Below are 144179 nucleotides of genomic sequence, written 5' to 3'. Positions count from 1 at the left end.
ACCTGTGAATTAGAAACCACCACGCTGGCCTATAATTTGATGAAAAATAACCCTCTATTGAATTAATTCCCTGAAATGTTGGGTTGGTTACAGCAACTAGAGTTACCCTAATTAGTTGAAAAGGTCCTCTTATTTACTTTATAAAGGACTTTTGCCTGAGGAATTTTAAAAGCACAAGTTGAGAAAAAAAAATAGAGTGGCCTAACTCCTCACAAAGTTGTAAAAAGTCCTCACCCTTGTGCTCCTTTTGCTGTATTTGTTTTATTTTTATTAGTCTATTTCCTTTCCTTGAACAATATTGTCTGTATGCTCTAGTGAAAGTTGAGCAAAAGCAATGTGGATGTAGGTTATAACATGTGTGACATTCTAGAGGGTACAGCTTTATCTTGTGAAATGATATTGATAAAGGGCATTGTTGCCTTGGTTTTAAAGTACCATGGTGGTAGTTCTGGGATTTGTTTGTTCTTTCTAAATGTTATGACTATCAGGCTTGTCTGTGACATTCATGTTTATCCTATCAACAGTCCAAAAATGTGGAAACAGTAGGACATATGAGAGATTTGAGTTGGTATATATGAGACTGTATAGGTATGAAGGAAATTCATCAGTTCCTGGTCAGAATTAGAAGTGAAGGAGAGAACTTTTTTAAAAATTTCTCTTTTGTAACTTTAATATATCTGAAACCAAGGGGGGGGTTTCATTCTTTGTTTTTCTTTTCTTTAGGAAACAGTTTTTATTAGAGGGATTTTTAATTTCTTCCCAAGACTTTATTTTCCTTCAAGGAATGAAATACTGACTGAACAAGAGAGGGGTTCCATATTGTTGTATTTCATATTTTGTGGAATTTTATTTGTTTCTAGAATTACATTGTTCTCATTAAACTCTTTTCTATAGCTGTGACTACATATATAGGTGGGCATCAGAGTTAAGCCAAAAGACAAACTTTATTTGGGACCCAGAGTGGAACTGGGAAGGAGAGTTGTGTCTTATTGCTCTATAATAAGTTTCTCTGAAACATAAACGCTTAAACAACAACAATATATTATTTCACATAATCATTAAACATTAGGAATCCTGGTGTACTTACATGGGGGTTCTGGCTTAAGTCTCTCTTGAGACTTATCTGCAAAGTGACGCACAGACCATCAGACAAGGGTGTGAATACCAGAAGCCAGGAATAATTGGAGGCACTCTTTTTTTTTTTTTAATTGAAGTATAGTTGATGTACAATATTATTTTCTGGTGTACAGCAAAATGATTCAGTTATATATATATTTTTTTTCTTCTTCATATTCTTTTACATTATGGTTTATTACACGATATTGAATATAGTTCCCTGTGCTATACAGTAGGACCTTATTGTTTATATATTTTATACATAGAAGTTTGTATCATTTAATCCCAAACTCCTAATTTATCTCTCCCCCCCACCCCCCTTTTCCCTTTGGTAACCATAAGTTTGTTTTCTATGTCTGTGAGTCTGTTTCTGTTAAATAAGTAAGTTCATTGGTGTCATATTTTGGATTCCAAATATAAGCAATATCATATGGTATTTGTCTTTCTCTTTCTGACTTACTTCATTTAGTATGATAATCTCTATGGTATATCCATGTTGCTGCAAATGGCATTATTTGGTCTCTCGTGAACTTTTAATTAAGATGTCACTCAGGGCTACAGGCAGCTGAAGGTTTGACAGGGAGGGAGATTCTGCTTCCAAAGTCACTCACATGATTGTTGGCAAAATACCTTAATCCTTCACCACACAAGGGACTTAATGGGATTACTCATTCCATGGATGAGTAATCAACACAAGGTGAGTGATTATGGAGAGAAAGAGGGAGAAAGAGAGAAAGGGGGAGAAAGAGAAAGACAGAGAGAGAGAGAGAGAGAATGAAGCTGCAGTTTGTTGTGTAATTTAATTTTAGAAGGGACATACAATTATTCCTATTGTATTCTATTGATTCTGTGGACTACACCTAGTACAATTTGGTAAGGCCATACAGAAGGGTGTAAATACCAGAAAACAGGACCCATTGAGGACATCTTGGCCGTTGACTTCCACAGGTAGACACTCTGATTTGTATGGGAAACATTTTTCAAGACAGTTTAATTAATATCTTACCTACTCACATTTCAGAAACTTCTGAATATAACATGGAATAATTATTTTAAAGAAATAGTGTTGGGAGTATTTTACCCATATCATGTCCCAAAGTTATTTAGAAATACAGTTGACCCTTGACAGCTTGGGGGTTTGGACCACCAACCCTCCACACAGTCAAAAATCCGAGTCTAACTTACAGTCCGCTCACTGTATCCTCAGTTCCTCTTTACGCGAGGTTCCTCTGTATCCCCAGTCCCACATCTGCATATCGTGTAGTACTTTGTATTTACAATTAAAAAAAAAAAATCTGTGGATAAGTGAACCCTCGAAGTTCAAACCCATGTTGTTCAAGGATCAACTGTACTGGGTTAATTGCAATAAAATAAAATAAAATGTTCTAGGGTTACCTAAGCAGGAGAGAGATAGAGAGATCCTTTCTTTCCATGCATATACCCCTCTACCTCATCCCACTTTTTTCCAGGAAAGAGAATCACATAATTTTTAAAATTAATTTTTATTGTGTTAAAAACCTTACAATTTTAACCATTTTAAGTGTAGAGTTCAGTAGGTTTAGTATATTTACCTTGTTGTGAAAGAGATCTAAATTTTTACATCTGGAAAAACTGAAGCTCTACAACCATTAAACAACTATCCCCTTTTTTCCCTCCCTCCTATACCTCAGTAACAATTGTTCCATTTTCTATGTCTATGAATTTGACTACTTTAGATATCTCATATAAGTGAAATCACATAGTATTTGTTCTTTGGTGACTTGCTTATTTCACTTAGAATAATGTCCCCAAGGTTGACATCTTTTACCATGAGACAAGTTTTCCTTCCTTTTTAAGGCTGCTCAATATTCCATTGTGTGTATACCACATTCTGTTTATCCATTTACTTGTCAATGAACATTTAAGTTGCTTCTGTCTCTTGGCTGTTGTGAATAATGCTTCTATGAACGTGGATGTTGGTATTTTTAAAGTCAGGTTAAGTTTTAGTGTGCTTCTTTTTCCTTAATAAATAATCAAAATTTCAGTAACTTTCAAGGAAATATTATAATTCATTCATTTAAGTTTCTTGATTTTTCTCTTGTTTTGGCAAATTATTGACTTTATTCCAGAAATGTAGCCCTTATGGATATTTACTTAGAAGTTATTTTCCTGCAGATGCAGTAAAACTCAATTTTAACTTCTAGATATGACATTTATTTAACTATCTATTTGATTTCAGAGTAAAACCTAAATCCTTGTTTGTTACTCTTTAATTGGAATTCTTGGAAGTCAGACTTCCTAACATCTTACTAACAGACTAAGATATATATGAGGGCTTGTCAGCATTTCATTAAGACCTTTGCTTTCTAAGAAGATGTCAGTCACTAAATAATGTTCGTGATAAGTAAATTGACAGTTTTCATCATCTTTTTTTGGCTATTCAGTTCATTATACTTCCTGAAACACCATTTCTACTTGGCTTTTTTGACAAGATTCTCTTACAATCTTCTTTCTACTTTGAGGCTATCTTTTTGAGTATTAAACATCCTTGTATTTTCCAACAAATGCTGAGATTCAAAGGGTTTCTTCTTAGATTTTCCCATATCATCACTGTGTGTGTGTTTTATTCCTTAAGTTATATTATTTTCGTCTACTGCCTCAATATCTACAAAAAGAAACTTCACAAACTTATAAATTTCACCTTGATAACCCCAACTTCCTTTCTGGGCTCCAAATGTATGGCTTCAGTTCTCTTTATCTGTGGTATTTCAAAGGACAATAAGCCAAAACATTAGAGCTCACAGATGTGACTGAGTAGCAGAAAAAATGCACTGCCTGGTAGAATAGATATTTAATGAGCTGTAACATACATGTGTACAAAATATGTAGAGAGCACACAAATCTGTGTTCCTATATCTGTCAGATATCTCACTTCATGGAGGATGTCAATATTACTAAACTTCAAGAAGTAGCCATAGTCCCCCACTTGAATATATTATGTCTTACACTTTGTACTGTTTTTTAAGTTCTTTGAGAGTAAACATAAGTAAAGGCATCTTAGGAGAGTATTTAAGTCCTCTCACCTATCTTAGGTTAGCATTAATGAGGAGCATGGGAAGCTAAGGTCAAGATGAACAGAGAAAAGAATACAAAAAATGACTAGGGCAAGGATTATTTAAAATATCCACTGCAGCTTAAGCCAGGGGAAGCTATATGGCATTTAAGAGTGTATATAGAATTATTTCCTCCTCAGTTAAGACTTTTTATAACATAATTTAGTGGTCACAACTAGGGATATTAATTAAAGGTAAGTGGTGAGTTAAAAAAAGGTAAGTGGTGGCCTAAGAGTCAAAAGAATAATGTTTAAGTAATTTTTAAATTAATTGAACAAGACAGGACTGTGCACAGGTAGATAGATAACTTAATCTCTCTGAAGCTCACTTTTATTATCATGAAATTTGAAATAAAATTCAATAAGTTGAATTAAGAGGATTATGTAAGTTATTAAGTGTATAAATTAACAGACACGTTTTAATTATATGCATATAAGTTAATCACTGTTTCAGAACATTTGGCATATTGCTAAAGACAAAATTAAACATTCATCTGTGACTTGACATCATTTTGGTTGGTTTCACATAAATAAAGATATCCCTATTTTTTATCAAAAATGGGAGAAATTTGGTATTAAATATCAATTTTATTTTCTCAAAGCATTTCTTCTAATTTGGAAATAAAAATTATTTTAGAGGAACAATCTTCTTTCTCTTAATGTATTTTATCACTATTTATGAATTATGCTTTCTAGCTCTGAAACAATAAAAACATATAGAGGATGTTGTAAAATAGTTAATGTAATTTATGTTAAAATTTTTTAAACTCTAGTAACAGTGTTTTCTTTATTTAATTATAAATTGTTTAATCCTTATATTTCTTCTAAAAGTTAGGTAATGGGAAAAATCAAATAGTATTCTTTTGTCACTTCTATTTTTTTAAGCTTACATGCAAGTATTTTATATTTATATTAGATCTTTGCCAAAATTTTAGATTACACACAGTAATCAGAGACTGATTGACTTTTTAAAGCTGAATTAGCTTCCAAAAGAAAATCTAAATTGGTCCAATATTTAGATTGATTTTTACTATTTCTGACTGATTGAGACTTATTTGACCTATTGCATTAAATGATTAATTGCATTAAATGATTAATTGCATATATTAAAAACCCCTAGACTGAGTATAACCCTGGGTATTTTTCTGGTAATTTCTTCTTTGACTCTTATGCCTCTGAAAAGGTGGAAAATATAAAGCAGTCTTCTTTTTCTGTACTCTCAAGGTTATTTAATTCTTTTTTTCTTATGATTTTTTTACATTCTATTTTTAAATTTTTATTTTATTTATTTTTTATACAGTAGGTTCTCATTAGTTATCTGTTTTATACATATTAGTGTATATATGTCAATCCCAATCTCCCAATTCATCACACCACCACCACTACCACCACTCCCTGCTTTCCCCCCTTGGTGTCCATACATTTGTTCTCTACATCTGTGTCTCTATTTCTGCCTTGCAAACCGGTTCATAAAGGATATTTATTTCATATACAACTTGCCTTTTGAAAAGTAATTATATTAACATAATTTCTTTGTGGGTTACATTCTTGTTTGACAGGTGACTTTTTTGAAAAGTTATCCATACCCAACATTGTCAAGTCACATTATTTTATTCCTTTGAATGTGTGCAATGAGTTATGAACACAGTGGTGTTTGTTTTGGTGAGAGGGAATAAATTATGTACTAAACTGTATACCATACAGGTACATATTTCCTTTGAATTTAGCTAGACTTGGGCAGGTGGGTAAAGAGACTAATGTTTTTCTCTTAGTGTGGCATTTATCAACCACCACAGTGGCTCAAAGCAATTTTGTTCTCTCTTCATGTCCCAGGGGTCCCAATATAGATTTTCATTTTGCCAGCTTGAAGGAGTCTGAAAACTCTACCTGATGCTTGGTTTTGATCAGCTGCTGCTCTTCATTGACTGAGCAAGTAATCATTTTACTGCCACGAATATAGAGAGCCGACCTATCCTAAGTGTGACCCAGTAATTATTACAGGATCACTCTTAGGATAGGTTGCCTCTTCACCTTAGTGGAGAGTGAGTGAGTGAGTGTGTGTGAGTGTGTGTGTGTGAGTGTGTGTATAGTTGTCTTCAGAATTCTACTTAGGAGTAGTCCAATATATATTTAGTGGTTAGCATTAAGGTATAGAATTATCTGTGTGTTTATTGCTTTCTTGCTTATTTGTTTTTTAAAGTCATTTATTACTGTTTATTTAAAGTAAGACTATGTCCAGTTAATTACCTGATGGACATAAGTCCCTATTGGTAAACTATTATCACTACTTTAAATGTAAGTATCTTCAGAAAATACATAGAAAGGTAACCATGCATTTGCTACAGGGAGTACTCTATGCAAGGGCCTTTACATTGCACTTTACTTGATGGCTCAAAATGAAAGTGTGATCTGTTCCCCATCATGTATTTCTTTAAAATCTCACAGGAGAAGCAATTCAGCATAGTTCTATAGTCAGATTTCTGGCATTATCACTTACTGGCTATGGGATCTTGGGAAACATAAACTCTCAGAACCTCAGAGTACCCATGTGTAAAATGAGAATGAAAATAGTTAAATCTATCGCACAGGGTTATTGTCTTTTACTTATTTATTTTATTGGAGTAAAATTGCTTTACAAGTTGTGTTAGTTTCTGCTGTACAATGAAGTGAATCAGCTATACGTATACCTATATCCCCTCCCTCTTGGACCTTCCTCCCACCCCGCTCCAATCCCACCCATCTAGGTCATCACAGAGCACTGAGCTAAGCTCCCTGTGCTATACAGCAGGTTCCCACTAGCTATCTATTTTACACATGGTAGTGTATTTATGTCAAACCCAATCTCCCAATTAGTCCCACCCTCCTCTTACCCCCCCTCCATCCATATGTCTGTTCTCTACGGCTATGTCTCTATTCCTGTCCTACAAATAGGTTCATCTGTACCATTTTTCTAGATTCCACATATATGCGTTAATACACAGTATTTGTTTTTCTCTTTCTGGCTTACTTCACTCTGTATGACAGACTCTGGGTCCATCCACAACTCTACAAATGACCCAATTTTTTTCCTTTCTATGGCTGAGTAATATTCCATTGTATATATGTACCACATCTTTTTTATCCATTCATCTATCATTGGACATGTAGGTTGTTTCCATGTCCTGGCTATTGTAAATAGTGCTGCAATAAACATTGGGGCACATGTGTCCTTTTGAATTATGGTTTTCTCAGGGTATATGCACAGTAGTGGGATTGCTGGGTCGTATGGTAGTTCTATTTTTAGTTTTTTAAGGAACCTCCATACTCTTCTCCATAGAGGCTGTATCAATTTACATTCTCACCTACAGTGCAAAAGGGTTCCCTTTTCTCCACACCCTCTCCAGCATTTATTGTTTGTAGATATTTTGAAGAGGGCCATTCTGACCGGTGTGAGGTGATACCTCATTGTAGTTTTGATTTGCATTTCTCTAATAATGAGTGACGTTGAGCATCTTTTCATGTGCCTCTTGGACGTCTGTATGTCTTCTTTGGTGAAATGTCTGTTTAGGTCTTCCACCCATTTTTTAATTGGGTTGTTTGTTTTTTCGATATTGAGCTCCATGAGCTGTTTTTATGTTTTGGAGATTAATCCTTTGTCCATTGCTTCATTTGCAAACATTTTCTCCCATTCTGAGGGTTGTCTTTTCATCTTGCTTATGGTTTGATGTGCAAAATGTACTCCCTCAATATTAAACTTGCTTACTTAGTCACAGAGAGAGAGAGAAATCATAGACCTCCTCAGTCTAGTAAAGTGACCAAGTGGTGGTGAGCAAACCAGAAGCCTCCACCTTGTGAACAAACACTAGAGATGGAGCAAGAGAATCTCAGTCAGGGATGCTTGGTTCCTTCTCCCCAGTGCAGAAATGATTAAGGTTCACAAAGAGGTTGGAATTTAGCAGTTTACAGAAATAGGAATAGCTATCATATTCTAGGATTGAGACAATGATTTGAATACACTATCATCCTAAAGTTTAGAAACATCATAATTTCTATAGTTGAGGTAAAAGCATTATACATTGAATGGTTACCTCTTACTGAGGGTTAAATCATATCATAAAAGCTATACTAGACGAAGGCAATTAGGAAAAAAAAGGAAAAAGTTATGAGGGACTAAGGAAGATCTTTACTGGAATAAAGGCCAAAAGCAAATTTGAAAATAAACTAAGCATTTTTTGTGGCATTAAATGGTGGTGCTTGCCGAGGTTAATCCAAGAAAGGAACACTATTTAAAGAACCTTGCAATATAAGCAGACTCTATCTTTTATTACTTCACATTTCAAAAGTTTTATTTTACTATTTTGTTTATTAGAATCTTACAGTTTTTCATCTGTATCCTTGTATGTATCACAAATGTCTGAGGGAAGGAAAGCACCAGTATGTTTGAATTTCATCTTATAAAGACACTTTAAGACGTAATTTCTAGGGTTGCATTACATGCATTGGACATTTGTCAATGCTGAAAAAGCCTATGAATGGTAATATTACCCTTTTCATATTCTGCTCATATGTATTGTGGTAAAATCATCATGATTAAAAAAAGTGCATGCAAAAATAATATGGAGAAGGGATCATGGCTACAGTAGGGGATGTTTATTACAGTTTTTTTTTCCCCGCTATGTTCTCTACGCTGTTTTCTCCCTTACTTGATCATTTAAAAACAAACAAAAACTTTAAAAGTGTATAACAGACAATGTTGGAGTTCATTGAGACTTAATAAAGTTACTGACAGACCTTAGTCTGAGACAATCTGAGAAGAAATACACTCAAAGCTATAGTACGTAAGAAAAGCACACATAAATAAAGTCCTTCAAAATATTTTACTAAATATAACTCCAAATAAGTACATACTAACTAAAGGTCTAAATAGGCATTCAGAATCGTTCTGGACTTTCTTCATACAGATCTGCAATTTTATGGTAACTGCCAGCTATTAAACTTCATTTCATTTTTCTACTCAGAATTCTAAAATTAATAAAATCATAAGTGAAACATTTATACAGTGTTAAATCCAAGCTTTGATCATACAGTTTAGGATAATTAAATTTTTCCTTGAAAAGATAAATTAAAAATCATTGATAACTTGAAGCTGTTTGATCACCCCAGATATTAAAACAAATATATACTAACTTTTGTAGTGTTTTAGGCAAGGTGATAAAAGAAAAGTAAATGGGCGAGGGTGTATTCTCACTTTACTGCCTGCAAATACAACATGGAAAATTACACATAAAGTATACATACCACTTGTTTCTATATTGAAATTGTACCTTATTTTCATAGGCAGTAGAATTATTTTACTTGAAAAAAAGAAGCTACAGAGGCACACACACATGCACACATACATAAATGTATGTATTTATATAATGTGAACAGTTAGAGGATATTATGGCATAATGACATCTGGTTTCATCAGTCATTTTGTAAACATGATGCAAAATATGTTGAGATAGAATGAAGCTATATTAGTTATCTGGGTTTTTTTTTTTCCTTGCAGATACAAATAATACACAATAAAAACAGCACTGCTCAATTAGCGTGAAAGCACATTGAATTTTTTTCTGTTTGTTTTGCTTGAGGGGGCAAAACAACAGAGAGTTGTTTTCTTCTTCCTGCTATATTTCTATCAAACACATTTTTACTGCAAACTATGTTTGAATTTTAGGCAAGTTATATTCATTCTTGTAAGTCAGGAATAATTTTCAATGGCAGCTCTCTGTGCTTCCTTAAGGAAATATATTAGCCACCACATAGTGGTTTAAGTGCACAATTAGTCTTTTTCTCACCCTTTCCATGTTATACTTCCAGGTGGGTGGTCTTTAAACATGCAAGTAGTCATTTCAAGGACACTGAATGCAGCCAAGTTTGGCTCTTCTACTGGAGTCAAAGATTCATTATTTTCAGTCGTGTTTGGCTTTAGATGAGATGGTTTGAAATCAGTCTGAAAGTTTTAATTCTTCAGTGAATCACTCTCCACAGAATGACAAAGTCTGATAAATGATAACCTACTTGGAAGAAAGGATGCTGCTAAATTAAACATTCCAGTCACTCAGGAGAAGCAGCAGGACAGTAACAGAGGTTTTCTTAATTCTATCAGATTAGATAATGGAAAAAAATTAAAAGACATAAATTTACTTTAATATAAAAATAAAGCCTGGCTACTTTTTAATAGCAAGTGATGCACTTTATCTGATTACTCCTGCAATATAATAAGGTTACTGGGGAAATACTGCATTATTGTAATAAGCCACAATACTGATTAATTATAGTGTGTGGACCTAAAACAAATAGATTGCCAGTTATTTCTCCAGCAAAGATGGGGTTATTTGGGATCAGCAGAAAAATTGCAATTTGGGGTCTGCAGTCATGGAGAGCCATGTGCAAGTCCTTGAAGGCCAGGGAAGAAGAATGCTTTTATAGAAGGGAAAAGGAAGTTGAGAGGACTATAGTAAACAAACAATCCATGGCTTTTCATTGGCTGAATTGTTGCCAGGAAAGAAGGGTCTTTCTTCTTCCTGTTGGGCTCTGTTACTGCCTCAGGGCATGAGAGCACCCCCTTCTGGTCTCCCAACTCTATTTAACTGAGGTTTCTGCTTATTAATTTTTTACAAGTGAAAAGGAAAAAAAAAAAAAGACTGTATCTATTACATCCAGGGCTATTTTAGTACTTAATTAACACCCACAATTATAAGACAATGGTTCAAGGACTGGAATTGAAGCCCTCTATGTTAAAGCCTTTCTCAATTCTTAGGTTATTTGATTCTCAGTCCCAGGTGTCTCCAAATCCAAGTAGCCCATGGAGGTGCTGACCCAAAGTGAGTAATCAGCATTGATTCAACAAAAGCAAGCTGTCTTTAGGAAAATTCTGCTTAAGAAAAATTGAAATTGTCCCATGTCATGTGTGCAATTCTTCTCAGAAGTGATTGATTCCTCTCTTTTTTTAAAATTTTTATTTATTTATGGCTGTGTTGGGTCTTCGTTTCTGTGCGAGGGCTTTCTCTAGTTGTGGCAAGCGGGGGCCACTCTTCATCGCGGTGCGCGGGCCTCTCACTATCGCGGCCTCTCTTGCTGCCGAGCTGCTCCGCGCGCGGCATGTGGGATCTTCCCAGACCAGGGCTCGAACCCGTGTGCCCTGCATTGGCAGGCAGATTCTCAACCACTGCGCCACCAGGGAAGCCCAACTCTGCTGTTTACATCTAAGAGTATTTAGTGTTTAAGCTACATATAAACAAGAAAGATATGAAAGCAATGAGTCCAATCTCACTCTCCCTTCTCCTCACAAAACTTTATTAAATCATACCCAACTAAAGGAAAAATGGTTTATTATCATTAAGGATGAGAATTAATTACAGGTACAGGTATCAACAGTAGCACAAGGGAAAGGATAAAGCAATCCATCTCCCCAAAATAACTATATCAGTAAGAAGATGATTCAGAAAATACTTTAAAAGGGCAAAAGTGTCAGCTTTTTTTGCTAAGTTGATATTTGTTGACTATAACTGTGGCGTTACTTTTGCCTTCAGGAAAGTTCCAGTAATAACTATATATATATATATTGCTGATTTACAAATAAATTTATTATTGTGTGAATATTAATTTAACAGAGTTTACACATATTATTTGGTACTTTGGTATTAATATATTACAAAGCAAATCGAGAATATTATAAATATAATTTTCAACCTAAAATTATATCTTTCAAACTAATTACTATGAAATTAGTAAAAAAAAAAAAAGTTTGTTCTCTTGATTAAATAAATTAGATTTTTTTTGTCATTTGACATGCTGTGTTGCATTGAGCCATAATGTAATACAATTTTTTTAAATATTTAAGTATTGCCAAAAAATCCGGCTGTACTACATATAATTTCTGTTTCTCTTTTCACCATAATTACCCAATAATGTGGCTTTTTACTCTCATTGTGCCTCAGTTTTTTCATCTATAATGTGGGGATATTAATAATAACTGCTTCACAAGATAGGCACATTGAATTTGTAATTTATCTTGCATTAAATTTTTTGTTTTTTACATAGCAAGAATTTAAGTACTGTTAATATTAGTGTTAGTATCAGCAAAAATCTGGTTCATCTATTTAGCTCTGGACTTACTTGATTTTGCATAGCCATGGAAGAAGCTTCTGGGGCTCAACAGAGTCTTCTCGGTTTCTAACTGGCCATGCAGGATTTTATATACTTGACGATCTTCTCTGACCAAGGCATGTCAGAGACAGGCTCTTTCCAAGCCATAACATCAAGTGCATTCCATATACATCCACATACAGCATAGTTCTTCATACGTTTTAGCTTTCCCATATTGTTCTAAAAATGCCCAGTTTCTATGAGAATTCAAATCTGGGAATATGCATTAAGACCTCTGTTGTGAGCCCTAAATAGAATTCAGCGGGTTAGCTACTTCCTGAAACTCTTGACAGCTTTGCTTTTAATATTATTGTTATTTTATTTCTGGCTAACTTACAAAAATTAAATGCAGAAATTACAACTAATGGCTCAGTACTTATAGAGTGAACACACCATTGTAACTACAGAGCGCATCAAAAATTAGACTAGTATTGGGATCTCAGAAACCAACATTCATTCTCCTCCCAAATTTCTACATCTGCCTCCACCCCAAAAATAACCAGTGTTCCGACCTTCAAACGCATACATTTTCCACTGTTTTAACCATGTACAAGTGAAATTGCACCGTATGCATTGCTTAGTGTCTGCTTTCTTTCACTTTGTTTTATGTGTGTGAAAGTCATTGGTATTGTTGTGAGTAGTAATAGTGAGTTCATTTTCATTGCTGCATAGAATTTTATTTTATGCATATACCATATTTATTCTACATTTGATGGAAATGTTATTGTTCCAGTTTTGACGATTGTGAATAATTATGCTATGAACATCATATGTGTATCTGTTTGTGACATATATATATATACACATATTTTGGGGAATACATCTAAGATGCAATTGCTCGATCATTGAATACGCATATGTTGAACTTTAGCAGGTAATTTTAAATGTTTTTCTAAAGTGGTTCTTGAATTTTCACTTCTAATAACAGTTCATCCTTGCCAAACTGGTATTAAGTCTTTTTTCTTGTCCTTCATTTAAAAAAAAGATTTCTACTAGGTTTGTTGTAATACCTTTTCATAGATTTACTGGCCATCTGGACATCTTTTGAAAGATACTTGTTGGAGTTTTTGCTATTTCTTCTATTATTTATCCAAATTTTTCTTAGTGATTTGCAGAATATCTTTATATAGTTGAGATAAGACCCACTTTGTCTGTTTTATCTATTCATATTCTACTTCTTTGTGACAACAGAAGTTGACTTTACTTGCCAATATTTAGTTGAGGATGTGACTCCATATTCAAGGCTACTTTAATCCAAACCAGTATTGAAATGATTCGAACCCTGGGCTTCAGAGACAGTCAGGTTGTTCTAGTTCTGCTTCACCCTTTCCCAAATGTATAATCTTTTTTTATTCCCCACAGAAAGTCTGGGGTGCTTACCAAAGCCCTTCCAGCAGTATAAAAGTTGGGAGAGAGTGAGATAGAAAGAGGAAAAGCCAACAACCCATTTACTATTTAACTAAGAGGAGACCGTCCTTACCTGGGGGCGTGCATTCTCTCAGTCTTTCTGAGGTGTAGGGAAAAGGAGGTGAGGAGGAAGATAGTGTCAGAAATCATGTTTAGTTGATTTTTGAGGTCTTTACAACATTCAACACCAGATGCCTGTATTCTTTTACTACTCTTTACTACCAGCCCTTTGTTCAGCGGCCTTTATGATAAAAGACAAAACATAGGCTGCAGATGATCCCAAGAGTCAAAATCATATCACAGGTAAGTTTCAAGGGACAGAAGCTAGTTGCTGGAGTCAGCTGATTGGATAAGAAAAAAATAACACTGCAACCTGAAACAGTCTCCACACTGAAAAGTTACCACTAGGAGTCTAGAGAGGAGGGCGAAGACTGCCACAGTGTGAGAGAACAATTCCTCATGTGATGTGTCATCCTCTGTGGCAGGGCGCTTCACCCGAGTCACAAGTCTGGTGCGCAGTGGTGGCCTCTGCATCGGAATCAGAGTCCTTGCTATGATGGATGTGTGGCTCTGTCCTCCAGGATGATGGATCTAGTCATCAATAGTGACAATCTGGGTAGATAGGTCAGGTTCCAAGAGCAACTTGATCCTAGTCAGTTTTATTTCAAAAAGGACCTTTTTGGAGGCATCTACATGAATGACACAGACAGTTCAATCAATAGCAACAATTTGTTTCCAGTCTGCAGCTCTTCAGAGGGGAATGTTTAATTGGCCAATCTATAGTTTTCCAAATGATAGAATAACAGGGAACAATGGCGATACCCAAGGGTAGGTGAAACTATAGCAAGTTTTGCCAAATGGCGCAGCATTGACCACGCCTAGGAGAATGACCTTAAGTTCTGCTGACTGAACAGTGCACCTAAATCAGTTTTTGGCTCTGTAGAGCTGGTGTTGAAGTTGAATGGTGCAACAGTCTCATAGGTAACCTTGGGTTTCAGCTAAGTTAAACCACCAGTGAACCAGGCCCAGGCATTTAAGGGAACCTCTGTAAATCAAGAGCTTTAGTGAACCAGTGGTTTTGATTCATGTAGTGCAGTGGAGATAAAAGTTTCTCCCAAAGAGATAGCTGCCACTTTTTCATGTAGATGTAAATATCCACTGAGGCAAATTTTTTTAAAGGGGCGGTGTAGGAGTTAGTGGCTGTGTCCAATAGGTGGCCTGTTGCACTGGAGAGGGGCTCTCAGTACTCCAGCAGCCATTAGGAAGTTAAATAGAGCTGTGATTCATCTCTCTTTTCCTGGGTTACTTACTACATTGTTCCCATCTGACCACCGGGGAGGGAACAGGTTGAAGGCGGTGGGGAGCAAGTGTGATATTTCACTCGCACCTCTCTAATAGTGGCAGACCCTGAATGGGAGCATCTTCTCTAATTCTTATGTCCTAAGGATGTGCAGATACACAGCACATCAATGCTACTGGTGTATTCAGCAGAGGACATCAGAACAGCAATATATTGAATTTGCTCTAGGTCCCCCCACCCACAAAGTCACTTTAGTTTCCCTTCTCCACTGTGCCCTTAACCTAATTTCCCTCAGTTGAATTTGAGTGTCCTCTTCCCTCCTGAAACCTGCTTGGATGGTGACTTTGGTACTTGTACCCAGCAAAGCTATAACAATTTCCGTCCCTCCTCTTGAAGTTCACCAGCATACCTGGATGGCCTTCCGTCTCTTTTAGGAACAAGGAGAGCTCGTTCACACTCCAATCATCTTTCTCCTTGAAGCAACTGAGATTGGGTTGGGGAAGAATGGAGGGATCAGGGCATGCAGAGGCAGAGAGGGGCTCCACGCTAATAGGCATGACACACTTCCTGTCAGGTTTTATTGGCCTGTATACCACTTACACCTTAACCAAACGAACTTCTAAAGTTTTTGATTGACTCAAAGCTCTTTATTGAATACTAATAGCTTTCAATATTTAGTTTAGTTTTGGAGACTCCTGGGGTCAACAGCCACGGTTATATTGCCTTTTGGTTTGGGCCACTGAGCTTGCTAACCCAGTGTCACAATATCAAGCTTTCCTCTGTCTACCCAGAGAATAGTACACGAAACCACAGACACCATCTGGGCCTCACATTTAAATCACATCTCTCACTGCTAAGCCCCTCCGCATCAATTTAACCCTTATTCATTAATAGGTATCACAGTGGATAACCCAACCTCCTCCTCATCCCCTACACCTTCCACTGCAGGGAGAGCATCCACTAACAGATCTCAGAAAACGTCTCATAGCGCTGAACCCACTCCTCAGGGCCGTCGTACATCTCTTACTGGAAGCCACGCCTCTGTCACCATCCCATCCTCACTGACAAAGTCAATGTTATGGATCTGAGATCTTTCCTGACTTCAAGCTAACAGTTTAGCCTGACACAGCTTCATGGATGCTGGCATGAGTCACAAGAAGTTAAGGACAGAGGCAAAGACCTTTATCACTCATGGCACACCAAGCATCATGAAACTGAGGTGTATCGGCCTCAGTTTCCCTTGCTCCCCCCCAAACCCCGAGTCCCATGGTAGAGATCCAGATAGGCCCATGTAAATGCCTGCGTACACACTGGGTTGCAGTCAATGAGAGAAACCCAGAGTTTTAGGCAGTCTGAATTCTTTTTTAATTTTTAAGTATTTTTCATGGGAAGTATCATTGAGAACAACGTTATATTAGCTTCTGGTGTACAACGTAATGATTTGACATTTGTATACATTGCCAAATGGTCACCACAATAATTCTAGCTACCATCTGTCACCATACAGAGTTACAAAATTTTTTTTTTCTTGTGATGAGAAATTTTAAGATTTGCTTTCTTAGCAACTTTCACATTTGCAATACAATGTTACTGACTATAGTCACCACGTTGTACATTACATCCCCGTGACTTATTTATTTTATAAGTGGAAGTTTGTACCTCTTGATCCAACCCCTTTACTCCTTTTGCCCACCTCTCCACCCCCCCCTCCCATCTAGCAACCATCAGTCTTAATCTACTAGTTCTGTTTTGTTTGCTTGTTTGAATCCTTTATAATGGGTAGTAAGTGTGCCTGGTCTTTGCTCCAGGGAGAGACCTAACCTTTACTATAATGGACAGTAAACACACCTGCCCTTTGCTCCAAAGGGAGTCATTAGCTTTGTCTTTCAAAACTGATTGCTCTAAAAACAACCTTGAAAAAGTAGTTTAGAGCGAAGGTAAGACAGTGCCTCTGCTCACACAACATACAAAATGCAAGACATTTAATAGACAGTCGTCTCCCAAAGACCAATATAGAGAAGTAACAACATATAGTCAGGAATAAAAGAAAAAATAGTCTTATCCAAAATGCTCATTTTTCTGGTATTAAAATTTTTTCATTAAGAGGAGTACTACGTGTCTTGTAATAGTATGTAGATGTTTCTTTTTAACTTTCAAGTTTTCTATATTGGTGTTTTTATTCTATGGTAGATTTGATCTATATTTTATAGATGGAAATTTTTTTAATTCTATGTATTCTCTATCTTTACTTGTATCAAAAATGCATATGTATAGGTGTGTGTATATATATACATATATATGTCATACATATATGAGTTTTTAAAGTACTTCTATTTTAAAGTATGGGTACATTTTTGGCAAAAATATAAATACACTTTAAAAGTGTATAATTCAGAATATATTTGAGTTATATGTTTATTGTGCTATAGACTGGCATTGAATTTTCATTTTAAAAAATACAGGAAGTGGGAAGCAGCCGCATAGCACAGGGAGATCAGCTCGGTGCTGTGTGACCACCTAGAGGGGTGGGATAGGGAGGATAGGGAGGGTGGGAGAGAGACACAAGAGGGAGGAGATATGGGGATATATGTAAATGTATAGCTGATTCACTATGTTATAAAGCAGAAACTAACACACCATTGTAAAGCAATTATACTCCAATAAAGATGTTAAAAAAATGCAAAAGAAAAATAGAGGAAGTCATTTGTTAGTGACATAGATACATAAAATTCATTTGTATTTTTAAAAAAGGTAAATATTGGTAAAGAAAATGTGGTGTATAACTATGTGCTTTCTCCATGATAGATTTGACATCTGTAAAATTTAAACTAAAATTTTATATTAGCCATGTGACAAAAATTTCAGTTATAAGTGCATTTTAGCATCTTGGTTTGATAAAATAAGTACTGAAACACATGGAAATAGGCTCAATATTAAAGAAAATAATTTACCAACCATAAAGTTTGCGTATTAAAATATAGTATTGGACAGCTAGTTAACTGTATTATCTCCCTTTCAGGAGTTACATACTTAATCTAGCTCAGAGAAAGTTCTACTTTTGGCCATCTTTGACCATCTGGTACAAGATATTCTTATTTGCCATTTCGACAGTTTAATGTATGAAAAAGGCTTATTCATCAAATACTTTTTCTCTTAATTACAAATATGCTATACAGTTTATAGGGAAATGAAAAAGCAAGTCTTATAAATGAATGAGTCGGTTTGTGTAATAAAATAACAAATTCATAATAAAGTAAATATTATAAAGATTGTTGACTGAATGAGATCTAGGAGTAACTACACTCACTTCCCACTAGTGTCACACCTGCTTAGAGATTAAATTGCATTATTTTATGCTACATTAAAATGGCATATTCTAGATGATATTTTACATTTCTGATAGGCAGTAGTGAATGCCTTGGTGCACTCAGCAACATTCTGTTTTCTGTGGTGAACATTTCTATTAGTGACAATTCATCCATAATTTCATTTCAGCAAAAAGGCAATGTCAGCCAGGACACGGGTGTATACACCCTCTTTTTCTAAACCAGAGTAATAAGGCATTTTAACATTGTTAATAACTTCTAAATTCAGACAGATGGAACTTCAATTTAACGCTTCGTCTGAATGCCACCGCCTACAAACATTAATACTGAATAAAATCTGTGTTTTGAAGAAAGAGCACAATTTTCTATCTTATAATTTTAAATCACATTATTTTTAAAAACTGAGGTTATTGGCATCTTCTATTATGTTTATGTTTTATTTCTGTTAGAAAGATATTGATCCCATATATCTCTTATGTGGTAATTTTTCCTTTCCTATTTTATTTATGACTGAATATTAGTATTTTATTCACATTCTTGGAATTATAACTACCTAATGGTTTCATGAGATATAATTTGTCAGATTTTTAGCATAAGTAATTTATGTGAATATCATATTTTCTTATTTAAAAATTATGCTTATTATTTCTGGGGAAAAAACTCTGTAGCACTCATTAAAAATGCTTTGCCCAGGGGACTTCCTTGGATGTCCAGTAGTTAAGGCTTCGCCTTCCAATGCAGGGGGTATGGGTTCAATCCCTGGTCAGGGAGCTAAGATCCCACATGCCTCGCAGCCAAAAGACCAAAACATAAAAAACAGAAGCAATGTTGTAACAAATTCAGTAAAGTCTTTAAAAATGGTCCACATCAAAAATATCTTAACAAAAAAAAGAATGCTAGGCCCAGATCCAGAAATGGGTAACACAGCTCTTCCTTCTTCACATAGTTCTTGACTCATTTTAAATCTTCCATAAAAGTTTTATTAACAAATATATGAGTATATACATTTTTATTGGAGATTCAAAATTTTGATAGAAATTGCCATTTAAAAAAATACATCAATTTTAAGAAATTTGTATAATTTGTAAAAACAAATAAAATTATGGGTTATTTCTTTTAAAATGACTTATCTACATAGAAAAGGAAGAAGGAAGAGGGTAAAATTAAAAGAACATGAATCTGAATCAGTGCAAAGAAGCCCCTTATAATATTTAGGATAGCCCTCACTTTTTTCCTCACTTAGCATATTTTAATGAACCAATAAAATATTAAGAAAAGTGATTCATTCATTTAGCAAAACCATTTATTGGTTAGCAGGGATTTAATTTCTGCCCTAGTTGGGGAATGTATTTGAAGCATAGTTATTGGTAAATCAGATTATTTTCAAGCCTTCCCATTCCTTTTTAAAGTAATGACAGTGTGATAATTATTGAAGCAATATGTCCAGCCAATTAAATAGTTCAGTGAGAAAATAATGCTACAATAGCAAAGTGATTTATTTAAGAAAATATGCTACTAACAGGAGCAAACAAATTGCATTAATATGCACCAAGGCATGTAGAACACTGCTGGGTAGCAAATTAAATGAAGAAATCAAGTGCCTCGGTAAGACAAATTCTTATTTGGAAACTTGAATACACACGACTCAGCTTTGTCTTTGCTGTTTTTAAACACATCTTTAGGAAGTTTGTCTATTGAATTGAGTATTTAACTTTGAGAAATAACAAATTTACTATTGCATTAGATGTAAAACTCCTTATTTAAAAGACTCAATCTATTAACTATCTTAATCTTCAATAAGGAATGAAATATATAATGTCAATAATTTCAAAGTTTTAAGTTCTATTTCACATTGTCTCACATACAAAACTGCTTGTAATGTTAAGCATGCAAGCATATGGAAATAGTATCCATTCTCTAATTTCGCCCCACCCACTCACCATAGTACTTAAGTTGTGCTAATTAAAACTAAATTAAACAAAACAAAACAGAACTAAACAGAAGCTTGGCTAGGAAAATCTGCATAGAATTTGGATGTATTTAACTGTGAAGACAGGTCTCAGAAATTCAAGTGAACTAAGATATCCATCGCTGTGTAAGTCATGCCTACCAGTATTTATACTAATAAGAGATGGCATATTAAGCAATATGAGTCAAAGGCTAAGGAAATGAAATAAATACTGTAGTATTCTCCAGGACTCTATAAACATAAAAATAATCCTGGTTAATAATAATTAAAAAAATAGGCCCTGGGATGGCTGGATTTCTAGGTTCTCTTCTCAGTATCAGTTTAGGAATAGAAAATCGAGCAAAAATATATCCACTATTAGTGCATTCAGTCTTTAGATATTGAGACCCTACTTTAGGAAGTACTGACAGAAGGAAACTTGCATGATACAAGAGCAGTTCTTGTCCTTTCTATTTCTAAAATGTGTTTCTAATTCATCCATGTTTCTACTATACCCACTACAGTTAACATGAACCAAGCTCTGATCATCACTCATTGAATTGACTTCTAAACAGATGTCACTACTTAGACTCTTGTCCTTCTCCCGTCCCTTCTGACATAGCAGACAGAGGGATTGCTGTAAAATGTAAAAATGATCCTGTCATAGTTCCCAATTAAAATCCTCCATCGAGTTCTAATTAGATATAAAATCATGCTGAAAAATTTTACCTTTATTTTCATATCCTGCAAAAATGAAAGTTAACCTACAGAAATGATAATATAAATTTGTTAATTTTAGGAAAATATAATATTTTTTGACATCACTCGGCTTGGGTTAAGTCATGCTGAAGTAACAATGGATGCAAAATTCTCAGTGTTTTATAACCATGCATTTCACTTTCTAACAGACATCACATGTTCGTTATAAATTGAATTCAGGTCTTTTTCAATTCTGGGATCCAGCTAAAGAGACATTTTTATCTGTACTCATATAATGGCACTGGGTGCAAATGGCATTGAAATCTACTATTAGAAATCTCCTAAATACTAATCATTATATTTTAAAATAATACTTCTTAGGTATACACTTATCTTTAGATTACACAGCTTGAAGTGCCCTCAACTAATTCTGTTTTATTCAGAAGTCTATAAGCTGAATTATTATGCACAGGGGAATAGGGACAATCTTATCCACAGTTGTATGTTCAGTGCATAACTGTGCTTTATCCATAGTGGGTCATTTATAAATATTTGTTGAATGAATAATCATATTTGAATTAATCTAAATGTTACCTTAAGATTTTGATGTCCATCTCTGTCTGTCTTGCTTCACTCAGTATGACAATCTCTAGGTCCATCCATGTTGCTGCAAATGGCATTATTTTGTTGTTTTTTATGGCTGAGTCATATTCCATTGTATATATGTACCACATCTTCCTTATCTGTTCCTCTGTGGATGGACATTTAGGTTGCTTCCATGTACTGGCTATTGTAAATAGTGCTGCAATGAACAGTGGGTGCATGTATCTTTTCAAATTATGGTTTTCTTCAGATATATGCCCAGGAGTGGGGTTGCTGGATGATATGGTAGCTCTCTTTTTCTTTAAGGAACCTCCATACTGTTCTCCATAGTGGCTGTACCAATTTACATTCCCACAGTTCTGACGAGTGTGAGGTGATACCTCATTGTAGTTTTGATTTGCATTTCTCTAATTATTAGTGATATTGATCATCTTTTCATACGCCTTTTGGCCATCTGTATGTCTTCTTTGGAGAAATGTCTATCTAGGTCTTCTGCCCATTTTTTGATTGGATTGTTTGGTTTTTCTTGATATTGAGCTGCATGAGCTCTTTCTAGATTTTGGAGATTAATCCCTTGTCGGTTGCTTTGTTTGCAAATATTTCCTCCCATTCTGAGGGTCGTCTTCATTTTGTTTATGGTTGTCTTTGCTGTGCAAAAGCTTATATATGAAATCTAAAAAAAAAATGGTACAAATGAACTTATCTACAAAACAGAAATAGGGTTACAGATATGGAAAATAAATTTACAGTTATGAGGGTAAGGGGGGGAAGGGATAAACTGGAAGATTGGGATTGACATATACACCCTACTATATATAAAATAGATAACTAATAAGGACTAGCCAATGAGAACAAATAAGATTGATTTGTCCTTAGATTTGTGAAGTATTTAAAAACCTTCACTTTCATCTCCATCAATCTCCTTCCTTAGTATATGATTCATGTTTTACAGATACTCATTCAAAAAGGTGAAAATGTTAATCTCTCCTTATGCTTTTCAGTGAGCTATAAGGATGTCCTCTGACGACTGAGTGAAATGACACAGAAAAAAACCCGAGTCAGTGTTACTATGTGCTCTCATTAGAATTCATGGATCTCTTTCCCAGTATAAGTTTTTCTTCTGGCTATACACATGGGATATGCTATTTTGTAATGCATTCTGTAGGATATTTTCTTAGTGGAAAATTTTTGAAAGGTTACATTCTGGTGAATCACTGTGTGGAAAAGTTTTATTTGTTTTGCTCAGTCTGGATTTTGTCCAGGAAATAATACTTCCCTATTTTCATACTCAAGACACATAAAGTTGTTACATTGGATTTTTACCTACAAAGTGTTGTGATTGCTCTATTATTGGTTATATAGAAAAGATGACTTTTACAGATGAATATACATTATTTTTATGTTTTATTCTATCTAACACCCAGGATAAATGTATTATATAAACTCAGAGTAGAGTTGAATGTCACTTTGTATATTCTATAGGATGGCAAATGCCCATTGAAATTTAGATGTCTAGTGCCAACATAAATCCTCAGTCGTTAGGGGAATGCATTTTTGGCAATAAATCTTGGAATTTGGTGCAAACTGTGTATATGACAGGGGAGTTTTGAAGAGTGAACAGGGAAAAGTGAGTTGGGACAGAGTGATTGGTGTGAATTCAGTAGGATTTTGCATCATACAAGCATTGCTTACTTCATGTGCAGGGGTAGGGCAGGTGGGGTCTGAAATAAAAAGAGAGAGCTAAGCAAATAAAGACAAAAGTATTGACAACACGAAGGTCACTGCTTAATAGTAGCTACTTATCCAAAAATCTTTTGCATTGAATAAAGAATTATTTATCAAAACCATATTGTGTTTCAGGCTATTTGGATACTGTAATAAAAAAAATAAAATATGATCCTTTCTTTAAGGGATTTACACTATAATGCCAGGTACAGAAAAGTTAACTGGTGATCTTCCTCCATGTTAGTTGCATTTTCAGAGTGTTATATGATAAGAGGGCCTCTAACCAACCTGGAGAAGATGCCATACAACTGAGTCCTGAAAGCCAAGCAAAAGCTAGCTCAAGGAAGAGCTGGCAAGAGCATTTTCAGGCATTGGGAAGGCAGTGCATAAAGGCTGAGATTCAGGAGAAACTGGGCATAAAGTATAAATGCAAGAGTGGTGAGCAAAGTGAGGCCAATCATGGGCAGCAATATCTGCATTCTCATTTGTTTGGAGGCGATTAGCAACCTTGGACAGGATGGACGCTCCATGGAGATTAATGTTGTAGTTTGTGAAGCATAGCTTGGAGGGCACAGGACAGGGTTCCTGCAGAGACATGCCTCAGTTTACCACTTATATATTTCATCAGAATTCATTTTATTCTTTGAAATATTTGCAGAATTATATGTAAGTAGATAGATCACGTGAAGAAAGCAAATGAAAAAGAAAACTATATAAAGAAAGTAAAGAAAATAACAGCTCGTTCTCAGCCTTTGTTGTTTTTTAGCCTCATCGTTGATATCTGAATATATTCAAGCTTCATCATGACTGCTTATTTTGGGGGTTTGAAGTTGTTAATTTTACCACTTTCTTCTATGTTATGTAATCCCTTTGAGGAATTAACACAGGAGTCTGATCTAAAATGTTAATTTCATTTAATGACAAATCTAGATTGCTAAACTCTGCAAAGCCAAATCTAACATGAGCTCTCAGGAGCTGTCCCTCCAAACTGAACTGACAAAGGACTTCTCAGATAGGCTTTCCATGAAGAAAAAGATTAGTGAAGCCTGTTGTTAATAGTGTTGGCATTGTTCATCGAAGAATATTTGTGTTTAATGTGGAATAATGAAAATTAGTAACAATACAATATTTTAATTTAGTCAGACCTGGTGCCTTGACTACCAGGGTTCTAGGTGTGGTGAAAGTGGAAATACAGATACAATATAGAATAAGTTAAATTAAAGTTTTGTGATCTGAAATTTTATTCAGAAGTACCAGCATAAATTCATGAATCTTTTTGTGAAATATTTTTCCTATCACTGCCTCAGAAAGGCTGAGAAACAGTAAACAGTAGCCTCTTCTAGGAAACAACCAGTGTCAAAAATCACTACTGGTGTCCAGATTATGGTCTTTAAATACCATTTCCCACTGAAAAACAAATGAGAAACACATTAACAGGGTTCCACATAAAAATGACTTATTCTATGTCTGGGACAGAACACGAGCAAGATGAATCTGGACCATTCTGGTTACTAGTTAGCACAGAAATTATAATAGCTATTGAGGTCTTACCAAGAAGACTCAGGAGAAAACTTGAAGCAGCATCTACTGGAAAACAATGAAAAATTTAAGCATTAAAAATTTGAGATGAAAAAAAGATGGAAAATTTGAGCATCAACAAGTTATTGCATGAACCAAACCATAGGCTAACTACAGGCCTATAAGGTAAATTTTCTCATGATATGATCATTATTTTGTAATAAAAGAATGATGTAATTAGTATAAAACCATTGTGTAACAAAAATAACTAATCACTTAATGGATCTAGCAATGGAGGATCAGCTAATATAATATGAAGAGCTACAGTGAGCATTATGTGACTGTTAAAACCAATTATCAACTATGAAGTAGTTGCCAAGAAATCGCACATGAATGTGATTGAGTTTTTACTTAACACCATCAACTTATAGGTAAAAAGAGGGAACAGAGAAACATGTTAAACTATACTTTGAGATGCAATTTGCAAAACATAGTGAGGGAAACTTTATCTGGTTTTCTCAACGAATGCATTTCAAGGAAAATAAAAAAATAAATAGAGGTATAGAAAAAATACAAAACATATTAATAAACAAAACAGGCTATAGTGTTTTAATGTTGAGGGTTACACACTCTAGTGATAAAACAATACAGCTGTAAAAAGTATAAAGTAAGAAAATGCAAAGTAAAAAAGTCCGAATAGTGATTACTCTTGGAGAGAGAAAAGAATTGTGATTGCGAAGAGGCATTTGAAGGCATCTGGCTTGGTTGCCAAGGGTCTATCTTCAGACTAGATTTTTAAATTTTATGATGCATTATTAATAAGCTATTAATTTGTTTTATGTGGTTGTCTTATTGGTATTAAAATTATAAAAAATAATAATAAAGAAAATAAATAATTCAGGAATTCTAATTCTGCCTTTGATTGAATAATATGTTCTGGTCTTATATCTCTCTGTAAATTCCTACAGAATTGAAAGAAATATATAAAATTACTGTTTTCAGATATTGGGATATAAGCATCATAAGACTGTAATTCCTGAGAGAAGGAAGACAACAAGTTTAGCTCTAGATTGCTTCAGGTTTCTGCATGAAAGTAGTTTCCAGACCACTAAGAAGGAAGAAAAAACACAAGTAGAACAGCAATCTTGCTGAGTTGAGGAGAATAATATGTGAGTTTGCTAAGGTTCAGGTAGCTAGAATGTGAGGGCTAGAGTATCAGAGAACAGTAAGTTGAGTAAGAATAACATCCAGAAATTTGCTGAATACTAAACAGGGCTCAGAAATATTTGTTGAAACCAGAGTGATTAAGATAAGATCCCAGGAGAGTCATATCTTATCTGCAGTGCTAAATTTAGCTCTAGGAAAAAAAGTTACTTTAGACCTGCCCTAATAATGCTTAAAAGCAATCCTTGAAAGAATTAGGCTCATCTATAATTATCTTAAATACTTGCCAAAAAAACTTCAACACTTCTTTAAGGGAAAGAAACAAAATTCACTCTCAACAATATAACATCTTTGTTTTCAGCATATAATAAAAAAATTAAGACATGCAAAGACGAAAATAATAAATAAATAAAAATAACTAAATAAAAACTGGAAACATAATCTTGAGAATATCATTAATATGAAGGAACAACAGCACAAAGAATAAGGAAATTAAAATATTTTTTTAAAAATTTCATACATTATATGTGAAGTGTTAAAATATGATTTGTAAGAAGACTGTGATAAATTAAAAATACATATCATAAAGCCTAAATAACTGTTATAAAAGAACCAAAGAGTATATATCATAAGCCAACATAGGAGATACAATGGCTCAATTCATTTAAAAAACGGTATAAATAAATAAAATTGATAAACCTATAATAGACCAAACAAGGAAGAAATGAAGATAGGTCATAACTATAGGTCCTAAAAACATTGAAAAGACAAAAGATATTATGGGCAAATTTATGCCAACATAATGTACAGACATGTTAATGACACAGGTCACCCAAACTGACACAAAAAGAAATTAAAAATCTGAGTATACCCATATTTATCAAATAATTGAATTTGCATGCCCTGATGTCTTCTCTGGTGAACTCTATGAAGTATTTTAAGAACCAATAAACACTTATTCTGTGCAAATTCTTTCAGAAAACAAATATTCGACATATATATATGCAATTCTGGGGTTAGCATAACACTGCAGTAAAAATTAGAGTTTTTTTTTTAAAGCAAAACCACAGATAAACATCATTGATTACTACAGACGTAAAAGTCTTAAAATACTAGATAAATTAAATCCAGCATATATGTATATGTTTCTGGATTTTATATATTATAATAATATAATATTATATATATATGAGATATTAAATATTTATGATATTAACATGCAATATGTCTATTGAGGAAAACAGCCCACCAGGACTACAAGGGAAGGGAAAACGAGTAGGCAGGCAAATTCTTAAGGCAGTGGACAGTCTATTAAAGACGAGACAGAGGGGAGAATTGGATAGGAAGAACCTCAGACTACGGTACAGTTCTTACAAACTCTTAATGAGGTTGGTAGGAATTTCCAGAGCAAGAGTTGTACGTGAAATGAAGGCTACATCTTGTAGTAATAGTCACCTTCTGTGCTCATTCATGAGCTTGGAACAGCCCAGGGTAAGCATGGCATCAGCGTTCAAGGAAGGGTCAGCTGAGACTGTTAATTGACCAAGCTCTCTGAGGCAGGTCTTCTTGAAGGAGATTTGAGTAGTGTATTTCCAAGTTTGCCAAAATAAACAACTGTGCTTTATCCTAAGAAGATAAAGTTGGCTGAACATTTAAAAATTATTTAATGAATTTCATTGTATTAACTGAAGAAAGAAGAAAATCCATATTATTCCCTCAAAATAAGTCTTAAATTTTTAAATAAAATTAACCATTAAATTAAAAAATAACTATTGGAAATCTAGGAATAGAAGATAAATTTCTAAAACTGGATGAATGGCATCTATCTCTAAGGTCATATTTAACAGTAAAAAAAGAATATTTTTCACCTAAAATCAACAGCAGTGCAAAGATGCCCTCATCGCTTTAAACAATATTACCTAGGTCTTAGCAAGTGCAAGAAAGCAAGGCATAGAAAAAAATATATTAGAAATGAAATAATAAATTTTCTGTCTTCACATAATTGTACATATAAAACATCATAGGAAATCTAAAAAAGGTACTAGAACATACAATTTTATTTAACAAGTCCACAAAATAACAGGTCAATATACCAAAATCTACTGTAGTTTGTAAACAATAGCCATGAACAAATAGAAAATAAAAGTAAAAATCAATGCCAATGACAGTCATCCAGAAACATGAACTATAAGGAATAATGTTAACAAAATTTATGCAAGTACTGTATACAGAAAACTAAGAAGCATTACTGAGAGAAATTAAAGATGACCTAAAGAAATGGAGAGATATACATTTTTGAGGATTACAAGCCTTAATAATGTTAAGATATCAATTTTTTTTCAAATTTATTTTCGTAGATTCAATGCAATTTTAAGCAAAACTTCAGCAGAGTTTTTTATTGGAGAAATTGACACTGATTCCAAAATTTATAGTTAAATGTAAAGGATATAAGATACCTAAACAATTTTCAAAAAGAACAAATTTGGAAGACTTACATGCTTGAGATTAAAACTTTCTGCTATGCTACAGTAATCTAAACAAAGTAGTATTTCTGTAAGAATAGACATAAAGATCAATGGTGTGGAATACAGAGACCATAAATGTAGAAATATTGAAAAAATCATAGGAAAACATAAAGTTCTCCATGAAAAACAAATTAGAAAAAAACTTTATGACCTTTGGTTAGGAAAATCTTTTCTAGCTAGGACACAAAAGCATTAAGCATTGAAAAATATGATACGATTTATCTAATCTTATTACTCCTTTGTTGTAAGACACCTTCTAAAAATGAAAAGTAAGCCTCAAATGGAGACAGAATAGTTGACATACGTTATTAGACAAAGGACTTGGGTACACGATTTATAAGACTTCCTCAACTTCGATGAATGTCAACACTCGAATAATTAAAAAGGACAAATATTTGAACACATACTTCCCCCCAAAAAGATATATGAATGTTCCATAATCACATGAAAAGACACAACATTAATAATCATAGGGAAAATGCAAATTAAAACCACAATGAAATACCATACATGAATCAACCACTAAGATGGCTAAAATCAAGACTTGCCAAGTATTGGTGAGAATGTGCAGCACCTTAATCTCTCAGACATTGCTGGTCAGAGTGTAAAATAGTTTGCCAGTTTCATATAAACTTAAATATGCATTGCCCATAAGATGAAGTAATTTAACTTCTAGGTACTTAACCAAGAGAAAATTAAACTGATAAACAGAGAATGACTTGTACATATGTTCAATGTTCATAGTAATTTTATTTATAAAATGTTCAAAACCAGAAACAGTACAATTATCTATCAAGTGATTGAATAAACGTTGTGATATATACATAGGAATACTACTTGGTAATGTGAAAGATCGAGCTGCTAATAAGCATGACAGCAAAGATGAATCTCAAAAATAGCCTCCTGAGTAAAACAAGGTAGTATAACCCTAAGATTTTACTTATATGAAATTTTAGAACAAGCAGGGCTAATCTTTAATCAGAGAAAGCAGAGCAGTGTTTGCATTAAGGCTGAAGTATAGAATATGAGGGATGAGGATAATTGGAAAGGAAACTTTATGGGGCTAGAGATATGCTTTATAATCATTATTAACATGGTATTTCCAAGGTTATATATTTTCATACTTCACCAAAGTGTACACCTAAAATGTGTGTATTTTATATGGAAATTATACCAAGTAGTATTTTTTAATTAAAAATACAAGGTAATAGAATTTTATTTTTTGTGGTCCCATCTTGCAAATGTAAAATCAAATGTTTGTCGTGTTGTGTTTTGGACATGTGTACACATTAATGCATTAGTTTGCATACTATTAAAACTGAAAAATATTTTTTAAAAAATCTATCTCTAAAATTCATTATGAAGCCCTAACTTCAATATAAAGTTAAGTAACTAAACCAAGTTCTCATTTCATTTCAGTAGGTAATATTCTGTTACTGTTACATAGATAAAATAGGATTTTCTCTAAAGTAACTTGAGCTTATTAAGTAAAGATAAAATATATTGTAATATTTATAACATTATTCATGATGTATTAACTGGTTAATAATTTTTTTTAGTTTTCTGCTCTATTTCTTGGTTTGATAAAACATTAACTGTTTAAAAAAAATTATTATATTTAGCAATGAGTAGTATTATAAATAATATTATCAAGTTGAAACAATAGAAATGCCAAAATACAAATTAAAATAAAAACAACTTCTGTGGGTGTCATGTTAATTAATCCATTTGGAATGCAAAATCTATCTAGACAAATTATTTACATGCTTCTGTGAATAAACAACAATTTAACTAGGTCATCTACCAGAAAAGAGAGAAAACATTTGTATTCGCACAGCAAAAGGAACACTAGATTTCATCTCAAGTTCAGTGAAGCTGTATGAAAATCTCAGTTGAATGGTAAAAAACATAATAAGAAATGCTTTTAGGCGCAAACAACAGTTATCAGAAAAATCAAAAACAAACCCCACAATTGTAATGTAACAGGAAACGGGAAAGCCTACCAACTAAAAAAACTATTTTGTAGTGAGAATAAAAATGTGAAGGTGATTTTGAAATATCCAATTGTAATAAATGCACATGAACCGTAATTAACTGGATTGGGGATGAGGACAAGAGAGTTCTTTGGATAAATAGTATTGGACTAACTATCCAAAGAGAGATTTTCTTTATAGATGGTATCTTAATACTAAGTTTTAAAGCACTCTCTCTCTCTCTCTCTCTTTTTATTGTGGTAAAAACCACATAACATGAAATCTACCCTGTTAACAAATCCTAAGTGGACATTACAGTATTGTTAACTTTAAGCACAGTGTTGTACAGCTGATCTCTAGAACTTATTCATCTTGCATGAATAAAGCATATACCCATTTTGTAACAACTCCACATTTCTCCCTGCCCACACCCTTGGTAACCACCATTCTACTTTTGAGTTTGACCACTTTGAATATCTCATATATGTGGAATCATGCAGTATCTTTCTGTGACTGTCTTATTTCACTTAACTATTTGCCCAAATTTCATCCATGTTGTAGCACATGACAGGATTTCCTTCTCTTTATGGCTGAATAATATTGCACTGTATATACCACATTTTCTTTATCATTTATCCATCCATGGACATTCAGGTTGATTCCACCTCTTACTTATTGTGAATAATGCTGCAATAAACATGGGAGTGCAAATACCTCTTCAAGATTCTGATTTCAATTATTTTAGATAAACACAGAGAAATAGGATTGCTGGGTCATATGGTACCTCTATTTTTAATATTTTAGGAACCTTCATACTGTTTTCCATCCTGGCTGTACCAGTTGACATTTCCACCAACAGGGCACAAGAGTTCCAATTAATCCATATCCTCACCAATACCTTATGTCTTGTTTTTTGATAAGGGCCCTCTTAACAGGCATGAGGAGATATCTTGTGTTTTACATTTGCACTTCCCTGATGACTAGTGATGTGAGGCATCTTTTCATCTATCTTTTGGCCATTTTTATACAGTCTTTGGAGAAATGTCTATTCAAGTCCTTTGCCCATATTTGAATTTTTTTTTAAGTTGTACAATAATTCTGTTCAACTTCTAACAGCATTTAACAATTTTATAAAAGACAAGGCTTTGTTTAGCACATGGGGAACACAATGAAACACATTAGAATATTATAATAAATTTAACAGCAGTCTACAACTGTAAATCAGCATATTAATGATGAACTAATAATGTTTTAAAACATTAAACTTACTAACTTACTAATCCATCAAGAATTGTCCATTCTATGTATCTGTTAACCTCCAAATATGTCATTGAGTTATATTTCCTTTCAAAACTCTCTAATTCTGATTAAGTAAATAATATTATTGTAAAAGAAATATAATCTGTCATCTGTCATCATCTTCAGCAATGTCAAAAATAGAATTTATTAAATTACAGAGAAAATAAATAAAACTAATAATTTCTTACTATAAAGTTAAGGTCAATTGATCCTAACTATGCAAGATTCATCTATGATTTTTCTGCCTTAGAGACATTTTATAGAAAAAGTTTTCGGTATATCATATGAAATCATGTAGCCTGATAGTAAATAGATAGATCCTAGATACCTAATTATATTTGTATTAAATTTCAGCTTATATTTTTTCTAAAAAATCAGCTTGTTCCCTTTTGTAATTTTGAAAAATCTAAATTAATCTCAACAAATATATCTTAAAGGACCCTAAATTTCACCTAAGGAAACTGCTCTATTTTAGTATATTTCTTTCCAATCATTTGTGTATACTTTATACACAATTATTCAGCAATTATTCACAATTTTCAATCCTGATTTTGGAATATAACTTTATATAGTGAATATTTGCTTTATGGAAAATATTTTATAAGTAGTCTGAATGTTTTTCCAGTTTTGCTATATATTTTGTTGTAAGGCTGCACTGTAATGTCACATTTCTCTTACCATTAAGATTTAATTAATTCATGTTTTGTTTTTGATATTGATGTTATATGTAAAACAAATATTAGAAACATATTTTTTTTAATGTATGCTTATTTTCCTTGGAAAAATCCTAAAATTGGATATTAAACAAAATAATCACACTAATTTTAAACATGACATAGATTGAAATATGTATAACCAAAAAGATCATATCAATTACTCCCTCATAACTATGTGATCGTACTTTATTTCTCTCTATGCATGTATCTATCTTGTGATATATATCTAGTATTATAAACTAGTATTATATAAACTACTACATAACCATGTAGTATTTCACATATTGGTATCAGTATGTAGTGTTTCACTACCTTACTAATTTAATATTATACTAAGCATTGCTCACATATTATTCATTGTATTAAATAATAATTTATAGTTACTGCAAGGTGCATTATTATATAGTTGCAGACTTTGTATTTACCTAATATCCAACTATAGGGTATTTAGGCTAATTGTTTGAACCTTGGAATTTTACTTTAATGAAACTACTGACTCAACTCTGTGTATTTCTCATCATTTCCTTAATAATGAATGGCATTGATTGCTCAGTTGATATGATCATTTTAATCTAAAAGATTTAATACAGCTTTTCATAAAATGCTTTATATATTTTCACTTTTTCTTCTAGGAAGAGTGACTATGTCTGCATATATAAACATATTTAGTATTGCCATTAAAATGTGTTACCAGTTTACCAATTTGATGGAAAAATGCATAAATTGGGTGAATGTACTTTTTTCTTTGCATACTAGTTTTCTTAATATTTCTCTGTTCAGAAATTATTACAAATACTTTTATTCTTTCTAAATACTCAGTTGTTCTGTTCCTTATTTTTATTTTTTGCTTATTAAACTTTGTTGAATTTCTCCTCCAGTATATTTTCTGGTTTTATTTGTTCCTAGTGATTGTTGATATACAGTTGTCTATAATTTTTACTAAGTTAAATGAATTGACCATTTCTCTTGTCATCTATTTTGTTTTGCATGCTAAGCTCAATCTTATCCATCCCATATTTAATTTATTTTGGACCCTTGTCAGTGCTTCTCAATATTTTCAGCTGGTATATTGGTAATAATGTAAGAAACTAAGTGTTTTCTCTGGGAACTCTGGGAATGGAGATTCTAGAAGCACTAGTAAATGGCTGGCATCTGAAAGAATATTTTATTAAAGTTTCTTTACCCCTTAAAAAATATGTGTGCATCTGGCATGGTGCTCCATCATTGATCCTTACTTTCTAAATTTAAATTATTATTTAAGTGCCTTTTTAAAGAGTGAATTGGCAGTTCTTTTCCAGATTCTTCATGATTGCAGGTAGTTATATTACATGGCTGAAGAAATTACAGAATTAGTGCAAGCTCTTTTTCATTCTTTTTGTCAACATTTCCTGGGCTTTTTATAAAAACATATTTATTCCAAGTGAAGTTAATTTGATTGGCAGTTTCAAAAATTAATTTTTAACATGATTTTTGTTCAAATTTGTTAAAAGATATTAATTGGGGAGAACTTACATGTTTTATTTTGGGTTTTCCATATAGGAACGTGAAATATGCTTCCATTTTATTTTATTTTATAGAAGTTTTTATTATCTTATTCATAGAAGTCCTACACATTTCTTTTTAGATTAATCCCATAAACCTATAAAAATATAGCTCTTTCCTTCTGTTTTTTTGTTTCTATTATTAAAAAAAGCTCATTTTTTACCTATTTTATATTTTAATATTATAATTACCAACTTTAGGAATTTATTCAGATCTGTATCATTTTCCCCCCAATACCTTACTTTTATTTATTTTGGAGACAGTGACTTTGAGATTTTATATTGATGATTTTGCTACTTGAATTTTTTAAACTATTTAAAACTATTTTAACATCTTTAAGCATTTTATCAAGCACCTATTTCCTTGATTTGGTAATATGTTGGTTTAACTAAACATTCTGTCATTATATCTTTTTTGTTTATTTTTCTGTCTATCCTTTTGTAAGTGATGCTTTTACCTTTTGTAAGATTAAAAGAAATTTTTCTCCCTTTATGGGCTGAAGTATCATCACCTCTGGCCCTATCCTTTTTATTCTCCTCTTTCTTCTCTTAACTTCTCAGTTCCTTGGGAGGAAAAAAGCAATAAAGTAGTTCACACAACCAAAAACAAATTAGTCTTCAGAGTAGATCCAATATAAACATATCAAACACATCTTTATCAGAAGGTCACATGCAATGGAAAGACAAATGCACATTTCCTGCATGTGAATGATAGAATGTTCTACCCAGGATTGGCCCACTATCCCATGTGAAGGTTACAGGAATATTATCCCAAATATGGAATCATGAGTGGATGGGTAGAGATCTGGCATGCACTGAGGCAGAGGAAGATAAGATATAGAGGTCTCTAGCTTTTCACTGGATTTGGAAACTAAGAGCAGAATCTCTGCTTTGCTTTAAGTCTGAAGACTGTGGCAACCTCTGGTCATTGACTGGGGAAGCTCAGCTACCAGTTTCAAGGATGATAAAGAGACTTTCCAAATTCCACTGGGTTAAACCGACTGAATTCCATACCACCCATGTGGAATATTGCTTTCATCCCCCCACCTCAGCACCCTCATCTTTTGAAATTTCTAAGACGATGATAACAACATCCTTTCCCAGAGACAAAACTTTCCAAGATCCAGTCCGTGAATTCTCAGTTAAAAAAAGACTTGAAAGCAAGTTTTAGAATTAAGGGTTGAACCTGTGTTAGCGGGGAAGGTGAGTCTCATTCAAGGTGACTCATTCCTTCTTGGTGTATTCCAGGACTCAGAAGGGAACTCCAGAGGCACTTCTGGAGTCATGTCCTTCTTGTAAGATGCGTACTATGGCAGGAGCATAGATAATAGAAATGTTGTCTTTGTTTTCCAAGGTCCTGTAAGAAAAAGAAACTTTGAGGTCAAGCTGATCTGTTATCCCCTTGTCATGCACATTTGCATTCTTGGCATGGCATCCATGGAAATAAAGGTCTCAAATGGAATAGATTTTTTCCTGTTATTGGTGATTAAGAAGATGCCCAAAATGTGATGATGTACCCCAGGCAAGCATGCGAATGTCTTCCCCATGAAGTTTATTTTTGTTTTCCCCGTGAAGTCCAGGTGAACTGTTGCCTTGCTGTGATAGAAACAGTTGCCGATAGGATGTGGTCTACTCTGGCAATCAAAGAGTAGTGTATCTGTGAGGCTTGACTGAAAAACAATTTTTTGTCCATGCTTCTGGCACTTGTGGTTGCGGCCTTGGTTCTTTGACCAACATAATGGTTTATTATAAAGTATATAACTCAGGAACAGCCAAATGGAAGGGGTGCATAAGGGTAGGCATTGGAGAAGGGACTGGAGTTCAGTGCCCTCTGCAGGCGCACTGCCTGCCTGCCCAGCACCTTGAGGTGTTCACCAACCCAGAAACTCTCCTTATGGAACCTTTTAAATTTGACTTTAATGCTCTCTGGTGTTTTGTGTTAAATATTTATTTAGTTTTCAGTAATTTATTCAATTTATTTCTCCTTGGTCTTCTGTCTTCCTCTTCTTATATAATATGATTAAATCATTTTTATTCATTTTATGGGCAAAATCTGAGAGAGGTTTCCACTTTCTACAATTTCCAATTATTAAGTTTAGTCTCATTTTCTACCTTTATCCAATGTCAGTTCTTCCCATATATTTAATTTTTCTATAAAACTGTAACTTTTCTATTTTCATTAGATTTTAATTTTTAAAATGTCATATAGAACATTCATCATTTATTACATTTATTATCCTCTGAATAATCACATTGTAGCTAAGCACTGTGTAATTGATTGGTTAAGTTATTCTAGGCACTGAAATAAGCACATTCTGAAATCTCAGTGGGTTCACCAAGTAAAGATTTTATTTCTTGCTCTGTTACAGTCCAGTGCAGGTCAGTAGTAGAAGAAGTAAAAGGATTACTGCTCAGTGTAATAATTCAGGAGCCTAAAAGTCTTCCATCTGAAGGCCTTGCTATGTTCTAGGGCACCATTTCCCACTACAGGATACTGGCTGATGAGAAAGAACAGGAGGGAAAAGACACACCTGCTTTTTAACTCCCTTGAACTTGAATAACCCATGTTACTCCTACAGACATTCTAATGGTGTGAACACTTCACATATCACCACCCAGATACAAGGGAGTTGAAACATGTTTTCTAGTCAAGTCCGAGCAAATAGAGAAAAAATGATTTTATAAGAATTCTCTCTCCATTACATACCACTACATGTTAATATTTGTGTTGTTTGTCTCTCTGCCAATAATGCTATTTTACCTGTTCTCAGTATGTGAGAATAAAAAAAGAATAGATGCCCTTTTTAGGTAACTGAAGTATTTATGCCAATGTGCTCTATGTGAACAATTCTTATTAGTTTTAATGATGAAATTAACAGATAAATCACCACACTGTATATGGTAGTAAAGGTATAATGGATGCAAAGTTACTGTTGGATAGCAGATAGAAATATCCTAATATTGGAATTTTTAAAAATTACAGTAAAAAATTATCACTCACATTATAATAATGTCTGTAATTAGTTATCGGTACTAGTTTTGTTTACTTTTACTTTTTCTTTTTGCATTTTCTAAAATGTCAATTCTATAGTAGTATATGTTCAGTTGCAACTTCCAGACACTTGTGAGTTAAACACACTTGAGGAAATTCCTTTCTTGATCAGTTAATCACTACAATATAGCTGTTGGAAAGAACTGTACTTAGTAATGTTAGCCAATGCCACAAACAGCAAAGTGTTTAATGGTTAAGACAAAGAAATTTATTTTTCTGGCACATAATGTTTAAAACAGTTTTACTATCCTAGTGGTGATTCAGAAATTAAGGATCTTTTTATTCTGGGGCTTTACCATCTTCAACACATGGCTTGGAAATTCACTATCCACATCTACTAAGCTGACAGAAGGGAATATAGTAAAGTAATTAATTCAGGAAGGTTTGATGGCCAAGGCCTGCAAGTTATGCATGTATTTTCTATACATTCGTGATTGACTGTATAAGACACATGGCTATATTTAATGTCAAGTATGGGAAATGTATTGCATAATGTATCATTGAGAAAAATAAAACAGGCTTTGGTGAGCAACTAACAATATCTCTTTCCATATTTTAAATCCATCTATCCTTAATGAAAAATTTTACCTATAAATGGACTTTAATTGAGTATAAGTTCTAGAATAAAACAATACCAAAAACAATAGAGGAAAATGCTATACTACAAGACATACATGCAGATTATGTATGATGGATTAACAAATAGCAGATTTGTAATCCAGAGCAATAAATGGTAGAGACTAATAAAATTATGTATTGGGTTGGCCCAAAAGTTCATTCGGGTTTTTCCGTTACATCTTAACGGAAAAACCCGAACGAAATTTTTGACCAAACCAGTATTTAAAGATAGGAAGGTAAAGTCTTGTCCAACAGAAAATCTAAAGACAACTAAGCTCAAATTCTCAAGTAAAGGTGAAATAAAGATATTTAAGATATATTAAAGACAAAAGCAAAGATATTTTATGGCCTCCAGTTCCTCCCAGACAGAATAATTAAACATGTACTTTACCAAAAGGAAAAATACGAGAAAGAAATGTGAGTAAATGATTTAGTAAGTCCAAATGGTAATTAACTGCAGAAATAGTTGAATAAGTGATGCATGTATTTTGAGACTTTATAAGTCCTATGCTTGTTCAATTTAAGGAGAAATTACAACAAGTATAAGTTAATTCAAACTAATATGTAAAATAATTTTCCCTATATTATTTGATTTTGACAAATACTGCCTATATTTTTATTTGGTTTTACACATACAGATTTTCTTCCTAGTCAATACATGATAACTGAGGATGCTGAAAAATTGTAGAAGTATATTCCTTAGTGCATATAGTATGCTGTATACTCTACATACATTTTGAAAATATTAGTTGTGAATTCCATTTTCAAACATATCTGTTATAGTTTAAGAGTGCAGGTATATCTTTACTACAGCATTATTGTACCAAAACAGGTGAGAATATTGCAAATGAACTTCAACTTACATTCTCCATATGGATAGATGTCCCTCAAATAATTTCTTCAGCCTCCTAAATATATAGTATACTGAAGAAAAACAGTCTTGACAGTTAATGCTGAAGGATTGGTCAATCATATTAAAAAATTCACCCTAACAAAATCCTCTCTTCATGACAAAATAAAATAAAATAATTCTCAGAAATGATTTTTTTAACGGATGATTATCTGACTTAGAATTCATCTTGGATTGAAGAAAACCTAACCTAAATTCCAATAACTTTGCTGTCTATATTTTAAATAGATATGTTATTGCCTTTATCAGTTACCATAGACTTGGCCTTTATATGTCATTTTGGCAATTTACATTGAAATAATTAAAACCTCCATCGAAGGCCACATACACGACAGTAAAAAAAAAAAAAAAAAAAAAAAAAAATCAGGCCGTATCTCCAACATTTTTCTTGGAATTCTCCTTAGCTTTGTATCCAAGTTCATTGCTTACAAGTTCTGCTTTCCACCCAACAGTAGAAACCAATTCAGCCAAGTTGTCTGCCACTTTATAATAAGGATCTCCTTTCCTCAAGTTTCCAATAATATGTTTCTCATTTTCTTCTGAGATCTCAGCAGAAGCACATTTAGTTTTCCAACAACATTCTGTTCATGGTGATATATATATTTTCTCTAAGGTAACAGTAGCATTTTCTACCATGTTCCTCATAACACATAAGCCCTCGCCAATATCACCTTTAGCATCCATATTTCTACCAACTGACGTTTCAAAGCGATCTAGTCTATTTATATCAAATGCCTCCAAGTTTGTCCAGCCTCTATTCATTGCTCAATTACAAAGTTATTTCCACATTTTGAGGCATTTGTTACAGCAGCACCACACATTCAGTACCAAATTCTGCCTCAGTTTCCTAGGGCTGCTGTAACAAAAACCACAATCTGCGTGGCCTAAAATAAAATGAATTTATTCACTCACATTTCTGGAGGTTGTAAGTCCAAAATTAAGATATTAGCTGTTCCATGCTCCTTCCCAAGGCTCTAGGGAAGAATCTTTGCCGGTCCTAGCTTCTGGTCACCCCAGGCGTTCCTTGGCTTGGGGTAACATAGCTCCAATCTCTGTCCCCTCCTTCAAATTGTCTTCTCTGTGTGTCATTTTTTGTACTTTTATCTTCTTGTGAGGACACCAGTCATTGGATTTAGGGTCCATCTTAAATCCAAGCTGATTTCATCTCAAAATCCTTAACTAATTACATCTGCAAAGAATCCATTTCCAAGTAAAGTCACATTCTGAAGTTCTGGATGAACATGAATTTGGTGGGAACACTATTCAACCTACTATAAAATTATAGAAATTTATTTCATGGAAACAATCTGGGAAATTACTTGTTTCAAAATGTCATATTATGTTTAAAGTAACATAATTAATTCTCCATCCTCACTCACATGAATTTTCTCCAGTGAATGTGGCTAATCTTACTCTAACCAATCTTAATTCTGATCCATATGCAAACTTATTTTTAGTCTTTTTTCTATGACATTAACTTTCTTACAGAATAGATGACCTTACTTTACAACACTAAGTATTAAGACCTAACCCTTCACAGAGAAAGCACTGCCAGGAATGTGGCCACCTTTCTACATTGGCAAAGCAGGCATTAAACTGCAATGAAACACACTTATCAAAGAAGTATGTCCCTCATGTTTGTCTATGCTGTTGCTTCAATCCATTAACCTGAAATGAGATGCCAAGAGTTCTTTGGGCTTGAAAACAAAGATATAAATAATTTGTAAAAGCCAGGCGCTGCCTGTACACTGCTTGTGATGTATCCTCCTTTACTTTTCTAGACTTGAGTAGTTTAGGAAATGACCCCATTTAATTTCCTCAAGTTTTGAGTAAAAGGGCAAAACATGGATCATATTTCCAGTGATCGTAAAGAAGCCAAGGGCATCTTAACTTCCTTAGTTGCTTTCAATAAGATGGAACATGAATGAAAAAATTAATGATAATTAAAATGATTGAAGTGTATGCTGGCATGCCTTTTCACGACTATGAGAAATGTTAAAATTTGCAATTAGAATTGCTCTCTAGAAGGATACATTATTGCTGAGGGCATACGTGTATTGGGTAATTTTCATCTGCTCTGTTAAGTTTAAGTTATGTTGGCATCTGTCTTTAATGTGTAATCATAGCCCTAAACATAACTCCAGATCGGAAGATTTCAGATCAACTTAAAAACCTTTTTCTTTCCTAATAGTGCTGAACTATATTCAAAATTTGGCATCTTTTTATTTGCTAAATTTTTATATTCATTATTAGAAAAATTTCCTGCAATAAAAACTTCTGAATATCTTATTTTCCATAGGCATTTCCAAATCATTATTCTCTTTATAGGGTGATTTAGTTTTGTCAATGTTCCATGGGGCAGCAGAAATAATATAGTAAGCTATTATTTCTCCTTTCATATCATATGGGTACTAACCTTCAATTTTCTTTCTCGTCAAGACTCTTTATTGTCTATTTTAAGCAGGTTCTCAAAGTGTCCCTAAAAACCATGCTCTTTGCAGTTGTCTAAAACCATAAGCCATGTCTTTTATCTCATTGATCTTTGACATATTGGTCTAGTCTATTGAATTTATTATCAAATAATACAAATGTACAGGGATAAACATCCCAACATATTCAAGCAGAGTAAAGTGATAATTTGATGATCAGATGTGGTCCAGTGAAGAAAGATAAATTACTATTTTGTTTAATTAAAAAAGAAAAAGAAACCAACATAAGATCAAAGGTTTCCAAAATTAGTTATCAAAAGTATGACAAAAACTAGTATGCTTGTATACTCTCAAAGGTTCTTGCCATATGATACTTATTGATTATAAAGGGGAAAACATAACTTTACAGTTGCAAAACCTGTCCTATGTCAACTTAACCAAGCATACAAAGTAAACATAACTAGTAATGACTCATATTGATATCATCTCTCTGCTGAAATGGTTTATCAAAAAAGGGTACACCATTATTTCTGCTGTATTCTTACTAAAAATACATAACATAACCAAGAGAAAACATTTTGCGAAATACTTGACCAATACTCTTCAAAAGACGTAAGGTTATGAAAAACAAAGAAACAATAAGGGACTGTGTTGGAAGTCTCTAAGGAGACGTAACTAAATGCTTTATTTGATCCTGAAGCAGATCCTGAGGCAGAAAAGGAAATTCACTGGACAGTTAAATTAATATTGGTAGATTAGCTATTAGTACTGTATTAATTTAATTTCCAAGTGTTGATAATTGGTTGTATAACATGTTAAACTTGGAAGAAATTGGATAAGGGATATATGGAAATTCTTTGTAATATTTTTGCCTCTTTTGTAAATCTGAATTTATTTCAAAATAAAAATTTAAACAAATAAATGAGCATTGATGACACGAAGACTAGTGACAGACGTTAGACTATTTAAATACAACTGATGATACTAGCAAAAACAAAATTGTAGTCCATTTTCCTTGCTAAAACCATTATTTAAAAATGCAAAGCCAGTTTCTCATTTTCCATGGGGGATTATGGCACCCACAGTAAAGTAGTAATAAGGATTAGCCCAACAATTTAAGAAATCTGAAGTGCAGTTTTAAAATGCATCTGTAATATTTACGTATCTTTCTGGTTGTACTGAATGAGATGCTGGAGCAAGTAAACAATAAAACATGTCCAATGAGAGCTTTGAAGAAAATCAAGATTCAGTTAAAAAAAAAGAAAGAAAGAATATGGTGACTAAGCTAAAGTAACAAGATATGCCAGAATTAGTATGACTATTATTCAAAATAAAAATGAAAAGAATAAACAAGAATATGTGATTCCTCTCAGAGATGTAAAGACAACCTTAGCATCAAAATCCACCCAGCAAAAGACAGAGATGCCAGAGTGAAGTGGCAGGACAGTTTGGCTTGTGTGAACAGATGACATCAAAATCTGATGCTGACTGAAAGTGATCCGGAAGTTCCAGAAGCAGACTTAGAAATGAAGGTGTGATTGCAATGGCCAATGAAAGCAACAGCACTAGAAAAGAATAAACTAAATTTTGCACAATTTCTAAATGAAGATGTAACTTATGAGGAGAGATGTTGGAAATGGTCTCCTGGTTAAAATATTTTTTTAAATTATGTTCAGATGTTCAGTTATTTGATTTAACAAAATTATTCTACTCTCCCTCATATAAATATATATTTATATATATGTATGAGAAAGAATATTTATGTAATATTAATTTATATTATATATAATATATAAAGGATATATATATTTTGCAGTCAAGTAAATGTATTAATATAATAACTTTTTTGTATTAAAGATAAGGAAAAAACTACAAAGTTCATCTTAAAGAACTAACTTTATTTCTGAAAGGTATTCCAACAAGAAGCAGGAATTAAGTTTTCTCCTCTAAAACAGGGAAACAATTCTCTATGGAGTTGTGGGGAATTCTTTTATCAAAGGACTATAAAATATCCACATTTGTATGCTGGCTATGTATTTTGCTTGGCTTCAAATGAAGGAATCCTGTGACAATTTGGTTTTTTATAAATAAATATTTTACAATAAATTATATTTTTAGTGATTTAGGATGTTTAAGCAAACACAAAGTCAACCTTAAAATATTGGAAGGTTAGTCTGTCAAACAAAATAATTTAATTATTTTACTTAAATACAAAGTGCATAGCTTCTTTGAACTAGTGAAAGCTAATCTGGCCAACATTTTGCTTTTTTTTCGCTTTCAATTTCTATTTTCCTTTCAAATGTTATTATATAAAGTAACTGAAAATATGTTTGAAAATATGTATATATTTATGCATATGGTTTATTTTATTCAATAACTGTATGTGCAACTCAAATGTAATCTTTAACTTATTTTAAACTTTCTTCTGATCCCAAGAGATTCATAGGCTACTATCTGACCTGAACAAGGTTTATATGTATTTTTCTCTAAGTTAGTGGATATTTAGTGTTTTAAATTTAAGTTCTGTTGCTTGACGTGACGCTTTAAACTCTTAAACTTAACTCTCTTTTAAAGAAAATATTCTCTCATTTGTTAATCAAATCTACTTCTTTTTCTCCTTTTTGTTTTTCCTTGTACTTGAAATAACTTTTCTTCTCTAAACATCTACATAGTTATATGAGCCACACAGAAAATCACTATGCAAAACTTTTTTGTGTTATAAGTGGAGAAGCAGAAGAAACAAGCAATGTGATAATTCATTTTATTATAAGCCATATAATCTGATATGTATTTTTAAAAATTTCTCTCCACAGTTTCTAAAATTTGTAAATTATAGTAGAATAATAAATTAAAATATACTGTATAAATATTAAAACTATAACTTTTTATAATGCATAAAATAATAATTAAATTAAAAAATCTGTGCCTCAGCACTTTTTACTCCTTAATTTTATGGCCAGAGACAAACACAGATAATAATTTGCTACATAAACTTCTAGATGTTTTCATGTATCAATAAATCTATCTGCAAACACTTAACACTATACACACATATACATACATACATACAGAATTATAATAACATAATCATGTTCTTCATATGGTTCTGAAGCTTTTTATCCCACTGAGCAGTATATGATGGTTATATTTCAGAACCCTAAACATATATACACCTAATGCTTTCAAACTTTTTCATATTGTAACAAATGATTATTCTGCATTTTACTCAACCATTACACTACTAATATGAATTTTAGTTTTTTCCAAGTGTTAATGGTTATAAACAAAACTCTGATGTATTCCAGATGTGTCTATTTTTTTTATTTACATAGAATATATATCTAAAATATGTTTGTTAAGTGAGAGAATATGTGCTTATTTGATATGAATTGATATTGTTATATTCCACTCCAAAAGCTTTTAAACTCCTCCCCCCAATCAGTTATTTATGAGAGTGGCTGTTTATCATCCATGTCATCAAGGTCTAGCAATGATCAGACTTTATGATGTTTGCAATTCTGATAGAACAATACTATCTTAATTTATACTTCTCTGATTATGGTAACTTAGAGCATCCTTCTTATAAGTTTATTTGCCATGTGTCTTTCTTCTATTGCAAACTGGCTTTTCATAACCCATCTTGGACTTTTCTTACTAATTTGTATAGCTCTTTATATAGTCAAGTTCATTAATTTTGTCTTCAAAATTATTCTCAATTTTTTCTCACAGATGCTAGTATTTCATTTTGAAAAATGTCTTTCATTATACAGTAGTTTATAAAACAAGTTTTTAAATGTTTTATGTTATCAAAAATGTCGACTTTATTGCCCACTATCTTAATCCAACACACAAACAAAAGAATTATTATGCTTTTGAAAATGACTTTGGGACATTGTCTTCCTCTTTGTTTCAAAATATCATCCTTTTCTTACAAAAAGTACATGGAGAAAGTTGAAGTGCAAAAAAAGGTCTAAATATGGCCATGCTAACAGGCAATATACATGCTATAAACATATTTGGTTAGAGGCAACAAACTGTATCTTCAAAATTCCTGCCACATACATAATCGTGTAATATGCACATATTCTCTCACCTAAAAAAATTTAAAAATATATATTCTATATAAATAACCAAAAATTAAATACATATGGAATACAGTAAAATTTTGTTTACAACTGTAAACAACTAAAATGGGTGTAAATTTTGTAGATTTATTTGTTTACAAGATAAAAATGAAAATGTACAAGTCAATTGAAAGAGAATCATTATCTACATCTTCCCACTGACCAAGATAATAAACCAGGCAAGGTTTATAAACACCCCTTCTCCCAGGCTGGAAATTCTTGTGGAGTGGTACTTTCCTGTCAATATTTTTATATTCATCCTTTTAGGACTATTAGTTTAATTGGTCTGTTTGTTCAATACCTTTTCTTTTATTTCATGAATTCCTCTTTGATTCAATTTTCACGTTTTATTTTATTTTTCTGGAGTTTGTCCTATAACAGTTCTTTCAGAGATTCATATTTGGTAAATTTGAGTCCTTATTTCTCTGTATATATATTATATTTTTATTCACACGTTATAGTTATCTTTATTACATGAGATGTTCAGCTATTACCAAAAAGGGGTCAGCAGGATACAATTACCTACAATGGGCCTCCTTGTCTTCAGTTAACCTATAGTTCCTGCATAACAAAGGGATTAATAGATATATGACTAACTTAATGGCTGAGTTTAATGGAAATGAATTAAATTTTATTACACTGCATTAAAACTAAGACATCTACCCCAGATTTTTTTTTACTAGGTCTATACCTGAAAATAAATTTCAGAAAATACATTTTCCTATCAAACATACACTATATTCATCACAGAGAAGATATCAATTTGTGTGGGAGGCCACGGCAGGAATGCCCCCCAGGAAGACTCCTGTCAAAAATAAGAGAAAGCCCCTGATATCTTCTGGCACATTCTGCAGTCACCAAATGCCCATTATGTGAAGAGTAATGGTGAAAAGAATTACATAGAGGCAGAGGTATTTTTCCAAGCTAATTGGGAAGTGACAGTGATTTAGTGGACTCCTCATCCTCACTGTGGAATTTCAAAGAGACTTCACCTGAGACTTTCCCAGATATAGGGAAATAAGTTATTTCAGGAGAATGGTACTGGCTCTTAGATAACTGTATCCATGGCAAATGAAGTATTTTCCAGATACATGTTGGGGGAAGATTTCGTGGGTGGCTGTTACTGTGCAATTATCAAAATTTCATTACAGTCTCCAGGACTGCACCCACAAAGGCTCCCACAAGGGAAATCACACCCCTCTTCACCCTTCTCCTTTCCAGCTCTCCTCCTGTGCATTCTCTCCATTTGTTGCTTCCATGTTTTACTCTTTTGGCTGTAGCATAATTTGGCCAAACATCACATTATTGGTTCCTCATCTTGTCTCTGAGAACATTCTACCTGTCAGTTTATCATCTTGTCTCTGAGAACATTCTACCTGTCAGTTTATATACTTCCTTTTTTTTTTCCTCTTTAATCCTGGCAATCATTTCTAGTGTGTTATTTCTAATTAGTTATCTTTCTTACAACCTGTTGCACCTTCATGGATGCAGTGCTCTTTAGTATGCTTCTAAAGATATAATTTATTAAAGACAAGCACACAATTGATGTTTCCTTTAATCTTAGTTCTGTTGGAGTGTGAAGGGAGAATTACTGCTTCTCTTTTAAGGTGATTGCTTACTTACAGATTCATGGTTTTATATTTATCACCGAGTTTGACATTGCTCAACTTAGTGTCTGTTTTCTGTTTACAGAAGTAGAGGTTTGCCATGTTCACATGAGGAATATGAGCATGACTAATTGTTCTTTTGAAGCAGGTACACTATTTTTCTTCTAGTTTCCAGCCATTTAAAGCCCCAGACTCCCTCTTTATCTCAAAATTTTATATTGGTTTCTCAAGAATAGGGCATGTATTATGTGGATTCTGGGACTCTAGCAATGATAATAGGGTCTAAAATGAGACCAAATAGTACATGACATATACACACTACAATATGTAAAATAGATAACTACTAAGGACCTACTGTATAGCACAGGGAACTCAATGCTCTGTAATGACCTATATGAGGAAAGAATCTTAAAAAAGAGTGGATATATGTATATGTATAACTGATTCACTTTGCTATACAGCAGAAACTAACACAACATTGTAAATCAACTGTACTCCAATAAAGATTTAAAATAAATAAAATAAAATAAAAGGCCAAGTAACCTTGATGCTCCATGTTCAATGGCCCAGATAAATACTGATAGTTGCCTGAGGGCACCCTCCTCATCCTATATCCACTACTATGAAGCTGTGTGCATTCTGGACCTGACCCTTCCTTTCTCTCTTTCCTCTGCTGTACATAATGTACAGAGTGGTTTCCTCCACAGATCTGACTGTATTGTTTTCTAATGCTCTACAAGTTGCCATATACTGAGCAATTTTAGGGGCTTAAAAAATATCCATTTATCATCTCTCAATTCTCTAGTTCAGAAGTCTGCGTAGGTTTGACTGGGTCCTCAGTTTAAGGTCTCACAAGGCTAAAGCAATGTGTTGGCTAGGACATGTTCTTTCTGAAGGCTCTGGGTAAGAGTCAGCTTCCAAACTCATTCAGGTGGTTGGCAGAATGAGGTTCTGTGAGATTTAGGACAGAGGCCCCCCTTTCCTCATAGGAGATCAGTAGTGGTCATTCTCAGCTTTGAGAGATTACCCGTATTCATTGATTTGACCCTCTCTATCTTCAAATCCAGCAGTGGTACCTGGAAACTCTCTTGTGCTTCAAATCTCTCTGACATTGTCTTCTGCCCCCATCTGGAGAAAATTACTGTTTTTAAGGGCTCAGGTTATTACAGTGGGCCCACCCAGAATATCTTCCTACTTTATGACCAGCTATGCCATATAACATAAAAACATAATCATGGGAATAATATCACATACACAGGTTCTGGGGATTAGGATGGGAAATCTCTGAGTGACCAATTTAGAAATTTGACCTACCACGCTAACCCACTGTGTTTCCTGACTTCCAAAGCTTCTTTATATACTGATTTACCCGCAGAAGCAATTTATGATTTCTGGCATTGATATGGATACATTTCTTGACAAACCTATGTGTATGTGTATCTACTTATTGATTGAGCAATCAATAGATATATGTGGGTGTGCTTATAAATATTTATATTATGATGATTTCTAAATATTTGAGGTAGGAAGGAAAATCTAAATAATCATTCATTTATTCAGAATCTTTTAAAATTCTACATTATTGAAGGGTCCAGGGATATGAGGGTCAAGGAGACGGGTGGAGTGTTTTTGTTTTTGTTTTTAATGGATCTTAACTTTTATAGGGATAGACATATAGTACACAAGTAAGTGCAAAAATAGCTTTTTTTCTTCACCCCATTAGTGTGGGAGGGATTCTCACTATATGCTCATGGGGGTGGCCAAACACTAGGTAGATGAGAACCACAGCAGTTTGTTAGTCACAGATACAACCACATAATACCACATGCCACTTACAGACAACCACAGAGGCTGTGCTCAGGAACAGAGTGAACAACAACAGATCATGGCAAGCTGGATTGGTAGTATAATGAAGGTGGGATGCCCCCTGGTTTCTGGGAGGATGTGATTGGCTTGTTTGAATAATTCTGCAGTCTGGTGGGGAAGTAAAACCCACTACTCAGGCTTCAGCAAACACAGTGCCTGGTATCCTAGACAACGAGTGTTGTCCTTGGAAGCAGAATGGGGAAAAGAACTTGCAGTTAGGTCATTCAAAGCCCTCCTGGTTTTACCAGATGTAAAAGCAGCACATATATTGAACCTTAATTTCATGCCTTACCCCACAACAATTCATGGTACACCTTTTTGTTTGTTTTTTTGGCTGCATGGGATCTTAGTTCCCTGACCAGGGGTCAAACCTGGGCCCCCTGAAGTGGAAATGTGGAGTCCTAACCACTGGACCACCAGGGATTTCCTTTATTTTTTTAAAATTCTTAGCAGTTAGTTTAAATCATTAGATGGGATACTAATCAACTAGGAAGTTACAAGCAATAGATGGTAAGGGAAGGCTTCATTGCAGAGATGGCATTTAAGCTGAGATCTCAATGATAAGGAGGAGAGATAGTGATGTGAAGGTCAGGTCAGGGAAGGTACATTTTAAAGAAGAAGTAGATCTAATGTGGAAATGGAAGCCGTAAGGCAGAATCAAAACCACAATGAGATATTACCTCACACCAGTCAGAATGACCATCATCAAAAAATCTACAAACAATAAATCTCTGGATTTATTGGAGAGGGTGTGGAGGAAAGGGAACCCTCTTGCACTGTTGGTGGGAATGTAAATTGATACAGCCACTATGGAGAACAGTATGGAGGTTCCTTAAAAACTAAAAATAGAACTACCATATGACCCAGCAATCCCACTACCTGGCATATACTCTGAGAAAATCATAATTCAAAAACAGACATGTACCCTGATGTTCATTGCAACACTATTTACAATAGCCAGGACATGGAAGCAACCTAAGTGTCCATCGACAGACGAATGGAAAAGAAGATGTGGCACATATATACAATGGAATATTACTCCGCCATAAAAAGAAACGAAATTGAGTTATTTGTAGTGAGGTGGATGGACCTAGAGTCTGTCATATGGAGTGAAGTAAGTCAGAAAGAGAAAAACAAATACCGTATACTAACACATATATATGGAATCTAAAACAAAATCATTCTGATGAAACCAGGGGCAGGACAGGAATAAAGACGCAGATGTAGAGAATGGACTTGAGGACAGAGGGGGTGGGGGGAAGGGTAAGCTGGGACGAAGTGAGAGAGTGGCATGGACATATATACACTACCAAACATAAAATAGATAGCTAGTGGGAAGCAGCTGCATAGCACAGGGAGATCAGCTCGGTGCTTTGTGTCCACCTAGAGGGGTGGGATAGGGAGGGTGGGAGGGAGATGCAAGAGGGAGGGGGTATGGGGACATATGTATGTATATGTATATAGCTGATTCACTTTGTTATACAGCAGAAACTAACGCAACATTGTAAAGCAATTATACTCCAATAAAGATGTAAAAAAAAAAAGACTAAGAAAGATCTCTTGGGAAGGAATAGGATGAATTTCAGTGAGACTGTAATATCACAATGAGTGAGGGAGTGAGGAAAGGTGAACTAGAGAAGTAAACGATTTTTAGGTTCATGCGGGAATTTTTAAATGGAGACAAGGAGCCATTGGCTTGTTATTCTGTGCATGTTTGGAAATTATTGGAGGGTTTTAAACAAAGGAGTGCTATCTGGATGATTAAAATTAGAAGTGGATGAGAAGGGCCAGAAACAGAGTGTAGTTACAGAAGAGAAGGGACTTAATACCAAGTCTAACAAAGGCATTCTAGCCAAGGAGGGACCAGCAGAGCAAAATGTGCCCCACCTGCTACAGGGACACAAACTTTAAATGACTTTTTTGGCATTCAAATATGAAATATCATTTGGTATCATTTATATCATATGCTCAGTAACAAAATTATTATATTGGCTGAAAAGAGGATACCAATAGCTAATAAATTTAAAATTCATAGAAATTTAATATACTTACTGTCAATGCTGAAAAATTGGATACTTTTAAATATTTAAATTCATTTTTAATGGGTAGGATCTTTGTATATTTTTGTTAGTTATTATCATAACATTTTGTTATAACCTTCCAAAACTTTAGAAGATATGTACAAATAATTAAAACACACACACACATGAGTACAATAGAGCTGATGTTTACCTATTATTTCACAATTTCCCCTGCTCTTTTTACAGGCTATTTTAAGCAATTATTTTCTAAATATTGCATCTTCTCTGCTATGATTCTGATAGGCTATTTAGAAATTGCATTTATAAAGTAGTATAATACTAATTTAAGGCTACTGTCCTCTTCCTTTTCTTTAAAAAAACAATAAATATAATCAAACTAATTTGATCATGGATTTTAAAAAATGCAACAGTAAATCTACTTTATTGAAAAGTTACCAAAAGCCACATAGCTGATAAGTAATTGAAGCCACATTTGAAAAGCTATTTGAAATTCTTGCCACCTTAGTATAATAAGAATATTATGAAAATTGAGGAAGCCCAGGAAATAGCAATCTGCTTGAAAATATTATCTCTTTAAAATGTTGAGGTAATTGTGTTTATAGTCCTAGTAATAGCAAATTATGTGAATACCTCAGTGAATGTGGCAGAATGGCAAGACGAATAATCAATAAAAGTTTGTGAATATAACTTTGAAAGAATAAAAAAGATATTATACAAATTTAAATTCAAGACTTAAGACAATTGTCTTACACTTCAGTGTGCACAGGGATTTTTAAGGATGCTGCTTTAAAATGCAGCAAAAGAAAATGCATTCTTCAAAATTCTGATTTATACGTTCTAGAATGGGGTCCAAGAAACCTCATTATAAAATTACATGTCTCACATAAACAGTAGAGGCTTCTGATCAACCATTTATAAAGCTAGTAGGAAGGTTAAAAGTCAAAACGCTCTAGAAGAGAACACCATGGACCACTTTTGTTAAACACTGACCTAAGATATTCAAAGAAAATATCCTTATATTTAATACTGTTCAAATACAAACAAAACTAATACAACATTTCCAAATCCTCACTAGCAAAAGTGGAAATCTGCTAATTATTATATTATTGGCCATGAATAAATATGATTTTAGTGCTGTTAGTTATGTATGAAAATAAAAGGATTTATAGATTATTAAACTTTTTTCCTCTGCAAAAAAAAGGAAAGGAAATTGTAGAGGGAGGATGGTAAGTCTCACACATGAATTATAAATTACCTATTAGAGAAATAATATTTCAGTTGATAGAGGACAGAGGATATCGAAGTCTTGGGAGAGAGAGAGAGAGATTAGAATTGCAAAGCACACGTAGAGAAACACACTCATTTTCAAGGGAACTAGGAACTACTCAGTTGGTGGCAAGAAGGATAAATGAAGATAAAATCCTCAGCTATACATTCACCACAGCTGCATACTGCCAACTTCAGTTGCAGGACATCTGCTTAATAATGCATTTTAAAACCTTTTGTAGCTTATATCATGAAATTATGGAAACCACATTGTTGTTGTTTGTTGCTGGTGGTGGTGGTGACTGTGGGTGTGATGATATTATGGTTATATTATCGTTTTGACCAAAGTGTCTGAAGGAAAGTACATTATCCTATTTAGAATTATACTCTTCTGGAAAGATCCCATCCTCATTTCTAGTTTTATTTTTCCCCACCACATATTGCCTATATGTGGATTCACATATTTTTCTTTTTATATGAATAAATTGTTCAGATTATCTGAAAAAGTATATAATACTGATTACCCAACATAACTTTATTGAGTTGTAGTTCTCACCATACTTCCTACTGATTGCTGAACAACACAACTGTACAGACAGTAGGCTCCTTGTATTCTTCAGTGCCTTTCACCTCTCATGGAATGCAGAACTGAGAACTATTCTCAATGTCATCTGTATGGTTTTCCTGAGGGTCTTAATACAACTAACTTATACAAGCTTATTCACAGACAATGCTTCAACTTGATATAAATAGTGCCTACGTAGATCAATTTGCTTTATCTCATTATCATGTTTTATGTATCCATGTTCATATAAAGAGCTTTTGTTTACTCCTTTGAATGGCTTTATGTCACCTTTGTATAAAAAAAATCATAACATATGGCTCAATTCTGTAGGTGATGAATTTAAGTTGTTTTCATGTTTTAGTTATTGTAGAAACTGATACATGGACATTTTGTGTATCAGAAAGCTCTGTTTATATGCATATATATGGATTTGCTATATAAAAAATCTGTGCACAAATTCGTCTTTACTAAATATTGATGAAAGGCCACCAAAATTTTACGTATTTATGCTTCCGTCAGTATATGACAGTTCACATTGCTACAGGCTTACAAAGATTTTCTTTTGGCTAACTTTTAAATTTGTGTGTGTCTGATGTGGAATGATATCTCATTTTTAAGGTTGACATTTTGCTGATACTGATGAACTCGGGTATTTATTTATGTGTTAATTAAAAATTCAGGTTTCCATGTATATAAACTTTCTTTTTACATTTCTTTCCCATTTTTTGTTAGATAGTTTTTACTGTTCTAATCAATTTGAGGAGTTATTTATAAATTATGAAAGCTCAGCTTTCACTGGTTACATGTGTTAAAAATATCTGTTTGCTCTTGTGCAGACCTGTTTTCTGTCATTATGGTGTCAAGTTCAGGGCTATTCTGATTGGTCAGCCAGGGACCTCACCACCACTGGACTGGAAAATGAAGGACCACACCACTGACAGCTGCAACAAAAATGCATATAGTAAAAATTCAAAAATATATAAAAATATTTTTATAAAATAAAAATATGTACGGAAGATATGTGTAACAGTTTTTATTATATTAATTCCCTGAATGAGGGGATATATGTATACATATACCTGATTCATTTCATTTTACAGCAGAAACTAATACAACATTGTAAAGTAATTATACTCCAATAAAAATTTTTTTTAAAAAACTAAAATAAAATTCATTTGACACCTGAGTATTCAATATGCAGTTTCATGAATTTTGAAAATTCATGTTGAAATAAGCCCCCACATTTAATCATCTCTTAAATATGTATTGAGTCCCTGCTATGCCCCTTTCTCAGTGCTAGTCATTAAGGATTATGCACCAAGCATAACCATTCCCCGCCCTAATGAAACTAAGAGTCTAAAGGAGAGCCTAATAGATAGCATAAGAGTTAGATATTAATTATTAATCTCAGAAATATATAAATATAAACTGAAGGGTCTATACATACCTATAGGTAATATATATCTAGTTTGTTTATATTCACCATGTTTTCAAGGCAATCATTAAATTTAAATGTTATTCAAATATAAAGAAATAAATTATCAAAAGGTGACACAAACTTTTCTTTTTAAAGCCTATAGATCTGTGTGAGAAATAATCAATTGTGATATCTATGTATCTATATCTATCTATATATAGATAGATATAGATAGATATATATGTACTCTTTGGGTCAAATAATAATGACAAGAGAAGAAAATAAGCTAAAAAATAAACAAAATATTTTAAGTAAAAAAGTGCCATGTACAACATTAGATTATTGTGGCAAATAAGGTTTTATTTCCTAAGAGTTTCATTCCTTCTCTCAATCAAGTAAAAAAATTCTGAGTGTATAGATATACTAGAGCTATTCTATCAGATTGCAAAAATTTTTCAAAACTTTTATTTTTCTAATAGTGGACATGTCAATTTTATTACTTTATATTGTTAGTCTTCTCATGAGAACTTTTAGAATTTTATTTGAAATTCAGGGAAATTATATCTACATGATAGTGCACTATAATTTTCTCCAGATGTTCCTATAGCTGAGAAAAGTATAATGAGATAATTCATTCTAAGAAAATCCATATCTTCCTAATTTTGGATATTATATTCATTATTTTATATGTTTGGATTGCCTGCTTAGACTTTCAGTGTTTTACCCTAAATTCAGGAAATCAAATATAGCTTATAGTATAGATATTTCTGTAAGTTAAGAAAAGGAAAATGTTATAGTAGAGTGCAGGTTTCTACAGATGTCCATAAAAATTCAACTAATTTTTTAAATATATGCAATTTATACAAATTTATATATAAATTACACACACATATACATATGTTCAGAGCTTGTCCCGAACAAGCATATATTAATGGGCAAGAAAAACAATAAAACAGCTTGATAAAATGGTACATGGTTTTAATAGAGGATAAAATGCTACACTGCTTGAATATATTGCATTATAGTTACTAGACTGTGGAATCCTGGGTATGATTCCTCAAGAAAGTAACAATGAATCAAGTGTACATATGAGTTGGAACTGTATGATGTATTGGATTATTGTCCCAACTCCTCACTCCCTTCTTTTAATAACACTATACATCTGCATCCTTTGCCGTAGGGCTTTAAAGTGCCTCCAGAAGACAACGCAGACCTTAAAGCCACACCACATTGATGAGGGACTGGCCATATGATTACTGTGGCCAAAAATAAGATGTTAGGAGACATGACATGAGCCTCTGCTTACGATATGCTTTCGTAGCTCTAATTTTATGCTTTTAGCTTTCTACCATCTACATTGAAAAGGGGGTACCCCAGGTTGCTGTGAATCTCAGAATGAGTGACTTGTGGGGCACAGCTAATCCAATACGTACCCATAAGTAAGAAAAATAAATGCTTGTTTCTGTAAGCCATTGAAACTTGGTGTTTCTTGTGAAGCATATCATTGTAGACTCTAAGAAAAATATGTCAACTATTACATCAACGTCAGATAATTCTAGAGTGAGAATATTCTGGAATAAGCTATGTAGGAAAAAAATGAACATTATAAAGGGTAGAGAAATACAAAGAAATCCAGATAATAAAATCTCAAGATCTACCATGAGATACAATAAAATAGGTGTTAATAACTTGAGTTATTGTTTTATTTTAATCGATTATTCACCTAAAATTTATGTCACCTTGACTCATTAAGCATAAAACGAAATTAGAACGTTTCCACGCTGAAGACAATGTAAGGATCTTAGGATTCTTAGAATGATTTTTATCCAGTTATTTCCCCATATCTTTCATTTTATTGTGTATATACACCTTAATCTCTCTCTCAATACATACATATATATGCATGTATTTAATGTATTAGATGCATAAATATTATACATAAAGCTCCACAAGACATGATTATTTCTTTAGTTAAATTCCATTTGATCCACCCTCATATTTACTATGACTTTTCTCCTCTATCCCCATAGTACTGTCTGCCCAATGCCAGAAAATATTCCTATAGCATTTCCTTTAATCACAACCTTACACAGCTGACTTCTCCCAATTCTTGTCTTTCTGAAAATTTACTTTGTCTTCATTTATGAATGATATTTTCACAGGGTATTGAATTCTAGGTCAGCATTTCAAAGATGTCAGTCCATTGTCTGCTGGCTTCTATTGTTTCTTTGGGGAGTCTTTCTTTGAAGGCAATATGCCTTTTTTCTGGCTTCTTTTATATTATTTTCTGGCTGCCTGTATAATTTTCTGCTTTGTCTTTGTCTTTGGCAGTTTTACTATGATATTTCTGTTTCTGTTTTTTTCTCCCTTTTGGTTTGTTTTTAGTTATTTTCTTGTTGCGTGCCTGATTATTTTTGCATAAGACCCAGAAATTATGTGTGAAGCATTGCATGACAATTTAAAACTCTAACGTTTTTTTTCTCCAAGAAAGTTTGCTCTGAGAGTCAATTAAGCAGTAGTGGATAACCTGAACCGAGACTACCCTGATCTGAAGCCGATTTCAATAACTGTGAGTGCTGGCCTATTTCCGGTTCAGGGTCCCACCTGCCATTATGGTGTGTAGTCCGGGACCCTCCTCCCAGGTTGGCCTTGAATTCCAGTTTGTGTCCTCTCATCAACCCTATGCAACTGTCTAAAACTCTGGTAATTTTGTCAGTCTCTCAGCTTCAGGTTATTGCTCAGCTTCTCAGATTCCCATCCTCCTTAGAGCAAATCCTTGAATGGAAAAGTGGTGCCAGGTGGCTGCCTCACAGCCTCTTCCCCTGGAAGAGTGGATCTGTAGGACTTAAGGGACAGGGAAGCACCCCAGTGACCTCAAGATCAGGTTCGTTTAACTGTGCATGCTACTTTTCAGTTGGTCCCACTTAGAGGTCTGTCCCATTGCTTCAAGGGGAACTCACTTCCCTTTAGCTTGGACCACGCAAAACAACAAAGTCAAAATGTATATCATTATAATATAGAGATAAGGAAATAATAGATATATGGTATCTATATTTTGGTGAGGTGTACATTATATAGTGTTATGGAAGACATGTTCTTTTCCATAAAACATTAAATTCATACTATACTAAAGGATTTACAGTCTGGTTTTCACATAAACTACATTTAAAATTCTGGACTATACAATAAATATTTAGCAAATGCCTGTTGAAATAATGTATTTTTTAACTGAAAGCATATACATCCATACCTGGATAAACTAACTTTGTAGTCATTTATCTCCAGAATATCCCTTAATGCTAAGTATCTGTTCTATAAATAGAGTGCTTTGTCACAAAAGTATAGGTTAAATATACAACTGGCACAAAATAGGGGCTTAGTAATTGTTTGTTAACCTAATTAATTTATGTTGATTGGTTAAATGCAGTTTCTCCTATTTTAAGCTTCTTTCATTTTAGTCTCATGTCTTACATTCAATTTATGGGTTTAAGCTTAGTTTCTATTTTATAGTTTTGCCTACATGAGTGTTTAATAAATGTTAATTAAAGGAATTTGAGGAAAATTTAAGTGAAAACAATAAAATTGTGTTCTATGGTATGTTGTATCAGTAGAATATTTTGGTTTTAAGTAACAGAAAATATGGTTTCCAGAAAAGCAAAGAAAATAGTGGAATGATAAAGAATAGGAAAGCCTTCAAAGACTATAGATGCATTTTATTATATACACCTTTCAGAAAGGATGTAAAAACCCTGTGGGAAAGGAATTAGTGTCTGCATTCTTCTAAGTACTGACTCATCTTTAACTGCTTCCCATTCATGTTCAGCTCAACTCAAAATTCCCAGGAGAAAAAGACAGAGTATGACTGAACTGAGTTGAGTCATGTGATTTAACTATAAATAATGCAAAGCTATCATGTGTATTGAACTGAAACTCAGTAATAGATTATTGTGGGAGAAGTCTATCTGAGTATACATAGACATCATCTTTGTCAGTTCTGGCTGCTGTAGCAAAGTAACATAGTCTGGGTGACTTATAAACAACAGAAATTTATTTCTCACAATTCTGGAGACTGGAAGTGCAAGATCAGGATACCAGCATGGTCGATGCTCCTTCTCTTGTGAATGCCCCCTTTCAGGTTACATACTGCCATCTTCTTATTGCATCCTCACACAGGGGAATGGTGACAAAACTCTCTGGGGTGTCTTTTACAAGGGCACTAATCCCATTCATGAGGTCTCCATCCTCATGACCTAATTACCTCCCAAGGGCTCCACCTCCTAATACCATCACCTTGGGCATTAACATTTCAATATATGAATTTTGGAAGACTCATTCAGACCACTAGTGTGATCTGTAAATATAAATATAGGTATAAAGATGATTGCTAAACATGTGAGTTCTGTAGAGTATATGTGAAACCTAGCCTGTCTAGGAGGTTCTGACATTCCATAAGTGGTCTAAATTTCTCATTATACAATATTTATGAGTCACATGTGTCAAAAAAATCACAAAATAGAACTATAATGTGTTGGAGGCCCAATAAGTGTGGAAGAACTTATAAACATCCATGTGAATGCATTTGTGCTTCACAACCAGGGTAGTCTGAAACATTCCTTTTCTACCTTAACTTAATGTTCTACTATGCATATTGAGGTATAGTATTTCCCCAACTATATACTGTTTAAATCCAAACTTTTTTCTATATAATAATTTATTACTGAGTTTTATTCCAATATAAAAATAGCCTTAAACTTTTTATAATTAAGTCACATGGAGTGTTTTTTGTTTTTTTGTTTCTTTTAAAGATACATCTTTTAAAGATACATAGAAGTCTGTCTGTTAACTAATAAAATAGATAAATATGATTAGATCTTAATAAGGTGTTCTGAGAAGTATTGCAAACACAGTCAATCTGTTCTAGAAGTAACACAGTGTAACTGGAATCCTGAAACCACAATTTATCAGATACGTGACTACTGGAATGTTACTTAATTTTTAAGCCTTATTCTCCTTATCTATAAAATGGTAGCAGTAATAAAACCTACACTGTAGAATTGTGTGAAGAATTAAATGAAATAAAGTTTTTAAGCTGTATAACGCCTGGCATGTAGTAAGGGAATATTGAATTACTATAGCTATGTTAAATATTTCATTAAATATGTAATTTAATTACCATATAATTCAAATGACTTATTTGATATTTAAATATAAATACAAAAATTAGTATTTATCACTAATGTTGGTTAACTCACCAGTACTGACAATTGCTCAGGTCAATGAGTGAGGTCATTGAACTCTTTTCTAATGGAAGCTGGAGCCTCCCAAATACAACTTTACATTAAAAATTTCATGTTCACACATTAGCACTCTGTAGTTTTGGACAGAGATGGAATTCTGCAGCACAGACCCATCAAGCAGAGGTATTTGAATCTCTAATCAACATGCACAGAACTCATATGAAATCATGTCTTCTAATTTCTCTTACTGGACAGTGCCATCACGTGCTTATTATCGTCAGCCACTACTAGACATTTGTACTTTATGGGGTTTTTAAAGGATGTGTAGCACTCACAAGGCAAATTTAACTCATATTACTGGTGAAATTGGTAGAAATAAATTATCTATTAAATATCAAGATTAGTTGCTTCTATGATGTTCAATGCAGAGAAAAAAATTAAAAAGACACCAACGTTAAGTACAAGACTAGTTCTGAACTCACAGTGAAGGTTCTAAATGCCAGTAACTCATTGAATCAGGTGAACCATTTGATATCTGACAACTTTAAGGTGGTGTTAAACCACAGGAAATTGAAACATTAAACTTTCTGGTAGTTACAAGCCATGATGGCCCTAACAAATCACACAGGGTATTTCAAATGACATATTACAGCTCATAATCCATACACCTGAAAGTAGAAGGAGCTGAGGCTTTTGTTGCTGCTGCTTGTGTTTTAATGGTCTGAATGTTTTCTCTTTCTTTTACACTTGTACATAGAAATATATGCAGCCATAATATGCTCACTGCATGAGGAGGGCGATTTCGAGAAATTAATACACTAGAAGCCAAATTTGTTTTGTAATGTTGGTGTTCTTAGATAAAAATTTATGCTTAAGAAGATTTCTGTTCTTACTCCTTCTGGTGGACCTAGTATAAGCTTGGTGTCTTCTAAGATCTACTCAATAACAAACATTGCATTTCTTAAAAGTAGGTATACAGATTTATAAATAAATGTCTCAGAAAACAATTTTCTTACATTGAAGAGTCATCTTCAGAAAAGAGAAGAATGTTTTATGCATCATCTTCCTCTCCCACAGATTTTCCTCCATCTGAATACTTTATTATTATTTTTAACATTAATATTATTATTGTCTTATACAAGTAAAGCTTTATAACCAATGAAATCTGATATATTTTCATTTATATTGTACAGTTTAATTTTATATTTTACAAGAAAGAATGATTATGTACTAAATCTCATAATTTATTGTTACAGAATTTCAGTAACTGTGATTAGATTCCAATGCAGTTCATGCTAAAATTTAAAGACACTTTTCAGCTCAAATTATGTTATACCCATTTTAAACAACTTTAAGGGGCTTTTCCTCCTTTCATACTGTTTCTTTCATACAACACTTTGGGAATAATGACTAAAGCATTATGTATGTGTGTGTATGTATGTATGTATGTATGTATGTATGTATGTATGTATGTATGTATGTATGTATGTATGTATAATTGGCCCAGGATCAGAATAGTCAGAGAAAAAACACTTTATTTAGGAGGCTTAGCGTTTTAGAGCACTCGTAATGTTGGGTAATTGACACGCATTCTATTTTTCTGGGATTTATTCTGCAGTTTACCAAAAAGAGAGGTAGAAACAGGCTACTTTCAGAAAATGCTTTCAAAAGTAAAAGGAAATAGCAATAAGTTAATATCAGAGAGTATTATTTTTTTATGTTTGAAAGTTGGAAAAAGACTTCCCATCACAAACAATGTTTACATGATGGTGAGAAAATACTTATTTAAGATAGCTAGTGGGAAGCAGCTGCATAGCACAGGGAGATCAGCTCGGTGCTTTGTGACCACCTAGAGGGGTGGGATAGGGAGGGTGGGAGGGAGACGCAAGAGGGAGGAGATATGGGGAGATATATATATATATATGTATAGCTGATTCACTTTGTTATAAAGCAGAAATTAATACACCATTGTAAAGCAATTTTACTCCAATAAAGATGTTTAAAAAAAAGGAAAATACCTATTTAACTTCAAGACTATTATTTGCTACATATTCGCTTCTTATAACAGAGAAGATTTTAGACAATTTTTATTTTCACACCTTTAAAACCAAAAATACTGCATATATTTTTGCAAGACAGAATGAAAAACATTGCCTCACAGGCTGCAATATGTCTTTGAATATTAATTTTAAGGCTAGATCTTTTAAATATAAGGAAAAGCAAAAATTATTTAAGAGCAATGGGTAATAATTTTTGTAGAAGAAAATGCCACAATATTTTTGACCCAACAGAGCAAAGTACCATTGCTAAAAATAAAAATTTTAAAAGCAGGTTGCCCTAGTTAATATTTATCAGCACACTTAACGAAATGTTTATTCAATAAAAATAGTTTTATGCCAATGCGTATGAAATTTTTCAATTTTGCCAATAATTGTATTTCAGAATATTTTAAAGCCAGTCAAGGGACATTCTGCAAAATTGTATATTTTCAGTTACTACCAACTATTTTTACAACCACTGAATATGTACTTAATGCTTCTTGGATATAAATATTCATATTAATATAAATAGAGTGGTTCGTTTTAAAGAAGGGGCCACTTTAGAATAGTACCATATCCAGTTCATGAGTGTAAGAGTTCTATTGTCACAAGAAATCCATTTGAATCACACAGCGCTGGAGCAAGCCGCCTTTAGTGGTTCTGTTAAAAAAACAATTTAATCATCTCTGGTAGCTGAGTCCACTGGGCATTTGGGAAGAATCTGCAGAACTGTCAAAGAAGAGGAAAAATAATTGGTGGAAAGGACATCAGGGAGATTTACCTGCAAAGAAAGACTGGGATAGTAGCAAGACGGTCCCAACCAAATAAAAAATACAATCTTTATTCAAAGTAACAATGACCAGATTGCTTAAATTGGTAGATTTATAAGAAGTCTGTTCATGATGAAAAAAAAAAAAGTTCACATTATTATCGTATCTGCCTAAGTGGTTACATATCTTTGGAGATCAACATTACAAAAGTCAGAGTAAAGCTGGTTTACGAAGTCTAACTTAGATAGAAGACTCCAAGTTGCATTGATTGAAAGACTACATATAACTAGATAGGGGGACCTTGTGTTTTGCTTGTTTTAGGGTACTAATTTGGGTTTGCTGACTCTGAGATGTTATGTGCACACTTAATCATCCATAAAGGCAGCAGAGGAAGTTTCTGTTTTGCTTTTCCTCAGTTCTTTTCCTTGGCCTCCTTGGAGCTTTCACAGCAGAGGGCCATTAGCTCTGTCTTGAACCACCGTGTTTTTTTCAGTTTCTATGACAACAGTACTCTTCAATTTGCCTCTTACCTCTCTAGCCACTTCTCTTCTTTCTTGTTTTTCTGTCTCTCCTTGACCCATGAATATTTTTAGTTTCTGTTTTGTTTGTTGTAATTTTGTTTTGCTGTTTATAAATTTTTGGATTTTGAGCCCTCTACTTTTATCTCTCTGATATCTTTCCTAGATTATCTCATCCAGGCCATGTTTTTTAATACTGTGTATAATTCCTACTACATATATCTGTAAACTCAATCTTTTTTTCTTCATGTCCTATGTATATAACCAACTTCATATTTGACATCTTATTTAGATGTCTGACAAGAATTCACAATTCTTTAGAGAGGCACTGTTATAACTACAATTGTTTTTTATTAAATTTTTGACTGCCACATCTGTTCCTTTCTTAGTCTTCCATTATCAGCTATTTTCTCAAGCCATCAACTTATGATTCATCAAACCTCTATCTTGTCACTAATTTTCATTCATTTAGCCTCCCCCAAAATATCTCAAACATACATATGTTTGAGAATATATTGAGAACGTGCATATTTGCTCGATTCACACTACCAAAGTCAATGACACCAACTGCTGTTGGCTACACAGCTGCAATGTTTCCTGATTTATTCTCCATGATCCACACTTGTCCACTTAACATCTATTCTCCATACAGCATTCTGAGACATCTTCTAAAAATGTCAGTGTATACATCATTAGCTTTCTTAAAATCTTAAAGATCTTCCAGACAAACCACTCTTTAATGAGACCTAAATTGCTTTCCTGCTTCGCCCTTGAACCATCCCTCATGTAACTGTCCTCTAGTTGATTTTCTTCTCTTGTCACACATATAAAGTATTTTTATCCAGATATTCACTCCCCACTCCCATCATACTCTTTGCATGCCAACTAATTATTAACTTTCAAACTGTAACTTATATGATACTTTTTAGAAAAAATTTCCTACTAATGTATCAACACACTTTGCCTCTGTCATCTCTCTTAACATACCAGGTTTTGCTTTCTTAACACTAACCTGAATTTTTGTTTACTTCTGCTGTTGGCGGATAAGTGCCATTTTTTTCCTGTGAGGGTCTAAGTAAAGACCATGTTGGAGCAAACTGTCAGCCTTTATATCCTGTACCTGATGCAATGTCTGCCCATTATATGTCAGAACTATTTAAGTTGAATAGACAAATAGAGAGAAGGGAGTAAAATGAGACCCACAGTATTTAAGATAACTTTCCATTTGAAAGATGAACAAAGACTTTTTAAGAGAATATTTCATTTGAAAAATGAAGAGGCTGCTTATTATAAATGTGATCCATACATCTAAAATGCAGTTAGAACATTTTATTATTTATGAATGCCCCTTATTAACAGAGTACACCCTACTTATTTTTAAAATATTCTTAAAGTACAGTATGCATACATAAAATATACATATTATAAGTGTATGGTTGAAAATAAACATTCCTGCATGACCAACACCCGTATCAAAAAACAAAATATCACTTCTTACGCTTCCTTTCATTCATTACCAAGTTCCATGCATAACCACTGTCCATACTTGTAAGAGCATAGATTTGGTTTGTTTGCTTATTTGAATCCAAAACTTTTATTTTCCTGTTTATAAAAGTAATACATCTTTGTGCTGTAAAAAACTGAGACAATGCAAGTAAGCGATCAACAGAAATAAAAGTCACTCCCTAGAAAAATCTTTTGGTGTAAATTTTTCTTTTTCAACTGTATACATATAATTTGTAAAACAAAACAGTGATTGTGCAACACATAGTTTGTTTATATTTAACAATATTTCTTTGCTATTCATAATGAACATTTGGTAGTTAAGTCTTAGCATACTTGCTTGACTATTTTCTTCTTTTTAAAATTGTTTTATTGCTGTAAAATATTATGTATATGTATATATATATGACATGACATACGTATATATGACATGAAATATGCTATTTTAACTATATTAAAGTGTACAATTCAGTGGTGCTACTAACATTCACAATGTTGTGCAACCATCACCCATATCCATTTCCCAAATTTTTTACCCCCCCAAATAGAACTCTGTACCATTAAGCAAATACTTTTCCTTCTTCATCACTCCCCCCACCCCCAACCCAGCCTCTGGTAAATTCTAATCTACTCTCTATCTCTATGTGTTTGCCTACTCTAGATATTTCATATAGGTACAGTCATACATTATCTGTCCTTTTGTGCCTGGCTTATTGAACTTAACCTAATATTTTCAGGGCTCATCCATATTGCAGCATGTGTCAGAATTTCATACCCTTTTATGGCTGAATACTGTTCCATTGTATGTATATATAAATTTTGTTCTTTACATAAATGACATCATACTAATTTTCTCTTTTGTGTCTTGTTCTTTTGTTCAATATTATATTTGGGATATCCACCTATATTTCTGCAACAGTAATAGAAATTATTTTGATTGCTGTACAATATTCCATTGTGGGAATAATATATTTGCCTATTTCACTGTTGGGCTTTGGGACAAATTACAGATTTTGGCTACTATGACTATTACTGCTATGGAGTATGTCTTAGGATAATCATTTTTTTCTGGAGCATGTAGACCTCAGTGTGAAATTTCTGAGCATATATTCTGCTTTAGTAGGTACAGCTAATGAGCTTTCCAATGTATTTATATCAATGTACGCTCCCACCATCACAGTAAGAGAAATCCAGCTGTTCTACATCCTCACCAAACTTGGTGTTGCCTTTCTTTTTCACTTTTGCCATTCTGTTGAGTGGGTAGTAATGTACCATTGTGTTTTCAATTTGTCTTTTCTTCATAACTTTGTTAACCCCTTGTCTTTTGTCCAAGTCCACACTGGACTTTCTATCTTTGTCACACTCATATCTTGAAATTCTTTGTATAGTCTAAACATACTTTGTTGAAAATATGCACAATGTCATTATCTCTAATATCATGCCTTGCTTTGCACTCTTTTAATTATGTCTTTTCATAAATAGAAGTTTTTAATCTTAATGCAGTCCAAGTTATCAATTTCTTTTTCACTTTAGGTTAGAGCTTTTTGTTTTCTGTTTAAGAAAACTTTGCCTACTCCAAGGCCACAAAAATATTCTATTTTCCACTAAGTTATTATTGTTTACATTTCACATCTAGATCTGAATCCATCTTGAATTAAATTTTTATATATAGTATAAAGTAGTGGCCAAGATAGATTCCTTCCCCCCCCCCATGGATATCCAATTGACTCCCCTCTGAAAACCTCATCTTTTCCTTTCTGTACTATGCTATCACCTTAATCATTAATCAGGACTTACATATACACTCCTCTTCTTTAGACTTGGGGAATGTTGATTTAAGAGCTCACATTTGATTAGGTTACAGACTACAGCCTGGAGGGCAGACCTGATTGAGAAAACACACCAGTAGGGGTTATCCCCATAGAGTACATAACATAATGGTAATTGGAGTGGAAAGGAGAGGAAAGATGGATGATATGTATTTAAACCATAATTTCAATCTGATTTAAGAACTGCCTGGGTATAGGACATGACCAAGAAAGTGCAATAAAAAATTAACAATGAATAACTTTGGCATAGCAAAAGAAGAAAATTGCTTTTAAAACAATTTTAATAAACATGATATTATAAGTTTATCCATATTGTATAAAGTTTCTGGTGAGCAATACAAGTGGATTGTCCACTCACAATCTGAAAAAAATGCCCTGAACTCAGACAAATGGTTATTTGCATAGAGATGATTGTTGAAGTTTTGAAATTCTGAAAGTAGAGAATAGCTACAGCAAAACAAGAATATTAATATAGCCATCTTCCTTGTATCCATCCATTTTTCACAAATAGTAATTAATATAGCCAAATCTTATGATCATGAGGATGGTTATAGATTACCTATTAATCAAAAATAAATTAGGTACAGTTTTCTTTTTCTTTAAATTTATTTATTTTATTTATTTATTTTTGGCTGCATTGGCTCTTCGTTGCTGGGTGCGGGCTTTCTCTAGTTGTGGCAAGCGGGGGCTACTGTTCGTTGCGGTGCGCGGGCTTCTCATTGCGGTGGCTTCTCTCATTGCGGAGCACGGCCTCTAGGTGTGTGGGCTTCAGTACTTGCAGCATGCGGGCTCAGTAGTTGTGGCCCACGGGCTTAGTTGCTCCTCGACATGTGGGATCTTCCCGGACCAGGGCTTGAACCTGTGTCCCCTGCACTGGCAGGAGGATTCTTAACCACTGCACCACCAGGGAAGCCGGTATGGTTTTATTTTTCATTTAATATATGCCACATAAACCGTTATGCATATATTATTATGCATGACTATAAAAGTAGAGATTCTATTTACAAATTGACCATAACATTTAAATTTCCAATCTAATTCTATTTATTAAACCTTGATAGTGAAAAAAATACCATCACCAAAATGACGAAAAGCATTTTGTTTACTATCATTCTTAAAAGAAACTGAACTGAAAATATTCCCATTCCTTGCCCAACTTGTAACATGTGGGATTGATTTATGTATTATTAGGGTAGGCAGCAGTTCTATTAATGTGATTTAAGGGACTCTAAGAAAGTTTCCCCTGAATAAATTAATTCCCAGTTGGATCTTTCTAAATTTTCAGCATTAGTGCTTTTCCCTGTGGGCTTTTTATAAGAGATATATAGAGAGAGCTAACCATTACATTTCCTTGGAGAGGTAACACATTATCTAGCTAATGAATTAACAGAGAACAATTGGTTGCATTTACTAGCACAATGGATATTTGTACCGTAGATCGCTGGATTCTGAAGGGAACAGGAAAGTAAAAAAATGTGCATCATCAGCAACAGAAAGGAGGAAAGTCAGGAAACTAAAAGGCAGAATTTTTCATCTGGATTTTGGAGTTGAGGCAAGAAAGACCACATGAAGAGAAGTGAAACTATGTGTGTAAACATGTGTGTGTATACGCACACATACATGCGCACATATATGTTTATAATACTTGCATATTGCGTGTACTATAATAAAATTGGATTTATTCTCCCAATATATTATAAACATTTATGATATTAATATTTACCTAAAACTTTGCAGTATCTGAGTACCATAAACAAGTACAATTTTCAAGTATTTAAAAGTTGTACACTATACTGTAATCTAAAAAATTAATCATGATTACAAGCAACTACAAAAACAAATTTTACCTTATAAAATTTCTCTTGATTTGCTCTATTGTTTTCTTATATTTTTTAAATTTAAATTTAGTGAAGCTTTTCAGCTCTGGTCAAATGCACCTCCACATATTTATTCCACAGTTCATCTTTCAATTTCTGTTCAGAGGAAGTGGATAGCAATTAATCTTTTAGAGGCGTAGCACTTTTACTTACAGGAGAATTATGGCAAATTTAAAATTTTACAACTACTGGAAAATACCTTATTTTGCTGAATGTGAAAGGGATTTTTCTCTTCATTGTACATTCTAGTACAGCTATTCTGAGAAAATAAAACAAACAAAATAACATTTCTCCACAACATATTTTTCTACTTTTCCAATGAGCATTTATTATAACTTATTTTTTTCTATTTCATTTTTCTCTGATAGAACTAATAATTTTGAAGGATTAGGATTGAGGCTTGGTTTACTACCCTTCTCCATCTATACTTTCTTCCTACAAGGTCTCATAAAGGCGAATAGCCTTAAAGAGATCTCTATTAGTCATAGCTCCCAAATTTATATGCCTACTCTTCAATCCTCTCTTGAGCTCTAAACTTCTATCTCTGCCTAATTGAAATATCCATTTAGGTGCCAAAATTGAGGACCTCAGAAAGCTCTCTGTATTTTCCACACCTTCAACTCTGTTCTTCCAGTTTTTCCAATTATTGTAATTGGCACTATCTTCCAAAGTGCCAAAGAAAAACCTGATAATCATTTTTAACACCTCTCTTTCCTTTTCCTACAATCTAACTAATTAACAAATCCTGTTGGAAAGTTTTCACATGGCATTGTCTTATCATTTCCACTGTTCTTTCTTTAATCCAAACATCCATTGTATCCAGTGTATACTATCACCATGTCTTATTACCTGTTTATGTCTGTTTCACCTTTTTGTATGCAGTGGCATGATGTCCGAAAAAAATGTTTAATTGGCTGTATAGATGAATGTCCAGCAGCAAGGATAATAATAATTGAGTCTAGAAGAATGGTAATCATGCCATGGTGAAGTATTTGCCTATATTTTTGCCTGCTTTAAATTGGAAGGCAAATAATGACTCTTAAACTAAGAAGAACTTGTAGCTTTGGGGTAAAGGGTAGAAAAACAGAATTTTAGCACCATTGGCAACTTCAGTCAGTTTATACAATATGGTGCAATAAAAAAGGGGGACTCTCAGAATAAGAGAATACCAGTTTGGAAATAGACATGGTAGGAAGGAAGTAGAGAAGCCTAGATACACAGGATTGAAAAAGGAGACCAATTCTTTTCCCAATCAGTGAAAAATCAAGCTGAGAATGTCTTTGAGCCCTGTGACTACACCTTGTGACAGGATCCAAAAATCATGTGGCCATTATACACATTGATAACATTAATGAATGGATTGATTTTTTTCCAGTAAATCCTATCCGTTAAGCACAATGCTTATGGAAAAAAACCAAAAGTTGTGGTGTTCCCAAATAAACACAACAGACTGGGTGAAAAATATTAAAGAGAGAGAGTGAATAGCCACACATACACTCATTGTGTCTTTTTAATAGAGCTGACTAAACATAGCTGACTAAATCCTTGAGTCAGATGTAATGTGAAAGGAACGATCTGGAACAAAGGACATTTGGGACTGTGGAGAGGACTCGTCCTAGCCCAAACCCCCTTGCCATTACTGCTCTAATACACACTGCCCATCTTTCAATTACCAGCACCTCCTTTGAGGTCTGCACCAGCTGTGGAACCCGCTCAGTCCCCATGTGAGTCAGGCCAGACATGGGACAATCAACGTTCTCTGGGAAGGGCCCACAGGCAACAATATATAGTGGCTCATGCACAAATATTCCATCTTTATTGCTTCTCAGGGTAATAACTCTGAGAATCATGTTCTATACCATTTCACAGGTTTCCTCAGTGGGATTAACTCCAGTTTAACTTTCTCCACTAGATAAACTTGTATTTGCTCCCTGCCTTACATATCTCACTTCTCATTCCCTGTTAGTGTTTCCTGAAAACACCTCTCTAATGAACTACTTCAATCTTTTTGTCAAGTTCTGATTCTGGGAAAATCTAGACCATGGTAATTGGTACAAGAAGTGGTCCTAGAGAGAAGAATGTCATGATGGGATTTTGGAATTGTATGTCTTGCTGGCCAGATAGCAACAAGGGCCATATTGCTGCTAGTGAGTGATGTGGTAAGTTCTACAGCATTATACTTACTAAAACTCTCCCATGTGGTGAATTTAAGAGTAACGTGAGGCAAATCGGGTTGTGATTTACACAGATGGGAACGCACTGCCTCATGTAATGTGTAGCATTTGAGAAAACGGCAGCAGTGTTAATAACATAAACCTATTGATTTTTTATCAAAATCTCGAATTAAATGTGGAAAAAGATAGAGCAATATTGAGACTCTGGTGATGGTATCTTCCTCCACAAAATTTTTTCTTTGTCTTTGATTCTGCCAGGAAGTTTAGGATAAAAGTCAAGTTAGGCTAAGGGTAGACCAAATACATCTGATGAGCAAGTGGTTTAATTCAGATTTGGGTTTCAGTCTTCATGCGAGCTTGTCTAGTTCTAATTTGCCTAGCTTGCCTGCCTTTCATTTGCGGTTGTTTACCAGGCACATTATTCTTGAGGAATCTTGAAATTTAACTTTTGATTTCATAGCCCATGTGCCCCTGAAAGCTCTGTTCGTCTTCTCAGCCTTTCAGGGCATTTTGTAGATCGGTGAAATCCTCCAGGGGAAATAGAGATGGAATTTATCTTTCACGTTCTTTCTTTTGACGCTCTTGCTGCCTAGCATCTTCTGTGAGACAAATAACTTGGAAGCTCCCTGATGAGTTCAAAGAGAAATTTCGTATATTTTAAACAGGGTTTCCAGCTGTTCATGCTTGAATGGGTGATATGCTAAAAGCTACTCTTCTAGGAGAGAGAAGAAGTGTATATAAATATATATCTAAATATACAATTTCAAATAAATATCATCAATAAATATAGACTTAACATCTTACTAGAGAATGATATAATACATTTTATCTTTCCTCGGGAACTGAACAATTACTTGCATTAACTGTTTTCACATTAATTTACAATACTTTATAAATATCTGCTTAACTTAGTAATTCTTACGAGAAGTATATACCAGGATAATGTCTTAATAAGGTAAGCTTTTTAGTTATACTTCTTGAGTTCAAATCCAAGCTCTAAATTTTTCTAGCTCTGTTACCTAGAGCAAATGAATAAATTTTCCATCCATTTTATCACATTCCTCATTTATAAAATGAGGATAATAAAAGTCCTATCAACTTGATGGCTCTTGAACAAGAATTAAATAACAACACAGGAACATTACTTCGAACAGTGCCTGACACATGGTAAAAACACATTAATTGCAAGCTGCTAGTAATTGTATATGTATATTGTCTGCTATAAATAAAAAATTTTTCTAAGTTGTAACATTTTTAAATATTATATTTATTTGATGAATATAAATAACTTTATCAATTCTCATTTTTGTAAGGTGAAATAATAACATATATTAATCAATTTTCTTTTTTAAACTAGGGCATTTCTGGTATTTTAAAAAACAGAATTATGAGTTATACATTAACTAATACACACAAAATTTTAAAACTCATTGAACTATTGAAGTGATGAATGTATATGATATTTATCAAATAGAATATATGATCTTTTTTAAAATAATGCCTTTTCTGGTGTCAATACCCATCAAACTATTGTAACAAATGTAAATCTAAACAATCAGGGATATCTGGTATTATACATCCTGCAGTTATGATACTGAGATTTATATTTTCATGTCACTTTGGTTTTGAGTGACTCCCTCCCCATTACTGCTGAAATATTTTCCCTGTAAAAAAAGAAAACTATTTCAATGAGATCAAATTTCCTAGAGTGCTACAAACTACACTGACAATATTTTTTATTTGCATGAATGTATGTTTAATGAATTTGCCTTTATTTTTGACACAGCTTAAAACACAATTAAAAAAAAATAACTTGGGCTTCATAAATGAGTCCGTTCTAAATGACCTAAATCTGTAACTGCCTATGGTGAATTTTCCCCATTTCCCTTATTAAAGTCACAGAACTAGGAGGATTCTGAGATTGTTCTTGTATCATGTCTTGTCACCGTAGACAAAATTCCAATCTCTTCTGAATTTACAAGCCTAGCAATTGTCCTTAAGAGTTTCTTTTTTTCCTTAAGAAGCAAATTCTTAGATATACATTCTACTCTTAAAAGCATTTAAGAGGCAGGATGTTTCGTGCGAACTCATTGTTATAAATAATGAAATACAAAGTAAAAAATAACCAAAACATTTATATGCTATTCCTTTTTGGAACATGTTAATAATATCTTAAAACAGAAAATTAACAAAATTTACTTTTTAGCAACCTATGTTCATTATTTATATTGCCTATAAAAACAAATATGAAGAATTCCACAATGATAGTGTATTTTTAGAAATAAAGTGTTCATAAATTCCTTTTTACTACTACTGATTAATATTTAGAATAAATGTCTGAATTTAAAAATTTTATCTTGATAATGTTGTTGCAAATTATTCCAGTGGATTTGATTATATAATCACTGTGTATCTAGTCATACAATTTTTTTCCTACAGGAATCTCATAGGTCAATTTTAGAGAAAAGTTATGAAAAACACACTTAAATTCTCTGTTATCTCCATTATCTCTACATACCTTTGAAATTAATCAAAGATACATACATTTTACTGGTAATTTCTGATTATCTACGCTAGTGAATAGAAACATTAGTGGGAATCATACCTACTGAGGGGTAAGCTTTCACTGAAATTCTTTCACTGCTAAACAGCTTTCAGCTGATATTCTAAGATATAGGAATAGGAAAAATAAAAAACAGCAGGATATTGATGGAATTATGAATATTAAATTATATAATGTTGAATTTTCATTTCCAAAAGAAACTTTTTCTTATTTCTAATCTGTACAAACTATTTGAAGAAACACTGCTTGGTCCTTTACAAAGGCCTATCATAATTAACTACTAGTGGGAGTGTAAATTCTGTATTTTTTTGAGGGGCAATTTTGAAATCTCTATTTTTTTAAATATTCAAATTTAATGTTTAGGTATTTAATATATAGGCATAATCAGAAATGCTCATAAAGATTTTTGTATAGTAATTTTGTAGCGTTAATGCATAACCTCTTGAAACTAATTGTTACAACAAATATTGCTCTATCCATAGGATGCATGTTAATTTTCGGGGGCTGCCGAAAATTATCACAAACTGCATAGCTTAAAACAACAGAAATTTATTCTCTCACATGTCTGGAACCCAGAAAATCATGGCATTGGCAGGAATGTTTCCTCCCAATGGCTCTGAGAAAACCTGTTCCATGCCTCTCTCCTAGCTTCTGGTGGAAGCTGCAATCCACAGTGTTCCTTGGTTTATAGATGCATGGCTCCAATCTCAGCCTTGATCTTCATAATGCCTCTTCTCCTGTGTGTCTTTGTGTCTTCTTTTCTTCCTTCTCCTAAGACATGTATCTTTGCATTTAAGGCCCATCCACTTAATTCGTGATGATCTCTTCTCAAGATTCTTAACTAAATTACATATGTAAAGACTCTTTTTCCAAATAATGTCACATTCACAGGACATATATTTGGGGGGCTATTATTCAGTCAACCACAGAATATAATATAATACAGGCTTTAAGCTTTTTGAGTAATATTTAATAATAAGTGGAAATGTTTACTGTAAAATATTCCACTAAAAACAGATATAGACTATAAATACATTGTTTTTTTACATACTTATGTGTGTGTGTAATATGTTATTCAGTACCTTATATATATAAATTATTGGAAGGCAATACAAAGAAATTATACTAACATAATATGTTATAATGGGTGATCTTAAGGTGGTGGGGATTATAGGTGTATTTTTTCATTTGTGTCTCCCAAATGTTCTCAAATGACTGTAACTTACTTTTATAATAATGTTATACGTTAATAAACTGATGTATATTTTCAGGATCATTCACTCTACTCATTTTATTAACTTTCTTAATTTCAAAAATAAAGCCAACACAGGTAGCATAATATGCTTAATCTTGGTCACAAGCACAGTCACAGTCACAAGAAAAGACTAGAAACAGTTTTCATTTTCCTTGTGACCACTCTGTGAAATATATTCTTCCCTACAACCTCATTCTCTTTAAAAGTATCGTAATTTTTTTAGGTCCTGTTTGAAAATTAGAGACCTTGTGGCTATTTGTAATCCATTTGTTAGTTCAATAAAAATACTGTATAGGGAGAGTCCAGTATTACACACATTAAAGCTACTTTTTGGATTTTGGATGATACTTGTAAATCTGACTATTTTTCTGAATGAAGCATTTGCATATGAAGTTCATCTTTACTTGAATGATTTATATGGTTTTATTGCTCTACAAACCTCTCTGAAAATCAGCCAGGAGTAGAAGATGTAGGCTCAAGTCCAGTCCTTATGGAATATAGGAGATATGACCTTGGGTAACTCATTTCTTCATTAATAAAACAAGAATAATATTTGTTGAAGTTTTTAGGGATCAATATGTAACATTACTTCATTCTTTCCTAGTTTAAATTCAATAAAGAAATATGAGAGGAGGCAAATGTTGATGAAATGTAATTCATAATAGTGATAAATCTAATTGAATAAAATGGCTTTAGAAACTGTCAAATGGATGTGCTAGCAATTTCTCCTGAATTAAAAGTCAACTCCATCACATCACAGTTCTCCCTAATGCAAAGCCTGATGCAACAAGTTTACGTTGGCAGCCATAAAAGAAAGAAGCTGCAAAGTACGTGCCTAGAGAATGGAGTCTTTCTCCCAGTTGGTCTCCTGTATCCAATAAGCCATTCCTTTTCCTCTAGGGAGGTCAGTGATGGAGTATGCAGAAGCGGGAAGGATAACTCCCACGCTTTCCTTTTTTTCTCTTCCTTTACTTCCTTCCCATTGAAATGTAAAACATGAGCCCTAAGCATTCTCCCTCACATAGGAGTTGCCATTCCTTCCTCTTAGGTAATGCGAGGATTCAATGAGATGTTAGTTTTGGCCTTCTCACCGTTCATCGCCTCTGGCACAGAATCTGCAACAGGAATCTACCAAAAACGTGTTCCTAAAATAGACGTTACCCTGCTGTAATTTTATGGTTTTGCTCATATTATTCTCCCATTACTCCACTTTGGTATTGTTCTTCTCTTTTTCTTACAGCTTCCTCAAGTTTCTCTACATCACACAAATAAACAATTCTTTCCTTTTATTTTCAGAAAATTCTCTTACATCTTTGTAGTAACGTGCAGCCAATTAATATTTGAATTCTAAGTGATGAGCATTTATTCTGCTTGGGCAGCACCCACTGGTTGTTAAATATTTTAAATATTTCTCCTATTTATTTCATTACATTATGATAGTTTAATGGTTATGCAATGGTTAATTAGCTCAATGAGGAGTGCCTTAAAGCCTGGGCTTTCACTTACTCATTTTTATGTTGTATTTGTGTGTGTGTGTTAATGTTTATTACTATGCATACTTTGCATGTGTTACATAATGTAAACTACAAAGTGATATATAATTTTAAGGCATTTAAATTCACTTGAAATTAAACGTTACTGATTATTTCAAAGACAAAGAATTCCAAATGATACATAGGGGGTTTAAAACATTCTCAGACCTGGGCTTATGGAGTATGCCTGTTGTATTTTTTTATACACTTTCCACAGATTGTGTTTAAATTGATGAAAAAATATAAATAGACTTAGGCTAATGAGGTCCAATGGAAGAAGCAGAACACATTACTGATCTCTTGCTCCCTCCCCCCTCTAACTGCTTCTCCCAGCAAATACTGGGAGACCCACTGCAATAGGTAAGCGGATAGAGTTTGCTTCTTTTTGTTTCCCCATCTCAACCCACATGGGGAGGTTTTTGCTTAGTGCTTTTTAATGCCTTCTGAACTTATTTCTCTTTATATCTCTTTATATTATGGATTCAGGCTCTATTTTGCCCTTTATCTCTTTCCTAGACCCCTCTCTACTATGTTCTCTGTGAGATGAAATTCTCCCTTCTAAATATCATAAGTTTTTATCAATTTTACTGCCAATGTTAATCTTCAAGAACCTTTATACAGAAAAACAATCTTGCTTTCAGAAATCTTGAGCAAGAAAGGTAGCAATGAGTACCAGGAAGGAGATAAATGGAGGAATAGGTAGTATCTAAAGGTTTTTGTACAGCTAGGATTTTATATAAGCTAGTTGTTTTGCCTAAAGAGCCATATCATATAGCATTCCTCAAGAGGTGACCCACTGGCCACATGCATCAGAATTACCTGGGATGATTGTGAAGCATGCGGATTCCTGGACCCCATTGCAAAACAGAATCTTTGGGACTGGATCCTGGGAATCTGCATTTTTTTAAATGCCCTGCTTTATATTTTTGCTTTAAAGCCACCAATAGACAGGTACTTTACCCATCTCTTTATCAAGATTTCTCAAAGTTTAGTCCGTCAGGCCATATTGAAATCAACTCTTTGTCATTTATTAATTGGATGAATTCTATATTCTGTTGAAGATGCTGGCTTTCCATTTAACCTTAGTATGACTTGTTTTTGACAGTGATGAAACTGTTAAAGTCTAAAAATGATTAGTAAGACATTTTCAAAATTAGACGCTTAAGATGCTGGATACAGGTCTCATTCTGTAATCCATTAGCTCTGTCTGGAACTGGACACTCCCTGAGCCTTCCAAAGGGATTTCCATTCCTGGGTCTATCAACACTTTGTTATAAATGTGTTGTGCTTAGGTAGGAGATTTCTGAGAAGGCTTTCAACATTATTATGCTAATGTACATCTTGGCCTACACAGAGGGATTCTATCATTCTGTCCCCAGTTGTCTTCTTTAGATCTTTCAAGTAATAACATTTACAATTGCTAGAACAAATGGCACTCACTGTGATTCAGGAGTCCTGTGCCCATCTTTCAACATGATTATGTTACTGGGTTGGCTGCGTTGTGTCAAATAGCTTCCACTGAGGAGGACAAGAGAAGACCCGGACCAGCAATCTTGGTCCTGTGATAGCAAGCAAAGAATTGCAGACTACCACTTCGGCCTTAAGCACAAAGCAAAGTTTATTTAAAGCATAGTTACACTCTCAGAGAGAGGGAGAGAGCGCGGGCTGTTTCTGAGAAGTGAAACCAGCATTCCTGTGCAGGCTTAAGGGTGTTTTTAAGGAACATTCTGCGGGGAGGCGGGGTGAATGACAGGGAATCATTATTGGATTGACAGTCCCGAGCTCTGTAACAAGTTCACTGTTGTGATTGCTCTAAGAAACGTCCACCGGGGCAGGGGAACCACATGTAGATTTTATTATAATGATGGTATAATGAGTTTGGGTTTACTATAGGTTATATGCCTGTCTGCTCTGGGCATGCGCAGCCCGGAGAACTTCTCTCATGTTACTGTGCCCCCTCTTTATCAGGATAAGTTTGCCCAACACATGACCATAGTTTCGCCCATTCTGGGTGGGGTCAAGGGAGGGTCCCCAGATGGTTGGGGTGTGACTCGATTACTCCCTCTTGTCTTTTTGCCTCGGTCACCTCCTTGCTGCTATGTCAGCGTCCCCAGATGACTGGGGTGTGACTTGATTATTCCTCTTTTGTCTTTTCGCCTCTGTCACCTTCTTGCTGCTATGTCTGACTAACTTCCTAACAATTACAAATAGTACGTTATTTGGAAACTTAATTTGTCTTTAATCCAGTTTTAATGTCACCCATCATATGAAGACTTGATGCAGACAATACTTTTAGCCCTGTAACTCTAGTACAAAAAGTTTCCTTCAATATATAGAAGAGTTCCTATTGGATATAACTGTATTAAAAAATATGGCAACCCAAGAATTTGACTATATACTATAATAAATAAAGTGTTAAATATGTCTTAAAATTATTCACATTTGTTTCTAAAAACAATAATCTAAAGTATGTGTAATTTTTTAAATAAATGGCTTATGTGTCTGTATATATCTATGTCATGTAAAGTTAGGAAGCAATAATAAGCATACTAAAATTGACACTTCATTTAAAACAAAAACACTGTATTAAAATGGTCAATGGGATATAATTAAATTATATTGGATACAGTTACTTATATAAAAAGAACACAAAAATCATTGCTAAATATTATGTTCTCTTTTCCAGTGTTTATCTATTCTGGAACACATTGCATAATGAAATTATAAATTATTATAGAAAAAAGTTGCCATTTATCTCTCTCAGCAGTTCTTCTTTTAATGATGTTTTTCTTTGTGAGAACATTGCTGTTAATTTTGTTCACTAGCATTTGGATGGTGCTTCTCACAAAAGTCCTTCTGGAAGGAAAAGGCTTTAATGCATTATTGGTCCTTGTGTAACAATGGTGACTGCTCTTGAATAAAAAGTTAATTTGGGATCATCCTAAAGATGCTTTCTTTTTTGGAATTCCAGCTACTGCCCTGGACACAATAGACTGTATTTTATGGTCACTTTAATCTACAAATAGTATAGGCCACTTCCTGGAAATGATGTTTTCATTTTATGATTTGTGGGTGATAAAACATTGTTTTTTTAAAAAATATATATCATCTTCATGTTTCTTTCCTTTATCTGTTGAGTAAATATCAACTTTCAAGACAATTGGCTATATTTAAACCTATGAATTTGGTTGACATCTGAATTTGATTTATTAAGTGATACATTGACTGTTTTACTTTTTCCTTAAGACAAATTTCCAAATTCTCTTGCTTTTTCAGTCATGGCAACAGTGAATTCTTAACCTGAAAATTGTCCTTAAAATGAAATAATGTTTACATTAAAAAACTCTTAATTATCTAATAAATATAGCTGCATTATATGTCTGCCTCATATATTACAAATTTGGACTTTTATATAAAGAGATTTTTGTGCATAATCATAATATAAATAACACTGAAAAGAATATTTACAAGTAGAGACCACTCAAACTATCTTTGGGAATTACTGGTATTATAGAAAACCCATTTAATATTATAACAATAAAATATAATACATAAAGTATCTGACCCCAGTTCCATAACTCTTAGGCAATAGAACATTTCTTAGAAGTTGGATGAAATAGATGTGCATATTGTGGACAAAAAAATGTTGCCTGCCATATCAGTAAACAAAGGATGTTTCAGTCCTTAAGCCATCAGCCATTGCAACCACCTTCAACGGTGCACCCTGAGGGGAATGAAGGATGGAAATGAAGGATGGAAATAAACAGGATACTGGCCCCAGGTAGCTGAGGTGCATATCAAAGGAATGCGTTTTTTAAGCCCAGACTCTTGCATCTTCCCATACATCGAAAAGCACAAAATTCATTAACTTGAGATGTTTGTTTTTCTTTGATTAACAGTAATCTTTTGATGTTCCAGCTACTTGGGGTTTTGTTTTGCAAAAACTCCTATATTTCCTGGCTTCTCCCTTACCTCTTGGAACAGGTCCGTCAGAGCTGTCTGAGAGGCTGCCTCTCCAATTTAAATCCTCAGCAAGTCTGCCAAATAAAACATAATTCTCAACTTTCAGATTGTGCATTTTTTCAGTTGACAATATAATAAGCAGTTAAGTATAAAAAGTAAGATTGTTGGATTAATGAAAGACAAGGTTTTTTGGTTTTGTTTTTGTTTTAATTTGGACCATATAATATGCTTACTTTGACAGTATATATATATGCATTTTAACCTCTCCACAACAATTCCAGCCAACTGTCCATCAGTTTTTCTGCTATAACAGATGGCTTTAAATAGTTCATTGAATATCTATGTTGCTGTCCCTAAAAGTACTTAAAGCATGCTTATTTTTCACACCTACAGTCATTAATGAGATTTTACCTTTTTTCAATTCCAAGTTTTTTAACGCCTCTGGGCACCTGCATTACCACAAATCCAAATGATAGAAAATAAGTGATTTACTGAGTATGAAACTAAATATATTTACTTCATTTAAAATGATGCAGATTTAGAATGATGAGATAAAACATTTGCTATAGCAGTGAAATCATGTAGGAGACAAATATGAGATTAATATGACATGTGATCCAGAGTCCCTGCAGAAGCTACCTAAGGAAGTAGCAGTGATGGTACACCAGGGTTCTGGGTGACAACTGCAGATAATAGCTTCTAGGTACTTTTCAGGAGAGCTGATGCAGTCATAAAACCTTTTGTTACCAAATGCAAGTTCCTGTGCCCTTTCATCGCACAGTGAAGCCAAACAAACCAAAACGTTGGGGTTTCGAGCAGAGAAAGTTTTTATTGCAGGGCCAAGCGAGGGCAACGGGTGGCTTGTGCTCAAAAACTGCAAACTCTCCGAAGGGTTTCAGCAAAGCATTTTTAAAGGCAAGGTGAGGGAGGGGCATCCTAAGGTTTGTGATCAGCTCGTGCACAGTTCTCTGGTTGGTTACTGGTGATCAATCCTTAGGTGCCAGAAGGTCTGGGAGCTACATGCTCATGATCATCAAGTAGTTAAATTTCTTCCATTTGGTGGTGGTTTTAGCATCTGAAAAACTAAGGAAATATGCATCAGATACTATTATCTAAGCACTTCAGAGAGGGCCTAAAGCAGAGCGTATGGGGGAGGAGTGGCCCCACAGGGTCCTGCTCAGTTATACTTTCACAAGATAACCCTTCAGATCCTAAGTTGATCATGATACTGGATGGTCAGAACGCATGTTAGATCAAGATGAGAACAAGTGCTTAGAAGGAATGACCCCAGCATATCAAACTGCAAGTTCAGAAATGGGCCTTGAAAGTCTCCTCCACCTACAGAGATTGCAGTTGAGAAGAGGCAGCTGATGACCCAGATTTTCCAAATGGGAGATGAGAGAATTGAGTGTGGCACAGACCAGAAAAAGTGATTGCAGCCTGCACCTGCAGGCCTGCCTGTAAAGATGACACCCTGCAAAGCCCTTCCCAGTTCTAAATTTGTTGATGCATGTTTATGTACTCATCCAAGTCATAAATATGATGAGATGCACTGAATCAGATTGTCCGTATGAGGCAGGAGATAGATGGGCCCAGGGCTGAGTAGCTGGAGTTTGTCCCCTGTGGACAGATACTCCAAAATAGCAGGAGTGAAAGAAGAGCTGAGCCCTGCCCAGATAAAAGATAGAAACCACATATTTCTCATTCTCGAGGTCAAGGAGACCTTCCCGACTATATATGCACAGAAAGGCTCCTGGGAGGTCAAAAAAGGAGTGACGTCAACGTACCCATAGGCCTCTTCACTAGAATCCACCTTGGCTAAGAGATGCACTCACACACATGGGAGGACCCTGAGATAAACCAAATACGGACTCAGAATCAGGCAAAGCAAGATAATTGGCCAAAGGAAACCTGGAAGAAATGCCCCATGGAAGTGATTCAAACTACCACGAGCGCTCAACTCGCTCTCTCTGAGCTCGCCCATATGTGCCTATTTACACGTACTCTTTTTTCCTCCTAATAAACACTTGTTCCACTACTTTCCGTCTCTCTGTGGAAACTCATCTCTACACAGCTGACGGGCCAGGGCTTTGTCACTGGCCACTGGTCCCTGCTGGTCTAGTGGCTAGGATTCAGTGCTCTCACTGCTGCGGCCTGGCTTCAGTATTTGGCCGCGGCCTGCCTTCAATCTTTTGGTTTTGTCCAAAACCCTGCTTGAAGCCTCTGCAGGACGAGGCCACCTGGGATCACCTACACTATCAAGAAGAATCCCAATAATGTCTTTTAAAAAGCAGCTAATCAAATTTCAATATATGTGTATCAAATCAACACCTGGTAAACCTTAAACTTACACAATTACACAATGTTATATATGTCAATTATATCACAATAAAAGCAGGAAAAAAAGCAGCTATAACATCAACACCACATTCTAATAAGTCACCTCTGCCATTTCTTGTCTGATCATAAAAAGTGAAATATTCTTTTTATCATCTAAACACTTCAGATTTAACAGTTTACAAAACCAGGCTTTTCATTTTACCATCTGGGAATTACTATACTACCACAACATGCCTCAAAATCGATTCAGCCTCAAACCAGCATAAAACCCAGGCCTACCAAAATATCTTGCATATTCGAAGAATTTTTGTCTTCGGATAAAAGCTATTCTGTAGATCTTGTCCAATTATTGAACCTTGAGATATATTATTTTATTACAAAAATATTTATTTTCTCTCTGATATGCCTAATTTTTCAAATGGCTGAGTTTATTAAGTGGTCTTAACATGAGTTGTTGTTGCTATTTTGTTACTATGAAAGAAAATCAGTATAAGAAACATCAAATCTTTTTGTATTTTGAAGCAAAAAAAAGAAGGAAATAAGAACCATGCAATTTTATCCCTCGGTTTTAACAATATTTGCATCCTTATAATTATGTCAGCATTACTTTTTTTTTTCCTACCTTTGCCATAAATCTATGTGCAAATCTGGGAAGGTTTATTTAGGATGGCAAAGCGAACCTCCAGTTCCCTATGTATTCATCAGAGGTGAATCACAGCATGTAATATACCTTCTTTTTTCTCCAAGCACCAGAAAATACTACTTAATTACACCACAGCCTCTCCTGAGCCCTGCTGTCACTCTAATGATTATGGCTTTTCTCACTATTCTTGCTTTTCTTTGGTTAGATTAGTTGCTTTCTGGGAGGATATATTGAGAACTTTGAATCCTCTCACCGCCCCATGAATAAGAATGTCTATATTTCAATAATTAAATACTTTTGGAGAGAATGCAGACAAACCCACCTTTTAACCTATTCCCCTTTATGCAGACAATGGTCTTTATTAATAACCAAGAGCATAAGGAATACAAAATACAATCAAAGACACAGGCTCCACATAAAAGTAGCTCAACTTCTAACTGGGCTAAAAGACTAATAAACCTGTAAAGATATTTTAAAATATGAAGCAATAATTGGTCAAAGTAAAAACATGGATCAAAAATAATCCCCCCTAAGGTTTCAGAAAATGTTTGTAAGCTGGGTTAGAACTGGAAGAAACTGAGTATTGAGGAAACATTAGTTATCTTGTATATTGTGAAAAGGAAAATTGAAGTAATTATGATTTGTTCTATGACATCTATAGACATAAAAAGGACCTAAATTGTGTAATAATTCAATAAAACCACTTTACACAACACACTAAGATTTTTTTTTTAATTTTAATAATTTGAAGGGTCAGAGAAGTGCCTCAAAAATAACAAAGATTACAAACAGTGGGATCACACCATTGGCTACCAATTACTCTACAGTAGCAGTGGCTTGTCTTGATGTGACACAGCATGAATTTTTTTCCCAGTAGATAATAAAGGTGAATTTTTTCCTGCCTTTTGTTGGTGGTTATACACAGTATTAACTCAGGATCCTAGTCGTGGAACTGAAACATACTTTCATTGTTTCTAACCTTGATTTCTCTGTGAGGTATTTCCTTTTTATTTTATTTCAAAGATATTTAAACCCTTAAACTAAAAATCTAGATTGCTTTTTTCTAATTACTATGACTCAAGTCAAATTAATATCGATAGTAATTGAAAGTGTTTCTTTACCTGAATATAATTACATTTATTTTTATTAACCATTAAAAAAACTTGGTTGCTAGAATTAGCTAATTATAAAATGATAGAAAAACAACTATTATACAGATTTGTGGAGTATATTTGAGGAAAGTCAAGTAACATTCTCAATTATATTAAATATAATGATTCTTATATTGTTTTTGTTCAGGAAAATAAAATTTAATGTTGGACATAAATTAGTAGCAAACCTTTAGATTAACAATCTAAATTGAGAATTTAGCCATTCATGTTAATGTTATTTCTATTTAGATAAGGAAAAATAGGTTTGTCATAAAATAATAATAATAAACAATGAGGAAATTTGTGTTATCTATGTCAGTGGTCTCAAATTTTATCACTGGATCAGAATCACCTGAAGGTCTTCTTTGAAAAAAATTGTTAGACCCCATTCTCAGAGTTTCAGATTCAGCATGTCTGAGCTGGTGCCCAAGAATTTGCACCTCTAACAAGTTCCCAGGTGATGTTAGTACCATCCACACTTTGAAAACAATTGGGGATGGACTATTAAAAAGATTATTTGCAAATAATAAACAAAGCAAAACAGACCAGTGACAATGATAACAAACAATATAAAATGCTATTCCTTGCTCTATTTTTCTACCTTTGCAACAGCAATTCTAAACAATGTCAGTGTTAAATTAACTCTTCCAATGGAGGTACATATCTCCCTCCCACCCTCTTTGAGAGAGAGAAAGAGAAAGGAGAGGAGAGAAGAGGACAGGACAGGATAGGATGGGAGAGTAGACAAACGTAAATACACATATTCATCTTTGTAGATGAATAAATAGCAGGGACATAGGCTTGCTGGCCATACATACTACCATTTCCAACAGTTTTCTGAGATATCTATATCTATTCTATATATCTGTATCTGTATCTGTATCTGTATCTATGTCTATGTCTATGTCTATATATATATATCTAGCTATAGCCAACTTGGCAACTCTCTTTACACCCTATATATGAGTTAGAACAATATTCCCAAGTGTAGAATAGACTGTTTTTAAAACCTAATGTGTCCCACAAGTCCTTGTACTTTCTTTTATATGGTGAAAGTGTGAGAAACAATGATTCATTCTTTACATTGGTCTGCATGGTCCAGACAGTTGGGTTTCTATTCATGTGGAAGTACTGAAATTTATAAAGGCTTTTGCAGCACATTTGTCCTACAAAGGCCTCCAATGCACTTGCCATTTTTTTCCTCATCCCACCTTATTTACATACAGTCATCAATATAGTGGATCACTTTGAAATCTTGCGGGATGTACAGACAGAACAGTTATCTTTAGACAGAGAGGAGAGTTAGCATAGCCCTGGTGCAAGACTGTATATACACACTGTTTTCCATCCTGTATAAATCTGAACCGTTTCTGATCCTCCTTTCTGATAGGGATGAAAAAGATTGCACCCAACAGGTAAATGGTCACACACCATGTATCTGAGGTTGGGATAATATTCTGTAGTGAAGATACCACATGTTTAGCATAGCACCTGCAATTAGGGGCACTATTTATTTGCAGGGTATATTTTGTTTTTTTGGTTTTAGGACATTTGTTTTAATTTTTTAAAAATTTTTATTGGAGTATAGTTGATTTACAATGTTTTGTTTCAGGTGTACAGCAAAGTGAATCAGTTATATAGTTATATATACACATATATGTATGTATACATATATGCATATATATACATATATATATATATATATGTATATATATACATTCTTTTTCAGATTCTTTCCCCATATGAGTTATTACAGAATATTGAGTAGATTTTTTTTTTTTTTTTTTTTTTTGGTTTTTAGGACACTTTTTTTTAATTGGAGTATAGTTGATTTACAATGCAGGACACTATTTATTTGAATCTTTGGTAGTCTACTGTGACTCCTTTGGATCTGTATGGCTTTGAAGTGGCATATCTGATAAGTTAAATCAAACTATATCAAAGATCACCACATTTGAGCAAGACCTTCAAGATGGCAGAGGAGTAAGATGTGGAGATCACCTTCCTCCCCACAAATACATCAAAAATATCTCTACATGTGGAACAACTCCTACAGAGCCCCTACTGAACGCTGGCAGAAGACCTCAGACCTCCCAAAAGGCAAGAAACTCCCCAGGTACCTGGGTAGGGCGAAAGAAAAAAGAAAAAAAAGAGACATAAGAATAGGGACGGGACCTGCACCTATGGGAGGGAGCTGTGAAGGAGGAAAGGTTTCCACACACTAGGAAGCCCCTTCACTGGTGGAGACGGGGAATGGGTGGGGGGGAAGCTTCAGAGCCACGGAGGAGAATGCAGCCACAGGGGTGCAGAGGGCAAAGCAGAGAGATTCCCGCACAGAGGATTGGTGCTGACCAGCACTCACCAGCCCGAGAGGCTTGTCTGCTAACCCATTGGGGCGGTTGGGGGCTGGGAGCTGAGGCTCGGGCTTTGGAGGTCCGACCGCAGGAAGAGGACTGGGGTTGGCTGCGTGAACACAGCCTGAAGGGGGCTAGTGCACCACAGCTAGCCGGGAGGGAGGCCGGGAAAAAGTCTGGACCTGCCTAAGAGGCAAGAGACCATTGTTTCAGGGTGCGTGAGGAGAGGGGATTCCTTCCCCATGTGCCCACAGAAGGGGGCGCACCACCTAAGCAAGCTACAGAGATGGGCACAACCCATGGCTATCAGCTTGGACTGCAGAGATGGGCATGAAACGCTAACACTGCTGTTGCTGCCACCAAGAACCCTGTGTGCAAGCACAGGTCACTACCCACACACCCCCGGGAGCCTGTGCAGCCCACCACTGCCAGGGTCCCGAGATCCAGGGACAACTTCCCTGGGAGAACACACGGCGCGCCTCAGGCTGTTGCAACCTCATGCCAGACTGTGCCACCGCAGGCTCACCCTGCATTCCAATTATGACTGCTGTACCCCTCCCTCTCCACAGCCTGAGTGAGCAAGAGCTCCCTAATCAGCTGCTGCTTTAACTCACTTCTGTCTGGGTGGGCAACAGATGGCTGAGGGCGACCTACACGCAGAATCGGGCCCAAAACCAAAGCTGAACCCCAGGAGCTGTGTGAACAAAGAAGAGAAAGGGAAATTTCTCCATGCAGGCTCAGGAACAGTGGATTAAATCCCCACAGACAACTTGATGTACCCTGCATCTGTGGAATAACTGAACAGACAATCATCATCCCAAAACTGAGGCAGTGGACTTTGGGAGCAACTGTAGACTTGGGGTTTGTTATCTGCAACTGATTTGTTTCTGATTTTTAGGTTTATATTAGTTTAGTTTTTAGCGCTTGTTATCATTGGTGGATTTGTTTATTGGTTTGGTTGCTCTCTTCTTTTTTAAAATTATTGTTTTTATTTTAATAATTTTTTAAAATATATTTATTTAATTTAATTTAATTTACTTATTTATTTTTCTTTCCTTTTTTTCCCTTTTCTTCTGAGCTGTGTGGCTGACAGAGTCTTAGTGCTCTGGCTGGTGTCAGGACTGAACCTCTGAGGTGGGAGAGCTGAGTTCAGGACATTGGACCACCAGAAACCTCCGGGCCCCATGTAATATCAATTGGCAAGCACTGTCCCAGAGATCGCAGTCTCAATGCTAAGACCCAGCTCCACCCAAAGGCCAGCAAGCTCCAGTACTGGACACCCCATGCCAAACAACTAGCAAGACAGGAACACAAGCCTACTCGTTAGCAGAGAGGCTGCCTAAAATCATACTAAGTCACAGACATCCCAAAACACACCACCGGATGTGGCACTGCCCACCAGAAAGACAAGATGCAGCCTCATCCACCAGAACACAGGCACCAGTCCCCTCCACCAGGAAGCCTGCACAAACCACTGAACCAACCTCACCCACTGGGGGAAGACACCAAAAACAACGGGAACGACGAACCTGCAGCCTGCGAAAAGGAGAACCCAAACACAGTAAGTTAAGCAAAATGAGAAGACAGAGAAGTACACTGCAGATGAAGGAGCAAGGTAAAAACCCACCAGACCAAACAAATGAAGAGGAAATAGGCAGTCTACCTGAAAACGAATTCAGAGTAATGATAGTAAAGATGATCCAAAATCTTGGAAATAGAATGGAGAAAATACAAGAAATGTTTAACAAGACTTAGAAGAACGAAAGAGCAAACAAACAATGATGAACAACACAATAAATGAAATTAAAAATTCTCTAGAAGGAATCAATAGCAGAATAACTGAGGCAGAAGAACGGTTAAGTGACCTGGAAGATAAAATAGTGGAAAAAACTACTGCACAGCAGAATAAAGACAAAAGAATGGAAAGAATTGAGGACAGTCTCAGAGACCACTGGGTCAACATTAAATGCTCCAACATTCGAATTATAAGGGTCTCAGAAGAAGAAGAGAAAAAGAAAGGGTCTGAGAAAATATTTGAAGAGATTATAGTTGAAGACTTCACTAACATGGGAAAGGAAATACTCAATCGAGTCCAGGAAGCACAAAGAGTCCCATACAGGATAAATCCAAGGAGAAACACGAAAAGACTTATTAATCAAACTATCAAAAATTAAATACAAAGAAAAAATATTAAAAGCAGCAAAGGAAAAGCAACAAATAACCTACAAGGGAATCCCCATAAAGTTAACAGCTGATCTTTCAGCAGAAACTCTGCAAACCATAAGGGAGTGGCAGGACATATTTAAAGTGATTGGGGGAAAAACCTACAACCAAGATTACTCTACCCAGCAAGGATCTCATTCAGATTCAATGGAGAAAATAAAACCTGTACAGACAAGCAAAAGCTAAGAGAATTCAGCACCACCAAACCAGTTTTACAAAAAATGCTAAAGGAACTTCTCTAGGCAGGAAACACAAGAGAAGGAAATGATCTACAAAAACAAACCCAAAACAATTAAGAAAATGGTAATAGAAGCATACATATCAATAATTACCTTAAATGTAAATGGATTAAATGCTCCAACCATAAGACATAGACTGGCTGAATGGATACAAAAACAAGACCCATATATATGTTGTCTACAAGAGACCCACTTCAGACCTACAGACACATACGGACTGAAAGTGAGGGGATGGAAAAAGATATTCCATGCAAATGGAAATCAAAAGAAAGCTGGAGTAGCAATTCTCATATCAGACAAAACAGCCTTTAACATAAAGACGATTACAAGAGACAAAGAAGGACAATACATAATGATCAATGGATCAATCCAAGAAGAAGATATAACAATGGTATATATTTATGCACCCAACATAGGAGCACCTCAATAAATAAGGCAAATGCTAACAGCCATAAAAGGGGAAATCAACAGTAACACAATAATAGTAGGGGATTTGAACACCCCACTTTCACCAATGGACAGATCATCCAAAATGAAAACAAATAAGGAAACACAAGCTTTAAATGACACATTGGACAAGATACAGTTAACTAATATTTATAGGACATTCCATCCAAAAACAACAGAATACACTTTCTTCTTAAGTGCTCATGGAACGTTCTACAGGATAGGTCATATCTTGGGTCACAAATCAAGCCATGGTAAATTTAAGGAAATTGAAATCATATTGTACCCTTTCCAACCACAATGCTATGAGCCTAGATAACAACTACAGGAAAAAAACTGTAGAAAATACAAATACATGGAGGGTAAAAAATACACTACTAAATAACCAGGAGATCACTGAAGAAATCAATGAGGAAATCAAAAAATACCTAGAAACAAATGACAATGAACACACGACAACCCAAAACCTAAGGGATGCAGCAAAAGCAGTTCTAAGAGGGAAGTTTATAGCAATACAATTCTACCTCAAGAAACAAGGAAAATCTCAAATAAACAACCTAAACTTACACCTAAAGCAATTAGAGAAAGAAGAACAAAAAAACCCCAAAGTTAGCAGAAGGAAAGAATCATAAAGATCAGATCAGAAATAAATGAAAAAGAAATGAAAGAAACCATAGAAAAGATCTATAAAACTAAAAGCTGGCTCTTTGAGAAGATAAACAAAATTGATAAGCCATTAGTCAGACTCATCAAGAAAAAAAGGGAGAAGACTCAAATCAACAGAATTAGAAATAAAAAAGGAGAAGTAACAACTGACTGCAGAAATACAAAGGATCATGAGAGATTACTACAAGCAACTCTATGCCAATAAAATGGACAACCTGGAAGAAATGGACAAATTCTTAGAAAAGCACACCTTCTAAGACTGAACCAGGATGAAACAGAAAACATAAATAGACCAATCACAAACACTGAAATTGAAACTGTGATTAAAAATCTTCCAACACACAAAAGCCCAGGACCAGATGGCTTCACAGGCAAATTCTATCAAACATTTAGAGAAGAGCTAACACCTATCCTTCTCAAACTCTTCCAAATTATAGTAGAGGGAGGAACACTCCGAAACTCATTCTACGAGGCCACCATCACCCTGATACCAAAACCAGACAAAGATGTCACAAAAAAAGAAAACTACAGGCCAATATCACTGATGAACATAGATGCAAAATCCTCAAAACTAGCAAACAGAACCCAACAGCACATTAAAAGGATCATACACCATGATCAAGTGGGATTTATCCCAGGAATGCAAGGATTCTTCAATATATGCAAATCAATCAATGTGATACACCATATTAGCAAATGGAAGGATAAAAACCATATGATCATCTGGATAGATGCAGAAAAACTTTTGCCAAAATTCAACACCCATTTATGATAAAAACTCTCAAGAAAGTAGGCATAAAGGGAACCTACCTCAACATAATAAAGGACACATATGACAAGCCCAGAGCCAATATCATTCTCAATGGTAAAAAATTGAAACCATTACCATTAAGATCAGGAACAAGACAAGGTTGCCCACTCTCACCACTATTATTCAACATTGCTTTGGAAGTTTTAGCCACAGCAATCAGAGAAGAAAAAGAAATAAAAGGAATCCTAATTGGAAAAGAAGAAGTAAAGCTGTTACTGTTTGCAGATGACATGATACTATACACAGAGAATCTTAAAGATGCTACCAGAAAACTACTAAAGATAATCAATGAATTTAAATTGATTAATTTAAATTACTTGAATTTAAAGTAGCAGGATACAAAATTAATGCAGAGAAATCTCTTGCATTCCTATACAGCAATGCCAAAAAATCTGAAAAAGAAATTATGGAAATACTCCCATTTACCACTGCAACAAAAAGAATAAAATACCTAGGAATAAACCTACCTAAGGAGACAAAAGACCTGTAGGCAGAAAACTGTAAAACACTGATGAAAGAAATTAAAGATGATATAAACAGATGGAGAGATATACCATGTTTTTGGATTGGAAGAATCAACATTGTGAAAATGACTATACTACCCAAAGCAATTACAGATTCAATGCAATTCCTGTCAAACTACTAATGGCATTTTAGACAGAACTAGAACAAAAAATTTCACAATTTGTAGGGAAACACAAAAGACCCTAAATTACCAAAGCAATCTTGAGAAAGAAAAACGGAGCTGGAGGAATCAGGCTCCCTGACTTCAGACTATACTACAAGCCACATTAATCAAGACAGTATGGTACTGGCACAAAAACAAAATATAGATCAATGGAAGAAGATAGAAAGCCCAGAATAAGCCCATACACATATGGCCCCCTTATCTTTGAGAAAGGAGGCAAGAGTATATAATGGAGAAAAGGCAGGCTCTTCAACAAGTGGTGCTGGGAAAACTGGACAGCTACATGTAAAAGAATGAAATTAGAACACTCCCTAACACCATACACAAAAATAAACTCAAAATACATTAAAGACCTAAATGTAAGGCCAGATACTATAAAACTCTTAGAGGAAAACATAGGCAGAACACTCTATGACATAAACCACAGCAAGATCCTTTTTGACCCACCTCCTAGAGAAATGGAAATAAAACCAAAAATAAACAAATGGGACCTAATGAAACTTAAAAGCTTTTGCACAGCAAAGGAAACCATATACAAGATGAAAAGACAAAACTCAGAATGCGAGAAAATATTTGCAAAGATGCAACTGACAAAGGATTAATCTCCAAAATTTACAAGCAGCTCATGCAGCTGAATATCAAGAAAGCAAACAATGCAATCCAAAAGTGGGCAGAAGACCTAAATAGACATTTCTCCAAAGAAGATATACAGATTGCCAACAAACACATGAAGGGTGCTCAACATCACTAATCATTAGAGAAATGCAAATCAAAACTACAATGAGGTATCACCTCACACCAGTCAGAAAGGCCATCATCAAAAAGTCTACAAACAATGAATGCTGGAGAGGGTGTGGAGAAAAGGGAACCCTCTTGCACTGTTGGTGGGAATGTAAATTGATACAGCCACTATGGAGAACAGTATGGAGTTTCCTTAAAAAACTAAAAATAGAACTACCATATGACCCAGCAATCCCACTACCTGGCATATACCCTGAGAAAACCATAATTCAAAAAGAGACATGTACCCCAATGTTCATTGAAGCACTATTTACAATAGCCAGGACATGGAAGCAACCTAAGTGTCCATCAACAGATGAATGGATAAAGAAGATGTGGCACATATATACAATGGAATATTACTCAGCCATAAAAAGAAATGAAATTGAATTATTTGTAGTGAGGTGGATGAACCTAGAGTCTGTCATACAGAATGAAGTAAGTCAGAAAGAGAAAAACAAATATCGTATGCTAACACACATATATATGGAATCTAAAAAAAAAAAAAAAAAAATTGCTCTGATGCACCTAGGGGCAGGACAGGAATAAAGACACGGATATAGAGAATGGACTTGAGGACACAGGGAGGGGGAAGTGTAAGGTGGGACGAAGTGAGAGAGTAGCATTAGTGTATATACACTACCAAATATAAAATAGATAGCTAGTGGGAAGCACCTGCATAGCACCCGGAGATCAGCTTGGTGCTTTGTGACCACCTAGAGGGGTGGGATATAGAGGGGTGGGATATAGAGGGGAGGGAAACACAAGAGGGAGTGGATTTGGGGATATATGTATACATATAGCTGATTCACTTTGTTATACAGCAGAAACTAACACAACATTGTAAAGCAATTATACTCCAATAAAGATCACTACATTTGCATTTTTTCAGACCTCTTAGGATGGCACTATTATCTTTTATTTACATGGGATAGGACATTATTTTTGAATTACATTCTTGGCAGGAAGTGAGGCAGGACAGTTCAGAGACTTTCACTTTTTCCACCCTGAGGATCGGTCTTACCCTACCATCCAAGAAACCAATATGCAGGCTGTGCTATCTACCATGTATGGCCTTTAGATACCGAGGGGGAAAAGAAAAATCTACAAACAGATGTTTCTCTGAACCAGTGAACCAAGGGTGAGGTGAAACTAGGCAAAGACTCTATTTATTATCCTGTCTCCATATATCTCCCTTCCTAACAAAGGACCTTAAGGATGCTTCATTTCCCTACTTTCAATATCAATTAAAACTGTATGATAGTCTTCCAATGTTTTGGGTATTTTCCTTTCCCAGTGTACTCCAGCCCAATAAAATGGCCCTGGGTTCCACTGGGGAATAGATGAGGAAATCATTGCTGTATACACTTGTCATAAAATTTCAGGGCTGTTATTTTGTGGTAACTGATTATCCTTTAGACCAAGCATTATGGACCTAAAAAGTGCCTCAGATCTGTAAACTGGGCAACAGGTTGTGACGTTTTATTGGCATGGCTCTATGTAACCTCTTGATCACCAACAGATTTTGGTTGTATAGACTGACCAATTTCCTTATTGGCTCCCCAACTATCTTTCCTCTAGGGATGCTGTTTTTTGATTGACTACCTCTACTGGGTAGTTAATTAAGGGTCAGAAACCCTTGGCTGCCACTCCAACTTTGCCTCTAGGGATGATTGCATCTGTCAGTTAAACACCACCACCTGGCATCTGTAAATTCAGTATTGTATTATCCTCATTGTTATAAGTAAGCCGGCTTCTAAAACAGCATCTCCTACTTTTGTCTCAAAGAGTTGTAGGATCTAACCAACATGTGCTAGTAAGATTCAAGAAAGCAAAAGTAGGTCTGAATTCTGATCAAGGTCAAATGGAACATAAATTTGATTACAGAAAATATACAGATAGATGTATAAATATAGAATGTACAGAGTCCCATCACACAGGCAAGGAACCTGTTGCAGTTTGATCACTGAAATTCTCAGTGACACTGGGGACCCTCTCACCAGTGTATTTCTTATTATCTTGGTCACTATAATATCTCCTGGTCCCCCATTTCAGGACACAGTCATCTGGTAGACAGTCTAGTCTTCCATAGTATAATAATTCTGCTCTGTCCTATTGTCTGAACATTTTGATCTATACTTCCAGTTTCTACAGTGGAATACCTCATACTTCTACTTCACCTAGTATAGGCCATTGTCTTGCCCAAGTTTTTAAGGGCATTTCAGCAGCATATTTGCACTGTGTCCTAGGGTCCTCACCTGGGTGTTCTACTCTGTGAATTATGTATTTATGTATAGCTAGATTTCCTTAAGGGTCCCTTGTAACCTTTACAGACACAGCAATTCACCATACAAGTTATATTTTCGCTTAACCCAATTACAAAGCACATGGCTAGGAGGACAAATGGAAGCATATCTTGAGGAGACTATATTTTGACTCTCAGGACCGAGGCATCTGTGTTTTCTTTAAGCAAGGAGAGACTACTATGCACTAAAAAATAGAGTAAGCCATTTCTAGAGATTCAGAGGACTCAAGATATTCTGGAGATTTGATAATATTAAGTGTTTCATCCAATATCTGTTTCTCATCACAGACAGGGCTCCATTCTTTCCCATTTCGGGGCCTGGACCTCAGCAAAACATACGTGTATACTTAGGTTGAGAAAACTCTGAACTCAGTGCCTTCTATGATTAAGTTGTGGGTCTGGTCCTGAACTTTGTCTGCTCTCTAGCTGACGGAGATGGATGTAATTTATTAAGCTGCCAACTTTATCACTGGCTATTACATAAAGGTTTCAATTAATGATTAATCATCCTCAGCCTTCTTTTGTCTTTCTCCTCAACAGCTATCCATTTCCACTGTCTTTATAATTCCTGTCTCTCCTATGTTTCTCAAATGACTGATATGGACCAATTGTTGGTACATGTCTTTCTGATGGCACACTACCACACTCACCACTGATGAAAATGTTAACAAATACACTGCTAACACATGCCAGGGACAAGCACTGTCCATGTTTGACTTGCTAGCGATGGAGTCTTTCTCACTAGCCTGCAAGTAGTGATCCAACTCCAATATCCTGTCTTAATGTCTGTTTTCTCGGCCCACTCCTGGAACTATCACTGACTATCGGTGAAGTATACTAGGAAGTATACTCTGAGATGAAAATAAGCATGTAGTATATTTATTATCCAGTGCTCTAAGGATCAACATCTTGGGGAAGAAAAAAAAAAAGCATAATTGGGTAGAGGGAGAAACTGGAGTGCAAAGCAGTATAAATAAAACTTTTGGCTGACCCTGCAGGGATATTGAAAACTGGACGGCCCCTCAGTGATTTGCTGTGTGGGGCAAGAGGCTAGATCTTGTATTTTCACAATGACCAGTCACTGGATGCAGAAATAGGTGGACAGTTGGTAAAATAACTGTATTCAGCAAAGGACAATTCATAAAGAGGACTGAGAATCTAAGCATGTCATCTAGCCTCACTCCCAGCAGCTGGGAGGATAATCCTGCCATGCCGGAGGAGAATCTGGATGGCACGGTATGGTGTCCACCACATTGGCACACAGGGCTGTTTCTCTACTCAGGCTATGGGAAAAAAAGGTCAAACTCCAAAAATCTCTGCTTCAACTGTATATGATGTTGTCTATGATTCCTGCTACTGCTTCTGTGCTCCAATTAGATAGTTTAGTCTCTCCAGGTTGCTACAAACAAGTCTTTGACACTACCTAAGGAAGCTTTCTCTAACTTTATACTGCCTTTCTCCACCCCAGATGCCAAGCAAAGAAGAGGCACTCACATTGTCTTCCTTTACTCATTTAATAATTGAAATTGTATTTCTTTTTCAATGTAAAGCAAAGGTTTCCACCTGAGCAGTGGATAGATACTCCTCCCTTCTCAAGAAACTTACCCTATGAGTAATGCATTATTTGTATTAGATACTTCATAATTTTCCATTTCTGCATAATGAGTTATTACCGCTTTTGTAGTTTATAAAAACGAACTTATTATCTCTCAACTTACAGCGTTTAGGATTCCCAAGTATAGGTTACTAGGATTGAGATCTCACCTGAGGCTTGGGGTCCTCTTCCAAGCTTTTGTGACTGTTGGCAGAATTCTGTTTCTATGATTACATGATTGAAGTCCCCATTTTCTTCTTGGGTGTTTTCAGCTCTTAAGACTGCAGCGAGTTCTCTGCTGTATACCCCCCTCCAGAGAACCACTTGCAACCTGACAGACAGCTTACCTCACCAAGACGGGCAGTCTTGTAATTCTCTCTAGTCTGCTACTGTCTTATATAACATAATGTAATCATAGGAGCACTTATCATCTTTGTTGTATAACATAACCTAATTATGCAAGTGATCACATTTGCAGACTTCACTCACACTCAAAGGGGGGGAATTGTTCAGAATATGTACAACACAGCACAGAACTCTAAGGGGTCAACTCAGAATTCTACCTACAACATTATATTAAATGTGTCATTATTTTGCTTAACTATCTCTTTTGTGATTCTTTTTCTTATATCCATCTTTCTTTTAAAAAGTTTTAGCTAAGACTATCAATTATTTCCATACTGTTAAATCCAATTGCAGTTATAAATAATTATAATTGAACAGTTACAAACAATTGTAAGCCATCATCTTCCTTGACTTTTTGCAGAATGCAACCTCTTAACCATTTCTGAAACACGACATTCCTCCCCTAACTCATTAAAAAGATGTGTGATTATACTTTCTAAGGCTAATAGGGGTCAATGGTATGACAATACTTGACTATTTTTTGCTCCTCCCAAGCAATAGGTTATGAGTGTTCCTCAGTAATAGGCAAATAAATCCTAATCTAACCACTCATTGGATATTTTCACACTACTAATTCTTTAGAAAACCTATGAAACTGATCTGTCTTCTTCCACATATGCTAGGGTTATGCCAAATTCTATACCATTCGTGGTTATCTGGAGGTGGACATACATCCTTAAACTGAGTCCCCGAGGACCCTGATGAGCAGGATGGAAGCTGGCAATAATAAATACACTATTAAAATGCAACATAAAAATTTAAACATACCTTTAAAAAAGCTGAGCTTTAGAAACACAGAATCATAAGTGCAAGAAATATATGTACAGAGATTGATTAAAGAAAAAAATAGATATGAACATGAGTATATCTTTTGTATAAAATATCTGCATTGCCAGTGCTGGCTGAATAGATCCATAACTGTTGAAATTTTTCCTGCTGAGCATAACACAGTTGCAAGGTGTTTCTGTATCAGATTTTTGTTAAGATATATCAGAGTCAAATCTACAATGCTTCCATGTTTCTGATTACCATTAGAATTAATAAGTGTAAATATATTGTATTTACAAATATTAGAGGTATATGCTCTCACATTTGCAATAACATGATGACAAGGAAAAAGATTACTATAACTCTGAACCTCTGTAGCAAAAAATATTATTAGGCTAGAAATAAATGTATTTCCTTGTTGGCTTCTGATTTCTATTACTATTTTTTTCCCACTACTTATTAGGTAACTGCATTATTTCCATTAAAATATTTGTTTTTACACATTGTATAAATTGCAATTACTGGGCATAGGGCAACTATTACAATAGCATTTATAGTATATGTCTTCATTCAGGCTGACCAAGGGAAAGATTAGCTGGATTTCCAAGTGTGCATATAAAGTTATCATTTTAGCATATGTAATTATGAAACCAGGCTAACCAGCAGTAATTCTTAGAGACAATCCTTCATATACAATACTGATAAACATTTTACAATTTAATTGCTAATATGCAAATGATAAACAGTATTTACTTTTATAAGTACATACATGCAGGCAAATTTTAACATGGCCCAGACTCTGAATGTGTTTGTATCCAGAATATCTCATTGCAACCAATCATGGTTTCATTTATACAAAATCTGACTGTGTCCACTGTTGACAAACATGAATTAATAATTACCGATCAAATTGAACCAAGTTTACCAAGCCTAATTCTATATCAGAAAAAAGTTAGGTAAGAAATATAATTTATTATATTTTATTATTCTCTAGAAATTTAATTTATTTTGAATACAATAGAAACATAATTCTTTTCATTCATGGTTAGATTTATTTTCCTCAATGATGTCTCTAAGCTCTGGAGTTTTTCAGAGCATCAGAAATTCAGAGGAGAGGTTGAGGCTGTATCTGAGACCTCAGTCAGAGGTCCTCTGTCATTATTGGGGTGTCCATTGCTCCTTTCAAGGCCACTGTTTCTTACTGAGTTGAGGCTTTCATGAGGGCACAAAATTCTGCACAATTTGAGGTTTAAACTTTTAAGTTTATGGTTTTCTTTTTGATCCTTAAAACATTTTAAATTATTTTTTGAGATGTAAAACTTCCTTGTTAGAAATATACATGATGGTAGGAGCTATATAAAATAAAAAGTGTAAAACTTCAGTACTCAAACACTGGTAAACATCATTAATAGTTGGAACATCTCCAGATCTTTTGTCTGTGAATTAGTAAATCAAATTATGGGTTCTCTATATAGATACTCTTATCAATTTTTGTGTAATAATTTTATATCTATTTTTTCAACTCATTTTTCAAATTTAATCCATTGCTAGAATAATTGCATAACAACATTCAAAGAAAATTTAAAAAGTAAACTATTTTTTCATTGCCCTATAGTACAATTATTTTTATTTCTTCATATTTTTTCACAATCCCTTCCCAAAGATGAATAATAAATATAATAAGCATGTTTATATATTGATTTATATATTCAGAAAAAGTACAACCATTTATGCTAGGCATTTAATTATTTTAGTTATATAGTATTTTTATCAAAAGAATATATATTCAGATTATGAAGAATCAAAAATTTACTTCTTGGCTTAAAATTATAAGCATCAACCATTCTCTTTTATCTTCCCTCATTTTAAATTCATTCTCCTCCCAGACAATTACTTTCGAATTAGTTTTCTTTTTATGCTATTTTCTTCCATACTTCTAATTTACTACCATTTCTTGGTTTCATTACATGTTTATGTATTATACATTGATGTGTATATGCAATTTAAGTTACCTTAGATCTTCTATTGCCTACATGTATACATTTATTTCCATGTTTTTAATTCTCCCAATAAAAGCACACCACCACTTAAGTGACATCAGTGTTCAATTTTTACATTATGTAATCTGAGTAAATATTCAAATCTAAGAAACAGGGTATGCTATGATTACATTGCCTTTGTTGATTTTTCTTATCTTCAGTAAAGATTGTAATTGCCTAATGTCTTTCATTTGCAAATTTTATGTACTTATTATGAATTAATTTCCAAACATGCATAGATATGAAGAATCTCCTCTCATTATTTTCAAAGACTGTTTTTAAAGCTTTTCTCTTTCCTTCTCTCCATACTTTCCTCGATCCTTTCCTTTCTTCCTTCCTTGGAGATATTCCACCCTTGGAGAGATAGCCCCACGTGTCCTCCTTTCCATCCTACACAGCTTTCCTCCTGAGCATTTTCATTGTCCGTCATTCTGAAGATTCATTTGCCTCTTTCTTAAGCTGGATCACCTGTTTCCAATGACAGAACTCCTTACCTCCCCTTTCTTAGTTTACTCCATCGATTGAGTCAAATACCTTCTCCATTATCTTCCTGAGAAAGCTCACCTTGGAGTTAGTGAAGTATCTGCTTAGAGAAACTCAATGTGTAAAATATTTTTAACACTGTCCAATGACTGATGGTTTCATCACATAAATGTTTCTGTTTTGTAAAGAATATTCTCTCAGTATTGTAAAGGCTTCTTTTCCTTGACATTCTATATTACAGTTGTATTTTTAAGAAGTCTGAAGCTCCTTCTATTCCTAATCATTTCCTAGTCATCAATTTTTCTTGCTTTGATAATTTCAGATTTCACAACAATGTGCCTTGATATGAGGTTGTAGATTCAGTTTTTCTGTTTAGTGGGCTGTTTACATTTGAATAGTCATTCTGTTTCAATGTGGAATAATTTTCATTCTTTAATTTAGGAAAGTTTTCTTATTTAATTTGTCTTACTTTTATTTTCCTTCTTTGTTTTACCTATATTCTGAAAGTCATATTTATGAAGATGTTGGAGAATGCTACATTGTAAATTTACTCCTACATTTAAAAACATATTTTTTTCTAATCCATTGTGAATTTCCTCAACCTATATCTTATTTATCTTATTATATATCTTAATAAATATCCTTATATATTCCTTATATAATATTTACTCATATAATAAGAGTATAATCCTTATAATCTTATTATATATTCTTATATTTTGCATTTCTCCTCTATTATTTTTAATTTTGAAAGATATACTCTTTGTTATCTGAATGTTCTTTATTTTATTTTCCATCATTTTCTTGGTCATAGGTGCAGTATTTTCTCTATGACCCCAAGAACATTGCTATTTTTGTAAAAGTTTTTCTTAAAGCATATGTGCTTCTTTCTCTAAATTATTTATTTCCCTTTTATTTGCTTTGATATATGTCTTTCATTAGAGACTTTCCTCAAATATCTTGGGAATTTTCATTGTTATATCACTAAGGATAACTACATTACACTGAAATGAAAAAAATGTCTCTAGAATTTAGCAACTAAATAAAGCTTAATTTCTATCTCTTGCTATCTGTTCATCAAAGTTTTCTTTGGATATCAGCTCTAGGTCTTCATCATGCTCACTCTGTGACCCAGTCTGATGGAGTGGCAGTTATGGATGGTGTCCAATGACTGTGGTAGAAAGAAGCCCCTAATGTTTCTGTGCAGAAATAAAAGAAATCCACTTCTACTCAGTCTATTGACCACAGCAGTCCCAGGGCTGTGCCTAAATTCAACGCAGCAGGAAAATATAATCCAACCCTGTCACATGCCAAGGAGAGAAGGATAAAAAACAGTTTATGAAGAAATATTTAACAATGCACAATAGTGTCTTCATAATTAACAATGAGACATTAAAATGATAGTTGTGCACTTGGAGAGCCTGGTGGATTTTACCTTTTTAATAGAGGAGCCCAAATATCATTTTCTGGTGTTCTTTATCATTGGCAAATAAGCTTTCACAGAAAGAAATCCTCCTATCTCTTGCCTTGCAAAATGCAGTTAAGGCAAAAGTCTACCTGCAGACAGACATCCTGGGAGCCAAGCTGGGGCAATTTGCTCTCTTTTTCTGTGTAGACCCTGTTTTCATGATGGTACCACAAACCCGCTTTTAGTGTGTCTGTTGTGAGTGAGTCCAGAATGAGTCTGAATCAACAACTCCATAGGGTTTGAATTTTGATCATGTTGTGTCTATAAACAACAGAATCTATAGGTTTTAATCTTCTGTTTGGGGCTTTGCTGTTGAAGTAGACAAGAGCATTTATCGCTCTAAAGTCTTCCTTTAATAACTTTCAAGCAATCATTATCTTTTCAGCCCCTAGATTACCCAAAAAGTAGCCTTTCTACTGAACCCACTAGCATTTCTGTTTTCAACACTTTTCTTCCTCTCCTTATTTATATATGATTACATATTTTGATGGTTAATTTATATGTTAGTTCTCTTGTGCTGCAATAACAAAGTACCATAGAGCAGGTAGCTTGAACAACAGAAATTTATTCCTCACAGTCTGGAGGCTTGGAATTCCAAGATCAAAGTGCCAGCTGATTCAGTTCCTAGTGAGAGATCTCTTCCTGGCTTGCAGATGGCTTCCTTCTTGCTGTGTCCTCACATGGTGGAGAGGGAGAATGAATTCTGGTGTCTCTTCTTATAAGGATACTAACCCCAACATGAGGTCCCCACTCTAGCCCTATTTTACTCCATATAGTACCATCTCCAAATACCATCACCTTTGGAGTTAGGACTTTAACATTCTCATTTTTAGAGGACACAGATATTCAGTCCATAACAAGTGTCAACTTGAATAAGCCATGGCGGGGGGGGGGTGCCCAGATACTTGGTTAAACTTTATTTCTGGGTGTGTCTGTGAGAGTGTTTCTAGATGAAATTAATTTTGAGTTCACAGACTGAGTAAAGAAAATTGCCTGCCCTAATGTGGGTGACCCTCATCCAATCAGTTGAAGGCCTGAGTGGAATAAAAAGGCTGACTCTCTGATAAGAGTGAATTCCTCCAGTCTGACTGCATGGCCTGGGCAATGATCTTTTCTGGCCTTTGGACTTGAACTGAAACATCAATTCTTTTTAAGTTTGGAACCTGTTGACTTTTGGACTGAAAATTAAACCATCAATTCTCCTGGGTCTCCAGCTTGTGGACTGTTGGTCTTGGGCTTTCTCAGCCTCCTTAATGGCATAAGGCAATTCCCTATAATAAATATTTTTCTATATCCTATTGGTTCTGTTTCTCTAGAGAACCCTGACTAATATACAAATAAAAGTATATAATTCTTACCTTAGTTTACCAACTTAGATTTGAGGAGAAATCCAAAATCTGGAAGTGTTTATTTTGTACTATACATAGGAGATAGAATAAAATAACATTATGTCAGTTTGTTGGAGGATGATTAAATGACCTCATGACAGCAAGAATGACAAATGAAGCCATTTAATGCTCTCTTTAAAACATTACTATAATTTTATTACCTGAAATGATCTCATATCACATCTTAAAATATGTATTCCCTATGGGCATATACAACTGATAGGCTTAAAAATTACGAATATACAGTAATGCAAACTGTTAAAATTTGCTGAGAGTAGTTTAGATGGTAAATCCGGAATTCTCCTATAAGGGCAGGGCATTATTGGTGATAAACATACTGTTGGAATAATTTTTAAATACAGATTTTAATTGTGAATGAGCTACAACTCCATGGAATCAAGATAATCAAACTATACATAAATCTAGATCACACAGAGAGTTACTTTAGGGAGTGACTGAGCTTGAAGAATATCCACAAAATAGCATGAAAGCTACACTATGCATTTAAGTTAATTTATCAATCAAGAGCTTAACATGAAACATGCCATTACTTTTATAAATTTTGTTTTAATTTTATAGAATTTTACAAATACATAGGTTAAATTAAAATATTATGTATGACATTATCTGCTAAGTTTCTAAGCAAGACTAAAATTTCAAATATATAGGCAATATATAATTTAGCATGAATTTTCCTGGTTTGTTTAAAGCTTGGTGAGCGTGCAGGTTACATAGCTGCTTCTTAGCTGCAAAATCATCTTTCTGTACTGTTTTGTAGCGCTAGGCCTGGGACTCGCCACAGCACGTTTCTCCTATGCCAACAGACTCAACCAAACGTTTTCCCAGTAAGAAGTAATACTAGGAACTAGCATGCTCTTTGCTCCCTATTTCTTTCAGCATTACCCAAGCTACTGTTATTTACCGTGACCATGGCAGCTGTTTCCATTAGTAGTTAATTCCAATTTCCTTTTTCTCCCGCAAACTCCCAGCACCAATCTCATTACCCTGCTGCACTCAAAGATACTAGAACAGGCTGGCCCTGGGGAGGGGGGCGGCCCTCATGGACATCTGAGTCCCAGCTACCCTGGCCTTTTAATAACACCAATCACTTCTCTGTTTTCCTTCACAGACAGGGATCCTAGCTGCTTCCTGCAGTTATTATATCTGTAGTAACTCTTGGTTTGTACATGATTAAATATTTCTTTGTAGAAAATCCTCTCTGCCTAAATAACTGGAATTGTTCTATTTTCAAAAAAGTTAGAATGATGTAAGCAGTCAGATGACGTTTAATAAAGACATTACAAACGTGTTGTCCTTTGAAAGGGGATTAGGATTTGGGTGGCAGGGAAGAAAAAGCAGTGACATGGGCCAAGAAACATGAGTAACAATAAACAGAGCATTTGGAAATGAGAGAAAATGAGAAGACTAGATTAATTAGAACAGAAGACACATATTAGAAACTAAATCAGACAGGCGTAACAGTGAAAAGTTTTGTTGATAACACTTTTTAATGGATGTAAATGTCTTTATAATAAAATGAAAAAAAATGTGACATATATTACACATAAATGGAAAGCCTTGAAAGCCAGTAAGATACTTTTTATATGATATCATATATTGCTATTATTATGATTTGGATAGGCCAACAGGAAGATTTGTATAAAGAAGGGGAAAACGAAACTTTGTTTCTGTTGTGGCTCTGGCTAGTTAGAGAAAGTACGACTATAGAGTATTTGAGGCTGAAATAAAAAAGATATTGAAGATATATTATCATTGAGATTGAAAGAAACCCAAGTGTCAAAAGTAACTTTATTACATTAGTCTGATGTTGGAACTGTGGTACCACTCACAGAAATGAGATGTTGGGTTGAAGAGTGATTCCAGGAAGAAAGGAGATGGGAGGGATGAGGAGGTTAGGATTTGAATTTTGATTGGGTTGAGGAAGCAGTAAAAGTGGTCTCTTCAAAAGGGGATGACATATAGGTGGATAGAAATATATTCCTCTTGTATTGTAGGAGAGAGAGAGAAACAGATGTGTAAGGATATTTAGGTAGAGTGTTTGTATAATGCTAGTGCAGTAATATAGAAATCACTTTGAAATAAACCACTTCCTAGGGAAATCTAAGAATATGAATATTTTCCCTAGAGGTGGAAATATAGAGAAATCAAACATTTATTAACATGACAAAAATATAAAACAATACAGTAAAACCGTGCTTTCATGTGATACTATTTATACATACAAGTAAATCCCCTTCTGTTTTACTGAGGTATCTCAATGTATATGGTTATATATTGTCTTTATTTTTCTGAGATTACTAATTTAACTGTGTTTTGTAAAATTTCTCTCTCTTTTAAAAAATTTTTTTTGGTCACTCATTTTCTTGACAAGTTCCTTGGCATCTTGGCCGCTTCCATTTATAAAAAGTGATCTCTGCACAGACTTGATTTGTAGACAAGGTACCTGAAGAGCAGAGAAGCGTATGGTCTGCATTTTCACTCCTCACATTTCAGGACCTTGAAAGGCTGAGGAAGGTGCATTTTTCCTAAAGGGAATTCACACACACCCCAGCCCTCCCCCACTTTTCATGGAGACAAGCACTATCTAGTCTTAGGGGGAAGGAGGGTAGGATTGCAGAGAAACAGAATTTCTTATATAAGTAGTCACACCAGGGGAAGGGAGTCCCTGGCCTCAATAGGATTTATTCTGTCCCTGCTGGCGGCTCAGACTGTTTATGTCTTCTCTGAACAGATAGGACGGGTGTGTGGTTTTCTCTGGGTCATGTTCAGCTTGCTCCGGCCACTTGTCTCACTGATAGCACAGCTTACAGTGCAACCACGGCTCCCATCAACCCACTCTTGGTGGGGCTTTGTGTATCTTTGTCAGGAGTCACTCGAGCGGCCCTTCGCTCCTGCTTTCTCCTCTAGCTTCCCGGTTCCTTCACAGGTGGACACTGGAAAAGCTGAGGGCTCTTTTGTGCCCTCAAAGAATGGTTGAAAGGTTTGGGGACATGGGTTTAGTTACACTTTTCTTCTCAGGTCCTTATGTATTACAGTAACATAGGCCCATCCTTCCTAAACCTCCAGACAAGTCATGAGGCTCTAGTCTCTGTCATAGGAGCCGCAGCTCCAGAGACCACAGGTCAAGCTCCCGCGAGAAGTCTCTCCCTATTGTTTCTCTTCCCTCAATATCCTCCTTGGGGAGGACCTATAGGTTCTGAAACCTCATAGTTTTGGACTCTGCTTCACACAAGGATGGCTGCCCATGTCTGCAGAGATCCTCTCGGACAGGTCTGCACTTATTGTTTAATGTGCAACATTGCATCTCGTTTATCATTTGTCTAATAGTTAAAAGTTTTACATTAAGAAAAACAGCTGTAAAAATATATTGTATTCCCTCCTTCTACTGTGATAACTATGCCTTCATAAAGACAAATTAAATATGAGGTGTAAAGCAACAAACTACACCACAGTCTCACTCAGCCTCCCTTTCCATCACTTGGGAAATCCTTGGGATAAACACTCATTGTCTCTCACCATGTGGGGGGCACTTTCCATTTCTTCCTGAGGCCTAAGTGTTTTCCCACTTACTACGTTCTTCCACCTCCACCATTCAGGGACATCAAAAAGAGCCCAAAGGCAGAAATCACAAAGTTTCTTCTCACCTCAAGTCAGGGGCCAGTCAACATATGACCACCTGGTGCCCCGCAGAAACCCTCGCCTCCCACCTTTGGGTTTTTATAGAAATCTGGGACTGTAAGGCCGAGTGTGAACTTAGAATTCTCCTGCTCCCAGGAGCTGGCACATGGCTGGGAAGAGAGAGCACCTCTGCATCAGGCAACGGCTCCTCCTCCTTTTTTACACCGAGGCTACTTCCGCCACTTGGAAGGTCCTCATGAATATCAGAAAACACTTGTATGTGCACAAGTCCTCCCAAATAGATAATCTTTGGACACCCAACAAGCTTAGGACTGTGCTCCTGGCTCTGTGACCTGCCCTCGGGAGATCAGATCCTAGAAAGCGACATGGACTCGTTCATCCTGTAGTACAGGTGTGGGGACGGTGTGCTGAGAATTACATAGTTCTAGCTTCTTGAAATATAGCCAAGAAGGGGTCAGTTGGGAGGTTGAGAAATATAATTAAAAACAAATCTCCTCTCAACCCAGAAAACGTCTCCACAAATGTACAAGAGAGAGAAAACAGTTTACATATTGAATACATGTTAACCCAGAGTGTGACGTGCATCACAGGCAATCCTCTAAGAGATGGCCAGGACAGAAAGGAATCCTACCCTTTATGTAGCCAAGAAGATGCTACCCATTACATACATGTCCTTAAAACAAACCATAAATAGGCCTCAAGTAAGAGGACTCGACAATACTATTTGTCACACATAATTCATCCTAAATTCACTTGGTTGTTGAGTTGACCATCTGTGTTAGCTTATTGACTTGGGCAAAAGAGAAACAAACTGTGCGTATCTTTATGACAGGAAGTAGTTTTGCAATTGGAAACAAGATGCCTACAGAATTTAGCCTCTTACCTACCGGCAGAAACCAGGAGATAGTATCTTCCTCAATGATTATATTTCAGAGATGGTTCCAAGTCCTTGAGAAGGATATCCTTGGATCCTAAAGTTAGCAAGAGGCTTATTTAACTTTTAAAAGGCTTACACATATCTCAAAGTGACAGACTAAGCACATATAAGTTTTCTAAAGTAAATGCTCTAAGAAATGGGATGGAGGGTGTCTCTTCCCTTATTTTCAACAGAAAATGCCCTCCCACTGTCCATCTGGGCAGGGGAGACGCTTGTCCTGGTTTAGGGACACCACTGCTTTGGGGGCCTCCTCCTTCACTTGCTCAACCTCCCTCCCCCCCCCCCCCCAGGGAGTGGAAGAATTGTCAGCAGCTCTCTTAAGAAGGTGTGGTACCTGGAGCCTGTGTTCTCATTTTGATTTAGATTTGGCTGCAAGCCATGGAGCAAGAGGGAAGGTCCCACTCCAAGTCCTATCACATATCCATACGAGAAGAGCTGAAAGATTCTCTTCATCCAGACTCTGACCACGTCTATTTCTGAATGGTTGGTTTTTTTGTTTTTTGTTTTTTAAAATTATTATTTATTTATTTTTGGCTGTGTTGGGTCTTCGTTTCTGTGCGAGGGCTTTCTCCAGTTGCGGCAAGTGGGGGCCACTCTTCATCGCGGTAAGTGGGCCTCCCACTATAGTGGCCTCTCTTGTTGTGGAGCACAGGCTCCAGACGTGCAGGCTCAGTAGTTGTGGCTCACGGGCCTAGTTGCTCCACGGCATGTGGGATCTTCCCGGACCAGGGCTCGAACCCGTGTCCCCTGCATTGGCAGGCAGATTCTCAACCACTGCGCCACGAGGGAAGCCATGAATGGTTGGTTTTTAGGTGATTGGTTTCCCTCGTAGCTATTTGTATATCTATTTTCTTAAGAATTGTTCCATGTCATGTAGTCTTTTAAGGAAATAACAAAAGTTGAAAAGACCTTCTGGAATAGCAAAATGTTTGACTGAATTAAGGACAAGTGGGACGAGTGACTGATAAATTGGCTAGTATTTATTGAACCTAACGACAACCAATAGTTGTGATAACCAGTCTGATGAACAGGACTAAGGAGGACTAAATTAAGTACAGAGAAGAAAACAAGAAAAATTCAACATACAATGTTATGGTCTGTCAAGTCAGTGGAGGGGAGGATGTAGGGGAGGGATGAAAGGGTGAGAGGGATGGAGTTTATATAATGATAGGGCCTGGGGAGAAGCTTCTGGGGATAGATGTAGTTACCTAGAAAAATTTCTACTTATGTTTTTTATTAGTTATCCTTCGTTGTTCAAGAAATACCCTTGCAACAAATAAATCCGCTCCTCAGAGAATGAGGGCGCTTGCTCTTTGCTCAGCCTCAGGTATTTTAAAGATAATCCAGTCCTCCTAGGTGCCCTTGATCTCAGAAATTTGTCTTTAGGATTTGTTTTTAAATTAATCTTCTCAGAATTCCTTCTTGCAAAGGCAGGCCTTACTCTTCTTGCTGCTATTTCTTTTAAAGTGGTCTCTTCTTTAGGCAAAAAGCTTAAAATTCATAACATTGATTAGGTTTATGGAAAAAACACATTTAAAAATGGAAAGTTACTGGTATAACAATAAGTATTTCAAGTAAGTTATTATTATTTTTTAAGTAGAGATGTATTTATTATGTTTTACATGTAGTAAAATGGCAATAATAGAAAAATTTGCTGTAAGATGTTTTCATGTATATATGTGTATATTTCAAAGACTTCTTTCATTTTTTTAGTTTATTTCAGACTATTTTATTTTATAGCAAATCAACTATTTTATTTCACATGCTGAAGTCAGCATCTTTAATTAAGTTACATTAGTCAAAACATCTCCAGGATTCATGACAAAAAATTTGAGGAATATTTCTTTACATATGTTTAGTTAAATCAATAGTTATTCTTTATTCACATAGTATCACATAATTTTAGAGCTAAAATGAAATTGAGATACCATTTAGGGGACTCACTAATTAGAGATCATTTAAAGATTTGAAAAGAATTAATTTAGGAATTTCTTCTCATTTTACAGAGTAGTAAAATGAACTTCAGTGGAATCAGGGGACTTGAATAAAATCACAATTCATGAAGAGTAGAGACAATAGGAAACTCCAAATTTCCCAACTGCTAGTTCAGGGCTTATTCTATTACATTAGAATAAAGTCACAGAATGAAAACAGAAACAAGAAGATATGTTACCATCAAGAAAAATATTAACATCAAGGATATGAGCATCAAGGAAAAAATCACTATCAAGAAATTATGAACTGACATGCTCCATATTTCAGTACAGATATTAGTAAAACTTAACAGCTAATAAATTGAAAATTAAAAACTTGCCAATACACAAAAATAACTAATACTGAAAAATAAGTATGACAAATACAAAAGTCTTTCAAATATACATTTTATTTTATATTTAATAGATTTTTTTAAATTTAAAGAAACATATTCATCCATGAAACAAATACATACACTTATGAAGATTATTTACCTGATAGAATAATACTTCACCATGATCTTTAGTGCTAAACACAGGGCATAGGTAACATTCCACTATCTTCCTTATCAACATGAGAAATCTAAAATGTTAGCCAACACAAGGAGTGCTAATAACATATAAAAATAAAAGTGGAGGAGAAAAGGGAGGAAACACACTTAGACCAGTTAAAATATAGTGGGTACAGTTCTGTCTCTAATGCACAGGTTGGTAATCATAGTGGTCCCTTCCAGCACCCATTCATTTCCTTCTCTCCTCATCTTTGGTCAGAAGTGTGGCTGCATGGAGTGCTGAAGCCTTCATTCCTGAAGGAAGCTGGTGTTTGATGGCCTTCTCTTGATGGAGTTGCTATAATGCTACTGACCAGGACTAGGAATACTGAGAGATATCTCAGTGAATCTCCATTGTTCCAGATTGCTCTCTCTTTTTGTTTTTAACATCTTTATTGGAGTATAATTGCTTTACAATGGTGTGTTAGTTTCTGCTGTATAACAAAGTGAATCAGCTGTACATATACATATATCCCCATATCTCTTCCCTCTTGCGTCTCCCTCCCTCCCTCCCTGTGCCACCCCTCTAGGTGGTCACAAAGCACTGAGCTGATCCACCTGTGCTATGTGGCTGCTTCCCACTAGCGATCTATTTTACGTTTGGTAGTGTATATATGTCCATGCCACTCTCTCACTTCGTCCCAGCTTACCCTTCCCACTCCCCGTGTCCTCAAGTCCATTCTCTACGTCTGCGTCTTTATTCCTGTCCTGCCCCTAGGTTCTTCAGAACCTTTTTTTTTTTTTTCTAGATTCCACATATATGTGTTAGCACACCATATTTGTTTTTCTCTTTCTTTCTGACTTACTCCACTCTGTATGACAGACTCTAGGTCCATCCACCTCACTACAAATAACTTGATTTCATTTCTTTTTATGGTGGAGTAATATTCCATTGTATATATGTGTCACATCTTTATCCATTCATCTGTCGATGGACACATAGGTGGCTTCCATGTCCTGGCTATTGTAAATAGAGCTGCAATGAACATTGTGGTACATGACTCTTTTTGAATTATGGTTTTCTCAGGGTATATGCCCAGTAGTGGGATTGTTGGGTCGTATGGTAGTTCTATTTTTAGATTTTTAAGGAACCTCCATACTGTTCTCCATAGTGGCTGTATCAATTTACATTCCCACCAACACTGCAAGAGGGTACTCTTTTCTCCACACCGTTTCCACCATATATTGTTTGTAGATTTTTTGATGATGGCCATTCTAACTGGTGTGAGGTGATACCTCATTTTAGTTTTGCTTTGCATTTCTCTAATGATTAATGATGTTGAGCATCCTTTCATGTGTTTGTTGGCAACCTGCATATCTTCTTTGGAGAGATATCTGTTTAGGTCTTCTGCCCATTTTTGGATTGGGTTGTTTGTTTTTTTGATATTGAGCTGCATGAGCTGCTTGTAAATTTTGGAGGATAATCCTTTGTCAGTTGCTTCATTTGCAAATATTTTCTCCCATTCTGAGGGTTGTCTTTTCGTCTTGTTTATGGTTTCCTCTGTTGTGCAAAAGCTTTTAAGTTTCATTAGGTTCCGTTTGTTTATTTTTGCTTTTATTTCCATTTCTCTAGGAGGAGGGTGAAAAAGGATCTTGCTGTGATTTATGTCATGGAGTGTTCTGTGTATGTTTTCCTCTTAGAGTTTAATAGTGTCTGACCTTACATTTAGGTCTTTAATCCATTTTGAGTTTATTTTTGTGTATGGTTTTAGGGAGTGTTCTAATTTCATTCTTTTACATGTAGCTGTCCAGTTTTCCAAGCACCACTTATTGAAGAGGCTGTCTTTTCTCCACTGTATATTCTTGCCTCCTTTATCAAAGATAAGGTGACCATATGTGTGTGGGTTTATCTCTGGGCTTTCTATCCTGTTCCATTGATCTATATTTCTGTTTTTGTGCCAGTACCATACTGTCTTGATTACTGAAGCTTTGTAGTATAATCTGAAGTCAGGGAGCCTGATTCCTCCAGCTCCGTTTTTCTTACTCAAGATTGCTTTGGCTATTTGGGATCTTTTGTGTTTCCATAAGAATTGTGAAATTTTTTGTTCTAGTTCTGTGAAAAATGCCAGTGGTAGTTTGATAGGGATTGCATTGAATCTGTAGATTGCTTTGGGTAGTAGAGTCATTTTCACAATGTTGATTCTTCCAATCTAAGAACATGGTATATCTCTCCATCTATTTGTATCATCTTTAAATTCTTTCTATGGTGTTTTATAATTTTCTGCATACAGGTCCTTTGTCTCCTTAGGTAGGTTTATTCCTAGATATTTTATTCTTTTTGTTACAATGGTAAATGGTAGTGTTTTCTTAATTTCACTTTCAGATGTTTCATCATTAGTGTTAGGAATGCAAGAGATTTCTGTGCATTAATTTTGTATCCTGCTACTTTACCAAATTCCTTGATTAGCTCTAGTAGTTTTCTGGTAGCATGTTTAGGATTCTCTATGTATAGTATCATGTCATCTGCAAACAGTGACAGCTTTACTTCTTCTTTTCTGATTTGAACTCCTTTTATTTCTTTTTCTTCTCTGATTGCTGTGGCTAACACTTCCAAAACTGTGCTGAATAATAGTGGTGAGAGTGAGAAACCTTGTCTTGTTCCTGATCTTAGTGGAAATGGTTTCAGTTTTTCACCATTGAGGACGATGTTGGCTGTGGGTTTTTCATATATGGCATTTATTATGTTGAGGAAAGTTCCCTTTATGCCCACTTTATGGAGGGTTTTTATCATAAATTGGTGTTGAATTTTGTCAAATGCTTTGTCTGCATCTAATGAGAGGATCATATGCTTTTTCTCCTTCAATTTGTTAATGTGGTGTATCACATTGATTGACTTGCGTATATTGAAGAATCCTTGCATCCCTGGGATAAATCCCACTTGATCATGGTGTATGATCCTTTTAATGTGCTGTTGGATTCTGTTTGCTAGTAGTTTGTTGAGGATTTTTGCATCTATGTTCATCAGTGATATTGGCCTGTAGTTTTCTTTCTTTGTGACATCTTTATCTGGTTTTGGTATCAGGGTGATGGTGGCCTTGAAGAATGTTATTGGGAGTGTTCCTCCCTCTGCAATATTTTGGAAGAGTTTGAGAAGGATAGGTGTTAGCTCTTCTCTAAATGTTTGATAGAATTCACCTGTGAAGCCATCGCGTCCTGGGCTTTTGTTTGTTGGAAGATTTTTAATCACATTTTCAATTTCAGTGCTTGTGATTGGTCTGTTCATCTTTTCTATTTCTTTCTAGTTCAGTCTCGGAAGTTTGTGCTTTTCTAAGAATTTGTCCATTTCTTCCAGGTTGTCCATTTTATTGGCACATAGTTGCTTGTAGTAATCTCTCATGATCCTTTGTATTTCTGCAGTGTCAGTTGTTACTTCTACTTTTTTATTTCTAATTCTATTGATTTGAGGCTTCTCCCTTTTTTCTTGATGAGTCTGGCTAATGGTTTATCAATTTTTTTTTATCATCTTCTCAAAGAACCAGCTTTTAGTTTTATTGATCTTTGCTATAGTTTCCTTCATTTCTTTTTCATTTATTTCTGATCTGATCTTTATGATTTCTTCCCTTCTGCTACCTTTGGGATTTTTTGTTTTTCTGTCTCGAATTGCTTTAGGTGTGAAGTTAGGTTGTTTATTTGAGATGTTTCTTGTTTCTTAAGATAGGATTGCATTGCTATAAAGTTCCCTCTTAGAACTGCTTTTGCTGCATCCCATAGGTTTTGGGTCGTCGTGTGTTCATTGTCATTTGTTTCTTGATATTTTTTGATTTCCTCATTGATTTCTTCAGTGATCTCTTGGTTATTTAGTAGTGTATTTTTTACCCTCCATGTGTTTGTATTTTCTACAGTTTTTTTCCTATAATTGTTATCTAGGCTCATAGCATTGTGGTTGGAAAGGGTACAATACAATTTCAATTTCCTTAAATTTACCTTGGCTTAATTTGTGACCCAAGATATGATCTATCCTGGAGAACGTTCCTTGAGCACTTGAGAAGAAAGTGTATTCTGTTGTTTCTGGATGGAATGTCCTATAAATATCAGTTAAGTCCATCTTGTTTAATGTATCATTTAAAGCTTGTGCTTCCTTATTTATTTTCATTTTGGATGATCTGTCCATTGGTGAAAGTGGGGTGTTAAAGTCCCCTACTATGATTGTGTTATTGTCGATTTCCCCTTTTATGGCTCTTAGTATTTAGCTTATGTATTGAGGTGCTCTTATGTTGGATGCATAAATATTTACAATTGTTATATCTTCTTCTTGGATTGATCCCTTGATCATTATGTAGTGTCCTTCTTTGTCTCTTGTAATAGTCTTTGTTTTAAAGTCTATTTTCTCTGATATGAGAATTACTACTCCAGGTTTCTTTTGATTTCCTTTTGCATGGAATATCTTTTTCCATCTCCTCACTTTCAGTCTTTATGTATCCCTAGGTCTGAAGTGTGTCACTTGTAGACAGCATATATGTGGGTCTTGTTTTTGTATCCATTCAGCCAGTCTATGTCTTTTGGTTGGAGCATTTAATCCATTTACATTTAAGGTAATTATCAATATGTATGTTCCTATTATCATTTTCTTAATTGTTTTGTGTGTGTTATTGTAGGTCTTTTCCTTCTCTTGTGTTTCCTGCCTAGAGAAGTTCCTATAGCATTTGTCGTAAAGCTGGTTTTGTGGTGCTGAATTCTCTTAGCTTTTGCTTGTCTGTAAAGGTTTTAATTTCACCGTCAAATCTGAATGAGATCCTTGGTAAGTAGAGTAATCCTGGTTGTAGGTTCTTCCCCTTCCTCACTTTAAATATGTCCTGCCACTCCCTTCTGGCTTGCAGAGTTTCTGCTGAAAGATCAGCTGTTAACCTTATGGGGATTCCTTTGTAAGTTATTTGTTGTTTTTCCCTTGCTAATTTTAATATTTTTTTCTTTGTATTTAATTTTTGATAGTTTGATTAATATGTGTCTTGGCATGTTTCTCCTTGGATTTATCCTCTATGGGGCTCTCTGGGCTTCCTGGACTTGATTAGCTATTTCCTTTCCCATATTAGGGAAGTTTTCTACCATAATCTCTGCAAATATTTTCTCTGTCCCTTTCTTTTTCTCTTCTTCTGGGAACCCTAAAGTTCGAATGTTGGTGAGTTTAATGTTGTCCTAGATGTCTCTGAGACTGTCCTCAATTCTTTTTTTTTCTTTTTCTTTATTCTGCTCTGCAGTAGTTATTTCCACTATTTTTTTCTTCCAGGTCACTTATCCGTTCTTCTGCCTCAGTTATTTTGCTATTGATCCCTTCTAGAGAATTTTAAATTTCATTTATTGTGTTGTTCATCACTGTTTGTTTACTCTTTAGTTCTTCTAGGTCCTTGTTAAACGTTTCTTGTATTTTCTCCATTCTATTTCCACGATTTTGGGTCATGTTTACTATCATTATTCTGAATTCTTTTTCAGGTAGACTGCCTATTTCCTCTTCATTTGTTAGGTCTGGTGGGTTTCTACCTTGCCCCTTCATCTGCTGTGTGTTTCTCTATCTTCTCATTTTGCTTAACTTACTGTGTTTGGGGTCTCCTTTTCGCAGGCTGCAGGTTCGTAGTTCCCGTTGTTTTTGGTGTCTGCCTCCAGTGGCTAAGATTGGTTCAGTGAGTTGTGTAGGCTTCCTGGTGGAGGGGACTAGTGCCTGTGTTTTGGTGGATGAGGCTGGTTCTTGTCTTTCTGGTGGGCAGTTCTGCATCCGGTAGTGTGTTTTGGGGTGTCTGTGGCCTTATTATCATCTTAGGCAGCCTCTCTGCTAATGGGTTGGGTTGTGTCCCTGTCTTGCTAGTTGTTTGGCATAGGGTGTCCGGCACTGGAGCTTGCTGGTCATTGAGTGGAGCTGGGTCTTGGCGTTGAGATGGAGATCTCTGGGAGATTTTCACCGTTTGATGTTACATGGAGCTGGGAGGTCTCTTGTGGTCCAATGTCCTGAACTTGGATCTCCCACCTCAGAGGCACAACCCTGATGCCTGGCTGGAACACCAAGAGCCTGTCATCCACATGGCTCAGAATAAAAAGGAGAAAAAATAGAAAGAAAGAAAGAAAGAGGATAAAATAAAAATAAAATTAAATTAAATTAAAATTTATTAAAATAAACAATAATTATTAGAAAAATTAAAAAAAAATAAAAAAAAAATAAAAAAAAAAAAAAAAAAAAAAAATTATTAGAAAAATTTTTTAAAGTAATTTAAAAAAAAGCAAGAAGAGAGCAACCAAACAAAAAACAAACCCACCAATGATAACAAGCGCTAAAAACTATACTAAAAAAAACAAAAAACAAACAAAAAAACGGACAGACAGAACCCTAGGACAAATGGTAAAAGCAAAGCTATACAGACAAAATCACACACAGAAGCATACACATACACACTCACAAAAAGAGGAAAAGGGGAAAATATATATATATCATTGCTCCCAACGTGCACCTCCTCAATTTGGGATGATTCATTGCCTATTCAGGTATTCCACAGATGCAGGTACATCAAGTCGATTGTGGAGATTTAATCCAGTGCTCCTGAGGCTGCTGGGCGAGATTTTCCTTTCTCTTCTTTGTTCGCACAGCTCCTGGGGTTCAGCTTTGGATTTGGACCCGCCTCTGCATGTAGGTCACCTGAGGGCGTCTGTTCCCCGCCCAGACAGGACGGGGTTAAAGGAACAGCTGCTTCAGGGGCTCTGGCTCACTCAGGCCGGGGAAGGGAGTGGTACAGAGGAGGCGGGGTGAGCCTGCGGCGGCAGAGGCTGGCGTGATGTTGCACCAGCCTGAAGCGCGCCGTGTGTTCTCCCGGGGAAGTTGTCCCTGGATCACGGGACCCTGGCAGTGGTGGGCTGCACCGGCTCCCGGGAGGGGAGGTGTGGAGAGTGACCTGTGCTTGCACACAGGCTTCTTGGTGGCCACAGCAGCAACCTTAGCGTCTCATGCCTGTCTCTGGGGTCCGCGCTGATAGCCGCGGCTTGTGCCGGTCTCTGGAGCTCCTTTAAGTGGTGCTCTGAATCCCCTCTCCTCGCGCACCAGTAAACAAAGAGGCAAGAAAAAGTCTCTTGCCTCTTCAGTAGCTCCAGAGTTTTTCCCGGATGCTTCTGAAGGGATTTTATCATTAATGGGTGTTGAATTTTGTCGAAAGCTTTTTCTTTATCTATTGAAATGATCACATGGTTTTTCTCCTTCAGTTTTTTAACAGATTGCTCTCTTTATCCCTAAGCATACACCAGTAACCCAATTACCCCATGCTAACTGGGATCAAGCTCATTAGATCATACAGTGACACTCTTCTCTGTCTGTTGGTTCAGTGGAAAAAAGAACTTAAAACAGCCAGGGGATAGTTTCAGCTTCTAAATCATTGGAACCCTGACTGGGTTCGCTGGTGGAAGCAGTCGTCTCCCTGGCACTAGGGTTCATCAATTGACTGGCATTGAGGCTTAAAGACTGTAAGCAAATTATCTTAAACTCTGTCCTTTGGTGATATGAGGAGAGCAATCACTTTTGACTCTACAGCTTGGTTCCCTGATCCATTCATTCTTGCTTTGGAGAGACGGGACCATATATTGGATGCTGGCTTAGAACATCTGTCACACGTGCCTCTAGGACACACATGCACAGGTAATCTAAGTTTAGACAGTACTTTAAACTTTGAGTCTGGTAGACTGAATTCTTTCAGCAAGTATCTAACGTTTTGTCCAATATCTTCCTTCTGGACCAGGCTCAATATACGTTTCTACCTGTTTGAATTTAGTCTTAACTCAGTGAGTTTAATGCTTTAAACCCATTAAAGCTTAATGGACAGAACACAGCAGAAGTGACTGTGCCAATTCTGAGCAGAACAAAGGCTTTAAGAGACATTTAGTGTCCCCTCTCAGTTTCTTACACTCCTATCATGAGAAGATCATGCACAGAGTTACTCCTGTTCCTTTATCCCGAGGCTTTATATGAGATATGTGGGGAGCAGTCCTACACAGGGGCCCAGCTGAGCCCAAGTAAGTCCAATAAAATCTTCAGATCCACAGCTGACCTTCCAGACTGTGATGGAGAAATAATGTTGGTTTTTCAGTTCTCTAAGGATCTGTGGTCATTGAGTGCTACAATTGCATTTTCAGTTCCATCAAGGCAGCTGTTTCTAGGTGATGGGGCATATATTAGCAGTGAATTCTGCGGCCATGAAGCCTTTATTTCACAGCCTTCCCTCTAAGTGATAATTGTCAAAAGTGACTTTGAGTGAAATACCATGGTGATGCCACAAATGGTAGCATAAATTCACAAAAGGCAGGGTTAGCAGAAGCACTGCATGGAGGAGAGAAAGGTTTATATCAAACTTAGTGGTTTGCTCTTCTAAGGAGAAAGCACTGTCTCCTTCATGGTGGGAGGCGACGATGTAATCATCTTGGCAACAGGTTGCTGAATGACTCCCTTAGGCTAGGCTTTGGTAAACTTGGGTCAAGTCCTGACTGTTTTTGTAAATAAAGTTTTATTAAATTATAGCTACACTCTTTTGTTTACTCACAGCCTAAGTCTGCCTTGGGGTTGTAATGGCAGGCAGAGTTCAACAGCTACAACAGAGACATTATGGCCCACAAAACCTAAGATATTTACTATCTGATTAGTTACAGAAAAAGTTTGCAGACTCTTACCCCAGCTGGTATCTACTAGATCCATATCTGCAGCTTAGGTTTGATTTCTGTGGTTGGTAGGTTGATCAACCAGCACTTGGCTATAGTCAGATCAATTTCTGTAAGAGAACAATTTGGGCTGTTATATTTTCTCCATCCCTGCCAACTAAGCCACTTTGGGTACAAGGGCCCTTTGAGCCAGCACCAGGTTAGATGAGGAAAAATGCTCACTATCATCTACAGGACAAATTTAACCTCTCCTCCAGACCTCCTGGCCATCAGTTTTCCAAAGATGTTCTTTGAAATCCCTGACCAATTGGCCACATTTTAGCTATTGCTAATGGACTGGTATAGGACCACCCATCAGGCTATCTCTGTTAATAAGCGGACAATTAGTTGTGTCACTTAAAGTCGTGATCACTGGGAAGTATTTTCCTTTGACCCTGTCATTCTAGGTCACCCCTGAAATCAGAGTCACTGGCTGGCCAGGTCAAGAGATTCAGAGCTGCAACACGGCCTTGAGACCATACACTTCATCACTTTGACAACATCTGTCTAAAGAAGACTTACAGAGCACCATGGGCTTTGGGACTGAAAGCACCCTGGTTCTCTTCTGAAGACAGTCACTTGCCTAACAGTGACACGTCCTCAGCATGATGTATGTGTGGCCCACCAAGCTCCACGTTATCCTCTTCCACCTCCCCACCTCCTTCCTCTTCCTGTGATGCAACTCCACCCATCTCCCCACTAAGAGATCACTTGCAAGAAGGATAGGGTCTGTTTTTTTGAGGAAGAAAGTGGACATTAAAAATGGAGAATAAAGGGGAGACATGAAGGTGGTATGAAGGTATTTGGATGAGATATTGTTCAGTGAGAAAAGCAAAATATATGAGATACATATACATTTGTGTATGTGCATAAATACATATTCATTCATACATATTCATAAAATTGTATTTTTAATAATATGTGTCATATGCATAGTTTGAATACATTTCTAAAACGATAACAGGACAACCGGTGTGTGTTTGTGTGTGTGTGTGTGTGTGTGTGTGCGTGAGAGAGAGAGAGAGAAAGAGAGAGAGCGAGATGATACATATTAGCCTTTTCGTGGTTGCAGGTGAACATGTGAGGTTGAGAAGGGTGAGGTCACATTGGGGAGGTGGTGAAGCGGAAGGAAGGAAAAAATAAAACCCAAGACTAAGAGAGTTAATTTAGACTGAAATGAAAGCATCCATATTTTTGTCACATTTATTCATGAATTTAAAATTATGCAATTGTGTGGGTATAATATATATATATATATACACACACACACATATATGTATATATGAATACTAAAAAAGCTTTAAAAGGTGGTGAAAGGAATGCAGAGGTCTGGAAACTAAAGGAGCAGCTTTGCCTACTTCACAGTTTGCATTGGCCCATGTTAAGCATTGCCTGCTTTGGAGAGTTCCAGGAAGCTTGTAAGAAGCAAAAATAGTTTTTCCACTTAACATTTCACTTGTAGCCAAATTTCTTCACAGTGTATTATAAATGATTTAGGAAAGTTATGATAATTTTCTTATATAAGTGAAAAACTGCTCCATCCTAGTGCCCCCAATTAGAATTATTAGGATATAAAAGCAAATGTTAGCAAGCTTTTAACAATCATGTATAATAGTAAGACCCAGCCTTCATTTAGCTCTTACTATGTGCAGGCAGTTTTGAAATCATTTTAACATATATTTACTCCATTAATCCTCCCAGGGAACCTCTGAGGCAAATACTGTTTTTAACCACATTTTCAGGATACAAGAAAACAGCACTTTCTTTCTAGGCTGTGTAACAAATTATCACAAACTTAGCAGCTTAAAATAACACAAATTTATTACCTCCCTGTATCCAAGGGTCAGAAGTCTGAGGGTCACGGCTTGGCTGGATCCACTGCTTAGAGAACCGCTTGGCTAACATCAAGGTGCTGCCCTGCTGTGCTTCTCATCTGAGGCTCAGGGTTCTCTTCTAAGCTCACTCAGGTGTTGACAGAATTCTGTTCCTTGTGGCTGTAGGGCTGAAGCTCTCAGGTCTTAGAGGCTGGTCCTCCTCATAGACCGTCTGTAACATGACTGCTTCTCCTCTACCAGACCAAAAAGAAAATGCCTACTGCTGCTGCAGATCAATATGACTTCCTTTTTCTGACCTCTTGGCCACCTTTGAAATGGCTCATCTGATTAAGTCGAGTTCCCCAGGATGATCCCCTTTTTTGATAACTTAAAGACAACTGATTAGTGACTTAATCATGGGAACAAAATCCCATTATATTCACAAGTCTCTCCCGCACTCAAGGGAAGGGGATTAAACAGGATGCACATGCCAAGGGCAGAAATCTGGGGGACTGTCTTAGATCCCTGCCTAGTATAAAACCTAAGGCAAAGAAAAGAGGTATATCTTGCCCGATATCACAAAGTTAGAGTCAATGAAACTCGGCAGTCTATATTTAAATTCCATGTAGATAACCACTATGCTATACTATGCAATGAAAGAAAAGAGGTTCAGCTCACACCTTTTTGACATTATATTTGATGTCAATAACTGTGAAAGGTATGAGATTTTATCCTACTGGCACGCTAATTAGTTAGACTTCCACAGTTTCATGGGAACTCGAAGAAGACACAAGACTCCTGAATCAGACAAAGGACCATCTACTCACAGAAATAACAGTAGCCAGAGCATCAGCATTTGCACTGGTTTTCTGAGCCTCAGTTCCTACAGGGTGACACAAACAGGACCATGTGATAGCTACACATGCATTTGCTTGTGTTACAGGAGAAGAAAGTCTACTTAGGGACCAGATTTCTTATACTGGGCATAAACTTGCCTGATGTTTGCCCCAAAGGGAGATAATATCTTGTTATATTAGACAGTAAGCAAACCCACCTTCTAACTATGGGGAGATACTATCTCTATTTTCCAAGTTTACTCAACAGCCATCCTTGAAAAGATAGTCCTGAACACAATCAGTCAAGGTTTTGTAGCAAGGCGTGTGGACACATGAGAAACTCCATGGAGAATTGTTGCCCCACAATATTGACCTCTTGTTTCTATACCATCTTGGTTTACAGTACATTTTTCCATGATTACTTTGGACTGTCTGATTAATCCTACTGACAGAGGCTGGGGCAAAATTCATTCAATATGTCTCATAAGTTTTTAAATGAAATTTACTACCAATAATACTGCCAAGAGCAGCCTGATGCCAATCTGGAGTATTGACTGCAAACATGTTCTCTAAGGTCCTAAATCCAACCAAACAAAATTTTACAAACCATCGGGATCTACCAAACCATCGGGATCTACCTTAAACCATCGGGATCTACCTACCAGGTGAGTTCCTCAAGTTTTTCTATTGACCTTTCCATGTGGTCTGAGGTGTTAATCCAGGTAAAGCAGGATGGGTTAGTGATTGTATCTTGCTCAGCAAAGGGAAAATCTAAGACAATTCTTTCATCTATAAAAACACTGGTAGTGAGTTGAAGATGACCTGAACACTTTCCAGGGCCAAGGTGGTATATCTGATCACTTAAGCTAAAGTCAAGAACACATTTCATACAGTCTTTTATAATTGGATGTCTCCCTCTTTGAGAAAACTGCCCACAGCATGCACATGAATAATGAGTCAGTTATCCCTCTGGAAGCTCCCCTTAGTCAGCAAAATAGTCTGATTTTTATATATATTTTTTGAGGGCTACATGATCTACTGGCAGTGTTTGCTTAAATACTTGTAGGTCTTTAATGAACACCCTTGAGGTTCCAGTCGCTGTGTATTGGGAAGGGAAGCAAGTTAGTACCTGCGTACCACACAAGGAGTATAGTCCCAGGGATGCACGTGGTGACCCTGTGAAAGAGAGAAAAAAAAAGTGTTATTTAATAGTGTTAAAAGTGGCTTACACAGCAGTGATTTTTTTAGGTCCAGCTTAATTCAGGACATCTGCTGCCCTATTTTCATAACTCTCTTGAATTTTTGCCTTGTTTCAATATAAGGGCTAGGAGATTTGTCCAAAGCTGTAGGATTGGCCCTAAGAAATTAACTAGATTTCTTTGGGTCAGTTTGTCATTCTCCAGTAGCTCACTGGGGCTGTAAGAGCCTGAACACAAAACAATTCCTCTGTGATTTCCCACAGGAGTTTTTCTGTCTCAAGGAAATCTCCCTTAGAGGGCTAAATCTCTCTTATAGCAACCAGGGCCAACAGAAAAAAACGAGACTTTTTATAGTCATATTTGAATAGGTCTAAAGCTGGCATGATAGATTGCTGGAGGGGCTGATCTTTAAGACAACTCACATGTTGTGATTCATCCTTAACAAGTATCAAATGCCCCATCCCCTCATCTTCCAAAAAAAAACTGCCAGAGTTGTAATAAATTGCCTGGTTTGTGCCCACAAAAGTCACGAATTTCCCTTTATCGATACTCAGCATAGGTGCCTGTCCCTGTGACTGTTGACTAAAAGGACCTTAGTAATAGTTTTTATAGAGGTATGGACTTGAGGCTGACCACCAAATTGGCCAGATTCATCCAAAGGAGCATTAGCAATAACCAGAGCCCATTACAACAGCTGTCTTTGAGCCCACATCTTGATTGTGGCTGTAAAGCACCTACTCAATTATTCCTCATTAAGAGGCAAGAGTGAAGGACCATTTTCTGCGCAGTAGTTGACTACACAATTTGGTTGACATATTTACTACATGTTCCTATAGACTTTCTCCAAATCCTGACAATTGGCCCCAAGTTTCTCATCCTTCCTATTCCAAAATCCCATTTTTCTATTGACTATTTTATTGAAACCGTCAAGAACTGTGAAGGATCTGAGACTTTATCTACTTGAAAGCTAACAAGTTAGCCTGTTACAGTTTCATGGATGCTGGCAGAGGGCATGGGATTCTGAGGCAGAGACAAAGGACAGTTTATTACACATACAAACAGCAGTGGTAGAGAATTAGCATTTGTGCTAATCCCCCAAGATTACAGGAAGAAAGCCCAAACATAAAAAAACACCAAAAAACAATTTTTTAAATAATGGTCTATGAGCCTAGCTGACCTCTTTCCTGGAGAGAATTGCTACCCTTTTTAATACCTCACAGTAAATAAACCTATTTTTTACCCTGGAAGGAGATACCACCTCTATCTTGCAAGGCTATTCATTAAACAAAATTCTGGAAAAACAGCACAGAATAAAGGCAGCCTGTGCCTTTGCTTGTGAGACATGTTGGAAGGTAAGACTTATAGAGAATTGTCTCCAATATTTATTTACCTCCTTAACATATTATTTCCTTCTTTCAAATAAAAATGTACTAACTTTCCTTAAGAGAACATAAGTTTGCACATAGTATATATTTTGTAATCATAAAAGTTGCTAACATTTACTCTTTATTAAGCAGGTGCTGGCTTACATATTTTTACATATATTACTTCTTTAATCCTCACCACATCCCTAGGAGGTGTTATTATTCTTATCCCCATTTTGAAGATGAGCACACCAAGATATAGAGAGTAAATTAAAATGCCCAAGTTCACAGCTAAGAGGTGTTAAGACCAGAACCTGTGGGATTTTAATCCCCAGGACTTCTGACTTGCTAGCCCATGATGTTGGCCTCCAAGCTAGAACAACAAGAAGATCACATGGACTTATGGCCAACTCTGCAACACGTAAATCTCTCAGCACTGGGTTGGACACAGGGTAATCCCTCCATGCATGGTAATTAATATTCAGTACGCCTACTATCTTTTATGTTCATTTTACAAATGCAGAAACTGAGGCTCAGAATATGTGAGTTGACCAAGCACTCTCGGATAATAAATACTGTGAACTTGGTTTTAAACTCAAATTTTAATGATTCTAAAATACTATGTTCATATGAAACACCTTGCTGCTTTTCCAAAGAAAAGATATTCAGGAGACATTTTAACATATTCCAAAATTTGTTACAATTAGTTGAAAAGTACAGCAGAGCTCAAAATAAAATCAATAATTACATAAACATAATGGTATAATTAGCCTAATATTTATGCAAGTAATATGATTTAATGCAGTTTCTTAAACATATCTAAAATTGGAAAGTATTTTTGCATATAATATTCAGCATCATAATAAACTTTGCTAACTACTTTATTACTATACTTGGCCATATCTATTTTGTTTTGAGTATTAATTCTGACTTTGGAAAATTAATTTGTATCATTCAAAGGAACTTTTAAATTTTATTCTGCAGTTCAGTGTTTCTCAAAGATTGGTTAGAAAACCACCTAGGTGCTAATATGCTCATAGTATCAGAACCTTTGGGAGTTTGAGCTAAGAATCTGCTCCTGTAATAATATCCCCAGTGATTTTAAAACAGACAGAGAGACAACTTCTGCTCTAGGTGAGATGGAGCCATTGGCTGAACAATTAGCATTTTTGGTAGATGACTTTAGTGACTAGAGAAAGAATTTGAGGGGGACAAATTGGAAAGCAGGTAGACAAATTAGGAAGCCATTTATTCATTCACATGAAAAAAATCTGCTAGGTGATGGGTAAACACAGAAAAAAGCAGACAAGTTCTTTGACCTCTTGGTGCCTCTATGCTTCCAGAAAATCAGGTAGTTAACAAAGAATTCCTTGTATATTTTTAAGACAGTTTTAGGTACTGTAAGGGCAAATATACACTGACCTAACTGAGACTGGGGAACCAGGGAAGGCTTGAAGGAAATATTTGTACTTAGGCTGAATAAGTAGAAGTCATGTGGGTGAAGTCTGAAAGCAGAGTGGAGCAGAGTTTTCAAGGTAGAGAAAACATAATCATTGGAAGCCCTAAGGCATAAAGGAACATGGTCTTTTGGAGTAATTCAGTATTTTTAAGTTTTGGCTGGAGGATTTCTTTACTAGTACAATGTAATCATATAAATACTCTTACGAATTTAAGAAATCTTGTCATTTTTATGTGGTACATTATAAATAATAGGGAAAATTTTTTAATTAAAGTTTATATTGTGAATGGGTTTTAATAAAATCTTTAACAGCAATATGAACACAATGTATTTATACATATTTTAGGTAGGTAATGCTGAGGCTTTGAGCCATTCAACAACAAAAAAGCATATTGTTTACTTTAAATAATTATCTAAGAAAAATATAAGAATAATATAGTAATAATCAATATATATGTATGTATTATTTTCGGGGGGTAGGACTGGGTATATAATAAGATGTAAATTGAAATATAATTATATTGTATGGTATCTAATAGAGATAAAAATGCCTTCATAAGCTGTTGTTTGGATTTCTTGCCTTATTTGGCTAAAATAAATGTGTTTCATCTTAATAAAGTTTATATTTTTTTCTAAATAATGCGATAATAGAGAGTGTTAGAAGCACAAATAGCACATTAACACCACATGGGTGCATAATTTTACTCCTAAGTAATGTTTTAAAAAATATAAAGATAATAACTCTTATTTTTTTAGCCTTGTCACTGATTTTAAAAGTTGAGACATCTTGATGTGATGATGTACATGATTTTAATAATATGAATGCAGTTTATAATAAATGTTATCTATTCTATTTGAAGAATTATTATAAACTTTTGTAATTCAGCATCATTATTGCTTATGTTTTCTACCTTCAACCAAGAGTTAAATATGGAAATATATTAAACACATTAAAAAAGAAAACAAACAAGCTAATACGGCAAAAAGTGACACATAATAAAACAGTCAAATGAGTCCTTGGCTGAGTCACTGGCAAGTTCATCAGAAGTCAACAAACCTTTATATAAGTTTACTTAATATTCACTCAGATTCCATGCTATTATATTTTAATGTGAAAATATATACAGTATTATTTGATTAATTAATTATCTAATTTTTGAAAAAATAAATTAAAGTAAATGTAGTTATAGACATGGATCCAATGAAACATGTTTGCAACTCTATGGGTGTGGGGGGAAAATCAAAGATTCAGAAATACTGGAATATGGAGAAATGGAATTCAATGCAGTGAAGTACAGCAGAGAGGGAGAGAGAAGGGGTTAGTTTTAAGAGACATACTGAAGAGTTAGATATTTTAGCGCTTCTGGTAGATATTTTTAAGGATTCTAGTCTTTTTTTCCTGTAAACATCATGAAACAATATAAGGCTATTAAACTGAAACTGACATGATCTAATGAGCATTGCATTAAGACAATTTAAATGAAGATTCAAAACTGAATCTGTTAACTAAGAGTGAATAGAAGAAACTATCACAAAAGTTCAGGTAAAATTTGATGGAAGATGGACTTTTATGTTGGTGTGGGGATGAAGAGAATTAGAGTCAAGAAAAGTTTATATTAAAGAAGCTCTGCAATCACTCAGGTGTGAGAGAAAAAGGCATCCCAGATTTCTGGAGGTGATCAACAAATTCGATGTTAGTGATAATTTAGGAGGAAAAGAATGTTGAATGAAATGAAAGAGATGAGGAAGATTACTATTGTGTTCATAGTTGTCATTATTTTTTATGATGTTGTAGACTTGAAAATATATAAATGCTGATGGGAAGGGATGGGTACAGAGGGAGTCATTGAAGTGGTAAGAAAAGGAAATAAATGTTACTATAAAACAGAAATTGGTCTTATATAAGAATCTAACATTGAGATACTTCATCTACAATATTAATAAAATGAAAAAACAGGATGGGGACATATCAGAAAAAACTATATGGAGCTGATAATTTCATGGGGATCATGATACATTGATACTCTCCCCAAATAGCTTATATTTTATATGTGTGGTGGGCGATAAGAGCAGAGAAGAATGTGTTGGAGATCTGAGAGGTGTGGAGAGCATTTTTCAAAATTCTTGGTGGTGAATATGAAACTGAAATTGCATTGTTAAGGGCCCAGTTTAGTTGCATGATCGATAATTTATTTTTGTACCAAACTGCCTAATTGTGTAATTTTTTTCAGGCAACACTCAGAAGTTGAGCTGTAGTCATGGAGAGGGTAGAGAACTTGAATGCCAACAGGATAGATTTTGTTAAAATGGTTTGACCACAGAACAAAGAGGCAAGATATTGGCATAAATGATTCAAATTAGAAAAAATAATAAGGCAGTAGTCGCTGAAAGAAATGATGACCTGAAATTTCTGTCACATATATTAGATTTGAGAATTGTCCTGAAATTGACAAAACCTGAAGATTGAGTGGATGAGTATGTATGTGTGTGTGTGTTGTGTATGTGTATTTGTGAACACAACTCTATGTATTATATGTGAATATGGCTTAACTGAGAGGGAGCAACTGAAATTAAATTCTACTTAAAGCTTCTTTCTTGGATGACTAGCAATATAGGAAGTAGGGGAGAAACTCCAACTTTCTTGGGGTTGGATTATGAGTTTAATTTTGAATGTGTGAAGTTTTATGTGTCTGTGGTTACATCGTTCTTCGTCCTACTAGAAGAGAGAAACCACACTGAATTTTGAACAGGGAAAGTTTAATATGAATATTATCTATACCTCATCCTCTGAAGATTGAAGTTTACAGGCGATTTGCTAATAAGCAGAGAGAGAACACTGAAGAGTATAGGAATAAGAGTGGTGAGGCACAGTCATCAAGTCATTACTCCCAGGATGAGGTAGAGCACTCATGGAGGAGTCCCTCACACACAACCCCCAGACCTGAGAAACCAGATCTCAATGGAAACGGCATGGCTTTGGCTCATTGAGTGCCAGAGAAAACTGAGGCAGTGTCCTGGCAGAGCTTGCTAGAAATGGCCCTCTGTGGTTCTGGGGCAAGGGGTCCACAAGGAGGTGCCAAACCTAGAAACTCTTAGCTGCCTGAAGTTTTGCTAAGCTAAGCTGATGGTTGCCCTGCACTGCAGGAACCAGGTGCTGAAAAAGTCATTTATTGAAGGAGCTGAATGACCTAGAAACTGCACCTACCGAGAGAAGGACCCTGGAAGTTAAATACCTATTTTTCCTCCACTGTTTTTGTGAGCACCCTTACTGAAAAGGATTAAAATTGTGTCAGCCAACAAAGTACAAATGTTTAAAGGGCCCAGCTCTATTTTCAGAGAAGGGAACAAAGGGTAAATTTGGAGCTGAGAGGTAATAATTTGATAAATGCTACAGTAGGATATTAAAGTAATTAATGGAAGGAAACTCATAGCTGGGAAAAGGGTTAAGAAAGAACAAGAGTTTGGAAGTCATCAAAGTATGAGTATTCTCCAATTATTTCCTTAAGTGACCACACACTTTGGCACATAAATACATATTTAAAGGTAAATCAATGGTTTTGACAGCTTACCAGCTTACATTCTTTGTACTCTTCTAACTCATGGGCTAACAAACATTTTTTTTATGAAAAGGCTAGATAGTAAATATTTATGTTTTACTGGCCTTATAGTCTCTATTACAACTACTCAACAATGTCATTATAGTGCGAAAATAGCCATAGATGACATATATGCAAATGAGTAAGGCTGTGTTTCAAAAAGCACTATTTATAAAAACAAGAGGTGGCCCAGATTTGGTCCATAGGCTGTAATTTCTGATTCCTGATCTATGATATTATAATTATCTAATTACAAAGAGTATATATAAACAGTATTTTAAGCATAGTTAGATCAATCATCTCTTAAGTTCTTTTTATTTGTTTTACATATAAACTCATTGTATATATTTAATTACATTAAGAATTCCTCTATGCCATGCAAGGTTTTTCTAATTCTAAAAATACTGCATAAATTTTCATTAAAAATGTAACAATATTATAAAAGTATGGTTAATTTCATGAAACCATAAAAAGTACATAAAATAAATCTATATTTGATGCACTAGAAAAGAATAATCAACATACAGTAAACATAACCTCAAGTAAAAATAAAGTCATGAAATTATATTTACTTGCTTCAGATTTTTAACTGATGGTGTGACATTCAACTTCACTTAATTTTAACTTAGACACAATTCTTGAGAGAGTAGCAGATATCTAATACCACAGTACACATTCACTCTTACTTCAATATTCAGAAATCTGGTCACAAAGTTTAAATATTGGTATTCAGATAAAAAAATAATACATTAGAAACATTGATTTTTATAAATTAACTTAAAATACATTACATATATTTAAATGTTTTATAGATTTTTCTTGTTAAAAATAGACTGTATAATTTATTTAAAGAAACTTTTATTGAACAAAATTTACTTAAATCTTTCAAAATCTGTCAGGCACACACTATTATCAAAGCTCACACAAAAAGATATTGGGTTGTGAAGGACATTTAGAAGTTAGGCTGAAGAGAATGAAAGGTCATCTCTGGAAATCATATGAGTAAGTCATAGGATGGGTAAGAAAGATGAGTGTGCCCCGTTCAAAAGCAACAGGTTAATCAAGGTGTCAAGAGTAGAAGTTTTATAAGAGAATGGCAGGAAATAGGTGAGGATGAACTGGTTGGTAGGTAAGGCACTAGACTTAGCAAGAGGTTATGGGCTCCCTAACTAAGATGGCAGCAGAAGGAATAGTGACAATGGAAAGTTATCAATAAATAATGATAATTTTGATGTGATTAATTGGCTGTGAGTGGTGGTTAGGGAAAGAATAAGTTAAATTTGCCTGCTTAGTTGATTTCATCTAGTAAATCTTTATTTCATCTTTATTAAATTTTTTGAAGGTTGTAACATGTTTTTATTGACTAGAGTTGTGAACAGTTGTAATCCTTCCATTATACATATATAGCAATAATCAAGTATCTGATACTGAAATAACTTACAGGCAAATTCTAATATTGAACACAGAATAGTTCTATCAGAACAATAATAAAAAAATAAATAAAACACTGAGTTTACCTCCAAGAATTTAAATTCAGGCCATTAGTTCACAATTTAGAAATCTGAGTAATCCAACTTTAAGGTGACTTCTCATTGTTGAAATTTGCTCTGAGGATGGATTGTAATTGGGAACTTCCTCTTGTCTCAAGCTATTCCTCTTGTCTCAAGCTATTCCTGCATATGACATACTTTGGAGATTTTCATTTAAGGAAAATATAAAGTTTGAGAAGGGTGCATTGTCAACCTGCAAGAGTTGGAATGAGAAAGAAAACTTGACAAAATAAATGGAACTGAGACATAGAAGAAATGGAAGAGAAACAGGAAATTTTGGTCATTTGAAAGTCAAGGGAATTTCAAACTTGACAGTGTGAGTGGTCATCAGTATTAGACACTGAGAAATCCAGTAGAATGTGGATTATGAGAAACATTTATGTTTCAACTAGAGGAAACTGTATTAGAGGACATAATGAGAAGAAGCTCTATTTTACATGAGATGCACAAGGTTTGCGCTAAGTGAATCATGTTCAAATTCCCACTCTTTCATTTATCAATAGTGTGTCTTTGAGAGGATTTAAAAAAAATCTTCTTGAACTTCAGTTTTACCTGGAGAAGATAAATGTCAATAATAGCTATCTCAAAGGTTGTTATTAAAGATCAAATAATCTACTAGCTTTGAATCAATTTGCAGCTCCCATTTTGCAAAAATTAGTATTGTTGGTGATGGTTCTGAAGACTAAGAACAAGACTTAGGATGCTAAATGAAAAGTGAGCAAATGGAGCCTATAAATGTAGAAGCATATTTCAGGAAGTTTGACATTTATAGGAAGGAAAGAATCTATTTAAGTTAAGTGGGGCAGGTTGGAGGTTGGGGTTCCAGTCTTCCAAGTTAGTGGGCAAGGCAAGTATTTAAAGCAATAGGAAACTTTGCATAAATCTCCAACACCAAGAAGTACTGCATGCCATTTACATTTGTTAATCATCAGATACTCAGAGTTTAAACTGTCATCCACAATACAGCATGCAAAATAGTTAACATACCCCTACCTAACATCACTACTCTGAGCTTAATCATGCTATTTAATTGCCAAGCTTAATTTGAAAATTATTGTTCACAGCAATTAAGTAAATGCCCCAATTTCATTAACAGATTTTCTAATTAGAACCTGCAACATAAAAGTGCTAATGTTGCTTCATTAGCTTTGATTTACTGTTTCTAATGCTACCTTTTTAAAATTTATTCTTTTCTTCAAATCCGAAACTGTGTTTTAGGGTTAATTATGTTTGGTTCTTGAAAATATCAAGGGATAATTATTCCTGGATTAAAGTATAGAGGTATCTTATATTAAAATTCCATTTTAGCTTTTCACATTAAACACATATTGGGACAAATTTTAAAGCCTTCTTGTTGTAGAATAGTTTAAAGCAATTAGTGAGAATTGCATTTGGCTTGAATTGTAAGCAAACAGGTTTTCCAAAATTGAATATGCTCCTTCACATATGGTATCTGATTGTAAGAGAGGGGAGGAAAAAAAAAAGAAAAGAAAAAAAAAGTTTAATTGTTACATAAGCCCACTATTGCAAATTTCTTAAATTGGCAATTGAAAGGACAGAAAGGTGACTTAGGTTAGTAATAATATTATGATCTAAGATAGTGCCATTAAAAATCCTCAAATGCAGAAACTACTGTTCGCTAATGAAAAGACTAGGGGATTGGCTGTTTTTTCTTCTTGTTTCTGTCTTTGCCAAATTAAAAGAACTTGCCTATGTTTTCAAGCAAGTATTGCTATATAACTACCTATTAACAGCATGATTACAGCAAAGCATGAAAAATATACTGATTTCATGACTTGGCACTAAGATGAGGCTCTGATAATAGGGGAATCATGGACATTATTGGTAAGATTGCAGTTGAGTGAGGAAAGCAGAGTCCAGAGATTGTCTAGTCCAACTCCACTGCTTATGTATATATGTATACACGTATGCATGTGTATGTGTCTGTGTGTGTTTTTATGGGTGTACGATATGTCAGGCACTATGCTAAATCCTGGGGATGCTGCAACACGCTGTCCCACTATTACGTAGAGAGATATAAAATGAGTAACTACAATAACTGATATTCTAAGAAGTTAAGTGACAACTAATATAAAAGATATGGAATTATATCCCTTGTCTTTTGTTTAGTATCATTTCTACTCCATCTACTATCTCTAACAAAACATCAAAAGGAAAACAAAGAAAATATAATGTCAAATAAAATACTGTGCTCCTTTTCTTTCTTTGTGATAAAGATAACTTGAATAAAAATAAATTTTACCAAAATACATTCAATAAATCCACCACAGCACAACACATTAATATATAGCTGAGTGAAAAACATAAGAAAGCGGATAGGGCCTACAGCTAAATAATCTTTATGTAAATTCACATACAAAGACACACACTGCAAAACATATTTTCCATGGAAATATATATTTGTAAATGTGTGTGACACATTATAATGGCTGCCTAAAGAGCTTGTAGAGTGGAGAGTGGGATAAATAAGGATAGTATAACACAGGAGGGCTTGTTTGTATAAACATAAAATATTTTCACTGAGCAAGCTGATTAATGCTATTTTTCATATGAGAAATTGAGATGGAAAAAAAGATTAAGTTAAAGTATTACTACTAATATTTTAGTTATTAAACTATATTTTTAGAGCAGTTTTGGATTCACAGCAAAATTGAGCAGAAGGTGAATAGAGTCCCCATATAACCCATGTACCTACACACCCACAACCTCCCCTAACTGTTAAAGTCCCACACCAGAGTGGGCACTTTTGCTACAGTCAGTGAACCAAATCGAAATATCATAATCACCTAAAGACTAGAGTTTATACTAAGGTTCACTCTTGGTTTTGTACATTCTATGGGTTTTGAGAAATGAATAATGACAAGTATCCATCACTATAGTATTATATAGAATAGTTTCACTGCCATAAAAATCATCTGTGTTCTGTCTATGCATCCTTCCCTCTACCTTAATCCACGGCAACTATTAACCTTTTTACTGTATCCATAGTTTCACCTTTCCCAGAATGTCATATTGTTAGAATCACACAGTTTGTAGCTCTTTCATATTGGCTTCTTTCACTTAGTAATATGCATGTAACTTTCCTCCATGTCTTTTCAGGGCCTGATAGCTAATTTCTTTTTAGCACTGAATAATATGACATTTTCTGAATTAATCACAGTTTACCTATCTACTCATTTATTTTGGGGCATTGTCCAAGTTCTGGTAATCAAGAATAAAACTTCCATAAACATAAGTGTTTAGGTTTTGTGTGGACATAAGTTTTCAACTCACAATGAATACCAAGAATCATGATTGCCAGATTAGGTAATAAGATGTTCTTGGATTGAAAGAATCAATATTGTGAAAATGACTATACTACCTAAAGCAATCTACAGATTCGATGCAATACCTATTAAACTACCATTGGCACTTTTCACAGAACTAGAACAAAAAATTTCACAATTTGTATGGAAACACAAAAGACCCCAAATAGCCAAAGCAATCTTGAGAAAGAAAAATGGAGCTGGAGGAATCAGGCTCCCTGGCTTCAGACTATACTACAAAGCTACAGTAATCAAGACAGTATGCGTCTGGCACAAAAACAGAAATAGAGATCAATGGAACAGGATAGAAAGCCCAGAGATAAACCCACGCACATATGGTCACCTTATTTTTGATAAAGGAGGCAAGAATATACAATGGAGAAAAGACAGCCTCTTCAATAAGTGGTGCTGGGAAAACTGGATAGCTAGAGGTAAAAGAATGAAATTAGGACACTCCCTAACACCATACACAAAAATAAACTCAAAATGGATTAAAGGCCTAAATGTAAGGCCAGACACTATAAAACTCTTAGAGGAAAACATAGGCAGAACACTTCTATGACATAAATCACAGCAAGATCCTTTTTGACCCACCTCCTAGAGAAATGGAAATAAAAACAAAAATAAACAAATGGGACCTAATGAAACTTAAAAGCTTTTGAACAGCAAAGGAAACCATAAACAAGATGAAAAGACAACCCTCAGAATGGGAGAAAATATTTGCAAATGAAGCAACTGACAAAGGATTAATCTCCAAAATTTACAAGCAGCTCATGCAGCTCAATATCAAAAAAACAAACAACCCAATCCAAAAATGGGCAGAAGACCTAAATAGACATTTCTCCAAAGAAGATATACAGATTGCCAACAAACACATGAAAGAATGCTCAACATCATTAATCATTAGAGAAATGCAAATCAAAACTACAATGAGGTATCACCTCACACCAGTCAGAATGGCCATCATCAAAAAATCCACAAACAATAAATGCTGGAGAGGGAGTGGAGAAGAGGGAACCCTCTTGCACTGTTGGTGGGAATGTAAATTGATACAGCCACTATGGAGAACAGTATGGAGGTCCCGTAAAAGACTAAAAATAAAACTACCATACGACCCAGCAATCCCACTACTGGGCATATACCCTGAGAAAACAATAATTCAAAAAGAGTCATGTACCACAATGTTCATTGCAGCTCTATTTACAATAGCCAGGACATGGAAGCAACCTAAGTGTCCATTAACAGATGAATGGATAAAGAAGATGTGGCACATATATACAATGGAATGTTACTCAGCCATAAAAATAAATGAAATTGAGTTATTTGTAGTGAGGTGGATGGACATAGAGTCTATCATTCAGAGTGAAGTAAGTCAGAAAGAGAACAACAAATACCATATGCTAAGACATATATATGGAACCTAAAAAAAAAAAAAAAAAAAAGGTTCTGAAGAACCTAGGGGCAGGATGGGAATAAAGACACAGACCTAGTAGAGAATGGACTTGAGGACATGGGGAGGGAGGAAGGGTAAGCTGGGATGAAGTGAGAGAGTGGCATGGAGTTATATATACTATCAACTGTAAAATAGATAGCTAGTGGGAAGCAGCCACATAGCACAGGGAGATCAGCTCGGTGCTTTGTGACCACCTAGAGGGGTGGGAGGGATAGGGAGGGTGGGAGGGAGGGAGATACAAGAGGGAAGAGATATGCGGATATATGTATATGTATAACTGATTCACTTTGTTATAAAGCAGAAACTAACACACCATTGTAAAGCAATTATACTCCAATAAAGATGTTAAAAAAAGATAAATAAATATTATTGATGAATTAAAAAAAAAAAAAAAGAATATATTTGGTTTTGTAAGAACTCCCAAACTGCATTCTAAAATGGCTGCACCATTTTGCATAACACCAGCAATGAATGAGTTCCTGTTGCTCCACATTTTCACCACCATTTTGTGTCCTCACTGTTTTGGATTTTGGCCATTCTATTCTCATAGATGTATAGTGATATTCCATTGTTTTAATTTTCAGTTTCCGAATCACATATAATGTTGAGCATCTTTTCATGTGCTTATTTGCCATCTGTGTATCTTCTTTGGTGAGATGTCTGTTCAAGTCTTTTGCCCATTTTTGAACTAGGTTGTTCATTTTCTTATTGTTGAATTCTGAGTTCTCTGTATGTTTTTGGTGTCTTTTTCAGGCGTGTAATTTGCAAATATTTTCTCCTTTTCTGTAGCTTGTCTTTTCATTCACTTAACTGTCTTTTGCAGAGCAGAAGTTTTTATTTTTAATGAACTTTTTAGTTGTTTTTTTCAGGAATTATGCCTTTAGTGTTATATCTAAACAGTCTTTGCCATACCTGAGATAATCTAGGTTTCCTCCTGTGTTATCTTCTAGGAGTTTTACAGTTTTGTGTATTACATGTAGGTCTATGATCTATTTTGAGTTAATTTTTGTGAAGGGTATAAGGTCTGTGACTATGTTCCCTTTTTTGCTTGTTTTTTTTTTTTTTTTTTTTTTGGCATGTGGATTACTAATTGGTCCAGCATCACTTTTGAAAAGACTATATTTGTTCAATTGCATTGCTTTTGTCAAAGATCAGTTGACTATATTTATGTGATTCTATTCTGAGTTCTGTGTTTTGCTCCATTGATTTATTTGTCTATTCTTTCACAAGTACCACAGTGTTTTGGTTAGTGTAGTTTTATAGTAAGTCTTGAAGTCAGGTAGTATCAGTCCTCCAACTTTGTTTTTCTCCTTCAATATTGTGTTCACTATTCTGGTTCCTTTGCCTCTTCATATAAATTTTAGAATCAGTTTGTCAATTTCCACAAAATAATTTGCTAAGATTTTATTTGGGATTGCATTGAATCTATCAATTAAGTTGGGAAGAACTTGACAATACTGAGTCTTCCTATCCATGAACATGGAATATTTCTTCATTTGTTTAGTTTTTCCTTGATACCTTTCATCAGAGTTTTGTAGTTTTCCTCAATTTTTGTACATATTTTTTAAGATTTGTACCTAAGTATTTTTCATGCCTTTGGTTTCAGTGTTAGGGTAATGTTGGCTTTGTAGAATGAGTTAGGAAGTGTTGCCTTTGCTTCTATCTTCTGAAAACGACTGTTGAGAATTGTTAAAATTTTTCCTTTAATGTCTCAGAATTCACCAGTGAACTCATCTGAGTCTGGTGCTTTCTGCATGGGAAAGTTGCTCTTTACTGATTTCGATTCCTTTAATAAATATAGGCCTGTCTATTTCTTCTTGTGTGAGTTTGGCAACTTGTGCTTTTAAGACATTTTTTAATTTTATGTAGCTTATAAAATTGGTGGGTATAGAGTTCATAATATTCCTTCATTATCCTTTTAATGTTCATTGGATCTCGCTAATGATGGAAACAGCCTTTTCCTACCAGATATATACTTTCCTTATAAGGATTCTGAGAGCCTTAATTTTATTATTTTTAACATCATTATTTCTTATTTATAAATTATGTATAGAGAAATTGATTAACCTGTACAACCTAACAACACACTTAGCTATGACAGAGCTCATTTTGCTTTATAATACCAAATTGGGTAAATGCAATACTAGAAGAGAATTGTAAGATATTTCCATGCCTATAAATTATGAAGTAGTTGATTATAATACTTTTTTTTTACATAGGTAGCTAGCCATGGCAAAGTGTATCTTGAAGTTAGAATATATTACAACAGAACAATGTCATAGTTACTAAAAGTAATTATTCCATGTTATAATGAATTGATTTTCTTATTAAACTAGAAGTAGTAAAGAATACAGTGATGACTTTATAAACTGAAAGTAAATTTCTTGATTTTTAAGGTAACATTTACAATACTTAACTACATTTATATAATTACTTATAATATAAATACTTCTTAGTAACCTTTCAATTTTCCATAATTCTCATCTCATACAATTTGGCAAAAGTTCCATTTAGGACCAAACTGGGAAATAATTCAAATGTCACACTGAAAATTATCCTCCTTAAAGACACTCAAACAAAATTCTTGGAGAAGTTAGCACAGCTCAATTTATTTCTGCTTTGAAGGGAAACCTTTCTCTTGTAGGAAGTAATGGGCGTATGTTGTGTCTTTTCCTTCCAATATCGTGTCACATGTTGCTGCTCCTGACATACCCTAAATTGTCTCGCAAGACCATCCTCTCTTACATGGTAGGGTTCTTAGCCCTGGGTGGGGCTCTATCTCTAGCCCCAAAGTTGGAGCTACAGCTTCATCCAGTCATTCAGAGCACTTCATTCTGTACACACACACACACACACACACACACACACACACACACAGTAGTGGTTGGTTCAGGGGAGCAACGTTGTCCTAAATTTGTCCAATCAGATAAATGCCTGGGACTGTTATTTATAGCACAAGGAAGCTCTTTTTGCTTGCTGGCTTTGAACCCAGGAGACTGAGCACTGAACTATTAGGCCACCATATAAAGCCAGAGAAAGAATACACTATAGGAGTTGGAGCTCTGAGAATCATAGAAGCTGTTCTCTGATGATAAAGTTTGAGTCCTAATTAAATAGTGTCTGAAACTAGGACTAAATACAGATTTTTTTGGTCCATTCTTGAAGGGAAGTACAGAGAAAGAATGGGGCACAGAGGCTAAGTTCTCTCTCTCTCTCAGTGCCTTTCTCTGAAGTATATTCCTTTCTGAGGCTGTTATTTCAGGCTAGGACCTACATTCTCCCTTGAGATAGAAGTTCTCTTCAGCAAACTGTGGCCCACAACTACCCTATTTGTTGTTTTATGGCAACCACTGCTGCCACCTGAATGAATGTGGATAATATCAGATGGCCTTTGTATTGACTTTAGTGTTTGCTGCTGTCTTGAACCACCAATGGTGAGTCAGAGTACCCCAGAGCACTCATTTTAGAGTTAATAAAATAAGTCCAGAGAAATTTTCCTTGTTAAAACATGTTTTATAAATAGGTTTAATCTACCTAATTTAAAGTAAACTTATAAAAGCTAAGAACTAGAATGAAATCACACAAAATATTTTGAGAACATTTTCACAAATTATATGCTCTCTTTGCACTCATAAGACAAGCCTTACGTGGTTTAAATAAAAAACAAAGGATGCCTGTTTTCACATTTCAGGAATGATAGTGCATTCTGACACAAAAATGCTCCGTATGATTTGCCTAACAACTTTGCTTTGAGTAAAACAAACAAAAGTAAAACGCACAAACACAAACGTGGTCTTAGTTGGTCCTAGTGGAATACAAAATTCAACACTTAGGCTTTTATTTTTTCCAGGTAAGAATTACCATCACCAGGATAATCTGTTTTACAGGAAGGAAACCAAGATCTACTGAGTGCCAAACTTTGTGCCAGGTGACTTACATATATTATTTTGTTTAATTCTCATAATAACTCATTGCAGATATATATTATTTAAGATATAGTGAGTGCTCTGGGCTGTATAATATCCGGCTGATAAAGATATTTTTATCCAAAATGTTTATTAAAAGAAAAATTTCTAAAACATAGTCTAACTTCACTTCTGCTGCACATAATTAGCTCTAGTATTCATACTTCAAATTGGGTATTTTGAAATGAATAGCCCTGGCAAATGCATTCAATAGCCACAGGCCCTATACAAAATTCCTACTCTATGTAATTACCAGTGAGGTTAACAATGCAGTCTGTATACAAATTCATTTAATAAAAAGACATTTGGGACCTATGGGAAAGATGGCAGTATAAAAACTAGCCATATGTATGTAATATGCATTATATATTATGTATTTATGTACTGTATCATGTATTTAGTGAAAAAAATCTTCATATAGGTGGACCCGAGTAATTCAAACCCATATTGTTCAAGGATCAACTCTATAATAAAATTATGTTTTTCAAATCACTAAGGCTGTGCAGAGTTTATGGTGCCATTAAAAAATAATGTAGATTCCATCAACAGTAGAAAGTATGCATTTATAAAGAAAGAATTTAAAACAGAAATTATAAATCAAGTTAACCATCAGCAAAATCACCTTTATAATGATATAGCATCATAAAGTTAATATTCTGAAATCATAAACTGATTTTATCAGGAAAAGGAAAGTTGTAATTAAAACCAATGAGAAGAAACACTATCTTTCTTCTTTAATTACGGACAATTTTGCTTAAGTGTGAAATCTATTTCCTTAATTTGAGAGGATATATAAGTTCAATATTAAGTATAGCATGCATTTGGAAATGACTTTTTAGAGGGAAATACATAATGAACTATTTTGTTTTATATGTGTATTTAACAGAAATAAAATAAACTATTAGGATAATATAAAATGTGTTGTACACGTAAGAGGGAAAGTGTATTAATACAGCATAGACCATTCTATCTCTAATGTATATTAAATAGACAAATTTTAATGTATATTATATAAACATTAACATGCATCTAGTTGATAATGTATTTTACAGTAAAACCTGTGCCGGTCAGAAAGTGACTGACAGAAGTAAAGACAAGAAGAGGCTGAAGTGACCTTAAATTCTTGCTGTCTCACAACTGAGCTGAGTCCAGACAGAGCTGGATTCCAACCAACTAGAACATAAGCCTTGGAGGCTGATCCCTTCCATACTTCCATGTAGTGGGCGTAGGGTGACCTGCGGTCTAGTTAGAGCTAGTCAAGGCTAAGTTCGAGGGAGAAATTTCCAAGGAGCATTTAGACTCCATACAGAAGAACAATTGGAAGGATGTGGGCTCTGAATAAAAGGGAAATGATCCTGAGTAGGTCAGAAGGGAGCATTCCCGGTTGTTGCAGAGTTGATACTTAGCTTGCTGCCATGGTCCTAATCAGGAACAATGAACTGTTGCTGAATATCCTTTCTTACTTGCCCCTATAAGCATCACCACTTGGAAGGAAGACTTCACTGGCAAAAGAAGTACTTCTCTTGGGGTAATTATAAGATGCCTTTGGGATGTGGATCTCCACAGACTGGACCTTTCTCCTTGCTATGGTTGCTAAGTAGACTTCCTCAGCTTGTCTCAAGAAAATAGAACCGAGGGCCAGTATGTACCACAAAGTTTGTGCTGAAATTTTAAGATCTATCTTAGTCATTAATTTTTTAACAGTAGCAAGTAAAATAAAACCTGAAGATAAGAGTGCCGATAGAAGTGAGAGAAGGTGTAGATCTCAGCTTCAGACAGATGGTGGGTAAAGGACAGACACCAAACTCGACTTGGTTGAATTCAGATATTATCAGAGTGTGCACGTATGTAGGGAAGAGACCACTTTTATTTTCTTACGTATCTCTGTACTTTTTAACTGGAAGTAACAAATATGATTTAATTTTAGAGTTTAAGAACTCAAAGTAAAAGAGAGAGAATGATAGTTCTCACAAACAATAGAACTAAAATAAAATTGAAACTCATTAAACTTGAAATATTGGATAATCTTTATCCCTTTTTGGCAGTATTTGATCTAAAACTGGAAGACTATGCATTCAATTAATGATGAAACATAGTTTAAACTAATATATAAATTGTGTTGGTTTGTGCCTCAGCAGCAAAGTGTAGCCAGAGATTTCATAATAAATTTAGTTCGCTTGCTGAGATATTCCTTTGCTCCAATAACATGTGTCTATTGTCTGCCTTTCGTATATTCAATTTATGCACGGATTTTCAGGAAAGGTATGTAAAAATTAATGGACCACTTATAATCATCAATATGCTCTCCACGGAAATATTCACAAAATCAGCAAATTATCAAGTATGTTCATATCTATCCTTTTATACTTCTGCCTTGGAATAAGTTTCACAAAAATGATTCATTTGTATCCTCTGTACCAAGTATAAAGCTACTGTAGGTCACCCTATAAAACGTTCCCTTATCCAATTCTTTGCTCATCGTCTCTAAACATTAGGGAGATTTATTTCATGTATATTTTAGCTGAAAAGACTTGCTGGCTCACTGTACAATGTTCTTATAGATTAGAGCATCCCTTACGTGATATATTATGCAAAATTTTAAAAAAGAGACAGATCTTAAATAATTTTATGATTAAGTAAAAAAATCAGACTTTCCCATACATGATGCTTTTAAACTTTATAGTGGTTTACACTATCATAGCCGCATGCATGGCATTTTTCTGTTCTTCACTGTAAGATGTCTCATGAAGTTTTTTTATTTTTTCTTTTTCAATACAAACAGAAATGACAAGGCATGACAAGTTAGAATTCAACCTATACTGTGAAAAGCTATCAACGTTGTCTCTCTCAAAGAGATACTATTTTTCTATTTTTTTTCTTTTCTGTACTTCTAACCAAGGTGTATCTTCATCTCTACTAATTCTCAGCCTATTTCTCTGCTTTTATTTCCTCTCCCCCCAACTTTGTTCAGTGGCTGGATTCTATTCACGAGGGCTTGTTCAACACAGAGGAAACATGTTGGCTTTCCACGTTATAGGAAAAGAAGGGATTCTCAGTTAATTGAGAGTGGTACGTGCCTATGTCCTGATTAAAATTATAGTTATTTGCTTTCTTACTTTATGCCAGGCTTCATGCCAAGCACATCGCATATTACAGGATTGAGTTTTATCAGCAGCATGATGAGGTAGTTTAATTATCGCTCTCATTTTACCAATCAAGAAACTGAAGGCTGTAAAGTTAAATAAATGTGACAAAGTTTATAGTGGGACATAAACCCCCAGTGTGACACCTGAAGCTGGGTATGCTGGAGCTCTGGCTGACGTGTCCTTTGAGGGAGGCCCTAGTACAGTCACTTTCTGCAGAGAGTGGGTGTAGGACGTTTTATCTCCGTCACATATAAACCTTGTTCTGGCCCAGGTCTGAGTTTGCAATATAAATTTTTTTATATTCAGTTACTAAAATACGAACTCTAAACATGATATATTGCTAACTCGCTGGCTTTCTTCATTCTTAATTCTGCTTCCTGGTTGAATGAGAGAGAAACCACAACCAAATCAAGAGTAAGTGTATAGTAGAGATCATAAAATCAATCAGAGAAATACATTTATGAACTATAGGTGTAAGTTTTTAATAATCCTATTGTAAATCTACTCATCATAATGTCTAATTTTCCCCAAACATTGTCATGAAAACATAAAAATAATAGTAAATATAGTTTGGCATGTGAATATATGTCCTTTTTTATAGTTGTTTTCTTGATAGTAATTTCAATCTATGTTCAACTTTCAGCGCATGTTTTGTGATATGCTGTAATTAGCTTAAACTCATTTCAGGTAATTTCTTAAATTCATAATATATTACTAGTTTTCTATAAAAATCTCTTTTGATTTTTAGAAAATACTTTCTAAAATTTACTCCGCCTGCTCTTATCTACCTGGTGAGGTCTCAAACCAGAATATTAATTGGTCTAATCAACTATATTAAAACACTCTAGCTTTAAATTGAATGGCGCTTTGACACAGCTTTTGTGAATTTTAATATTTAAATGTTTGGTGTAAGTCTCTCTTCCAGTACATTTTGTCATCTAAATTCTATGAGGTAGGTATTATTATAAGGTGACAATATTGAGGTAAAGAACATAAAATTTCCTCATAGCTACATTGCTGATGAGCAAGAGACCGGTTATTCAAATCCAGAGAACCAAATGAGTGCCATGGAAAAAATTTATAAACAACAACAACAACAAAAACAGTGCAACAGGATACTTTCACTGTGATGTTTCTGCACTTCCTGAAGCTTGAACTAAGCTGTGTTCCATGTAAAGCCCCTTTATTCAGGCAAGAGTCAGGCCTGGGTGACCTATAATAAAACTTCACTGGACAAGCTGTCTTTGACCCACTCCTTCAGGTGAAAATTCACAGGTCCCTCCTCTTTTTTTATTACCTTCATATTGAATCTTACATATTTAACCTTCTGATGGTGGTGGCAGGAGTGTGTGGAAAGACACACACTCTTACAATCAGGCAAACTAGAAAGCAAATGCACGAGTACCTTTCATTCATACTGTCTCTTTCAGTTCACCCCATATGAGTATGGCCCAGTGAAAGGAAGAAGCATGGGCAAAAGAAGATCAAGAAGAGTTATTGCTTTCCCCCACTGAAAAAATATGAAAAGAACTTTGCTGTACTTCAAATTCAACTTTAAATATCCTAATGGGAAGAGACAAGAACAGAGGAACAACTTGGTCAGGCAGGAGGGATGTTTAACGGAAAGAATACTGAGGAAGAGAGAGGAAACAGAACTGAGAAAAGAAGTAAAGACAAGAAATGAAGAAGCACTGATGCTGTCACAGGGAGGGGGACGAATGGCTGGCTAGGTGTGAAGTCAGGATGTTGGAAGTTGAAAGGATGCTTTCTTATCGGCTTTCCTGTAAGATCCAGCCTATCACCGCAGCAGCTTCCGGAACCGCCACACGGGGGCAGCACACAATAGTCAGTGTGCAGAGGGTCTCTGGGGCATGTCTGATTGGGTTCAAATTCTGGCTCTGAAATTTATTAGCTCTGCATCCTTCATAATTTGACTTCTTCCCTCTCTACCTCAACTTCCTTATATTAGAAATGATAACAGATAAAATTTAAGCAGGAGGCTTGTGGATCTTAAGTGAGGTAGAAGAGTTCCTGTCACATAACTGCCCAATAAATTTTAGCTATTACTAATATATTGCTAATCTTGCCTGTGCTAAATTCTTCCTCTTTATAAGAGTGATCTCTCTCTCTAAATCACTCCCAACCTCTCTCTTCTCTGCTCCATCTACACTCATATGACAAGAATGAATTAAAAACCCAGCTCCCCTGAAGTGATATATCACCTATTCTTTGGCTGCTCCCTCATTTTCCACCTGAAACTTTCTTGAACACCTGCTCCTGCATAGTAAACCTCTTCCAATCCCCTCTGAGAATATCACCGTTTTTCATCCCCTTGCCTTGTTAACTGTACTCTGCATGGGGCTTTATTCTTCATTGCACCTTTACTACCATCAATAAATTCCACCCTTTATTCAACATCTCAATCAATACTGGCAGTTGATGAAAATATGTATTAGTTATCTATTGATGCATTAACAAACTGCCCCAAATGTAGCAACTTAAAAATGCACACATGTATTGATATCTCACAGTTTCTGTGGGCCTCGTTTAGGTGGGTCCTCTGGTTCAGAGTCTCTTCCAAGACTGTTAGCAAGATGTCAGCCGGGGCTGCATTCACCTTA

Source organism: Balaenoptera musculus, chromosome 3 (genome assembly GCF_009873245.2).
Source record: "Balaenoptera musculus isolate JJ_BM4_2016_0621 chromosome 3, mBalMus1.pri.v3, whole genome shotgun sequence".
Lineage (NCBI taxonomy): Eukaryota > Metazoa > Chordata > Mammalia > Artiodactyla > Balaenopteridae > Balaenoptera > Balaenoptera musculus.
The sequence above is the reverse complement of the archived record's forward strand: the minus strand, read 5'-3'. Positions refer to the sequence as shown.